The 103,912-nt window shown below is 46.8% G+C and overlaps 2 protein-coding genes across 3 annotated transcripts; one reads left to right on the forward strand and one right to left on the reverse strand.

Moving 5' to 3' along the window:
* Positions 1-31,693: 31,693 nt before the first annotated feature.
* On the reverse strand, positions 31,694-59,662 carry l(3)73Ah (polycomb group ring finger 3-like lethal (3) 73Ah). 2 transcript variants are annotated; one of them, XM_089578765.1, is made up of 8 exons: positions 59,304-59,662; positions 57,934-58,039; positions 57,758-57,854; positions 57,631-57,686; positions 43,402-43,470; positions 43,099-43,325; positions 40,701-40,781; positions 31,694-37,825 (listed from the first exon to the last, which is right to left on the reverse strand). In XM_089578765.1, the coding sequence occupies exons 1-8, from the start codon at positions 59,337-59,339 to the stop codon at positions 37,781-37,783; spliced, it is 717 nt and encodes a 238-aa protein (XP_089434891.1). In that variant the 5' UTR covers positions 59,340-59,662; the 3' UTR covers positions 31,694-37,780. The 2 variants fall into 2 exon arrangements, with proteins under 2 accessions (XP_089434891.1, XP_089434890.1); XM_089578764.1 differs by lacking the exon at positions 59,304-59,662 and adding an exon at positions 58,144-59,263.
* Positions 59,663-59,863: 201 nt separating this feature from the next.
* On the forward strand, positions 59,864-92,312 carry Nop56 (Nop56 ribonucleoprotein). The gene is made up of 10 exons (XM_089578766.1): positions 59,864-60,029; positions 60,528-60,732; positions 66,634-66,801; positions 69,258-69,456; positions 75,567-75,754; positions 82,503-82,654; positions 84,125-84,225; positions 87,294-87,442; positions 89,339-89,460; positions 91,897-92,312. The coding sequence occupies exons 1-10, from the start codon at positions 60,027-60,029 to the stop codon at positions 92,245-92,247; spliced, it is 1,638 nt and encodes a 545-aa protein (XP_089434892.1). The 5' UTR covers positions 59,864-60,026; the 3' UTR covers positions 92,248-92,312.
* Positions 92,313-103,912: the final 11,600 nt, after the last annotated feature.

Consider the following 103,912-nt stretch of genomic DNA (forward strand, 5'->3'; position numbering starts at 1 on the left):
GCTGCTTATTTCAGGTGTTCCAAAGTTTATGGTGCCAGACCAGTCAATCAATCAATCAATGAATCAATCAATCAATCCATCAATCAAATCACTTCATTTAAAGAGACACTGAGGAGAAATTGAAGTTGGCTTGTACCGATAGAATACCAGCACTCAAATACAAAAGCCGCACTTTTACTGAAAACAAAGCTCTTGTAAGGTAGAAAAGAGCAAGAAGTAAAATACCGGTATAGCCGCCCCAGGCCCTTCTAGGGAGGCCTGTGAGGCGGCGCTGCTCAGCTGCCATGACTAAGGTGCCTCGATGCCAGCGCTGCGGCGCTGGCATCGAGGCCCCCTAGCCATGACCTGCAGTTCCAACGGACCTTGGTCGCCAGGGAGCAAGCGGCGTCAGACGCCATTGGGGCTCCGGAATAGGAGCTCCACCTAGATTTGTGAGGAACAGGGCCAATAGGGCCTGGGCTCAAACACCTCCTTTTGTACATATTCAATAAATGTTTACCACCACCACAGGCCCATCTCGCAAGTGCAAGCGTGATGACTAAACAGGAGGAAAGAATCCACGAATCTTCGAGGCTGATAAACGCGCATGGAGTTTACGCGTTTGATCGATATTGAAGTATATAAGTTTTATTTTGAAACCTCTAGTGCACTTTTATCACAAGATGAAGACGGGAAAAAAAAAAAACCTGAATGTTGGAAGTTAAAGAAAACGTGCAATTGGCGGCGCCACAGGCGGCCGGCTGAGTTTTGGTATGTTTTGGGGTGCTTGGCGGCCCTGCGTTTTGCGTACCTGCGTGGCTTCGTTTTTGACGCACTTCGATTTGCAGAGGCGGAGCAGCAGAGGACCTCCAAGTGCCTCTCAAAGTGCTCCTCGGACGAAGTTCGTGCAGTGGCACGCACCTGCGACAAGAAAAAAGAGCTGCGGATAGCTAATGTTCTACGCACTTCAACATTAGCAGATGAACTGCTTGGCGCGTTCGTTTCGTCAACGTACCAAGACGCTCGGCTGCATAACCAGCCCTACGAGGACGATTAGAGAATTTGAATATGCCCACACGCACCAGTCGGTGCAAATTAGTCATTACGGTGGCTCGGCGGTGACAGCGACTCTGAAGACTTCTCGGCGCTGGACTTTTTTTCCAGGCGCGCCGCCTCAGCCCTCAAAAGCATCGCATGCTGTGTGGTATTGAGGTCTCTGAACGCAGGCCGCAGTTCTTTGCGAGAACTTCTTTGTCGGAATCGGGAAGATGATCTATCGTAACTCATTGTAAAAGTGAAGGCGCCAAAAAACCACACACACACAAGACAAGAGAACGGGACAGAGCGTGTGTGTGTGTGTATGTGTGGTTTTTTGGCGCCTTTACTTTTACAATGAATTACCAACTAGCCGAGCAAGATGTTCTCTTAATCTATCGTAACGTTGGTGCAAACGTAAACGAAGCGACGATGGCTGATAGAGGCCTTCAACATCCGGCCGGCAGCATATAGTTTTCATTTCGGCTGCTCCTAGGCGGGAGCGCAGCGCTCGCCGTCAGGAATCACGGAGTCTTAGTTTCTGTTTGCGCCGCTTTACGTCACTGTTCTCCTGTTTCGTCATCTGAAAGTCCCGAGTTTTAATCGTAGCTGCGGGAAAAACGTTTTTCGACTTAGAATCCAAATCTCTTGGCAATAAATGCACCTTTCGCTGCCGGACAAGCGGAAACCAAACCACAAAATGCCGAAGTATCGGATTTTACTAAAAAAAAAATTTTATAGCGTTGTCCTCATTGTCCATTTAAGAGCATCTCCTGCGGAAACAGAGACTAAAGGCCAATTCAGCCTTACCAGGCTCCTGTTCCCGTTCACTTCATACGGCACTCACGCAATACTGCAATACATCATCATCATCATCATCATCATCAGCCTGACTACGCCCATTGGAGGGCAAAGGCCTCCCCATGTCTCTCTAATTAAAGATGTCCTTTGCCAGCTGGGGTTACCGTATCCCCGCAAACTTTTTAATCTCATCTGCCCACCTATAACTTTCTACCGCTGCCCTCTCTTGGAATCCACTCCGTTACCCTTAAGGACCAGCGGTTATCTTGCCTTAGCATTACGTGCCCTGCCCAAGCTCATTTCTTCCTCTTGATTTCGACTAGGATCTCATTAACCCACGTTTGTTCCCTCACCCACTCTACCCTCACCCACCTAGCATTTCTCTGTCCATAGGTCGCTGTGTTGGCCTAAGTTAAGCTGAACCCTCTTTGTTAGCCTCCACGTTTCTGCCTCATAGGTGAGTACCGGTAAGATGCAGCTTTTATATACTTTTTTCTTCAGGGCGGCGCGCGCTTGGACGCAGTCACGAGACACGGCCCGCGCGACAGCTCCTCGCTTGCTTCGCACATGCTTTGCGCTCGCTTCACGTGCGCTTTGCGCCACCGTTAAGCAGATGCGTAGATGTAGCTGGCGTCATAATTAGAAACACGAGTAAAACGCAGCTTCACAACATGAAATTATATTACTGAGAAGAGTGCGCGGCGAAAACAGGGCAGCGAATGACTACGATGCTGCCAGGACAGGACACAAAAAATAACGGCTGGAAAACGAGTGTGGCTTCTCCTTAAAGGGACTATGAAACAAATTAATTGAGATTATGTAAAGATAGGCAATCCATCACTCGTCACTCCAGCGCAAGAATTTTTGAGCTAGCATCAATAACAACGAAGTTATAGGCGATTAAAAATCACCCTCCTCCTCTCCCCCCTCAACTCGTACGCGCGGGGCACCATAAAAAAATAAAGAAAACAGCTCCGGGACTGGGCTCCGCCCATGAAAACGTCATTCGATGACGTTCGGTTTACAACTTCCGGTTGTCGCACTCCCGAGGGGCAGCGTGCGTCGGCAGCTTCTCTCCGGTCTCGGCGCTTTCTTGGATTGCGGCGCGCGTCGGGTTTCTTTGCTAGTTGGCAGAATGGACCCGGACCTGTTCCCGGCTCACACAATGTTTTATTTTTTTGTGCGCTGGTTCGGCCGTCACACCGATGCTGCCAAGTCTTGGCGTGAAACACCGTGCATATACTGAGCCTAGCTGTCGAATGATGTTGGACACCCGGCTGCAGGATTGCAAAATCGCGCCGCCCGACTTAGAACACAAGGAACATACGGTATTACGGTCGTAAAACGGACGGGAGAGTGAAAGAAGGTCGGGACCGAGTCTGCATGTCGAAGCAGCAGCCGAATGTGAACCGCAGCAGTACGTAGCCGTCGGGCCAAGGCCCTCCGCGACAGCTAACGCTTCGAATTCGTCCTGTGCCCTAAGTAAATGCGGCACCTTTTTTTTAAGTTCTCGTATTTAAAATTGTCTTCCATCGCAGATCATATCGTGTAAACGTTCATACCGATCGCTGTTAGCTGGAAACTAACTTTCCCGGCGGGAAGAAACAGTGTCGGCAGCGACTTCGGTCGAAGCTTCAGGTGCTTGACATTCATGCCTGACTGTCGAACGAGCGCTGGGTTATAGTAGTAAGCGTCAGGTGCGAAGTGTCCACCGCAAACGCGGAGTCTTCGGCGGGCGTGCGACGCTGGCAGTCCGATGCGCTCCATCCAGGCTGCTCGCTCACGCACGTCTCTAGGAATAACATGCCTGAGTTCAACACCTCGCCAGTCACTGGGTTTGCAGCCGACGACACAGCAAGGCGTATTCATCTTGGGCGGTCGAAAAAGGCACTGCGAGTGGCTCCCGAACTCGCGACAGAAAGAGGCGGCAGAGGTAAATTAAAACCATATGCGCGAAGGCAATGCCCTCGCTCGCGCTTGCCCGAGGGGGTCGCGCGGCAGCTCGAGCAGACGATTTTCACCGCTACCGGAAGTGTGCCCGTGACGTCGAAGCTGCCGCGGCTCTAGCGAATGACAGCGTGTAGTGGCCTGCCGACGTCATGGGACTAGTGACGTCTGTTTTCCCGATTATGGTTTCAGAATTGCTCCCTACGAAGACACCAAGCGGCCCGCGAATTTTAAAAAACACGATTTTTAAAAATTCATAATAAATTGCCGGCTCAGTTCCGAAGACTCATACTTGGTGTCAATGCTTCTGAGCATCACTTCTAACATTTACAAGCGGCTTTTAATTCTTTTCATGGTCCCTTTAACAGCCCCGCCAAACATGGTTACTACGACTGATCGGAAAAAGTGCATAAATCTAGTCTTTCAGAGCAGGTCTATAGTCCAAGGTGTTTCCTGTTTTCCAAATTGCTTTATCGGGCGTGCGCTCTCGTCCAGTCCGATCGTAGTCACACTCGCTTCAGCCCTTGCCATCGTCCATCAGCGCGACTCTCATCCTCGCAACCTTTACTCACTGCACTCCTCTATGCGGACGCCATTACGACGTCGAAGAGGATGACTGCACATATTGAAGAACGGGCCAGTAACAGCAGCAGCTCTAGAGAGCAAACAAAAGCCCTATAAAATACAGCCGCTGATGGTGTCCTTGGTTGCCCGTACTTCAAAAATTAAAAAAAAATTAGAGATCACTGCGGCGACTCGCATCGGGGGAATGCGAAAGCACTGACGCCGCCTCGACACTCGTCACCTCTCTTTGCTTCTCTTTTTCATTTTTCTTTTTGTTTGTTAATTAAATTAGCTACTGAATTAGCGTAATTATTCTATACTCTAATTAAACCTCGATTTATTTACTCCGATTATACCTTCTGTTATCTCATGCAGCCGTTTTGGTTCCTCAAATTTGGCGCCGTGGTTGCTTTCTCGTCCACTTATTCCTAGCCACTAGTCCAGCCTATTCAACCGTCCAATGGTTTTTGCTGATGATTAATTAACTAATTAATCTATGTCAATGAAAATGTTTGTTCGAATAATTATCACCCATCAAATGCATTTAAATTCATTTCAATTTATTTCAAACTTTATTTTCATTTCTTTGCCTATTTTTGCAGTATTTTGCCATCCACGGCTGTTTTCCCGTCCACTCACTATATCGACGTCCCCCGTATTTCGATGCTTTTTCGAAAATTTTGGCCCTAATTAATTAACTAATCATCCTATCGACATAATTTTTCTTGCGCAGCATCCTCACGCCTTCCTCTTTCGATTACAACCACTCGTTCGATGCTGCCTCTTCTGAGAACGTCACAACTGCTGCGGACACGTTTTTGCGGACACGTTTTGGTGAGACGACCCCGGCGACATAGCCTAGAAATGCTTTCGCATTAATAACTGAAAGTGAAATGAGCACGTAACTACTGAAGAGGCGATCAGTGCTGGCGATCAATGCTAGATGTATGTGTCACGCGAGAGAGCAGCTGGACTAGAAAATAGCGAGTGGCTCACCTTTCAGCCGGTAACCGTATGATAAACTTCAGGGAATTGTAATAGTGAGAAAATTTTTCGACGCGCTCAGAGATGAGGAAAGTTTAGTGCCGCTTTCACAGAAGCATTCGAGAAACGAAGATAGTTCGATACCACAAAGAGCAAAACGAGTGCTGCGAGTTTTGACCGATTCGAGAGTGCGAATGAGAGATTCAAGAACTGGTTTCGAAATTGTACAAGCATACACTTTAAACACGAATACACCTATATGGGAGTAAAAAGGGTGTAAAGCTGTCCTCTAGCGCACACCCTTTATTAAGAGGTGTGCACATAACTAATGTATGTGACACAGCCTTTCGGAAACTTTGCCTTCTCCGTCATAAATTGAAGCACGCCCCCGCCGAAACTAAACTTTTAGCTTATACATCATTAATAAGACCAAAACTTGAATATGCATGCGTAGTATGGGACCCTTATACCAAAACTAACATTGACGCTCTCGAAAGAATCCAGCGTAAGGCAGTCAGGTTTATTTTTTCTAAGTACCGTACAACTGATTCCCCGACAGCACTAATGAAACAACATGGGATACCGACACTGGAACTGAGAATAAAAATTCAGTGATTAAAATTTTTGTTCCTTCTTAAAAATAACCTTCTTGCTCTAACTCCTGATCCGTACATAACACTACTTACGGCACGCCGAACACGACGTCGACACGATGACTCTCTAACGCCATACAGAACCAGAACTAATGTTTTTAAATATTCTTTTTTTCCTCGCGCGATAACAGATTGGAACAACTTACCTCTGCCTCTTCTAACCAGCATTGATTTTATTGAAACCTTGAATTGCTCTTAAATGTTTTTCTTGTCTGCTTTTTGGTTGCCCAAACTGATCGTGTTTTTGCCTTGCTGCATGTTTGACGTTTCATTTTTGGATATTTCATTAATTTGCTTACTTCTGTTTGTTTATGTTTGACTTTCCCAAATGAAGAGCTCGGTTTGCATTTCGTTTAGTCCGTGTTTTGCTCATGTTCTATTGCCCAAAGAACAAGTGTTTTCAAATTATTATTTGCTATCTTCGTTCTGTACACTGATGCCATTTGTATGCCCCTCCTGCTTGGGCCGTAAAGGCCTGCAGGAATATATGAATAAATAAATAAATAAATAACTTTGCCCCCCTTTTACTCCTTTCTGTTTGGGGTGTACGACTTCGAACAAACAGCTGTTTAAGGGATTAAAGTGCTTAAGGGATCAAGAGGCTAAAAAAGAAATTTTAAAACTGAGCTCGTCTTCCATGTTAACGGCCTTCAACTTCGCACTATAATCATGCGCCTTAAAGCTACTAATGAAAACGTGGATTAGGTAATTGCAAATAATTAATGGTATTTCAGTTGCACTTTCATTATCACGTAAATGTCCGCTTTGCTGCATAGTACACCTGCACAGAGCGCACCGGGGTATGTTTCACTGGTTTCAAAGAGGTCGGAGTGCGTTCACTCAACACACTTTGAGGGCCGAGTACGTAGCCTCGACGGCAGTGATGTTTCGGGCACAAAATGTAATATATAACAAAATGGTCATATATAAGTTGTTTCCTGTTAGATAGTTTTTTAGTTGTGCAGTGGTTTTATGATAGTGACCAGCAAAACAATACATCACAAAAACGCTCTATAGTCCGCCATGCTGTTTGTTATCCGGATTCTTGATAAGTAGGAACTTGTCTTTACTTGCTACACTATTACCATGAAACAAATTTCACCATTTTTGAAACAAAATTGGTTTTAGCCAGCCGCCATTTTCGTATCTACGAGCGCACTCTGCTTTCCCGTTTAGCACTGCGTAAATTGCTCTCCAGGAGCTGGAACGCACTCAACAAAATATGCTTTATTTCACGCTTTTGGCAAGCGTATTACTTAGCTTACTCTATCTTGAGATAGTCTATTATTCAACTGTTCATTGTTTTCGAAAATTAAAATCAATGGGCTGCTAACGAACATTCTTAAAAATATTGTCGTTAAGCATAACATTCCGGCGACTGGCACTACGTTATCTGGGAATCTGAAATTTCTGGACTTTGACGCTCTTTTTCTGTCCTATATTTCGCTCAAATATTTCTCGAATACTGACTTTCATCAGCGACGCAGCATAGAAACAGCATTACAAACTAAAGCGAGTTTTTTAATACCTTCAGTAACGACGCGTTGTGCAGAAAGTTTGAGACAATACTACATCTCCCATACGTTTATTAACCTTCCTAAAACAGTATTATAAAAAGGACATCATTAGGAGTAAATGGAGCTTTAACGGAACTCAATGAATAATTGGTGCCTGGTGCTTTGACAAAGCGCTTTATGTTTTTCAGGCCATCTGATACAGTTGTTTTTTTTTTCATGAAATATGAATGGCAGTAGAAGACCTAATTAACAAAGGTCGAGGGGGAGCCTCAGTCCGCTAGTGTGTGCGCAAGAATCGTTCAGTTGTGGTCATTGTTCTTCCTGTTTGTTATTTCCACCGAAAGAGCGTACACCATACATGCATTGCTTTATTTGTTTATTGTACTTCCTGAAATAGTATTCATGAGTTTTTGTATTTTTTCCGCGTGCGTATAACTTTATATCGTAAAGAGAAAGTGCAAACCATTATTTGTGAATTCAGAATCAGCCCCATACAAGCCATGTAGAGGCTTCGGTAACCCCGGCGAAATGTCATGCACTGAATGCCTTATAAAAATCAATTATACGTTATTGTTGTTGGTGCCTTTTTTGTAATTTTTATTATTTGTTACTGTTTTAAGGAGGCAGTTGTCCGCCGTAGAGATGCTGAAAATGTGTTTGCTTGTATATTGCCTTCGGCGTGTTTAAGTTATTTAGTCACACGTTCATTCGTCGAAGGATCATTTCTATGAATTAAGACCAATGCTCCAGTTTTTGTTAGCTCGTGTTTTCTACCTGTGCTGTTTGGAACTGATCTCCTGAATTCAATAGATTATATCTAATTCATGTTGTGTAGTTCGCAGTTCATTTTCTTCCGCATTAAGTGCTTTGCGAATAAAATGCTGGAATGTAAATTAGGCGCAAAAGTGACGCCTCTGTTTGTTTGCATGCGATTATTGCCTCGACGCCTGCACCTCTGTGAAACTGCAACGAAACATCGCGATGGAAGAAGATAGGGAGGATGACAGCGGGAGATCTGCTGTTGTTGTTAAAAAACATCTTTATTATCCGCAAGAGCAACGGATGTGTTCCTAGCACGGGACGCCACTGGACGAGGCTGTTTCAAGGGCCCGGGCGACCAGCCATTGTTTGCGGTTCAGGTCCGAGTTGAGCAGGGCGGCCGTGGGGTCGCGGTTGGGGAGCAGGTCCCCATGCTCGCTTTTTGCTTCATTTTTATTTAACTGCGTTAAAAAGTGGTCTTAAAATTCGCAATTTTCTTTACGTTTTCAGTCCTACACTTCTAACCTTATGTGACCTTTCTGCTTTTGAGCCACCAACCTTCCAATCGCTTTTCGCTAACTTCCACCGCAGATTAATTCACATGACCATTGTTATCTCAAAACCTATACCATCACATTTGAGTATGAGGTGTTCAATTGTTTTTACACATTTACCACACATAGCACATATGTGTCCTATTCTTCGTTAAATTTCTTTTTGTAGCTGCGCGTTCTAAGACACCCGGACCTAGCTTCAAAAAAGTAGAGCGCTGCCTCTTGAGTTATCATAGAACGATTCCTTCCTGATCTGCCACTTCCAGCATCGATATAGTTCTACTCTACGCTTCTTTTCCATTGAATTAATGCCGCCGCGGTGGCTCAGTGGTTATGGTGCTCGGCTGCTGACCCGGAAGACGCGGGTTCGATCCCGGCCGCGGCGGTTGAATTTCTTTGGAGGAGAAATTCTAGAGGCCCGTGTACTGTGCGATGTCAGTGCACATTAAAGAACCCCAGGTGGTCGAAATTTCCGGAGCCCTCCACTACGGCGTCTCTCATAGCCTTAGTCGCTTTGGGACGTTAAACCCCATAAACCAAACCAAACCAAACCATTGAATTAATCCAGTCTTTTTTTTTCTCCGTCCCTCTGGCCCGGATACTTACTGGTTAATTTCCTAGTTATTTTCCGCCATTGTGAGTAAACGCTTTTTCTGTATAAGTTTTTAAATATTTTAGCTGCCAACCTGCTATCGTCCAATTTTCTCAGGCGCAGTTAACCAGGGCGCCACCGGCGGAGGTCACCGCTATGTTCATTATTCGACTGACGGGGCCCGCTGCGTCAGCACAAAGTGTATTTGATGTCCAATTCGAGAGAGGCGTTCTACTCTTCTTCCCTCTCGTCGTTGGAGTTTGTAATCTGGGTGCATGTGTTTTGGTACGGCCTTTGATCGCTATAAGCCGGCGAAGGTCTCTGGGTAAATCAATTATGTTGTCCGTAGTGACGGGAAGTGAAGGGTTGAGGTGCCGGAGGACTTGCATGCGTTGACAACATCGTGGCAGAAACCTGGTACGGGGGCAATAAGCCATCGGCGTTCATTGGGTTCATTGGCGTTGGCGTCGACAATGTTGATTGATTGATTGATTGATTGATTGATTGATTGATTGATTGATTGATTGATTGATTGATTGATTGATTGATTGATTGATTGATTGATTGATTGATTGATTGATTGATTGATTGATTGATTGATTGATTGATTGATTGGGGTTTAACGTCCCAAAGCGACTCAGGCTATGAGGGACGCAGTAGTTTAGGGCTCGGAAATTTCGACCACTTGGGGCTCTTTAACGTGCGCTGACATCGCAGAGTACACGGGGCTCTAGAATTTCGCCTCCACCGAAATCCGGCCGCCGCAGCCGGGATCGAACCCGCGTCTTTCAGGTCAGCAGTCGAGCGCCATAACCACTGAGCCACCGCGGCAGGTTAACAACGTTGTAGACTCCATTGATTTTGAAGAAAGTAAAGGCACCTAACCAGCTCCCTGGGTCAGTGGACGCCTCAATCACGCTTTTGACCGTCTACAGAGAGATCTGCGCTGCATGCGTTGGTGTTGGCAATGTTGTGGCAGAAACGCGGCACTGAAGCAATAGTCCACCGGGGTTCACTGGGGTAAATTGTCGTTGGCGTTGACAAAGTTGTAGACTCCGTTGATTTTCAGGAAAGCACATAACTGGCTCCCTGGGTAGTGGGCACTTCAGTCGCGCTCTCAGATACGCGACGGTGGTGACCACCTGCAAAAAACTGTGCTTTCGCACAATATTTCGCGCTTAGCATTGCTAAACTGCCAGCCATTTTTTCATCAAAGATTTCATGTGTTCACTGCTTTTTCTACGCGCTGTTGAAAACTATGCAACCCCAACTAGCCCGACAGCTTGCCCTATTCGGCTCCATAGGGTCACCATAAGTAACGCGCATGCGCACAGCAGGGGCATATGTGCACACTTATGAAGACGATGATGCGGAAGAAGGCGTGCTCAATACCGCGAAAAGTGCTAAAAAAATGAAAATGTGCTCACTCAACAAGCATGCCACACGTCAGTAATGCAATTACTATGGTAATGCCTAGCCATCTCTTCAAGCTTAAAACGTGCTTGTCCACTGCACTTCAAGGAGCGTTCCGGGAATCTGTCTCGGTATCCCCAATAGAGACAACAGCAAAAGAGCCTTCGTAATATAGCGTTTTTCAAATGAAATCTTGCGACATTCAGTGCGATATAACCTCGGCGAGGACAAATTTAAAGGCTTCATCGAACAAACGAAGCTGTTTACGCTTTCTGTATCGTTTCCCTTGCCATTCAACATAGCGCGGTGTAGTGGGAGCTTCGAACGCTTCACAATAGCTCACCCACGTTTTCCACCACTGCGAGCGCAACGAGAGTGGAGAAATCATTCAGTGTCCTCGCCCTCCGCCACCGTAAGCCGCGGCGCACAGGCGTGAGACTCGCGCGCGCCGACAAGGAGCGGAGCTCTGGAGCCGTTTTTGAGCGTGTTTTTATTGGAAATGTGCCAGAGCGAGCTATTCTCGAAGAGGACCCGGGCCCCGGAATCCCTGTTTCCGCGATCCATCCAAGCACAAAAGACGGAAGCGCTGTACGACGAGGCTGCACAGACCCGCGACGCTCCGACTAGGAGCAAACAGTGCCTGAAGGCAAAAAAAAAAAAAAAAAAATCAAATAGCCTGTCACGGAACGCACGGCGCCGCGGAAAACTTATCCGCCGCGTCTTCTCAGAAGCGCCTTAGTTTTAGCGATGAGCGCCATGGTGTGTAGAAGGGATTGAACACGATCGCGCGAGCTGCAGGCTGACCGCGGCGGCATCTCGGCAGAGCGCGCAACAAGAGAGAACAAAGTCCGGGGCGTATCGCTTCCGGGTGCTCGCCAAACAGAGGAGGGAGCGCGAGAGCCTCTTTCGCGTAATTTCCGCCACCGGCTGCTCGGCCAAACGAAGCTGACTAGCGCAAGAAAGGTGGAAGAGGGAGCTCGCATACAAGGCGGCGGCAACGCCTCAGGGCGGAAGCGAGGCGTTCGCGGACTCTGTGCGCGTCCGCGCTTTATCGCGTAGGCCAATATCTGCGTTCGTACGAGCTGTCGTCAAGCGACTCACGCCCTCACAGCGAAGAGGCAGATGCCCCTCAGAGGTGGCTATCTAACAAGTTGCGCCGACTTACTGACGTGGCATCGCGATAATTTGCCTTACGGACATAATATTAAGGGCATTTACTTGAATCAAGGCTCATTACGTTTGCGTAATGTTCGCGACAAAGATAGCAGGCTGAACTCATGTTTTTTTTTTTTTTTCAATAGAAGATATCTACAACGTGGTCCGCTCATTTTAATTCCTTGTTTGCGTCATCACAGATTCATAATTTGGTTTATTGGTTTATTGGGGTTTAACGTCCCAAAGCGACTCAGGCTATGAGGGACGCTGTAGTGGAGGGCTCCGGAAATTTCGACCACCTGGGGTTCTTTAACGTGCACTGACATCGCACAGTACACGGGCCTCTAGAATTTCGCCCCCATCGAAATTCAACCGCCGCGGCCGGGATCGAACCCACGTCTTTCGGGCCAGCAATCGAGCACCATAACCACTGAGCCACCGCGGCGGCTGCTTATGTTCTTGTTAAGGCCTATGAAAATCCTCAGGGATGTCCTACTGACCTCCCTTGGATACACAGAGTGCTGCCAAAAGGACATGTGAGGAACGTCCGCGGGAGTTTCTCCGCACTTGTGGATATTCGCGTGTCAATTCAAGATTTCGCAGGGACATCCCTTGTATGTCAGAGCTGTCACTGGGGCTTAATTGACCGCGAAGTCATGACAATAGGACGGCGCCACTGGTTGGATAGCCTCCTTGGGGAGCATTTGCCGCTTCGTTCTTGAGTCGTGTCCGACTATGTAGCTTCGCCTACACGCGATGCAATAGTGGTGCGGGCGAGGTCTTTCACTCCAATCTCAATCTGTGTATAGCGCTGCACCTCTGCACGGCGAATGTCGTTATACGTGCTGCAGTGCGAGTGTCAAGCGGGCTTTTCATTTACGCAACTTTCTCTTACCCATCACCGCTCAGTGGAATGACAGCAGCTCCGTGTTCATTCTGCTGTGTCGGGTCCACTTAAAGGGGTTCAAACACAAAGTTTTAGAGCGCAGCTCTTTGGCGTCCGTTCCTGGGTTTCGCGTCGTCGTCGGCGTTGTCGTCTGCCTCGTAACCAGCTCCGCCCCCCTTTCATCCCCCCAGCGCTAGCAGCGACCGACTGATACCGCTGGATGCCGCTGACGCCGCTAGAGAGTCAAGATAACGTGACTGCATAGAACACCGTCGCCGCCATGCAGAAAGAGGAGGAAAGGGTCCCCCCCCCCCCCCCCCCCCCCCTGTTCTTGTGTGGCGGATAGGGTGCTCTTCAGTTGCCGACGCGCCGGTTATTTCACGTAGGCCCCGGCACGTCGACGAATACGTGACCACCTTCCCACGGCTAGACCTGGTTCTTAGCGCTGAGGAAGCGAGGGTATCATATTGTTTGTGTCGGCATCGGCGGCGTTGTCCCTGAAACCAACTCCGCAGCTGGGGTTGACTCACTATCGAAAAGGTGAAACAGCTTATTTGCTGCGCTCAAATTTCGCATTAGGAAGTAACGTAATCGTCGGTAATTTTTTGGATGCCGTTTCTTTTACGCTTTTTTTTTTTAGAATCGTGTGGGCCTATACTAACCATGTAAATGAACTCAAAGCACCAGCGCGCACAGTCATAATTGATTAAAAACTATTCTGTACTGGAATTTTCGGTCTCGGCCCCGGCCAGCGCTGTAAAGCACCTTGTCTTCACGGTCGACCGGCCAACCTGGGCTACTACGTTCCTAATGTAGTCGGCTTCACTGGCAAGTACTGGTTGTTCCTGTGAACAACCACTGTGTTCGGTGACGTCACAATATTGGGGCAATTGCACCTTATCTTCACTCGATGGTGTGGAAACGCCGAGCGGCTTTTCGGACATCATTCAAAATCATACTTAATTATATCCCTCTCAACGCCGGCGACTGAAACTCGCTATAGAAGGCATCTCCTTATATCCACGAAACAAATCGTGTCATTAGTTTGCGTTCGGACTTTTTTATCTGTACCCCTTACCAGCGCCATCGAAATTCACCGCACTGCCAAAAGGCTCCTCGGAATTCCGCGACCAGGCCTGTTCCCGCTCCAAGCAGCTGTGCATTCAACCGGCTCCTTTGATTGCGAAAGTGCATCATGAATGGTCGGGAGCGATTATCGACCGGTGCCGCGTGATCGCGTTTTGGTACGATCTCTCACTCGCCCTCAGCGTCTTTTGTTTGCCATAGGGTTTTGCGTCGCTCCGCCTGTAACCGGTATGAGACGCGAGAGTTGGGGTACATTAAGGTTAGTTCCAACGGGTTAGCAAGCAAGGTTAGCAAGCGTGACGTAGATGATATGCGTGGAAAAGGGTTGTCAGCCCACTGCCGTGGGTGTCACTGCATACCGTTTCTTGACCAATGCATGGTTTTAAAAGTGCACAATAACCGGCTGACACGAGAAATCATAGAAGCGGAATGGATATCACTTTTGAAAGATGATTGTGTTAGTACAACCTCTGTTTCATTGCTGGCAAAAGAGCTCGCATATCTGGCTGATACGCTTTGCTAGCGCATGGTTTGACGGCGTGATGGTCTTAATGTCGATATAAAACCATCTTTCCTTTCTGAAATAAACCATTCTTGGAAGTTAGCGCCGTGTGTTGTCTCTCTTTCTGTGTCCTTGTTTCTTTGCGCTACGTTTTTACCTAGGCAGCTTAACTATAATACCTCCGTTAAGGTCAATCTTATCGCTATTGCTAATTTGTGAGATCTAATTTATAAGTAACTAAATAAATCTGGATGACATTGACCGGCTAAATGAGACGAGATGGCAAAAAATTACGGTGGGCACTTAAACTACCTACGTGCTTTGAATGTGAAAGCACAGTTTTTCTTTTCTTTTTATTTATTTGTTCTTATTTTTATTTTCCTCTTCCTTTTTAGTGGCACACCCACTCATTAGCGCACAGTCGTAAGACAACGCATATACTGTAGTTCGCCTTTATTCGCCAATAGGCAACGCGGTTTTGTGGTCTAACGTGTACTTAAGTTAGACCACAAAACCGCGTTTCTTCTTGCCGAATACAGGTCAACGTGCGAACGTCCAGCAGTTGATTGTCGCAGCACTCAGCATCTGTGGGCTCCAGTCTAGGCAGAAACAGGTACAGTTGCGCCGATTGTTTTGGGAAAGTCGGCTAGACGTTGTTGCTTTTCAAGGATATATAGCGAATCGGACACAGAGGCGGTCCTGCGGCCCTTCTTAACAGATTACAATGTCTGAGTGTCGCACTCGTTAGGCCTTTCGGCGGGTTGCTTTCTGTTCTTTAGAAAAAGTCTCTCTGTTTCTGACTTTATGTACCAGGTTGACACAGAAGGGCGCCTGATATACACTCTAAGAACTGATACTCTCTATGATAGGGTATACCGGCTACTGTACCCTCTTTAGCAGCAGTTCACTCCGCCCAAATTTCCTAAGGAGTGAAACGCCTCCTTCGGTAAAGAGTAAAACTGCGAGTGCACTCCCTCTAGGGCCTGAGGGAGTTGAAGGTTGTTTATTTTCTTAGCTTTTGTACTGCAGCGGAGCCATATATATATATTGACCTGTGACTCGCATCTCATGTAAACTAGTGATAAGCAAAAAACAAACAAACAAGAAAGTGCGCTGTGCTCCGCCCACAGAGCCAGACCTTGTACATAACCGATACGGGCAGTGTACACTTTGGAGATTATTGTGTTGCATTCCCACAGCATATTTGATTTGATTTCAATAGATTTTATGTCCCGAAGCGACTGCGCTGACATCGCGACATCCCAAAGCGAAGCGCACTGACATCGCGCACTGCACGAGGCTTTGGCATTTCGCTTTCATCGAAATGCGACCGCCGCGGGGCTCTGAATAGTGTATACCACTCAGCGAAGTCATGCACTTCCGTAGAATGCGTATAAGAAGAGACTATCAGGGTAACAGTGGCAGTTTATCCTAAACATAGGTTTATTGCTGCGTGAATACATTTTATGCCCTTCGGAACCGCCATTCACATTTTGCAACATCTGTTTCAACACAGCGACTTCCAAGGAAAAGCGGTTCGCAGAAACGAGCGATGCTTCTGTTAAAGGAAAACACTTCTGTCAGATCCCGTAAACCTTCGCGGACGACCGCGAAACATTAGTCTAAACACTTTATATTGCATTGCTACTACGGTATGAATGATCGACGAGTGCTCCAGGGAAGCTACATATCATTCTAATACGAATAATTGTGCATCAGGACACCAGATAATTTGTTCGCGAAGGGTGAGTCAACGTACCGTGCACCATCAAATTGCTGTCGAGTAAAGATTTTCCATGGCGTTCAGATGTTGCCTTTACTGTTTCATCGTTTACTGAGCTGTGCCAACTCGAACCAGCCAGTGATCTACGAATTTGAAAAACAGAATTCGCGACATATGCGCACGAAACTGCCGCTGAACTCAAAACGTAAGCATATATAACTATTCAAAAGCTTTAGCACTCGTCGTTCCGCTGCACCAAGTTCGCAACAGTACAGCCTACTGGGATTCACAAATTGTAACTCTACGGGGGCAAACACAGGCTTGGATGGGTAGGGAACTCTCAGTGTTTGCGAGGGCACAGGTCTGTAACATATTTTTGTTTGCAAAGCTCGCGTATGTCCTTCAAGTCCTGCATTGTGCGAGGAGGAAGGTGCAAGCAATACACAGAATATTTGCAACATTCGTGTGGCGCTCTCAATGGGAGTCCATGAGGCGTGACAACTTGTTCCTTCCCTTAGAGGGTATAGTGGAGTGGGCCTTGTTCACCTGTTCGTGCATCAACTTGTTTCCCGTTTTAAGCATGAAATGCTTTTAGCCCCCGTTGTCGGCAGTGTGGTGACGTCACGCCGAGACCGAGAGCCATCATCCGGGTACTGAAATCCAGTCATCCGGGCACTGAAATCCAGTCATCCGGGCACTGAAATCCAGTCATCCGGGCACTGAAATCCAGTCATCCGGGCACTGAATTCCAGTCATCCGGGCACTGAATTCCAGTCATCCGGGTTCTGAAACGAGAACATCCGGGCACCGTACGAGCATTAACGAGATTTAACGAGACTCTTTAAGCCCTCCTACGCGACCGGCATGCAAGCGCCGGTTGGTCTCCAAACGAGACAAAAAATAACTGCTGCCAGTGCCTTCTCAATGTTTATCAAGATATCAGTGGAGCTGTGGGTTTGATAATGCACGGAATTATAATTTCCGATTGCTAATAATGCGTGCACAAAGCACATAAATGCCACGTTACACTTCGTTGTCATACGTGATCCGGGGGAGAAGCGCTGCGTTCAAAGGGCAAGGCATCGCGCCGAACGGGTGGTGGCGTTCCTCCCTTCCTTTACGGTGCGGTTCGGGTGTCCACCGAGATGGCAGAGAATTACTGCGCCATTTCCTTTCCTCAAAAAATCTTGCGTTCAAATGGCAAGGCATCGCGCTGAACGGGTGGTGGCGTTCCTCCCTTCCTGTACGGTGCGGTTCGGGTGTCCACCGAGATGACATTAGGCCCGTAAACATTTCATGCTTACTCTACTCTCGTTTACGGGAGAGGCAGAGATTTTTTCTTTTTCAAATCGGCAAACCACCCGTTTCTGGTAGCTGGGCTCATTGGCGGGTTAGTTTTCATTTGCCTTACTTATTCGCACCGACTGTGCAGGCTCGTGAGGGGACTTTGTGGGGATTCCTTAAGGAGGTTGCTGACACTTTCAATTTCCTCACTGTGCGCTTCTCTTTAGATTACCTGTATAGCCTCTCGAGAAAACAGATGACCCAGGCTCTCACTGAGTCTTCCCTACACCATTGTATCGGCAGCCTTATCTGGGGTCTTTGGACATCAGTGTTCTAAAGCGTGTTAGGCGGATGTGCATTCAGGCAGCCGCTAAAACGTTCTTTTTCAAACTACACACAAAGACGCTGCCTGTCAAGACATTTCTTAATGACAAGGGGATGTTTGTACCCTGGAATCTGAATTGCCGTCTGTGTAACGTGCCTGAGACAAATGATCATTGCTTCATCCTGCGCCGTGATGCCATGTTCTTTTGGAACATACTACAACGAACTCTTAAGAATGACATTTAAATTACACCATACACTATTAGATTTCTGCCTGTTGGCAAAAACTCTGTTGTGCCTTATGATCTGTTTGTGTTGATGGGACTATTCAGTCTGGGAAAGCCGTATGATGGACAGACATGCCGAGCCACCAAGATCGTCCAAATCTGTGTTTCGTGAACAGTGTGCTTTGGTGAGGAGTGTATATACTGCACGCGAAGAACATCCAAGCTGGCTGCCGTGCCTATATAGATGCATGTGTGTGCCTCCCTGAATTTTGATGTTTTGATGGGGATGCAGTGTTCATGCAGTTAGGGCTATGGCGGGCTCGTATTAAGCAGCCCGGTAACTTGAGACGCGAACCAGTTTGATTGAAGTTTTCCCCCTTTTTACGGAAGTTCTTCCGTGCAATAAAGAAAAAAAACAACTCAAGTACAGGCGCGAGGGAGCGCACTCGGCTCGCAATGCAGTATTCCCCGGTTCGAATTCTCGCTCCGGCGCAGTTTTTTTTTTCCCCAGCCATTCGTAATAAAGGAGTGTATCTGCTCCTGCAGAAGGAGTGCGCCTTGAAGTAGTGCGGCGATTCTGGAAAAAGGAGTGAAATATTGGACAAGCGTTTACTCCATCGAGAGGAGTTCCCCCCACTCCTTTAGTTCTTAGAATGTATGTCGTGACTTTCGGCTGCATGGCGAAGCTAGGAGGTTCATCAACGCGTATGCTTCAAATAATCAGATGCAGTGCGCAGTTTTCTTTCAGAATATTGCAACTCTTCTAGACTTTGATCGGTATGATCTGCGTGTGCGACCCACGCGACCGTACAGGGCCTAGCGAAAATGCTGATAAGAACACTGGTGTTTTATCAGCTATCACTGGATTGTCATCCTCTTTCACATATATTACAGGAGCCTCACATTCACGCATGGATCGGATTTACGTTTCCGCAGATCTCCTTAAAATGCGCATTTCGTGCGATATCATGCCTGCCTCTTTTTCTGATCATGAGCGGATTGGAGAGTGTGCCCGTCCCAAATTTCAGCCACAGTGGGCTCTGTGGAAGCTTAATTATTCGTTGCTAATTGCGGAGGACTTAAAGCAGCGAGTGAGGACAACTTTGGAATCCTTATTGGCCATAACGGTCTGATTATTTGCAGCTTGGGAGTTGTTTAAGCAAGAAGTTTCCACGAAATTTTGCTTTAAGCACGGAGAGAAGAAACGGTTGCTTCAGAGCCTTTATAATTTGCATGAACTTGTGCGAGGCTCCAGGACTGTATACAGTGGAAATTTCAACTGTAAAATGTCACTTTCAAAAGTTCGATGCATGCAGAACGCTTTCGGGCGGCCCATGTACGATCCCGCAGAAATCAGGCTTTACACTCTGAGGATTCAACTAGACAGGCCTTGCCTGATGAACGTCGCCACGTGAGTGCCAGGCGGGTCTCTGAGCTCAGCTATAGTGCCACCCTGGTCACAAGAACAGATGAAATATTCACCGAGTCTGCAAATCGCTACACCCCTCTTTTTGCTACCACTTCAAGCACTACTGATGTTAGCGCGCTGGGTGTCTACGGTGACGCCGCTTTCTGGGAATGAATGCACGGTGATCAGTGGTCCTTTAAAGGCCGATTCACACGACGGACCGTTCGTCCGCGGCCCGCGCAGTACGTATGCATACGTCAGCACTTTGAGAGGCGCGCTAGATGCATGGATGGATAGCGGCCGACAGCGCGCCTCTCAAAGTGCTGACGTATGCACACGTACTGCGCGGGCCGCGGACGAACGGTCCGTCGTGTGAATCGGCCTTAACCAACGGCAAACAGGAAGATACAATTGATCGATTGCCACTTTCGAAAACCCCGGGACCTGACGGCCTCTCAGGGCAATTTCACAAGACATTTTAGTTTGTTTTATCCCCTGTCCTACTCCTAATTTTTGAGACCAGTACTGATGTTGGATTTTTGCCACAGTCATTCACCAAAAGTCATATTGGCTTAATACCAAAAACTGACGATAAGGAAAAACTACGATTTGTACATGGCTACAGACCTATCACGCTTTCTAATGTTGGTTGTACGATCTTCGCTAAAGTCCTCTCAAATGTGCTACAGCTTGCAATGTCGACCTTGATTTGACTTCATCAAACATGTGGCTTGAGCGGACGGTCAATGCAGTCTAATCTACATGTAGCGCGCACGGTATTGCAATATTGCAGTGGCGCTCATGAACAATTGGCACTGATGCAAATTGACCTGGTAAATACGTTATATCGAATGTCCCATTTATTCCTTTTTTTTTTCTTTTTTTTAAATCACATCAATCTTGGTTCAATTCTTTCTACTGGGATACGCTTTTGTTGCAGTACTCTTCCACGGGCTTGATTGTAAATGGCTGTCGTTCGCAACCAGTCCGCATTCAGTCCTCTGTGAAACAGGGTTGCCCATTGTCCCCGCTCCTGTTCGCACTATACTTGGAGTCACTTTGCATAATGTTATAATCCGTATTGTGGGTTACGAACTGAAGGTATTAGCTTATGCAGATGACCTCGCGTTTTTCTGCGCTGATAAGCCAAGTATCAATGAGATTATTCGTTTAACGGGAGACTTCGGTTCAGTGTCAGGAGCACGGATTAATCGTTCTAAGAGCTGCGGTCTCTGGTATGGTATGTGGCGAACGACACCTGCTGATTATGCTGGTATGCAATGAACAAGTAGGCCGCCCAAGTACCTTGGCGTTCCTTTGAATGCCTATAAGCACAGTGCACATTACTGCGAAGACCGCGCGCCAACTCTTCAGCGCTATGCTCAGACTTTTGTGTCCCATGGTCTCTCGATTTTTGGCAGGGCGACCGCATGTAACTTGTTTCTCGCCACTAAAATTTTTTATTTAAATTATTCATTGCACGGGACCTTATATCCACTGTTTCCACAGAGTGTTCGCTACTTTTGTGTGGGATTCGTCTTTTGAATCAATGAGGTCGCGGCGTGGTAACTTTTTCCGGCCTGTAAGCACTGGCGGCCTTGGTTTAGTCCACCTGTATTTCCGAAGTATAGTTTCACATTTCATGTTTTTCTGGGACTACTGTAAGAAATGCCACGTTGAAAAAAAGAGCTTTTGTGGTCTATGGGTTGCAAGCTCGCTTCGCAATCTAAAAGTCCGGGATTCAATTCCCCGCACCTTGAGCAGAAATTTTATTTGTCTTTGATACCACAGTGACCTCATGTAGGATTTTGGGGATTGCTGCTGCTGGTCAACGCCGATGCCGGGTTTCGTTGCCGATGGGCCATAATGATTTCGCATAAAGAGATCGCGACCACTGGTTGCGCTTTAAATCCTCATAATAATTTAATAAATGTGAAAATGGATGGGGGATCGTGACTGGTATTTCCGCAAAATTAAACTCCATCGCTATATCTAGGCTGCAATTCGTGAGTCGCTAAATACACACGGATGGTTTTATCGAGTTGATTGAGACGAGGTGATATAATAATAAGAAAGTGCTCATTTCGAGCACCTTTGTACAATGCCTCAACCCTCATTGTCATCTCATAGATAAGCGTCATCATCCTCCTCGTAACCATATCATAATCGGTGGCGGCTCGCCAAGAACACTGTTCCCAACAACGCCTAATGTGAGCCGTAAATTCTTAAGGGACTCGGGGTTGTATTCCCGTCTATAATCTTTAAGTTTTCAGTTCGCGCCCTCTGTCCCCGTGACATAGTGGTCGCTGGACACTTAGAAAACTCATTTCATTGCGGCTCTTTTTTCCTTTTTTCCCCTTTGTTCCCCTCCCCAAGTGTAGGGTAGCCAACTGGGCATCGTCTGGTTAACCTCCCTTCCTTTCCGTCCATTTCGCTATCTCTCTCTCTCTCTCTAGTGGGTTTTGAGGAAATTAAGAGGCGCCGTAATTCTCTGTGGACACATCAACTGCACCGTGAGGAAAGGAAAGTTGGAGTAAAGACAGAGAAAAAGAGGTGCCGTAGTTGGAGGTCTCCGGAATAATTTCGACCACCTGGGGATCATTAAAGTGCGCTTACATCGCACAGCACATGGGCGCCTTTGTAGAGCGTTTCGCCACCACCAAAACGAAGCCGCCGGGTCCAGGTTCGAACCCGACGTGAGCCGCAGCTGCTGCGTATGGCGCGCGCTTCCTTTCTCCTCCTCCTCTCCTGTTCTCTCCGTCTATCCACGCTCGCTTGTGCGCGACAGCGCATTAGGTGCATTAGCTGTGTTTTCCCTCCATTTAGCCTCCCGAAAGATGCGGGTTCTGTAAGATCGCGCCTCGTACACAACCTCGCCGGCTCTCCCCTTTGTTGAATGGTACGGCAAAACAGCGCTGACGGACGGGACGGAAGAAGATGAGACAAACATAGCGCATGTGTTTGTCTCATCTTCTTCCGTCCCGTCCGTCAGCGCTGTTTTGCCGTACCATTCAACATGAACCAACCAGCCCGACTCAGCCCTCTCCCCTTTGTACTTCCCGCGTGGCTCGCGCAGTGCAGCGAGCAACACATGCTGAAGCAACTACCGGCATGGGGAGGACGCCCTCCTGGAACGTAGACGTGACGCCTCGGGCAGAGGGCGCGCGTACGGCATGGCCTTCCCGTCCCGAAAGGGGTGATCTCCCTCCCATCGCGACTGACCAAAGGACTGATCCGCTGACTGATACCGTTGTAGCCATGCGGGGAGGTAAACAACGGTCATCCGGTCGGACGCAGCACGCGAGTGTGGCGGCCCTGAGGCGATTATGCACGTGCATGCACTTAGAGAGGAAAGGCAACGCGCGTTCTTGGGGGAAGGCGAGGGTGTTGCGTGGAGAGCGTTTTATGAATGTTTTGTTGATTTGTATGTTTATTTATTCGAGCCCTGATTTCGGGGCTATGCCCAACCCACAGGGCTGTGGCTACTGCGCAATTAAGTAGCGATTGGTTGTTCAAAGACAAGGGCGGGTCAAGAGAAATGACCGCCCCAGCGCCTTTGTTTATGTAAGTAATAAAAACGAAAGGAAAAGCCAGGAATGGCAGTCCCAACCAGGTTCCGTGCTTAGCACGTACGGAAAGAACATCTAGGCTCTAACCGAGACCGCCGGTCAATGAGTAAGATTTTCCGAAGCTGTATCTCTGTGTGAGATAAGTGCTTTCTAAGTTGCAGTACTTGAAACGTCTGTGTGACTTCGCGCTTCTGCAACTGAGTTTGCCTTGTATATACTCTGTAAATATAATTTCCCTTCCGTACCTTCTGCTTCTGGACTCCTGTGCTTCAAACACCACCGAACTACTCACGTTTGGAGGAGGCTGAACTCCCCCGAAGAAACGCAAACGAACCTGAAGAAAGCAAAGAACTTACTGGTTCTATCCCGGCCGCGGCGGTCGAATTTCGATGGAAGCGAAATTCTAGAGGCCGAGTACTGTGCAATGTCAGTGCACGTTAAAGAACCCCAGGTGATCGGAATTTCCGGAGCCCTTCACTACGGCGTCCCTCAAAGCTTCAGTCGCTTTGGGACGTTAAACCCCTATAAACCATAAACCGAACCGGAACGAACGAGTTTCATTCCCCTCCTCCTCGCTTGTCGTTCTGGCGCACGTGTTAAGCTGCTGCTTAAAAAAGTAGGGCTCTTCCTTCAATGAAGCAGCCGAAGCAGTACACTGCAGGCGTTGCAGCCGAGTGCCAGCATTTGAAGTCGTGTGTGTGGTCCCGAGGGGATGCGCGCATTTACGTCGCGAAATCTGCGAGGTCTTCCATATTACCTGGGAAGGTGTTAGGCGCATTAGCCTATCTTCGGTTCCCTTATCGAAGAAAGAACTTGATTTAATCCAGTAGAAGCTTTCTACATGTTTAAGGCCGAGATAGTTCTATTTTCCTTGAGAATCAATTGCGAAGTCGATGTGCGCATGTCCGCCTGAACTAATTAATATGTGTGAGTGTGTGTGTGTTTCTTGTCGAAAATTGTAGTCGACGTTTAGCGTGCGTCTTTTTCTCTTTCTTTGCTCCTACGTGAAGCGCTAAGTACTTCTCAAAAAGATTCAATGAATAATGAAGCTTTTTTTTTTCAATGAGAAAGGGAAAAAAATACATACCTACATAGTTGCGTGTTCCCAACAGGATAGTGGCCCCCAGATTTGGCCCACCCACCCTCAAAATTTTTCCCTCCCCACTTCCTAAATTTGACCTCTGCTAATTTGGATCAAAACTGATGTCCAACCTAATTTGAGTGTGCCCAACACGATGGTGGCCGCCAAATTGGGCCCACTCGCCCCCAAAATCGCCAAAAAATCATGTAAATCTCGTGTAAACAACGTAATTAAAACATAGCTAACGATCAAGACCAAAATCCAGTGCTTTCGCACTGAATATATTTAGGTTTACGGGGTTTAAAGTCCCAAAGCGAGTTAGGCTATGAGGGACGCCGTAGTGGAGGGCTCCGGAAATTTCGGACACCTGGGGTTCTTTAACGTGCACTGACATCGCACAGTACACGGGCCTCTAGAATTTCTCCTCCAAATAAATTCAACCGCCGCGGCCGGTATCGAACCCGCGTCTTTCGGGTGCCACCGCGGCGGCGCACTGACTAGAATGCTGTAAACATTCTCTCTCATTTTTCAACTTGATTCAGTGGTTAACTATTTTTTTCAAGCACTGAAGCCGCAAAACATGAGCATATTGAAACGTGTGAGCCCTCGTTCGAACATGCCACGCTCGGCGACGCTATCTGTCACGGGTGGTTGCCACGGTCACCCCTTCTTTCTCCTGCGTCCTTGATCCAAGGCACGTATCTCTCTCCTCTCAGTGTAGCGCTCTGCCTGCGTTGTCCCTGGTCCGGAACAAAAACAGAAAACCTCTCATGTTTTCCATGCTTGAGCAATTTCTTGGTTCATTTTACGGTCTATCCCTCAAAACGGAAAATATTTCACTTCTCGCCGGTTATAAGAAATGAGCAAATGACGCTATTAAAGAAATCGGCTGATAGTAAAATTTAATGCTCGTAACACGGGACCTCCAAACATGCAGCAAATTCGGTAGGGTGTCATGTCTCTCCTTTGCTATCTCAAATCACACCCAGACAGAATACTGTGCGTATGAAATTTTCAATATCACTCTGAAATTAGTACAGCAGCAACAATTCGTCTGACAGTTTTTGTCGTCTGAGAGGCTTAAAAATCGAGGGGCGTTGCAAGAGCGACTTAGAGAGTGCTTCACGCTATTTTATGCCTCCCCCTCTCCGAACCCATATTAACCGGTTGGAACCGGAGCAGAATGTTGCGCTGTAACTGAACCAGAACCAGACCGCCGTCTGTGCATTTTTCGGTTTTTGAGGAGAGGAAATGGCACAATAATTGTCTCACGCCTCGGCAGACACCCGAACAGCACCGCAAGGGAAGGAGGGAAGGTGGGAGTGAAAGAAGAGAGAAAGGGGTGCCGTAGTGGAGGGCTCCGGAATAATCTCGACGACCTGGGGATCTTTCCCGGCGTCGAATCGGAAAATTTTGGTTCGGCATCCTGTTATCAATATAGTTGAGCACACTTATAACCTGATTGCCTCGCGGATTGTGTTCGTTGCATGCGAAGCTCGTACGACTGGACTATTGCAGCCAGGAAGTAGATAAATATGGCTTTTATTTCCTTAAAAAAAAAAAGGGGGGGCCGCTGTGCACGCCTGTTTCTTCAAAGCAGAGTCCATGAAGCCGCTTTCTCCAGCGTGATGATGTGCTCTGGCCGAAACCCTTGCTATCCATTCTTGCTGTCGACGAGCCGCTTGAGGGACGCGCTAATGCCGATAGTAATTGATGCTGATGATGATGATGTCCTCAGGCATACTGGCATGCGTTCAGGCAACCGGTGGTACACGTCGCCATCCTCGTCATCAATCCTCGACGAAGTTTAAAAGATGCAACGACGAAGCTACCGCAGCGGGTGAGGTACAGTCGCGACGGAAATATATTAGCACTAGCGACGTGCCATCGGAGCGGCATGCAACGTTCAGCGCTGCGGTTACGAACACACCGATGAAAGTTCCAGACGTACGTGTTCGCAAAGCACGGCGCTGCGCCAGCCGCGCGATTTTCGTCGCTCCGGTGACGTCACTGTGCCAATCTTTTATCATTGTGATTGTACGTACAGTATGCATCACTCTTGTTTAAAGCACTCAAGCAGAGCATTCTGCCCCAAATAAAGCGACACCTCGCCGCAACTACTACACCCTTAAAGCAATCTTTGAGCGGAAGTAAAACCGCACAGACCTACAAACCAGGTGGGAACTAGCACATTATACGAAAAACCAATAGGATACTGCCTGATTTCAGTTTTGGATTGATTAGTGAGCACTACTCGACCACTCCCCACGAGGGTGGCGCAGATTGCTGCGCTGTACGTGGCATTAGCGCAAAAGGCGGGGATTCCATTGGGCAGCGACGCACGCCACGTGATCGGGGTGACCAGCAAGGTATACCTCGTGACTGTATTCAGATTTCTCAGATCACTGTCATTGGTTCATCTCCATCCGTGCGCAGTTTTTTCGCTTTCAACTCTGCCCTTGGATGCTGCTTCCGCTTTAGAAGCAAATTTGCCCACACGGCACACACGTACGCCCCAACTGACCTTGTAGCCCGCTGAAGCACGCCTGGCCGGCGCTTTTTTTTTTTTTTTTTAATGCGAAAGCATTTCTAGGCTATGTCGGCGGGGTCGTGTCCGCAGAACGTGTCCGCAAAACGTGTCCGCAGCAGTTGTGACGTTCTCAGAAGAGGTAGCATCGAACGAGTGGTTGTAATCGAAACAGGGTGATGTACTAGAACCAAAAAGGTAAAAAAAAAACATCAAAATAGCGCGGACGGCAAAACAACTGTGAACGGCAAAATAGTGCAAAAATAGTTAAAGGAGTGAAAAGTTTGAAATGAATTGAAATGTATCTGACGAGTGATAATTAATCGAACAAAAAGTTTTATTGACATAGATTAATTAGTTATCAGCAAAAACTATTGGACGGTTGAATAGGTTGTACGGGAATATAGTAAGTGGACTGGAAAGCAACCACGGCGCCAAATTTGAAAAACCAAAATGGTTGATTGACGTGAAGGAAGGTGTAATGAGGGTAAATAAATCAATATTTACCAGAAGTGTTTTAATTAATGATCAATTTATTTACTCTGATTAGCGCAATTATCTTATGCTCATAAGATACTTATGCTAATTCAGTAGTTAAATTAACAAACAAAAAGAAAACGATAAAGAGAGGCGACTGCCGAGGAGGCGTCAATGCTTTCGCATTCTCCTAATGCGAGACGCCGCAGTGATCTCTATTTTTTTTTTTTTGCTTTTTTTGGAACCTTGGAATTTTCTCCCGAGACCATGGAAGCTGAGAGACGTTTTCGGTCTGCGCACTAGTGGGAAGCGTGAGTTTTTCGACTGCAGGGGCGAGATTACGGCGCTTTCTCGTTTGTTCTAAACGTATGATGCGGCCACCGACGTTCGTTTTCTCTGAGATGCAACGACAGAGCCCCAATATATATATATATACATTTTGACGATATATTTACCCTTGTTCGTAATAAGCGATCGTTCGTTCTAAATGCAGCCGTTATAAGTGGACTAGACTCTTTGGAATAACCGACGCATGTGTCACAAGAGCTGGTTAACGTTTGAATGTATCAAAACTGGGGATTAATAAGCTAAAGGCACCTTCTGAAAAAATTCTAAATTCTGCCACAGTGGTAACTAAAATGCAACCACATGCGATCAGTGCCAAGTCAAACTTGGGGCCATTACTATCTTTAACAGACAATATTCAATAACAGTAAGGGAACAAACTTAAATTTATGCAAGACTTTATCGTTGCGCTAGAATTACCAGCTACTGAAGGTCTTTCAGGACAACTAGAGAAAATCTATGATGATCTTTTTTTTTTTTTTAATGAGAATCAAAGTCATCCAGCTGCGTGCTATTCGGGCGGAAAGTTTTGGAAAGTTCTGCTTCAGGTTCTGCACATCCTGCGTACGATGTTCGCCTAAATGCCTAGAAAACTGTAGCAAAAGCATTTCTGTAAACTGTGGGGTTGAAGGTCCCTTACAGACATATGGACTATGAGGGACGCTTTAGTGGACTGTCCCGAATTAATTTATACCATTTGGGGTTCTTTAACGTGCGCCGACATCGCACAGTACACGGGCGCCTCTTATGTTTCGCCTCTATCGAAAAGCAACCACCGTGGCCAGGATTGAACACTGTTCCTCCAGCTCAGTAGCAGTGTCTAACCCTCAGCATTTCATGCTTGATAAACTGCCTGCAACCCTGCACTAGTCAAATCTTCATAGGGCATGTTTTTTGACTAAATGCTTGGGCTTACTCAGCTGAAACATCCATGTGTGTGCCATAAGCTGTTTCATTTATCTACAAGGAGAGAAATTGATCTGCATGAATAAAAACGAACCCTTGAGACTTCATTACAAGGAGTTATAAACACCTATTTTGTAGCACAGAAATACCGCTGCAGGAGTATGCGCAGCTCAACACACTGGAAGATTTAATTACCCAGAGACAAACAAATAGAGCACGGAAAGTTTCTCTTCGTCCGATGTTCGCGCCTCAACCACCTCCATGGGACTACTGTCACATCACATCAAACAAGCCTGCTCTTCATAAGAAGTCAGAGTTCTTCTCACCGCCGTTACCACAAGGTTTTTCTACGCAACATGACAGCTGCACTCTTTACACAGAGGTCGCCATAACCCCAACAGGAGGATCAACTGCTTTTATAAGCCCGACACACCCTCAACTCTACGGCCGACAAACCTACTCTACTGACACTTCATCATTTCTTTCTTTGGAGCTGCAAGTGATATTAAATGCCATAGCAGCTTTACCTGACGACCCTCCTTATAACCAGGTGCACCTATGTACCCATTCACAAGAAGCCGTGAAGCATCTAAAGAAAGTCCGCGGTACCCTTCGGGTTTCCCAGGCCATACATGCTGCTTGTAAATCTTACCCGGTGCCTATACGCATTCAGTGGGTTCAAGCTCGCACAGATGTCCACAGCATCGCACCTGACATGATATCTCATGAGACTGACACTCCACAAACTCCACCTGCCTCTTTGCCACCAGATCCACTTCTGACACATCTAACATCTTCAGCCTCCCTCAGGCAGCGTACACGTGCTCTTATTCCCCCGTGTACCTACCCCCTTCCCCCCAATCTATCACGGGTGGAGGAGGTCTCTCTGAGGCGGCTGCGTGTCGGAGTGGCCCTTACGCCTGCAGTTCGCAACCAGTGGAAAAGTGACAAGATTCCTGCGCCGCAAAAATGCCCTCACTGCGAGGCACCCGCTTCCGACACCAATGTCCACCACCTACTGTGGACATGTCCCGGAACTTCACTGGTGCGCGCTAGAGTTCTTCAAGAGGCAGGACTGTCTGCAAACAATGACTCTAGTTTGAACGTGTGGGTAACGAAAAACATTTACGCCCGAAGCTTATGTGACTTTTTACACGTAACCGGGCTTCATGCATTTCTGCAACTTATTCTACCGTTCGTGACAAACACCACGTTTTATGCCGCGCGGCACACACAGCGTCACAGATAAATAAATACCGACCTTAAGTGAAATATGTAGCCACAGGCAAAGTGCTGCGGTAAAGCAGTCTCGAGGTAAAGCAACATGTTTGTCTCATGAAATTTTTCAATTTTATTGTACATTTGTGAAAATTTACAGTACTGTACACTGCTTGATGTCGAGATAAAATTACCAGGACACACACATGCAGAAAAAAAGTAGTGGCTCAATAGAGCTCAATAATATGCAAAGCAACAAATAAAAAGAACATACAAAGTAATGGCAATAAGAAAATGCACTAAAAATCCGAGTGAAAATCCACGTACTGCACTAAATCTTGCACCCAAAAGCCAAAAAGGCAATGGTAACAGTGAAAAATAGAAATATCAACAAGATTCTCAAACAAACTTTCAAAGAAAAACCTTCAAGGCCTTTATACATACCTTCTCACTCTGAAACCATTTGCAGTTTGAAGTTACTGACAATGGATTTATAACTGCAAGCCACTCAGTACAGCCTTGTTGGTACATTCTTCAGAGCTAAGATAAAAAAATTACTGCAATCTATGGCTCAATTCTGCAAGCACCAAAATTGAGAAATCAGGCTATATTATAATTTGAGCCATTCCAAACTCCAAGAACAAATTCTCAACTTTCCTCTTTTGTCGTTCAGTTACAATTAGGCACGTCATGATTTTTGGCCCTGAACAATAATTATGGACTACTTCAAGTGGAAGCAGTCTGCATCACTTCACCCAAAACCTAAACTGAAAGCAAGCTATTAAACAAGTACACAAAATTGAGCTTGATAATACACAGCATTACAAAAATTTGCCAAGGCAACAAGTAATGCCTGTACACAGGTTGCACAATAATGCAATTCAATTTTTAACTAAATAGTCATCTGCAAATGTTTCCAAAATGTTGCCAAAACTGCAACCAAGCTATTCAATCTGGCATTCTTGTAGTCAAGGCACATCCACATTCCTGGTAAGTCAGCTACACCAACAGAGAAGAGGCAACTGCTTCCATATTCCCAACTGCTCAAAGAAAACACACAGAATGGGCATATTTTAAACGTAACTAACTACAAGCATACAGAGATGTTAAGTGAAGCCAAATGAAAGCATTACACATAACACATTAAAGGTGCCCTGAAACACCATTCATTCAAGCTGCCGTATGCCACGATATCAAAGTTCTTGTTCAGTGCTCAGGAAAAAAACTTTACAACACTACTACTTGCAAGGCTCTCATTGATTTCAAGGGCTGTTTTAGTAGATGCTCAACTTTGGCAGCAGTGTAAACGTGATCTTATTATTTTTTTTTTTAAATGTGAAAGCATTACTAGTCCCATAACGAAAAAAGCCAGTGGAGTGTCTTTGTCTGCGTTCTCACAGATGGTACAGAAAATCTTAGCGATTGCAAGGAGAAACAGAGTGATGTCATCATGCGGTCACATGATGCACACCGCAAGCTCAGCACCACCAGTTCAGAAAATACTATACATCATTTGTCTACATATACTCACCACTGGTTGGCCTCCATGTCGTACCAGTTTTCCCGACAACATTCGTACAAACACTGCGACACATCCATTTGTCGTACAGTGTTCCGGGTGATGTCATAAGATTTTTTGCTGCATATTGCTTACATGTGCTAGTCAAATTGTCGGCTAGTTTGTGACAGGAATTCAAACCAATGACATATGCACCTTCAATTGTATGCCTTCCCAGACTCTTTGCCCCCTTTCCTCAAGGCCCGGTTGAGGTGTCCACTGAGGTGTGACAGTTACTGTGCCATTTCCTTTCCCCAAATACGAATTCTCGTATGAAAACTGTGATGCAACCGTTTGACATACAGCGTTCTGGGTGGTGTCATACGCACATGTGTGGTTGGGTGGTGTGTGTGTGCATGTGTGGGAAGGTGTCAATGTACCCAGGGACAGTAATGCTCTCGCATTCCCACATGTAAGCAGTCTTAAGTGTGTCTGCCGAATTTCTTATTTTCAAGAACTTTTGTGACTACGTTTCAAGAGTACCATATGATGCTCCCTCCTTATTCCTCTTTCTCCATGCCTTTAACAGACAGTAGACAGTGTGAGTTCAAAAGAACAAAAAACATATCAGCAAACACGAGCCAGCAATGCAACACTGAAACATTCAAGCAAGGCCATCTTTCTGGAAAACAATGACTGGCACCCGCCACACACCACAATTTTATTTTTTGCATGAAACAAAAACAAGTGATTTGTAGGCCCTATTGTACACAAGCTGTCCCCCTAAAGGACACTTTCTTTCAGGCATCAACTTTTGATATGGCCCGCATGATGAAAACACAGCACCACTGTTGAGCACACACTATTCCTTGAATGAAAAGAGAGAAGTGCACACAACACTCACAAGAAAAGATTTCAATTCACTTAATTCACACATCCATTTCAGAGTGCAAAGTGGGATCCTGAAAGTACTGCCTAAAGATAGCAGTTCCCAAAGTAAGTTTTAAAGACAACATTTTTGTATTCTGTAAACATCCAGATCAAGGCATGCATTCCCTTTCTCTTTCTCAGTCAGTGAGCAACAAATTGACTGATTGGAAAAAAAAACTCCATTTCAGCCACTAAGTGTGCACTTTTCATTTGCATCTCTCTGCATTAAACCTCGTGTACGAATTCCTGTGCCTGTCAAAAAACGGTGCTTATCCAGGGGGTTAAAACACACTGTTTCATTGGCACTTCCTGGAAGCCCTTAAAGGGACACTGAGGACACACCCACCCAATTTTTGTTCTTGAAATAGAATTTGATTGCTTAAAGGGGCACTGAGAGCATTCTGTAAAACTTTGTTTACAGTTTCTATAACAGTTTCAGTCACAGACAACATAGCCGCAAATTAAGCCCACAAAAATAAATATGCCCAAGGACTCTTTGCTTTTGCGAGACAACTGCCACAGGGTGATGATACACGCCCACCGCCTGCTTCGGCAGAACCGCACGCTTCGCTCCTTTCCTTGTGGTGTGTTGGTGATCATGGTTCCCCTTTCTCGAAGGTCCCATGTCTGCCTCACTCCCCAGTTTTGCAGTCCCGCAACATCCATGGATCTACACTTTTTGTATGATCTGTGGGACGCCATCGCATTCTGTTGCAAGTGTTGTTCGGTTCGCGAGCAAACCACACATTTTTGAAGATCGCTCTGCATATTACTACGTTTGACTTATGGGGGCTATTCTTCTAATAAAGCTCAAGGGCTAGAGGCAGTAAGGGCTAGAAGCAGTAGTCATTTTCTAGCACCAGCGTGCCAGCCCTATCAGTCAGAACTGTGACCCCAACCCACAGTAAGGTAAGTCACCACCACGGCGGGTTTGGGCCACAGGGGACAAACACAACTATTCTACTCGGATGAGCATTTATTGCTCCCGAGCAACATAAACGGCAACCAAACAAACAACTGCCGTAACGAGGGAGTGTTCCACTTGTGTACGGGGGTCAAAAACACAAAAGGGGAGAAAGCACACAAAATGGTGGGGGGAGGAGGGAAGAGGGGCAGCACGAGTGCCCTCCCTCGCAAACCTCCCGAAAGGCACGCGCATAACACTGCGTGATAATTACATGTGACCGTTATTACGGGGCAGGGGATTCTTGTGTATCCCCACAGACTCCGGCAATTGCTCGCGAACCGAACAACACTCGCAGCAAAACGCCACGGTGTCCCACAGATCACATGAAAAGGTGTAGATCCACGGATGTCACAGGACTGCAAAACTGGGGAATGGGGCAGACATGGGACCTTCAAGAAAGGGGAACCGTGATCACCGATGCATCACAAGGAAAGAAGCGAAGCATGCACTTCAGCCTGAGCAGGCGGTGGGGTGCATCGCCCCGCCGCAGCAGCCTCGGGCATTTTATTTCTATGGGCTTAATTTGCTGCTATGTTGCCTCCGACTGAAACTATTTATTCACGGAGACCAAAAAACAAAATAAAAGTAAAAACAACACTCTTTAGTGCAACTTTAACTTTTTGCGTCTCTGCTGGTGTTACCTCAGCACTAAAAAACATAATGCCAAGAAATTTTGAGTTTGAAATCGGATATTTTTTCCCTCTGCTCAATTTAAATTGGTGAAGACATTGAGGCTACTGGAACTGCATAAATGCTGAGTGAAAGTGGACGGTGGCATTGTCTGGCCTCACAGATCTGAAAACAAAAAAGTACCTGATGTGATGTTGCAACAGCTTGCATGTGTAAACAGCCTGTGGTGACAATACCTTTATGTCATTTTCTGGCCCTTTGTAGCGTATAAAAGCAAAGTTTTCAAGAATGAAGCCTCTTTGTCATTAGCATCCGGAAATGAATAGGTATACAGGCCTAAGTGCCCCTTTAAAGGTTCCCCAAGACAGAAAGTACTACATGGCCTCTGCTCTTCATGTAAAGTAGAGGTCAGCAAAGGCAAGCATTACGCACTTTCAATACGTATAAGGACTGGAAATGCAATCACATTAGTGACGAAAATTCATTTCTTGATCTATAAAAGTATGACTGATGATCGCCACTAGCTTCCCAGTTCATCTGTGCACATTTCCTCTGCAACTTCAGCAAAGACTGACATGGAAAACAATGCATAGTTGCACTGCACATTTGGAACAGTGAGTGATACAAGGCTACACAGGCCCATCATCACATAAACACAGCTGCGAGTTTTTGGTCAAGGGCCAGATACAGTCGCCGACCGATTTTTCGGACTCGGAGGGACACGAAAAATGGTCCAAAAAATCCGTGAACTTAAAAAAAAAAGTAACTTTTTGCTAAAAACCGGCTTTCAAAATCGTGAAAACCACTGCTCCCCATGTTCCGCCTACAAGCGATATTAGCCTCTATCTGAGTCATAGCCATGCTTTCGTCATGTCCGCACCCTCTCACGTCATGATACCAGGCAGTGCAACGCGGCCGCAGTTATGCCGTGAATGAATGCACTCGCTGCGCGAAGCAAAACAGTCAGTTTACATGGGGCAATGACGCTCGCGAAGACCGAGAGGTAACCCATGGGTAACCCACGGGAAGACGTGAGCGGAAGCGAGTGCCTCCGAATGCAGTTCCCCCTCCTAACCTCTACCGCGTTTGCTGCCCCGCACCACGAGGGGCGTCGTCCAAGCCACGGCGGACGCTGCAGCTGTCCTACTGTCCCATTTTCAATGCGATTACACACTCTTTTTAGGCCATCTCGATGGCAACAGAGATATCTAGAATGGCAACGAAGGAGAACAAATAGCCAAGCCTATCCAAGCCAGTCCAACTGCACCCGCCAATTCCGTATAAATCCAAGATGGCGCCTTTCACGGTGGCGGGGAATGGGTTGGTTGCGACAGCGATGCCCGCTGGCATCTCTATTAGGCCGAAATAACAAACTTTCGGTAGAAAAACGACCTCCACAACACTGTTGGTGCCTATTTTAGTCCAAAAATTCGAACTTTTAGTCTCCACAAAGTCCGAAATATCAGTTGTGAAAATGTACACGTTCCTAGCGGTGCGCAACGGTTCCTCAGCGAAGTCCGAATTATTGGAGCCCGAAAAATCGGTCGTCTACTACATAGCCTTTTCAGTCAGTGCCAGTAGCCTCGTGAAACTTGTAAAAGTTTGACAATACAGTATCATCATGATTTGCATTTTAAAGTTTGGCGATCCAATTTCATCAAAATCTGAAGAAAGCTGTAGAAGAAGCCCAGTAGAAGCCCATTTTTTGTTCAGAATCAAATTTCACCTTTTCAGACAAAATTTCACCTAAGACCAGACGATCAATGCCTCTGCAGGCTTCTAGAAGGCTTCAGACACACTCTGCCAGACACCACTTTTTCATAGAAACCAATCATTTCAACTGCTTTTGCTGAAAAAAGTTTGTGAATCACCAACACTAGAGAAAACACCTAATGTATCACACAGGGTGGCAGGTATAAATGCTTTTCCTGGCTAAACCACTGGATTGTCCATGCCTAAGTTTTACAGCTTAACGATTACCAATGAAGAGTCTATATAGTTTGTTTTCAAGAATTTTCATTCAAAATTGTGATTAAAACTGAATAACCCATTAATCAAATGCAACAGCATACTTGGCAAGTTCTCTTCAGGTCCTAATTTTTATAACTGATGCTCATAAACCACATTCATAACTATAAATTCCATCAATTTAAGTAATTCGGTCACGTATTTTTCACTCTATGCACTTGCCTTCTTTTGGCAATTTCTTCATCAAAGAAATGTTTACACTTTGGCAGCATTGCAACACTGAACTTGCAGCCCCACAATCTGAACGCCAAATGCACAACACGCATATACTGGTGAACTAGTGTGTCCACAGGACTGATAAATCATTAGCTCTTTACATGATCAGTGTTTGGCACCACGCTGTCGTGTAAAGGCACCAATTTCACCAGAAGTTCCTCGATGAAAATGCTACTACTGAGATTTATAGTAGTTTTAGTTTCTAGTATGCACGTGGAAACAATGACTAGAAAAGGGCACGAAAAGCTGAGATTATATTAATTATTCATAACAATCCATTTGAAGGTGAACTGAAACGAAATTTTACTTTGTCCAGAATAGCACCTAATGTGCTGCATATATCACAGAAGTGATCGTGACAAAGATCACAATTGTAAGAAAACCAGTACTGAAGTCGCAAGCACTTGAAATGCCCTGCAGCAGATAACGTGTGAACGCCAGTAGCAAAAAAAAAAACGTTAAGAGGTCACTGCGAAAACCGCATTGGAGCAATGCGAAAGCACTGACGCTTCCTCGCCGCCTCTAGTTGCTCCTCTTTGCTGATATGTCGATCATGACGTCGCGTCTGACAATCGAATCACATAATTCACCTTAAACCATAGATAATGCACCTTACTCTATAATTAATTTGCATTTAAATCACAATTCATTTCATTCAAACTTAATTTGCTTAAAACGCAATTTGACAGTTAATCCATTTCATTCACACTTAATTCATTTAAACCTAAATTGATTCATTTAATTAACACTTATTTCACATCTGAATTGATCTCATTCACCTTTAATTCGCCTCAATTTACAATTAATTGACCTTAATTCACTATAATACACCTTAATTCATCTTCATTTACTACTGGCATTTGTATAATTTGTTATTATTGATTAGATTTCAATTAACTCCAAAGCCTCCCTCGTTTCACCTCTGTATGCATTTCGGACATTCAAATTTCGTGCGAAGCATAGGCGGCGCCCATCTTTCCGGTCACGTGGGCCAATCACCTGGCAGGTCATGTAAGGGCGTCATGTGGTGAGACACTTTCGGCGATTCAAATTTTGCACCAGTCCGGCCCGACCACGGCCACTTTTTGTACGTTTTTTAGCTCTCATGATCCGATGGGCACTAATGATCTGATGGGCACCAAATTTTTTGCACCACATCCTCACGTGATCCCCGTTCGATTACAACCACTCTTTAAACGATATCGCTTTATAGTTCCCCGCAACTGCTACCGACATGTTTTGCAGACACAAACGCGCCGGCATAGCCTAGTAATGCTTTTGCATTAATAACCATCACACTAATTTGCAATTTCTTTTGCTCGGCATTTCCATTGACAGCCACATGTTCAGATTTAATGCTGCATCCAAACACAATAGTTAACTCAACCCACCACCAAATCCCACCTCTGGGGTATGCAAGTGTGAATGGACCAGCAGTTCAACCAGGAGAAGCACTTATATCAGGCTTCCTGAGCAAAGCAATGTTTACCCTTAAGTATACTGAAAAATCAAAAGCCCAAAATTAGTACACCATCCATATTATGATACACAATGCATTCAAGATTCTCTCTTCATTAACACAGTACATCCCTCCATGCAGCTTATGCTCACAATCATTACAAAATGGTGCTCAGCAAAATGTATTGTCCAGAGCAGTATGTCCAAAAAAAGAGCTCTCCCCTGTACACTGTTTTAAAGAAAAAGTTCTCCCCTGTACACTGTTTTAATAATAACAACCCCGTAACCCAGTAATTTTATCTCTAGCACAAGCAACCTAAAAACAGGCATAATTTCACGGCCAACTTCGGTGGGATAATTGATATTTACAGGCATGATCATGACCTATGTACAATGGTAGAATTTAGAAAACTAACTCAATGCTGGTGTGATGCTGGTGCAAGGTTCCAGACACTGGCCCCCCTCTTTTTTCCTGCCCTTCTCCTGCCAGCACAGCTCTGCACCTAACAACAGCTTAGGCCTGTGCTGTTCCTGGCGTCACAATTCCACCTTGGGCCTGTAGTATAACTTCAGTGGGGGGTCCTGCGCAAAATGTACCAAGGCAAAAGCATCCATTAGCAACACGGATGGTAAGCAAATATAAGTACAGCAATTAAGACCCGAATAACTTCACAACAGTGAGTCTTCCACTATCAGTCTGAACACTTATAAAGGAGTCTCTCGATAAGATGTCAACTGTTCTGCTCACTTCTGATAGTATACAGGCTTGGTTTCAACACTGATTAGACAAATGTGCATTCAAAGATGCTGCCCTCCTCACACAAGCTCAAGCTGATGTCTACCATGGAGCTTTGTACTTCTGCTTGTTCATGCTTTTAAAAGCTGCCAGTGCGGTTTGTTTGTGACGTAAGATGTGACCAGTTTTATCTCAAATGATCGCAGTCACACGCAACTGCTCATACATTGTTCGAGGTTGTTGTAGCTGCTTTTGGCGCTTTATTTTGAAGGTTCCTAGCTTGAAAATGAGTGTGGCCGAGAGTAGCGATGATTCTGTTCAACGTCCACCGAGCACGTTGTTTGCTGCTATTACCACCGCCGAGTTGTTTATTCTTTGTGGGCACAACTCAGCCCCAATAAAGTGTTGCTTTCAAAATACCTTACACTTTTTACCTAACTGCCAGGCTGCTGTCATCACCAGGTGACAGTATGAAAATACAGGTATAGCAACGAAGACCTGGATAACTTCAGTAACAATGAGTCTTCCACAATCATTCCGAATGTATTGAAAGAATCAGTCGGTAAAACAAACTGTTCAGCTCAAGTCCCATATACAGGCTCCGTTTCAACAATGTTTAGACAAATGTATGTTCAATGATGCTGCCCTCCTCACACGAGATCAAGCTGATGTCCACCACTGAAGGCAAGCAGTGCATTACAATAAAAACTCGATGCATCAAGATGAAAGCATCACCTCTTAGACAGTGCTGGGCAGAATCTGACATTTAAGAAGCAGTGCCACTGTAATGCGAGAACAAAGCAGAAGCTTTTCCTTACCGCTCTTTTCTCCGGTGGGCTACTGCTTTTAGTGAGCCTATCCAGCAATTCTTTATGGTCTGAAAGCTTTAACAGCATATGTTAAAGCTGTACAGTTGGTTTGTTAACTACATTCAATCAGGCAGGCCATTTTGGCTAATTAAACATAACTTTCAATTCAAGTTGGCATTGGTAGGCTCAGTTTTATGTCACATAGGCCGGTCAACCTTTCATGTAACAAACACAGGGTTGGATTTAATTCAAGTGGGTACAAAAGATTAATGGAAGGTATGCTAACAGGCTTTGCTTTAAAAAAAGTTCTGGATAGACCTGCGTTAGAGTGAGCTAATGTGATGGCTAGACACCCTAGGTTACATAAAGAAGTGTAGACAGATAAAAAAAATAAAAATAATATTTTCCAGCCTAAGCCTAGTTACACAAATAAGGGTGGGCAGAAAAAAAGAAACAAGAATAAAATTGCCCAGCCCGCACCGCATACAGAACCCTAGGTTACATGTTAGAAAGGGCTTTAAAATGAAAGAAAAATAAAAGTGCCCTACCTGCACTTTTATTTTTCTTTCGTTTTAAAGCCCTTTAGTTACAGCGGGAGTTGCACTTTCTTCAGGACATACGCCTCTCTCGAAGAGCCATGACAATGTTCTCATCTGCTGCCATCAATGCCACTCATTTGCTGACCAGCAGTGGCAGTCAATGGACGCTGTCACATTTCTCTTTGTTAAGGCCTGAAACAGTGATCGTGGATGGTACTGCTGCAGTGACGCCATCTGCCCCAGCGTTTTCATTGAGTCACGCAAGCACGAATTACAGGCCACTGCACTGTATGCATGAATACTATACATTTTTCAACGTATCAAAAGCTGTTGGTTTTCGAGAGCAGCATGTGTCAGCCCTGTGCTCCCTCCTGCAAGTTGTGCGATGGGAAAAAAGAAGGTCGTATTGCTTCCTCAAAAGCCTAGTGACTCCAATATCAAGATTGTTGGCAGAAGCTACCAAAAGAGAAGGCTGGTCAAGACGTGCCATCTCCATTGGTGTCGATGGCAACAAGGCTTAACTGGACAGTGGGAACAAGCGGCGCAAAGTTATATAAGGCTGCAAGTCAGTGCCTATCACTTCAGGTGAGAAAAATATTTACAAGCATAATCAATGCATGGCCCCACATAGGTGTCTTACTGCAAGCCAAAAACCCGCCTCTCAGAAGCATGTGGTAGCAAAAATAAAATTCCCGATTCACATTTCGTAGCTGGACAACACAATGGAGTAAAAGTGAAGGCTGAGAAAGTAGTGCCAACTGTGTCAAGCCGTTCCCATTGGTATCAGTGCTACTCAGTGGGTGCAGGGTCACACATATGGGGCTATCTAGGCTCAGAGTCATTCTGCATGGAACCAGTGTTCATTACTTGGACACCAATGCAAAACTGCTTGAAAAAAATTCACACAGCATTCAAGAAGCACCCATACTTCATTTGGCAAAAAACTGACTGCTCGCACACTCCAATACATAGTACTTGGATTTCCAACAAATTCACATTTACAACACAAGGCAGGCTTCTTCACAACCTCTCTAACAGACATTTACACAAAACAAGGCTCAGTGGCAAAGTGCTGAGCAAGCAATTCTTCTGTTACGAACTACTGCACTTAACTAGAGCTAGTTTCAGCCTAAAAACTCTACATGCAAGAATCTTGCCACATTAAAAAAAAAGTCATCTGACAATAAGAGAGAGAGCAGAGAGAGGGAGGAGAGGCAAGAAGGTTAACCAGTTTGCCACCCTGCAGTGGAAGCAGCAAGTAAAAGGACGAAAAGATGGTAAGGAGAGAGAGGAAACGAGTACAGATAAAGCGCATACACACAGGATACCAACAGAAAATTCTCATGCAAATTAATTACGAAAGTTGTTATTACCTTAAACCTCCACCTTGTAACATAGACAAACTTCAGTGTGTGGTCCTTGCCTAGAATCTCCTGGTTGCAAAGTATCTCAACCTGTAACAAAAAAACATTTCTTATAGGAGACAAACACCAACAAACACCAACAGCAACTGGAGAATGAAGGGCTCATTAAATTAAAAAAAAATAGACATAACAAGCAGATGTCATAGGTTCAGTTTCACCTCCTGACATGTTCTTTGCTATTTTTTAACTTCCCTCCTGACAAACAACAAAGAAAAAGCACGCTTAGGAGGGAGCCTGCCCTTAGAACTACCACAGATTTTCCAAAAACCCTGTTAAGCTGTATTCTCTGATAAGCAGGATAGTGAGGGGTGCTTAGTTTCGGCTCCCATAAACTCACTGCAAAAAAAATTAGGTTAACACAAACCATTCAACCTGTGCACAGCAGATAACATGGAGTGTTTCAGTGCCACAACAGCATTATTTGAGAGGTGTGCGCGCAAATGTTTTTGCAGCCTGGCAAAGCGATGATGTATTGAAAGGAGGAACCCTACAAGAAGCCTTCCCTGCAAGATGCAAATAAGAACAGTCTGCTACTTAAGATGGTTCACCAGTGCGAGCGCCCATAGAGAATACATGGGCACTTTCAGAAGATCTAGCGTGTCCAAATTTGGTTGAATTTTCACGCAGTTTGTGGCAGCATTTTCATTTTTAGTAAAAGAAGGAAATGCTGCAACTGATTTTTGATTAAAACTTTCATTTTTTTTTGTAAAACAATGGTAAATATCCAGAAAAATCGTACTTTTAAGCATCATCAAAATTTGGTCCACACCATTTCCTTCCTTTTTCTTTCCACATTGTTAAGGCACAATATTTATTCATACTGAGCCTATAGTTTGTCTTCTGAAGTGCTACCTAGCGAAAATAATATATGTCTGATGCATATGCAAGCAATATTTACTCTTGCCCTTGCACAGGAAGGCAGCAAACATTTCTAGTTCTGGTATGCAATGCCACAGAAGAATTTGAATGCGGAAGTGTGGTCCATAACATTCTGTCCATGACTGTACCTCATTTTTGCTACCAGCATCACTACCTATCGTTAACTGCTGTTGCAATGCCACAGAAGAATGCGAATGCGGAAGCATGGTCCATAACATTCCGTCCTTACTGTACCTCCTTTTTAACACCAGTATCACTACCTATCGTTAACTGCAATTAAATACCCAAAACTATGATAACACTTCATATTAACTTTTAAGCCCAGTGTACATTGCCTGCTTAAATCCTCAACCACACATTGCAGATAATCCAAACTTACTTGGCAAATACAAAGTAACCTGCAAATCAAAGTTTACTGGGGTGCTCTTCATTAGCTCTCATACCTCGTTATTCCTGATCCAACCTTGTAAATAACTCTTGTAAGCATGCAATTGTAAGCATGCAATAACAGCAGAGAGATGTCACCTTGCTTGACACCCTTTTAGAAGTGGTACCCTCTTATGACTCTCGGGCTATGGTGAGTGTGCAGCCATGTAGACAATTTCCAGAGTATTTGCACATTCTGCCTTAAAGGTGCACTGAAGAGGAATCTGAACTTGTCTTTTTGCCGTGGGAACTCGATCTACACGTTTCTAGCATTCTCAGAAACTGCGACTTATTGCCCTGTATGGCCGATTTCCTAAATTAAATCGAATTAACGGCCGGCTCCCGCCCTTTTTTTTTAATTCTGCCTCATACGGTGGGCAGAGTCGACCAACGCGTGGAGTGCCTTTCACCCAGTCCCGTGGCGGCTTGCCGCTCTGCCATCGGCGGAGTAATACGTAGTAGTCCGTAGTAGCAAATAGTCCGCGCGCATTTTTATTTCTGCGGGCTTATTTTGCGGCTATATTATCTGCGAATGAAACAATTTATTCATGGAAACCTAAAAAACAAAATAAAGCGAAAGCAAAGCCTCCACGGAGCTGGCTGAAAGGAACTTCACGCGTTGGTCGACTCCGCCCATCGTACGAGGCAGAATTAAAAAAAAAGGGCGGGAGCCGGACGTTAATTCGATTTAATTAGGGAAATCGGCCGTACAGGGCAATAAGGTGCAGTTTCTAAGAATGCTAGGAACGTGTAGATCGAGTTCCCGCGGCAAAAAGACAAGTTTAGAATCCTCTTCAGTGCACCTTTAATGTTCTAGTTATGCAATGCTGCTTGACTGCTGTTTGACTGAACCAATTCTGAATAAAAATAAATCACAAAACTGCTCAGCTTGTTGTTAATGAGACATGATGGCAACATGTATTCTGCTGTACTTTGTTAACTTTGGTGACAGTGGTATGAGAAAAATGGCTTGTAATTTCATTATAATTTCAATCGCCATAGTAGCAAAAAGGCTAGAAAAACATCCAGCATGCAATAATACCTCTTTGTATCTGTCAAGATTGTTGAACAGCTTCTTCGCAATAAACTTCTTAAGGTGTGTGATGGTGGCTTGAGATGAGCACCGGATGAACTTGCGTCGCATTTGTTTTAGCTGCACACTGTCTGATTCCAGCAAGATGTTGACCTGTTCATCTGATCGGTGACAGTCTGCCTCATCCTCCTTCGATGATGAGGCCTTGGAACCTGCATCCTTTTCGTTGAGCATTCCTGCGTAGAGCAACAACTCTGAGCAATGACCGCACTTGAGTCGTAAATATGAACAAAGTCAGTCCTGGCTGCTTACCAGGAGTGTGGGCCTTGGGACAAGGAAGGCCCTTGCGCCTGTAAAAATCCCTCTCTCGCTTCATTTCATCTGAAAAAAAAATAATGAACAATACTTAGATAACCCCATTCACAGCAATGCTGATAATAGACAACTCCACGTCAAGTGTTCCTAGCAGTGCAAACCCAGTTTCTTAAAGTGATCATCTGGAGATTTTAAAGAACGAAAATATAACTTCCTATGAAGCATAGGCCTGTATCTACACAGAACAACAGATCAGTGGGTGTAAAGTCATTCTTTGAAACACAAGAAATGACAATGTCACACACCTTTTGAACAGCCACTGCAAACAAATTGTCTGTCACATTTTACACTTCATTTGCATGCAGCCAATTTTTTTTGCACCTACTCCAGCACTGCAGTTTTTCAAGCTGTCATCCACAAGCACATAACGCATAACAGCTAGCCTATATTGTTGTATAGCATAAGCTGTCCGGTCAAGAATATATTTTGAGGAGCAAAGTGGGAGGAACTACTATGTGGACCACAGTTTACAGTAGTAAAAACATAGGATATCCTGGCATGACTGAACCAGCTGGATTGCTTTTATCCGAGAGAAGAGACAGCATCAGAGGCATGATGGCCTCTGGATTCAAGCTCTCAAGTGAAACAAATGTGTTTGTACGAAACATATCAAAAGCAAGAGCATTCGACCTTCTCTTTTTCCACGAGAAATTTCTCATGAAAACCCGCTAAAGAATGCATCGTTCATATAGGGCTACCTAATATGCCAACTAATATGCAAACGTTACCCATAAATTCCTACTGCTCGAAGCATGTACAAAAATTTTGCAGTCTGACCAGGTTTCAACCTGATACGACACATGAGAATCTGGCAGCGATCTCAGATACGATGCCACAAGTAATGCACGGTGTCAGTGGAGAGTTGGTACTATGCCTAAGCACCCTGTTCTCCCTGCCCTTGTGCATAAAATGTGTTTGAAACAAATGAAAACTGCGAACCAGTGTGCACAATAACAAGTGTAGGCTAAGCCAGCCGAGCTGCTGCAGTGGCTCAGTTGTTATGGTGCTCAGCTGCTGACCCACAAAACGAGGGTTCGATCCCGGCTGCGGCAGTCGCAATTTGGTGCAGGCGAACTGCTACAGGCTCAGGTACAGGTACGAGGCCAGGTGGTCGCAATCATCGAGAGCTCTCCACTATGGCGTCCCTCATAGCCTGAGCTGAGTCACTTTGGGATGTTACACCCCATGAACTAAACCAAACTATTTTTCCGTCCGCTCTCCAGGTGCCATGGCAACAGATACACGGGTCAGCGCGCTTTCTGGTGTCCGAGCAGGCAAGCGTGTGCACACGCTAAGCTATTCTTTGCATTTCCACCAGGCCCTTACCGTGGGGGACGCGAGCTAAGAGCGTGTGCGCTAATTTACTTTGCCCTGAGGAATACTTGGATAAGAAAGCTGGCCCACGTATGAGTCCCAAAGCGTCGGTCAGTGCCTGCAGATACACCAAGGCACACAAGACAAGTAACGAGTACCCGCTGAGCCCCGGATTACAACAATGCCCCCTGTGTAATCCCACTATCAGCCACCATGTTCTGTCAGATACGCGGTGTTATTCCAAACAACGTGCACTTCACAATACATAAGGCAGAGCAATCACCAACACGATGCGCGAGACCGGTATGCTGTGCTGTTTTTTATCCAACGTTAAAAATTTTCACACCAAGATGTGCTAATGCAAATGCTGCAGCAATAACATTCAGCTGCATGCAAATGCGATCACCTTGCAGAGCCAACCGAAACGCAGTTGAAGCCTCTGCCACCTTGGACCAGATACGCCGCTGCCATGACGACTGTGGCGCTCTTTTTTCTTAGGCATGGCCGCTGGGCGTTTTTGAACTTTCGAGAGCGATTCATATTGACCTGGACAAAACCACTGGGGCTATATTTGTGGGACTCCAGAAAGTGCTGCGGAAAATCCCGACCTTCCCACTGGCTTTTCCAAAACCACTGAAGTCAGAAAAAACCTGAAGTATGAAACAAAACACTGTGGAACAAAAAAAAAATTGGGGGGGCACTTTAGACACGCATTAGAGTAGCCTGCCTCACCTCACAAAACTATGAGTGATGACAAATTTAAATGGGTGTCGTTAACTAAATCTTAAAGGACTATAACATCAAATTTTTGCTCGCATGTTTTCTTATCTGTAACAATGCATGAGACATTGGAATGCATGGATCACCAAGTGGTATCCATTTATAACTGCTAAATAGTTTATAATTCAGTTTTGGTTTCAACAGCCAAACGATGGATGTGACCTGTTAGACGTGCTTAGGTAACATGAGTCATGAAAAAAACTACAATATAATCGCTGGTACATAGTTTTAATTCACTACAACGATTTAGCCAGCCTGCTTTAATGGTGCACTGAAGAGGAATCTGAACTCTTATTTTTATCGCCGGAACTCGATCTACACGTTCCGAGCGTTCTTAGAAACTTCGAATTTGCCCTGTGCGGCCCATTTCCCTAATTTAAATCTGATTAAAGTTCCTGACTCCCACCCTTCTTTTTTTTTAATTTCCCGCAGAAGGTGGGAGAAGTCAGACAACCTTTCAACCAGTCCCGTGGCGGCTTCAAATTTCAAATTTCTTTATTTCAGTATCGTTCACATCGTACTCTGCCATCAGCGGAGTGATACACAGTGATCGGCGAAAGCAAAGAGTCCATGCGTATTTTTATTTCCACGGGCCTAATTTACAGCTATGTAGTCTCTGACTAGATCTATTTATTCACGGAAACCTAAAAAACAAAAAAGAGAAAACAAAGCCGCCATGCGACTGCCTGCAAGGCACTCCTTGCGTTGGTCGGCTGCTCCCACCGTCTGCGGGGAATTCGAAAAAAAAGGCGGGAGCCGGACATTAATCCGATTTAAATTAGGAAAATCGGCCGCACAGGGCAATAATTAGACGTTTCTAAGAACGTGTAGATCGAGTTCCCGCGGCAAAAAGACGAGTTCACATTCCTCTTCAGTGCACCTTTAAGAGCCGGAATGACAATGCACATCATTCCTCGATACAAGTGGGTGCCATTATGACAGGCATCTCGAACTCATTTCTGCACGGCGACCACATATTGTCTCCCACGGGGCAGTAACCAGAGAGGAGCGGAAAAAGGGCACAAGGAAAAAGTAAGCAAGCAAGTAAGTGAGAAGCCTTGGAGAAGGTCACCCATTAACCAAAACTTTTTTTTTTTCCTGTCGTATTCGAAGTTTTCAGGCCCTTGCCACAAAAAGTTATCTATTAATGCATGCAATGACGACCGGATGTCGACGAATCATTTGAGGCTGTATTTGACCGCAGCAGTGTTCGGTTGCCGAGTCCAAGGAGACGGAATCGAATCCCGGCCGCGAAATGCAAAAAGACGCCTGTGCGATGCAAGTGTGAAATTATTCCAGTGACTTTCACTACGTACGGCGTCTCTCATCGGTCGCTTTGGAACGTCAAACGCCATATATTACATACCACATCTGCGGCTATCAATTATCAGACGTCAAAAAAAAAATTGTACAGCTTTATCGTAGCTAAACCGAGTAGGCCATGCGAAAGCACTTGAGGCAACATCGCCTCAAAGGCAACCGCACGAGCAGCGCGCGTCCATCGCCACCGCGCGGTTGCTCGCGTAAATTCGGGCGCCGATGGCTCTGGCGTGTCGGGAGCGGGACGGCGGAGCGCGCCGGCGATGCAAGGCGAAGGGCCCGTTTCCTGCGGCAACAGCAGCGGGCAGACAGAGAGGGAACATTTTGCGAAGAGGCAGCCCTGCGGCCGGTCTACCGGCGGCGAGAGGGCCTCCCCCACTCTCCCCACCCCTCTCGTAAACGCAGCGGCGTTGCGTGAGCCGCGGTGAAGCAGGGGGGAGGGGGCGGCAGGGTTCCCGGATCCCTCGGTTTTTCCCGGATCCCTCAGGTTTTAAAGCGTTGCTAGAGAAGCAGTGCTTTCGCGCAAAAAGAGGAACGAGTAAGGTTCGTATGGAAAAACGACGGAAATCCATAGGGCCAGCGGGCCGCGTGTTTCAAACTACTGACATGGCGTACGGTGTAGTACGCCTTACGTACTACATCACACCAACCAAGTTAGCCTCAGGATCTGACACCGTAGCAGCCTTCGTTGAGAGTCGTGTTTAGACTGCCGCTGACCTACTTCTGCGAGATCCCTACGACCCCAGAAATAATACGCGATCATTGGCCAGCGTCCTCGCCCGTAAGGCTAACGAAAAGGTATAAAATTAATCTGAGGACGATGCTGCAAGCTAGGGAAAGGAGACTGACAGACAGGAAATGGGAAGTATGGCCAATGGGACAAACTCGCGTATGAGATGAAGATAGACGGATAACCAAGTGGATTGCAAAAAAAAAAAGGCAATGCATAGCAGGGTGCCTTTGGTGATGGGGAGGTGAGACATGATTGTTTGGTTGGCCTCAAATTAAATGCTTGAGGGAATCAGGTGGCCGTGGCTGACGCAGAGCAGAGTTAAGTGGGATAGAGGGCGGCTGATGACGATGATGAAGTGATGTGCTGCGACGAAATGGCAATGGCACGCACTCTGCGCGGCACGTGCAGAGTGCGTGCACGGCAATGGCACGTGATCTGCGCGGACTTTAGAACGGCAAGCCGTAAGTAACTCGAAACTCGGCCGTTCTTGCAGATATGTAAAGCATTCCCTGGCGATATGCAGCCGACAAGTCTTCCAGCAACACGGTCAAGGTACGATCACGAAGTTCTTCGAAGGTTCCGACTGGTCACGGTCAAGGTACGATCACGAAGTTCTTCGAAGGTTCCGACTGGTCATTGAGGACGAGCGTATCCAGTTCCCCTACGAGGCTAGCAACGCGATGCCAAGAAACAAGCTGGTAGTTCAAGTGAAAGCGGTGCACAGGTCTACACCATCCTCGCCTCGATTCTCACTAACAGACCTACTAAAGTTGGCCACGATGTGCTATCAAGTTCTCGACGAGCACGCTGACTCCGAGCCGTTGAAGCTTGCCAGACTTCACAAGCGAGAGATCAGCTACCTACAAAGTAAGCCAATGAGTTAAGAATCGCTAAGGGCTGCAACCTTGGAGCAAGCATGGGATGAGCTATGATTACCTCGACCGCTGCAGCGGTTCTGGGTGCATCTAGTTTGCCTACCTCTGCAGTTACGTTAAGTCAGGTCACCGGTTCCTCAACGTTACAACTCGACGTCATGCTTCGAGACTTGTTTGCAGTGTCCGGGACTTTTCAGTGAAACAGCGGCTACTCAGCGAAAAAGAACGGCTTCCAAAGGGGCCGGGACTGGCTCTCGCGACAGAGACAGTTTTCAAGCAACAAGCTGAGCTGAATGCGACATCGACGGGCCCTCGCGACTCAGACGGAAGGCAACGCCGGTAAGCCTGTGAACCGTTCATCTTCCTGTTTCCGGTGCACCGTAAGGGTCGGTCCCTCCAACTGCTGCCTAAAACGCGCAACGTGCAGCTATTGCTAAAAAAGAAAGGGCACACTGAAAAGACCTATATCACAAAGAGACAGGCGCTGAAGCGTAAGCTTAAAGCGACACTTCGGACAACTTCCAATTTTAATGAGACACCATTAGTAGACCCGTGGGGCAAAAACGCGTTGTCGGTCATAAAATTCGCCCACTGCCTGGAGGTCAGTGACGTCACCTCCACTAACGGCATCAACAGCTACCAATGCTATCGCATTTCCAACACATAATGGTATTAGGTGTCCATGTGAACTTTTGTTCTTTGTAAGAAGATTGTCGACTGTGGGGCTTTAACGTCCCGAAACGACTCGGGCTACAAAGGTTGCCGTAGTGAAGGGTTCTGGATGAATTTACATCACCTGGGGTTCTTTAACGTGCGCAGACATCACACAACACATGGGCCTTTTTGTATTTCACCTCCACCGAAATACGGCCACCGCGGTCGGGATCGAACCCGCGACCATGGAATCGGCAGCCAAAGCCATTGAGCCATCGCAGCGGGCTATCTTGGTACAAAGAGATTCTACAACTATTTCTGGCTTGGTGACGTTCGTTCGGCAGCAAAAGGCGCATTTATTGCCCAGAAAATTGGAATTAAGAATGGAAAATTTTTCTCGCGCCACTCGATTCGGACCTGGGGCCGTCATGAGCGAAAAGGACTCCGTGATCGCACAAATGCAACTGCATGGGTTACAATAAGGGTTCCAATGCAGCGGTGAAATTCAAAGCGAACGCCGCAGGGTTCCGCGAAAACCTTCACCGCAGTTTGCTTGCGACACCTGTATTTCGATGTCGTTTTAAAAGCTCCGCTTTTCAGTGAAAGCAGCCTCTTTGACATCAGAACTCGGTAATTTATTGATACAGGCCGACTCAAATCTGTCCTCAGCCCAGGCGTGCGCAGGTCTCTCCATAAAAGGGAAAATGAGGGGAGGGGGCAAAGTTCAAGGCAGCGCCCGTTCACGTCTTTTGGGGTAGCAAGGAACGAAAGTCTTGCTCTGCAGCCCGAGAGCAGCAAGCGCAGTCCACGTGGCACTTGAGCTAGGCGACAGCGTCGCGCGAACTTTCGTCATTGCACTATTCACGCGAATCCTAGAACACATACGGGGGCGCGCAACATGTAGGCTCCCTAAGAACACAGGTCACGTTGCGCCATCTATCAGCACGGCCAGTAACCAGCTCTAAATCGTTCCACGTGGTCGGCGGAGGCGGCGTCCAGCCGCGGCGAATGTCCCAGCGTTCTGTTCACCGCTTCGACGCGTGGCAAGCGCCGGTAGCTCGGGTCGCCAGACATAAAAAGTGGCAAAGAAGCTAAGCGCTCTGTCGCTCGCGAAGAAAAGCTACGCTACGCCTTTCCTGCAGTGCATTCCATGCTTACATCTACTTTCGACTGCGAGAGTCTGAACATTTTCGAGAACAAATATGCGTGATAACTGAATTTAAACAGTCATACAAATAAAATAGAAAAAAGAAAGATTTTGGAATCTTGAGTATGTAAAGCTGCTCGCGCCGTACCGAATGAAACCGCTACTCTCTCAAAGCAGTCTCCAAACACGTGAAAAACCTACTGCTACTGACGTCGCTGGATTATGCGATTAGGCCGCATTTTATCGTGCGAATCGTTGCATGTAGCCTGAGCGGTGGCTCAGTGGTTATGGCACTCGGCTGCTGACCTGAAAGACGCGGGTTCCATTCCAGCCGTGGCGACTACATTTCGATGGAGGCGAAATGCTACAGGCCCGCGGACCGTACAATGACAGTACACGTTAAAGAACCCAGGTGGTCGAAACTATGCGCGGCAGTCCACACGGCGTCCCTCATAGCCCGAGTCACTTTGGGACGTTAAACCCCATAAAACCAAGCCAAACTAAACCAATTGCTGCATGTGAAACAGCTTTAGTCCGGTTATTGACCCCTCCTCCGACCTTCGCCTCAGCGGGTGGCAAGCGCATCAGGCGTGCACACGATATTTCGACAACATCGCGAGCCAAGCGAAAACCTCACGGAGCGGAAGTGAGACGTCAAAGGCGAAGAAATGTACTACGTGCGTACATCACACCGCGACACTCCGTGGCGACGTACCGCACGCTACAACCGCTGCCTACCCCGCGCTGTGGCAGCGAAGTGGCCAAGAGCGGGGCGTCGACTGCCACGTGGTACATCGCCTCGGGGTGCGGCGGTTTGACGGACGTCGCTTTCTGTTCTCCGTAGGTGCGCGGTTTCCGAACGGCAAGAGAAATAGCCCAAATTTCTTGAGCCACAGCGGCGACGGTAATCGCGTTTTCGAAATCCTAAAAACTGATATGGCCATTACTAACGACCGGCTACAAATCTCTTGCAATCAGACGCCTATCCGTAATAGCTAAACAGTTTACTTAAATTTCATCAACCACTTTACTAGCGATTCCCTTGCTTTTGACGTCCGCCAACACTGGTATTAGTATGATGCAAAAAACTACTCTTGAAAACAAAATTCAGTGCGCACGGACGAAGGACATAGGATGAGTGGACACTACAAGCTACTCATTACCTCGTAAACTCTAATTATAGGCGGCTTCCCTGGAACAGACGCTTTCTTGGCAGCTGGTTAAGAAATATAAAATTAGGTTAAGGAAAACTTAACGAATTTATTGAACATTAATTTTCCTTACCTAAGACCTTTATATATATATATATATATATATATATATATATATATATTTCGATATAGGCGAAATTTTCGGAGCCCTTCACTACGGCGTCCCCATAGCCTTAGTCGCTTTGGGACGCTAAACTCCTCTAAACCATAAAACTTACTTACACGCACGCACGCACACACACACACACAGGTTAGCACTGTGAAAAGTGTTAGATATTTCGCTCACCTGAGATTAAGTGCACACATGGACACCACAATCTCACCAACGTGCAGCGGCAATATAAGTTTCTATTTTGACGAATGCAATGTTATTTGGAAAACTATGCATGCTTCAATTTTAGAAAAACGAACTTTGCCCACTTCTCAAATAATCTGAGCAGCTAGACCAGCCAACAATGCTGACCCGTGCGGTTCGCAACACGGCGTTCTATAGCTACTGAACTTGGCTTTAACAGAACTGACCAAATCTGCAATACATTCTGGGTCCACGCAGCAAGCCTAATGCAACTCACAGAGAAACCTACGGATGGTACCTGAGCTTGCCTGCTACGTAGCACTGTTCGTAACAAACACTGTGACCGGACGAATTGCAAAGCATGCCACGTTATTCACTAATGACCATGCAAAAAAAAAAATGGTGGGCATTAACGTAGTTAAACCGAGTAAAACGTGCGAAAGCACTTGAGGCAAAACGCGCGCGCTGATGGAGCGGCCTCCGCCGCTGGCGCTCCGTCAAAGATCAAAGGTTGAGGCTCCACACATACCCCGGGCTTTTCAGCTTTGCCAATGAAGTAGCGCCTTTTGCATTCTGCGCTAAATGTCGAGGAAATAGTGAACATACACTCGCCAAATTCTTGAAGGAAAAGGAAACACGAAGTTTCGGGGCCCGTACGGGTCCCTTGATCATGATAGAGAACACTGCATGGAACGACAGTGGCTTAAGTACGGTTAAAACTGCGCAGTGACTGACTGTAGATTTCTGGGAGATTTCCACGGGCAGTAACGCTGCAAAAAACACATGGTTTCACCTCCACTTCGAAATATGTGCGTGTTTCTGAAAAGCAATTCCTATTCTCACACTTCAAAACAGTCGGCAGCGGCCCTCTTCCGCGACAATTGGAGACCTAGCGAGCGCGCAGGATTTGTGAGCCCGATTCGGCGATTGAGAAGAGCGAATTCACAAGTTTTAGCGAATGCAAATGATGATCCAGTGTAGTTCCGGCAACAGTGACCCGAAATCGACGATTGCTCACGTCGCAGTACGCGCGCACAATCAGCGGGAAGCCCCGATGCGACCCGATCTCCCGAGCAATGGTGAAAGGGTACGACAGCTGTCGTCGACGTCGCTTGTCGACAAAAAAATTGGGCTGCTACCGAATGCACTGCTGGTTAAAGTGATTTGAAATCAATTATTGGTCACATCGGAGAAAGCAGATGCAATTAGCGGAGGCGCCGGTCATATGCGGTCACAGCAACCCGGCAGTCAAACGTTTCCCAGACGTACGTTTTATACACTAAGCTCTATAAACAGTAGCCGTGTGGTGCGGTCGTCGACATCGGCGCGTACCCGAGGGAATATCGCGCACTCCGGGCAAATGCTAAATGTACCATAATCTTGAAGCACCCATTTAGCCAATACACGAGATATTTACTAAGCAAGCAGCAGAAAAAAAGAGCAGGCTGAGGCTGCTGATATCGAAATCAAAGCCACGGGAGCATTATAAGTCGCACAGCGAAGCCGTTGGCACGGCAAAGTGAAAACGGCGACAGCCATTGGTTGGAGAGGGCACGAACCATCGTGCCGTCCGACTGCCACACACCCCCGTTCTCCGACCATCGGCGCACCGCCGGCGTCAGCGTCGTATGACAAGGGCAAAGACAACGAAGAAAATGCATTTGTCGACGTTCTGCCAACCGAGATCGGTCTAGTGTGATCGCGCCTTTAGCGCAGCGATCATGAGCCGTATGCTTTCAAAACCAAGTGTTGAACACAAGACTGCGGTGATGCTTTAGCTTGCATACTGCAATTTTTGCGGCCGGAGAGAACCAAGTGAAGGCACGAGACAAGCAAACGGCCTTGTGTCTTGTCTAATGGGTATTTAGTGTGCCCTGTCACGTTATAAATTTCATCCCCTGCAATTCAAAGTAATTATAACGCTTCGCAGTTTTACGACAAACGTCAGCGCCAGTGAGGCATTCCAATGTCATCCTGGCCAAAGCGCAAATTCTAACTGAAAGCTAAATGCTACAGCGCATTCTATCGTAAGCTAATAAGACGGCCGCGCAAAATTCTAAACACTCAGGTGTATACAAATACTGCCTCAAATATAACGGCGGCCGGAGTCCTGCGACGGCTCGATGCACTTATGCAAACGGCGGCGCCTCTAGCGGCCGGCGCTGACCCTATATGAAACTCTGGCGCATGGCTCGCATGGCGGAAGGAAAGAACTCAGGAGAGGCGTTTGCGTCACATTTTTTGAAGCGGCTCCCCCTGCTCCCCTATCTACCTGGCCGCCGACTCGGCGCATGCGCAGCAGGCATTGCAGCAGACGACGCCGCTGTGCCTAGCGGTACATATCATGGAGGAAGGAAAGCTCGGGAGAGGCCCTTGCTCTCCGAGCTGCACGCCAAGAAGTGTGCAGGAAGTCACGCGCTTCAGCAAGGACTACCAGGAATCTTTGACCGTCGGCGCATCCAATAGTAACGCTGGGCGCAGCGGCGTCGTCGTCGGCTGGAATGCCTGCAGCGCATGTGCGCTGAGACGGTGGCCAAGTAGGGAGGGAGCAGGGAAAGGCAGGCTTCAAAAAATGTGACGTCACCGCCTCTCCAGAGTTCTTTCCTTCCTCCATGGTTACTATTGACTGCGCCGTCGGCCAAAGACTCCCAGTAGCCCTTGCCAAAGCGCGTGACTACTGGCACACTTTTTGGCGTGCAGGCTCAGATAGTGAGGGCCTCTCCTGAGTTTTCCTTCCTCCATGTTCTGGGATCACTATACTCAGGCTAGGGTGGCTAGACTCTGGGGCATGAAGGAAGGAAAGAAACAAGAAGAGGCCACCACGTCGCATTTCTTTTTTGGGTATGTGGAGGTTCACGTCCTGAAGGTGCACACGAGCTTGAGGAACACCAGTGGAGGGCTCCGGATCAATTTCGTGCACCTAAGGAGATTTAAGCACAGCACAGAGGCGTTTTTGCATTTCGCTCTTATCGATATGTGGCTCCCACGGCTTATATTGTCCTCAAACCTCAAGCTCAGCAGTAGGAATGCCCTAGCCACTGTGCTACGGTGGTCAGTTGGAGATAAGTACTTGCTACGGCCCATTTCTTCAAGCAAAAGCCATCTGCAATAACGCTGATATGAGCTTTGTTGTCACTGGTGCTCGTGACAAGCTACAAAAAAATTGCGACAGTGGGAGTACTAATATTCCAACTGATCTGCACGCACAGCTCCCACTCCAGCTACAGAATGAGTTTTAGCATATCAGAGGCGCATTAGCATACACATATACAAGTTTATTGTATGCCTGTGGCGTGTGCACAGCGGCAAGAGCAGGCCCCACCAGTCTCCACACTCTGCAAACGCGTAGCATACACAGCAGGTGTATGTGAATCCATTACACATTTCCGCTATGCTAAAACTAGAGGTTTTTAGCATAACGGAGACGTATTAGCATAGATGTATACCGGTTTACAGGACGCCAGCTGCACATATGCAGTGACTCGGGTAGGGCAGAGCCACTAAGCATGTACAGCTGGCGTCCGGTAAACAGACATCTATGCTTATACGTCTCCAGTACGCTAAAAACATCTATTCACTTTCCAGTTTTAGAGGGGAGACATACAAGCATAGCCATGCACATTACTGGTTTCCTGCAGCACGAGCATAGTGACAAGTGGACGTGCAGCAGGTGCTGGTAACCCTGCATACGTTCTATGCTAAACGCCCTAACGAGCTGACTGGCGCTATGGCGCCATTGTGGAGCGGAAGTTATTGCAATGCGAGCTGCTCCATTAACACACTACAAAGCAATGATCTCGGAAGCATCTGATCTCTCACTTCATCTGTTAGCATTTCGGGTCGAGGTCAAGTTGACAGAATTAATTATCATAACATTGCAATGGCTGTTGACTCATAATTTAATACATGAGCTATATATAATGACAAATCTTATTTACTATGGTTTAGTTGCATGTACGCATGGATTTGCACACCTGTTCGGGCTCCTGGTTCAATCAGTGCCACCCAGTCTGCCCTCTGGGTCTCCTCCTGTATTTCCTTCCCAGCTTGTACAAACGCACACGCACAAAACACAGAGGAAAAAAATGCTTGTGGACACACTGGTCTGCTTGAATGTCGCGAAGGGTCCCGGCTCACTTAGACCGTTCTGTTGTAACTTGAAATCAATCTTGATGCCTAATGTGCGCTCTACCGAGCTTCGCTTCTCAGGCTTAGCACCAAAACTACCGAGCTTCGCTTCTCAGGCTTAGCACCAAAACTGTCTGTTCGCCCCAAGAACCGAGAGCACACAAATAATTAAGATTGGGTTGGTTCGTTTGTGGGGTTTAACGTCCCAAAGCAACTCAAGCTATGAGGGACGCCGTAGTGAAGGGCTCCAGAAATTTCGACCACCTGGGGTTCTTTAACGTGCACTGACATCGCACAGTACACGGGCCTCTAGAATTTCGCCTTCATCGAAATTCAACCGCCGTGGCTGAGATCGAACCCGTGTCTTTCGGGTCAGCAGTCGAGCGCCATAACCACTGAGCCACCGCAGCAGCTTAAGTTTGACTTTCATCACTTGAAAATTCGCATTCTGTTCAAAATATGCCTTTAACAACCTGTATTACAATTATAACTTGCTTGAAAAGAAAACCATTAATTGCAACCACGGACTATATTCTGCTGCGTAGTCAAAGTGTGTTTCAACTATAGCCTTAAGTTTCAGGCGCTTCCATAGTTTTGGCTCCACTGCCAAGTAGGCCTTGGCTTGGTACAAGCCTGGTAGTAACTTCCAACCAACCAAAATGAAGGCAGGATTGTAGCAAGAAAAATTCTCCAAATAAAAGCTTAATATTTCCACACTGGATGGTTTGCAGATTGCTGGGGCCAGCCCTTCACTAAGGCTTCATAAGCCCACGCGCAAGCACTGGGACGATAAAACCTCCCATACCATAACATACACTATACCGTCGCTATTTCACAGGCCCACCGCAACAGTTCAGTGGCTGTACTGTTGGGCCGCTCGTCCAAGGTTGCGACTTCAAACCCAGCTGCAGCAACCACTTTGTTTTTATGGTGTTTAATGTCCCAAAGCAACTCTGGCTGCGAGGGGTGCCACAGTGGTGGGCTCCAGATAATTTCGATCACCTGGGGTTCTTTAACGTGCACTGACATCGCAGAGTACGCGGGCTTGTAGCATTTTGCCTCCATTGAAATGTGATTGCCGCGGCCGGGATGGAACCCGTGTCTTTCAGATCAACAGCTGAGCACCATAACCACTGAGCCACCGCAGTGGCCTCATTTAGATGGAGGCGAAATGTAAAAACGCCCATACACTGTGCGATGTCAGTACACATTAAAGAACCCTGGATAATTCAAATTATATTATGGAGCTCTCCACTACAGTGTCCCTCATTACCCAGGTGTCGCTTCTAGACATTAAACCCCACACACCACACTAAACCATACCATACCATACCATTGTTGGCAGTACTTGCTGCTGTGCTAGTTTGTTCGCAGCTTTCATTCAGAACAAACATAAATGACAAACATAGGTGACGAGTCTGACCCCTGGCCTCGTCTCCCATGTTAGTCTTTTATGTCTGCACTATTTTTTCGTAATGAAATGACACACCACTGTAGTTTCATATCAGCACAGATCAAGCCTGCATTATGCATTAGGTCTGGCAGGCTGGGTCTGAGCCAGCTGCTGATGATTTGTCATGCCCAGGCTACACAGCTAAGCAGTCCAGGCTCATGCCGGGCCATTAGCAAGCAGCAGCAGCAGGTCTGGCCCTAAATATACAGCCAGTAAGGTCTCTGACCTTTTCAGTACGAGAACAAAAGGAACTCACTGTATTGCAGATTTGGAACCAGCTTGTACACAATATCCTGCATTGTCCTGTCGTAGCTGCAAAAACAAACAAAATTAGCTGCATGCTCAAACCTGCACTGTGGTGCATCATACTGCTGGACCCATACCTGATGTACTGCAATGGGTAGCTCTGATGAATTACAATTTCACAGGTTGGGCATGTGTTGTTATCCTCCAAATGTTTGACAAGGCAGCTCTTACAAACTGCAAGAAAAAAGAAACACACAATCCAGATATACTAAGCATTGCAATTTGCTCTGAAGCGTTTGGCAGTGCTACTCACAGGTGTGCAAACATTCCGTGACTGTCGTGGCGTCGATTAAATACCCCTTGCATATCTTGCAAATTATGTGATTATTGAGCGTTTTTAATCGTATCCGCCTTTCCATCTGCAAAATGCAAGTCGATGAGAACTGTTAAAGTACCCAAGCAGCAGCAGCAAAGCCAACGAAATCACACTTCGGCAGCTCACGCGTTGAAGCAATACCATTACCTGGCCGGGGACCACAATGGCCTGCCAGCAGATTGCCGGCAGAGCGCAAGGCTGGACCATGTCTTCCGGCACCTTGCAACTTTCGAGAGGCACAGAACTTCCCTCTCCAGGAAGCTCGCAACTTTCGGAAGGCAATACATCATAAGCCCTGCTCAACTCGGGCGATTCAATCGCCGGTTGTTTAGGGACCTTGCACGACTCTGACAAAGATGACTCCATGGCGTCTGAAAACCTCGTGTTCAATCCTTGGAAAGCCGGTGAGGCACGTGCGGCTTTTGATGGATACGCACGTGCCACACCAGCTTTTGAAGGGTGCAGTTTTCTTTTTCTTGTTTTTTGTTTGGCTAGTGTTTTGTTTGAAGCCATGACATTAGCCAAAAAGGCGGAGTGATGCCGCGGGGTCGTCTGCTCGCCTTGGCCATTAACGTCGCTGCAAGATGATGCGAATAATCATGATCGTGCAGAATCCCGTCGAACCAAACCACAACATCGACCCGAAATTCGCGCCAGGGTAAGCACTCATTAAAAAGAACAGACGCAATGGCACCGCTACTAAGATAACGTATCTGCTTTGCTTTTGGTCGTCTGCTCACCTGGGCCATAAACGTCGCTTCAACATGACGCAAATCATCAGGATCGGGAAGAATCCCGTCGAACCATGCCACAACATCGACCCGGAATTCGTGCCAGGGTAAGCAATCATTAAAAAGAACAGACGCAATGGCACCGCTACTAAGATAACACATCTGCTTTGATTTTGGTCGTCTGCTCACCTTGGCCATAAACGTCGCTTCAATATGATGCAAATCATCAGGATCGGGCAGAATCCCGTCAAACTATGCCACAACATCGACCCGAAATTCGCGCCAGGGTAAGCAATCATTAAAACGAACAGACGAAATGGCACCGCTACTAAGATAACGCATCTGCTTTGCTTTTGGCTGTGCGTGTAGCAGTCGCATCGCGCTGCTGCACACAAAACGAAACAGCGCACTAGGCGAATGAAACAGATACCTGTTAGAACCGAAGGTTAGTAGCGTGCTGCGGGCATAGCAAAGCTTAAACACTCCCATCCAGTGTGCAATGATCGGAAACTTCATTGCACTGGCATGCAAAATCCGACACGCACATCGCTCAACAGAAATAGAAGGCACGATTACCTGTCTTGATAGCGATTCCTGGGGAATGAAAACCATGAAGCACTAGTTTCTTGGCTTCGCTTGCTCACATATCAGTAGACGAGCATCCAACTTAACCGCAGAAATCGCTTTGTACGCCGTCGCTGCTTAAACAGAGAGGGAAAAACATGTCACAAGGCTTACAGTTGAGATTTCATGGCTCTGTACCACTAGAGACGCAGCAAGGCGACGCCAGAGAAGCTTTAAGTGCGTTTAGCACTGGGCGGAAGTGATACGAATTGAAGATAACGCCTTTACAGGCGTAAAAAAAAATTGCGATTTACGGTTGCGTGCAGCCAAGTCGCCGCCGCCACCGTATTGTTGTCCTCCCTTTTTTGCTATTTATTTTTCCGGCATTGCGCGGAGACATGGCTTCAGAAGGGAAGAAACGGAAGTTATTTACAGTTCTGTAAAATTTTTGCTATATAATATTTATAAATTATTTTATTGCTACTAAACTAAATGCATTGTTGTAATATTACGTTTATCATGGTTATTAGTGGTTATTGTAACCTTTGTGAATCTCATTTTTGATTTGGCATCGCCCATGCCGTCCAAGCCATGCCATGCTCCGCTAGCTAGCTTGAGCACGCTGGCGCCATTCCGTTTCTCTGCAGTGTTTTGTTGGTTCGGCTAGGCTTAAAAGTGTGAGAGAAACGTCGTCTTCGTTTGTTATGTTGTGTCGCCGTTAACACAGTAACAACAATGGTAAGGACCTGTTTAGATAAATCTTTCCTTGAAAGTGTTATTCGTGGCTTGCGTTAAACGTGGCAGACACGTGTGTCTGGTGTAGCAGCCTAAACAAATCGTTTGTGTTGTTACATGCCTCGCCTTATTACGCGCTATCTTGCAGAACCGCATTTTTCATAGCAACATTCGATCAAATTTGTGAACGTTCCTCTAAAATGCAACACATGTCAGCGGAAGTGTCAAATCTCCGTAATCTTGAAACTGGCGACAAAAGAAAAACGAGTCCTAAGATGTACCGTATTACGTGCTGCAACTGCGGGAATTTGTAGCGGGAACTCCTGTCTAGCTAATATTTGTGGTCCTCAAGCGGCAGGTAGTGTGAGCAGCATGGTGTTTGTTTCATTCTCTTGAGGCTACGCTTTATCAAGTAATTCTAGGCGCAAAGTGGCCTCTTGCGGAGTGTGGATGGAGGAGCACGTGGGTTTAACGAAGCTGGTGACCTCGGCCTCTTTGCAGTCTCAGCTCTACACGCTCTTCGAGCACGCGGTGGGATATGCACTCTTCCGGGTCAAGGAGTTCGAGGAGGTCAGCATGGCTCTCCCTCAAGTTGAGAAGAGCGTCCTGGACTGCAATAAGTTCAAGTCGCTCGTGCACCTGATCGCCTTCTTTCCTTTCCGCACAGCAGTGAACGCCCTGGAGAATATGAACTGTGTCACCGAAGGCAAGTTTTCTATCACGCGCGGTCTAATACGGAGCAGTGACGCTGCTGGCAAACTCCAGGAATAATTTAGTGCTCTTTATGAAGGGCGACAAGAACTTCGCTGCAGGCTGTGATGCTGGCTTTAAATTCATCAACACAGTATTAGTCCCTGAGTGCAAGGTTAACGATGAAATTCTCAACATGCAGCTAACAGTGAAGACATTACTGACCACCTTTAGCATCTGCTGTGAGGTATATAATGACTTGCAGAATACTGAGTGTGTGATCAATAATGGGGCCTTCATGTGATGTGGACAGTTGAACTTAGCGGGATTCCTTTGCTGCCACTTGTGCGTTTCACAGTCCTGTGCATTGATTGCACTTACGTGTATTACTTTAATTGTTTAAGCCTTTCCAAGCAGCACTCGCTATCAGGGCTGTCATTGGCACCTTATGCTATTGTCATGTGCGGGATTTATACAGAGCTATTAGCACCAAGGAGCTTAGGGGATTGTTTTTTAATTTGTAGTGTTCATCGATGGGAGATTAAGAGGGTAGTTACATGAAGATAATTTATTACAAAGCAGAAAAAAACGACATACTGCCAGTGGGATCCGAACCCACAACCTTAATTTCGCATCCAGTGCTCTTCAAATGTAGCTTAGGGGCAGTGGAGGTCACATTTGCTAAGTAGAGTGCTGGTGTGATGCCTTTATGCAGCTTTCTTTCACTGATCGCGAAACCTTATAAATAGCCATTTTGCATTCTGAATTTAATGTGCAGCAGTAGTAGCTCGTGGCTTGCAAGTGACTAAATATAATGCAGCTGCTTTAGCTTAGGAGCAAGTGGACGGCATTCCTTTCTGGAAGGCGGGAGGCTACAAATGCTAAGCTGAAATTAGTAGAGCGTTCACCAGTGCATTTATGGCTTCAGCAGTTTGATGTCTTACATGAAAGTACCCTTATACTCCTGTCTGTCACATGGGCATTTTGAAGGCCTTCAAAAGTCTGTCGATTCAACAACCAATAGACGATATGCGAAATTGCTTGGCGGTCTGGCAACACCGCGCCCACAACTTCCGGTTTCCATCTTGGCGCGGTCGAGCTCGTCGAGCTGGTGCATCGTTTGCTATGCGTACTTTCTTCTTGCGAGTGGAATTTCAACAGGCAAGCTTCAGCTGCTGCGTTGTTTTCACAGCTGATCTTTGACTAAATGTAGGTGCTTTCAATAAGCGCCAGCTTACTCCTACCGCGTCCTCAGCTTCGCTTCGCTGATGATCGCAATAATCGGCACTCGAAAGTGGGTTGGAAAGTCGAACCGTGACCGTGTGCTGTTGTCGTTTTAATGCTCGCATTAAAGCACCAGTTCAAGCATCACGCATTATCATGGCTATTTTATTCCCAGGTGGACGTGAATTCATCTGGTAGGGTAGCGCGCGGTTATTTTGCGGTGAGTGCGCACGTGTGTTGACAAACTTCTGTGATAGTGCGAACTTTCGTTCGCGCCGACGCCAGGAGCTTCGTGCATTGCAGTATAATCACACAAGACCCACGACCAGCTGCGTAATTCGATTCCTTTACTGTAATGTGCAATGCGCATCTGCGGTTTTCAACGTCACCGTTTCAGAGCCCGGCGTCGGTTGATTTTCGCCGCAATTCGTTGAAACCGCGTCTTGCTTAAGACGCAGTTGAAGCGAGTATTGCGATGTTGTCAATCGATATTACCAAGAGGAAAGTGGGCATATATAATTCAAAATGTAAGCAAAGACGCAGTTTTTTTTTTTTTTTTTTTTTTTTTCAGAGAAGCACTGAGCTACCGCGGCGGCTTGATTAGAGAAAGAGCGTACAGCTGTAGGTGCCTGCACGGACTCGATACGCTGGTCAAGTTGTGTGTGCAGGGGCGAAATTAGCATGTTCGGTTGCTTCCGAAACTTAATTAGCTTACTCCCAAACTTGGACAAATGGCTTTGTTGCGAAGCAAGCTGTTGAAGCTTGCCACAACGATAATAAAATCTGATGGCCTGAAGCGTTTTCAGAACACTGTTGCACGAACTTTCTAGCTTAGAAATGCGTCCCTCCTTCATAATAAAGTAGCTATATTATTCGCTTCTTTTTTTTTAGATTTTCGTCGCCGCAGATATGGAAGGTATAGGAATCCTCAAGAAATAAAGCATTTGCACCTCAGTTTTTATACGTATATAGGGTGTATTGCTTCACAAAGACTGCTTAACGCGCATAACATATGCGTATGGTCCAGAGAGTTTGCTCGCCCTTCTAAAACTAATTGAACGCGGGAAAAACTTAACTGAACACGTAGCAAACTAAGCAGTAATCGGCATATGGTTCTTCGAGTGAACTTATTTCGCCACGGCACGAGCGATTGGCCCGCTCAAAAAAATTACCTTCTCTATTACGTTGTTCAAGTATGCGTCTATATATATTCACGCCCGACCGGGGAGTTGATGAATGCACGAAATCGGCTTCTAATTTTGATCAAAGACAACAAAGGCTGTGGTCCTTATCTTAATTTAAACGCAAATCACCTCGAGAGATTTGTCAAAAATCAGCGCAGAAAGCGAAAGCTGCGCACTGATCCGCGTGCCGACACATGATACCTCGCATGGCGTTTTGTGTTACTAAAACGTTGGGACGGAGTAAAAAAATACAAAAGCGAAAAGCTGGAACGCACCTAGTTCTGGCACGCATCGTAGTGTCTTTTCCCAGTGGAGAGGGTAGCGCAACACTGCATCGGCATTTTACTTTTCAAACGAAGCGCAGCCGTTTTAACCCAACGCTGGGCAGCAGTTTCGTTTTCTGTACCGTGCCAACATGGAGGACTTAGTTCTCGGAGCGTCGAGAGATGGCGCTGCGCATTTCGCATATCGTCTATTGAATTCTGGTACAGACAGCTCCAGTGGCCATCGAATTGGTAGTCGATCCAGTCAGCAGAGATGATGGCCTTTGCCGCTTATGCGCCATAAAACCCAACACAACACAACCCAGTCAGCAGAGCAACACGGAACTTTATTGCGTTTTTGAAGGCCTCCAAGTAATGCAGACATGCACTCTTTTTCATGGAGCGATTGCAGCAACACGCTGGTGAATAAAATCGGAGCAGTATAATTGCTTAAAAATTGTGGGGACTTCAAAATATACATGGCTTGCACTGATGCCACTACATTTGCCATGCTGGTGAACTAGGAGCACTGTGAGAGGGTGCACGTTTCTATAATCAGCTTATCGAAATTTGTTCCGGCTTGCACTGCTGAAGCTATGCGTGGTTCACTATCATGTCACTCATGATGTCAGGTGCCAGCTACCTCTAAAAAAAAGACAGGCCAGGCCACAGAACACTGGTGGTGACATGGCTGTGCCCTTTCTAGTGGGTCGCCATCATGTGGATCATGCCATTGGATGATACTATTGTTGCCTGTGGTACTGGAACAGCTGACACCAACTTTCTCAAAAGTGCATGAATGCTACTACATTTATCAAAAAACAGCAAAAATAATTGTGAGTGGTTAATATTACTGTACCAAATAAGCATTTTGTTTTTAACCTTTTCAAGATAAACTTTGTGGGCTGATAGCTTGCATGCCTGCTAAATGATTGGCAACAGCAGTGGTGCCACACCACCTTGGTGTGAGATGATGGAGTTTGCTGTGTAGCAGTGGCACAACTCCATCAAGTTAGGTCGCAATGGAGAATCTTGAAGGCTATCAGCCCAGTAGCCATTTGAAAGTGCTTGGGCTACAGTGTTGTTAGTTTGACTGGTATACACATGTTAACCACACAGCTGGTTCCTCACAAGGTTGTGTTTACGAGTGTACATCACTTTTGTGCAGTAGCATGGCCTAACTGGTTTACTGCATTCTCTGTAACACAATTTGTTGCATGTCTTGTTCTATGGTTTTTGTACCTTAACTAAACCACTTTGTAACTAATGGAAGTTGCAATATTGTTTATGCATAGAACAGTACAATACTGTCAGTCTTGTTTGGAGTTGTCAAGCAACCACTTTAACACGTTGTACAAATGTGATCAAGTCTGTATATTGCAAGGGACATTACGGTGTACACCATTGTATCCTACTAGAAACAGCTGTAGGATGGGTAGCTGGGTGATTTGGTAGTAGTTCATAGTAAATGGGACGGCGGGAAACAGATGAAAGACAAAAGTAGAAGGCAGCGCAGACGAGCGCTGACTTAGATATTTTTTTATTATTATTGAGAGCTACTGAAGTGGCCCAGTGGTTATGGTGCTCGGCTGCTGGCCTAAAAGACTCGAGCTTAATCCTGACCGCAGTGGTTGAATTTTGAAGTGGGCAAAATGCTAGAGGCCCATGTACTATGCGATGTCAGTGCACATTAAGGAACATCAGGTGGTTGAAATTACCTGCAGGTCTCCACAGTGGCATCCCTCATAGCCTGAGTCGCTTTGGGACGTTTACCTCTTGAAACCAGACCAGTTTTTTTATTGAGAACAACAGTCTGTACATCAAAGTCTCGTGATGCTAACGATACTAGAGCACTTGCACAAAGCACTTTAATGAGTAGGGGTATAACTTTAACAATTCATCTGCCACGCGGTGAGCCCCAGTCAGAAACCGAGCCCACCTCACATTTTTTACCCGAAATTGCAATCTTGAATTAATAAGAAACAAAACCTCTCTAACAATGAGCAATAAAGAAAGCTGGATTACGCATTGTGGCTTTGTGTGTGTGTGTGTGTGTGTGTGTGTGTGTGTGTGTGTGTGTGTGTGTGTGAGAGAGAGAGAGAGAGAGAGATATATGCTTCCATTAGTTCTTGTTTTATCCCGGCGTCGAAACATCATTTTTGTGTTGCTAGCTAAAGGGCAGCATAAGTGCCACCTTTTGGGTACCAACACAGAGTTTGTTTTTTTGCCAGGATAGAACAACAAGAGAACTTATGGAAGCATATCACCTAAAAGAAAGAGCCACAATGCATAAGCCAGCTGTTTTTATTGCTCGTTGCTAGAGAGGTTTTGTTTCTTGATAATTCATGATTGTGACTTAGAGTGGGGGAGGTGAGACTGCTTTTGACAGAGGTGCACCGCGTGGAAGATTTGTTGAGGTTATACTCCTTGAAAGTGCTTTGTCGAAGGGCTCTAGGCTCTTTAGTGGCACACGACTGTGATGTATGAAATGTTTTTCTCAGTAAAAAAAATTGTTCAAAGTTGGCGCTCATCTATGTCATCTTCTAGTTTTCGTCTTTCGTCTGTTTCATGCTATAGCACCCGCTGTGAACTACTAGAAGTATAAGCACCACAGTTGCTCATCTTTGCAGTGACTGTGTTAGGGTAGGTTGATGTTTGGTTTGGCTCAGTTCTATGGCACTCATTGTTTGTTTGTACTTCCTTTTTTCTCTCTCTCTCTGAAGCTAACTAGCATGTTCTTGGCATGGTCTTGGGTGCTAGGCTGTGAAAATAAAATAGGGAAGTCTTAAAGCCCTCGGTGTTTTCTTTTAAATTATACTTGGCCGTGCTAGCTTACTTTCACCAGTTAGATCCAGCTCTAAATCACTGCCACTTCCTCTTAGGACTTGTGCATAGAGACACCTGTGTGGCAGATTTGACTGCAAAGTTCGCTGTGTAAATTTTTTCAGATTCTGTGATTTAAGTCGAAAATTCACAAAATTCTTTTGTCATTTCCGACTAGCACATCATACTAGTGATTTTTGTGTGTGTGTGTGTGTGTGTGTGTGTGTGTGTGAAATGATCAAATCTGCAAATGTTTTCTTTTGACACTGTTAATTAACAAACCTACCATTATATTTGAAATTTACCACCTGTGCTAGGCATTGGTGTCCACGTAGCAAGCACTAGAGGTAATGTCTGGTATTCATGTAACTTTTGTTTTGTTCCTATGCTTTATTTTTATTTGGCTGTGTTTGTTTTTCTCAGGTGTGGTTCATGATGACCTCCAAACCTTCTTGGAAACAAATCTTCCAAAATCCACAAAGAAAAGCAAGGTGATTCTTGGTGTAGGCGACTCCAAATTGGGCATGACCATTCAGGAATCCATGGGAATCTCCTGCCAACACACTGGAGTTGTGCCTGAAGTGATCAGAGGTGAAGTATTAGATACCTTTTTGTACAGTAGGTATGGCGGTGCTTGTACTGATCTCCTCATTTCTTTCTGAGGGAGTACAGGTGGTTTTGTGCAAATGTTCCCTATATAGCAGAACACTATGAATGAGTGGTTTTCAGTGCCTGTTGTGCTATGGTGAAGCACACATGCTGTAGGAGGTGGTGAAAAACGTGTGAGCCACACATGCGCTCTAACAGCTTTGGGCTTTAGAGGGCCACTGCTTCTGACGTGGCGCATTGAAGCGAAATGACTGATGACATGAAGCACTATGTCCAGGTCAATCTTCTTCTGCAGCACTTTGTTGCAATGAGCGGCTATGTCGCACCCAGTGGCCCTCTAAAGAGTGCAGCCACGTGCTCGAGTGTTCGCACTCAGAGTGGATGACCCTGTACCTGAGGCCGCATGTTTGTATCGTTTAATTTATTGCATTGCCTTTAGTACGGTCAGCATCCACGGAAGTCTCGCTCATTTTCTCATTTTGCTGCCTTCAGCAAAATGGGAAAATCCTACTTTCGGGGAGACAGAACACTAGTGCAGCTATAACATAGAATGCATGGGGACAACTGTTATGCTAATGGACCCCACCTGTATTTTCCCTCCAGCAGCTAAAATTGTCCAGACTATATCTGGGATCGACTTTATTTTCTACAAATTGTTCATTTTTAAGTCTAAAAGGAGGGCACACTTAATGATATAGGACAATTTATTTTGGCTGAGATGTTCATGCAGACATTTCCCACTAGATGGTCAGCTTGATGCATAGTAGTTGTGGTTCATGTTGCCTTTATTTATTGCAGATTCAGCTCGACAAAAACAGTAGTGAAGAATAGTCTACATGGACGCTGTAGTCTCTTCTTCACTATCTTTTTTTTGTTGTTGTTGCACTGAACGTACAAGATATATGTTAACCAACTAGCCTAATTGGCAACTGAAATGGTGCACAGCTGGGTTCAGCTGGCTGGCTGATCTGCGGCCAGTAGCATCAGTGTGGAGAAAAAGAAACTGCAGGGCAGCAAGACTATTTTTGAGCCTAGCAGTACAATTGTGGTCATGCGATTTGTTCAGTGCATATTGGAGGTGTGTGAGCAACATGTAATTCAGGCTTGAGGGGGGATGTTTGGAAGATTGCTTGCCCTGCCAGACATACCTTTGCACTTGGGAGCCTGTTTGAATTGCCGTATAATTTCGTGTAAGGGCCGCACCTGCGTATGGATCGCACCCCTTGTTTTGGACTAGATAATTACGAAATAGTACTTCTCAATTTTTGTATGGGCGACACCTTCAAAGTTGACCCCTGAATTTTTTGAAAAAGTGTGGCCTGTACACGAGTTTATACAGTAACTGGTGTTAGCTGTGCAATTGTAGAGCTAACGAGCATGCGATGCCATAGGAGTACGTTGGTGTTCGCTGACACCATCCCAGCTGTCTCAGATTACATTATAATTTCGATTATATAATCACGGTTGATATGAATTTGTAAAATTTTCTTTCCGGAGTGCAATGTGTACAGTGGGCAGGATTTTTGATGATCTGAATCCCCTCCCACGTCGTTATGGCTGAAGCAAGCGCACGAGCTGTGACTGCACCTTTGTGCTGTCCCCGCGTCGTCAGCGTCGTGGTTGCCACTTGTGCGGTACACCGAGAAGTGGACAGCAGCACATGGTCCACATGTGGCATATACCGTGATCACCAGTCGCTCGACACACACTGCGAGTTAACTCTTGCCAATGCTGCTTGAGCGAGCAGCAATGCTGCTTGAGTGAGCAGTGGTGTGCAGCCTGTACAGTACGGTCCATTGTTAAAGGGAACATGCGATCGTGTGCCGTCCGCGCTTCACGAAGCCCTGCCGCCTAGGTGCGGCGAGAATAGGTGGCATCAGGCGCATGCGCGGAATGACCAGCCATCATGCTACTGCGCATGCGTCTTGTGTCGACAATTCCCACAAGCTCTCGGCAGCAGCGCTCCGCGAGGCGCGGAGACCACGCGATCACATGTTCCCTTTAACAGTGGACCGTACTGGTCGCAGCTGCCAGTCGCATGGTACGCATCGCAAGCAGTGAGTGGCGGTGTGGCTGTTAATAAATCATGTCAGCTGTAAACAGATCTGTGTGATTGCATTCCCCATGACTCTGCGTACGGATTGTTAGTTTTGGATGATAAGAATATTTTTTGCTACCATGCGTGATTAAAGATTAATATCACAGAGATTCTACTGTATCCAGCTTGCCTAGTTAAAGGAGGCTGGATTAACTAGGTTTTGCTATGCCAACAGCGATACCACTCATTTTTTGTGCCCACTTGGTTCAAAAGTACTTGTATGAGGGTTGGGATAAAGTACTGTTTGTGTTCGCATTTCTTTCATGTGCAGCTATCTGACCTTTATCAGCATGCTGGACCGGCTGGCATTTCTTACTGTGTGCAATCTTTGAAATTTCAGGTTTGCGACTGCATTTCTCCAAGATTGTCAAAGGACTCACAGATGCGTCCTCTTCCAAGGCTCAGCTTGGATTGGGTCATAGCTACTCCCGTTCCAAGGTCAAGTTCAATGTCAATCGCATTGACAACATGATAATCCAGAGCATAGCACTCTTGGATCAGCTGGACAAGGACATCAACACTTTTGCCATGAGGGTTAGGTGGGTTCTGCATGCCCTTTATCACACATCAGGTGCCTTTTGGTATCTTGACTGAGGCTGAGAAATTTGGGCGCAATTTTGAAGCATTCAAATGCAGTGGGTGGCACCTCAACAGTGGGAGTGCAATGCTTTAGCATTTCATGGTGCGCAACCTAATGCACTGTGCCACACACTCCACTGTTTAGCAACCACTGTATATTGCTATAGATCAACTCCTTTTTTTTTAACAACCATCTGAAATTTTGGGATCAATCTATACGCAAAGCCTAGGGTAGTTTTGGCTGAGCCACGGGTGTGCATGCTACGTGCCGGTGCCCATTCCTGGTATGATGTACGAAGTTCTCTGTGTCAGAGAATTAATTGGCTCCGGTAATGAAAATTCAGATTGTGCACTGTTCGTCCCGCTCGCTGCCACTGCTGGCCGCTTTCCTGGACGAGTGGTAGACTGCGCGAGATCCAAGCTTACGGCAGCCTCTGGAGCACCAGATGGTGAAATCCGAAACTACGAAATCATTGGTGGTTCAGTTTGCTGCTAGTCAGCACAGCTTCCTGCAAGTATTTAAGGGGGGACGCGGGTCTTAGAACGGTCAAAAATGGCCAAAAAATCGATTTTGAGAAAAACTCATTTTCGGAATGTTTGTACCTTCAAGCACTTGCCGTCAAATTATTAACGTTGAATTCAATCGGGAAATGCAATAAAATCTGTTTTCAAAACGCCATGGGAGCCACGAAATGCCCCGAAAAGGAAAAATTTTGTTCGAACTTCCCGCGCGCGCCACGGCTAAAGCAGCCGGCCGATCGCCGCCATCTTGGGCTCGTTTTGAAGCTGGTTTCTTTGTGCGCATTTTGCTGCCTCTCAAAATGGCGTCGCTCAAAAGGAACAGCCACCGTCGCAGGTTTTCCGAAGGCCGCTTCCGGGCCGCTGATTGGCTCGTGGGGCGCGCGCGTTTCAAACGTTCCGTTCCTCGCCTCCCATTGGCTGGCGTGACCGGCGCGTCATATTCTTTCTTTCTTTCTTCTACGTTTGCCGCCGCGGCTGCCGCTTCGCGCGTCTTGCTTTTGCAATAGTTATCTCGTCCGAACGTTTCTCTCGACCGTGCTCTCGACGCCTCGTGTTTCCGCTTCGTTCCGGAATGTCCGGAGACGCTCGCCTGAAGAAGAAGACGCGTCAAGCGTACGGAAAGAAACGAAAGCGTCCATGGAACGCACGACCGAAGAACGACAGCACTTTACCAGGATCGCCTGTTGCATCCGAAGCGGCCTGTTCTCTGCCTAGCCAGCCTAGCTGCAGTACATCTGGCGTCATCGAACCGTCAGCGGGCCCTTCTGGAGGCATCCAAGACCGCATCGACACAGTGTTCTATTCTGCTGATGAGTCTGCTGAGTGCGCGAGAAATGCTGCGGACGTGAAGGAGCGTCTGGCGTCGCAGAGCGCAACAGAACGAAAGTTCAAGCTTTTGGACGTTGAACTGGTGAGTGACAGCGTCAAGGAAAACGGCACAGAATTTATGATCGTGGACTTAGCCGTGGTGAACTCTTTCATTGGGCTTATGCTTTGCCCCGAGTGTGGCACGAAAAGCGTGACTTTATCAAAGTCGAGCAAACAGTATGGGCTATGTGATAAGCTCGTGCTCTCCTGTAACACGTGCGACTTGCGCGAGGAGCGTTTCTCATCACCGAGGTTGGCCGGGGCTAGTGATGCGAAGATAACGGCTTTCGAGGTGAACGTGCGCGCAATGAAAGCCATTCACAGCATCGGGAAAGGAGCGACAGCCCTGTCGGACTTTTTCGCCGCGATGAATATATCGCACCGTGGCTTGCACCACAAGACCTACCAGGGCCATATGAAGATGATGGCAGAAGCCTGCACAGCGACCGCTACCGAGTGCGAGGCCGCTAGCGTTGTCTGCGTCAAGGAGTTGTATGCGGAGTTCGGCAACGCGCCAGGAAACATCGACGTAATCTACGACGGCACCTGGCTAACTCGTGGACACAGCTCCCACATCTGTGTGGGGTGCATAGTTGAGATGCATACTGGTCTTGTAATAGACCACATTGTACTTTCCAACTTTTGCCTCGGCTGCACGAAAGGGCCCAAAGAAAATGAACAACAACATGCAGCCTGGCTGGTGCAGCATGCTCCACTGTGCCAGAAAAATGTTGACTGCAAGGCTGGCCAGATGGAAGTCGAAGCAGCCCTGCGCTTGTTTCAGCGGTCGTTCGAAAAAAACAAGCTGCGGTACACGACAATGCTGTCTGATGGGGATAGTCGGACATACCATGCTCTGACTGAAGATGCAGTATATGGCTTTATAAAAGTCGAAAAAAAGGACTGCATCAACCATGTACACAAACGCATGGGAGCTGCCTTGCGCACCCTTGTCGACAAGAAAAAAGCCCAAGGTGAGCCACTTGGTGGCAAAGGAAGGCTCACGCAAGAAAAGATAAAAAAGATCACCAGTTATTACGGCTATGCCTTACGGAGCCACAAACACGATGTGCCAGGCATGCAAAAAGCAGTCCTGGCCACACTGCAGCACATGTCGTCCACAGATGAGGCACCAAGACATGACCTCTGCCCCGAAGGGTCGGACTCATGGTGTAAATACAACAGGGCCATGGCTATGAATGAGGAGCCGCCGCCACACAAAAACAGCCTGCCTAGCTTTGTTTGCGAGGCATTGGAGCCTGTATTTAGGAGGCTGAGTGATGCTGCCCTGTTGCAGCGATGCAGTGATGGGATCACACAAAACGCCAATGAAAGCCTGCATGCCATGATTTGGGAGCAGGTCCCAAAGAATCAGCATGCCTCACTTCGCAGCACTGAAAGAGCAGTGGCTGAGGCTATCAGCCGCTTCAACCAAGGTCTCATGAGAAGCAGCACACAAATTGCTGAGAAGCTCGGCTACAGTGCTGGAAGCTGCTTGGTGCGCCGCAGCCTTGAGAAGGACAAAAGCAGGCTGCAGAAGGCTCAAAGGGAGCACCTCGACAGTAGTGCTGCCAAGGCAAGGCTTGCTAAGCGACACAAGCTAGCAAAGGACCCTGCATACAGCCCTGGTCTGCTGTAGAGCAGTTTCTCGTTGGGACAGTCACCAGCCATTTGAATAAACATGACGTCACGTTTCAACCTAAACCTTGTGTCAGTTTGTCTATGGCAGGACTGCTTTATTACACAATTTGGGCATTTCTTTAGCTTGAAGGGCACTGAAACAGGCACATCAAGTGCTAAATTCAGTTTTTCTTGCTGATCCTAGGGGTAGGTACATGGCTTTATGACATGCTTTTGCCAGTTTTTTGACAAGCTGCAGTCACATATTTAGTATGAACTTTCTCCTGAAGAGCAGAGCTACACAATGATGCTATTAAATTGCTGTACCTGCATTCTAGCAAAAGTTACAGTTGTCTATAACTTCAAATGCTTTTTTCTCAGTTTGATGTTTTTGGACATCGCACTCAGCCTTACGGGGCTTTTTTCTATGTTGTCGTTAAGCGACAATAACAAATATGGTATCACTGTAATCGTACTGAAAAGATCTAGGGGGTGATGCTATTTATATCACTCTAGCATTATTCTGCTAATTACAAATTAGGGTGGTGATGAGAGAAAATTTGAGCAAAATTATTCACAGAAATGCTGGTCCAGTTTCTTGCCTATAAATTGCTTTTAAATGAATAAAAATAGCATCACCCCCTAGAGCATGTCTTTGGCATTGGGGCCACACACTTTCTTTTTGTATTTCAGAGACAAAATTTCTATGAAGCCCCGTAAGAAATGCCCATTAATTTTTTTTTTAAACATTAACATTTCTTGAACCCCTACAGCTATTAAAAATCTAATTGCAGATTTGAAATCAGCATAAAAAACTTATCAAGAGTGTGAAGTTTCATTCAGATTGGACCAAGAATAAAAAAAAACATTTTAAGACCCACATCCCCCCTTAAGGCAGGATGGGACATTGTTTTATCGCCTATGGCTGCTGGCCTTGTTGCATTGTTATGTGTGTGCCGTGAAGCCATCCTGTGGGAAATTACATGAAGAGTGCGGTGGCGGGGGTCTGCACGTCGACTTATATTTGGTGTAGAAGAATTTTTCTGTGCTAGTTGGTGCGTGATCTAAGAGAACTACAGCCAACAAGTACACTCCATACAGGGAAGAACACATGTACATGAGGCTAAACACACATACACACGTACACACATAGCCTTGTGTGTACGTGTGTTCTTCCCTGTGTAACATCTGTTTGTTTTCTGTAGTCCTCTTGTGTCTTCTTATTGTTGTCAACTTTTTTGGCCAGCAAGGGCTGGGAGTTGAGGGGTCGACCTACTTTCGAAGTTTACTGATACTCTGAAAAGAACAGTACCTTTTTCTTAACAACAACAACTGCAACAGGAGTTGCATACAACTCAGCTTATGTTGAAATTGGGCGACCCTGTTCAGTGTTTTTTTTTTTTTTTTTTTTGAGTGACACACCCCCATTATCGGGCTTTTTCTACAGTATTGGGGGTCTGTGTACTGTGCGATGTCATTGCAGGTTAAAGAACCCCAGGTGGTCGAAATTTCCGGAGCCCTTCACTACGGCGTCCCTTAGAGCCTGAGTCTCTTTGGGACATTAAACCCCCATGCACCAAACAAACAAACAAACCTACAGTATCGGGGATCGAGCACAAGCTCTTGACAACTTGTGAAAGGGATGAAAAGGAGAGAAGAGCGCAATTATCCTGCTTGCCACTGATAGCGGGGAGAGAGGCGGAAATACAGCAATCCATGCTTCCTACACATGATACGACGTAGTGGTCATGGCGAGAATGAAAAAAAAAAAAAAAACCTATGAAAAAGCATGTCAGCTTTGCGTTCTGGCACGCATTTTCGAACACAGGTAGGAGAGTGCACAGGTACAGCAGTGACACTGGTAGAGAGAGGTGAAAACGCACTGTTACGTAAATTGCACTGGAAGGGTTAACAGGATGTCATGGACAAATTATCCTGCTGAAGCTGTAAACAGCTGCAATACTAAGCCACCACTTCGATTTCCATCGTACACTTCAACGTTGCAGACCAGCAAGAGGATTTTGGTAGAGTACAGGAAACATGGAAAAATTGGCAGGGGTTTGACCTGCGAAAGCGGGTATTCGTTCTTCACTTGGAGTGAACACTTGAGCTCCGTCTTAAGGGTATGATGGGATATCATTCGTGGGCTAACACCCATATATGTAGAGGTTGTTCTCTCCTTCACATTCATAGATGGCGGCGGGTCCTCATACCACTACCAGCACAGTGGCACAGTGGTTAAGCGATGTGCCACTGCACTGGCAGGTGGCTGTTTCTATCGCAGCCACCCATATTGCTCTTCCCGAGCAACCTCTCGCGCATCTGGCACGACGCTCTTCTGAGCTTGCCCGAGTGACTCGGGTAAGCTCTGGTAGCATGTCCAGTTGCTAGGCAACGACACAAGATAGTACGTAAATGCAGTGACAAGATTCTTGGTCTGTGTTGGTGAGCATGTGAGTGCTGTCGCACTGAAAGTTTGGATTTCAATGTGCTAATGTATTGTACAGTCCTTGTCAAAAGTTTAGAGCCCAGGGGGTTTGCTTCTGAGCCTCGCAGTGGGACTCCTGTAACATTCGTGGTAATCCTACCCATTGGAGGAGGCGGGACCAGAAATCTTCTTACCTTCAGCAAATTTGGAGTGCTGGCGATGCATTATGAACCAGACTGTGCTTCAGAAGCAAACCCCCTGGGCTCCAAACTTTTGACAAAGCCTAGGGTAGTTTTGGCTGAGCCATGGGTGTGCACGCTACTTGCCTTGCTTTTTTTATTATAAGTAGCTCCAAGGGATATTTTCAGCCAGCTGGCGCATGTGATGTTTTCAGTGCATTGTAACTGGTTGTCGAATAACCAGTACTGTTGTGATGATAGTAATACCTGTAAAATGTGTTGGCATGTTACACTTCTCTGCACTAAGTGAAGAGTGTGGGGAATTCAGCTGGGTTTCCCGTGACAGATCCAAGTGCACAAGCCTCTAGGGCAGTTTGATGGAGCAAAGTTTTGGTGCCTGCTCTGTGTGCGGTGTCCTTGTACAGGATCTCTTACTGTTATTTTTGCTTTTCAGGGAGTGGTACTCGTATCACTTTCCAGAACTTGTCAAGATTGTTCCTGACAACTACACCTATGCCAAGACAGCCATGATGATCAAAAACCGAAAGGAGCTGTCTGAAGATAGTCTTGAAGCACTTGAGGAGGTGGTCATGGATAGTGCCAAGGCTCAGGCCATCATTGATGCAGCAAGGGCATCCATGGGTGCGTGCGTTTGCCTTGCTACACTTCGTGGCTTGAGGTCCTTGTATTGATACTGGATTGTCTCATGCTGTCATGCCTACTTTGTGGTAGTGTGCCTCCACATCACAAGATAGGCAGGGATACCAACTGAGGTGATGAAAGCATGCTGCTATGAAAATGCCATGAGCAGCTTCACCACATGTGGCACATATTAGTACAGTGCACAACGTTATGTGACAGCCACTAGAAATTACAGTGAAATCTCGATACAACGAACTTCGCGGGGTCGGGAATAATCGTTCGTTATTTTGAAATATCGTAACAACGAAAGACTCGCGAAAAAAGGTAGTAGTATTACTGGACAATGAAAATACTGTACCTTCAGGAAGGGCACACGACAAGCTATGTAATTTTCAAACAGGAACGCAAACGAGAGGTTCAGCGCTCGTTTATTTGAAGAAATCCGTGATTCTGGCGGGTGCGACACAGGCGCCCCAGGACGAACTTTTCAACGTCAACTTTTTGGAGCACAGAATCGGGCACATCGCTACAACGTCCGATGAATGTGCGAAGTTTGCCTATGGATGCAAGAACCTCCGCACTAAACACAGGTTCGGCCGCTTGGTCTGCAGGCGGCGAGTCGGCATCGTCGTCCATTTTCTTCGCCGCGCTCTCCATACTCGCGAACGCTGCTCACGATGTCTTCTACAGTCAGGGGCAGCATTTTCCGACTCGGCGTAGTCGGCAAAAGTTACAGAAGAGTCTACAGAGAGTTTCGCAGTGACTTCAGTCCGCACCTCTTTTGCGCTGTCGTCATCCATGCTATCAGCGTCATCGCAGTCTTCTGTGTGAAGCGGCGATTTCACCAGGCCAGCTTTCCTCCAGCAGTTGTTGATGGTCGAGGCCTTTACGTTCCACCACACCCCAGTTACCATTTCGGCAGCCTGGCGGACATTTATGGCTGTCGGGAGTCTGAGCCGAAGGTTTAACAGCGCTGCACTAGGCGCTTCCGAAACGATGTGTTTCCTTAAGCGTGAACTGCCGTCGCTTCATCTTGACGCTGGCGCCTGCAGAATTCATCGTCAGCACAGTCAACACGCAGCGGCGAGAAACGACTAGGCCTCGCGTTCGCGGCGGCCGCACGCAAAAAAAGAAAAGCGCGGAGGTAGTCTAGTCACATGCACACCCACGGCCGGTCTCGACGCGCGCGCTCTCTCGCTCTCTCTTAAGGAGAGAGCGCGCGCGTCGAGACCGGCCGTGGCACACCGTGGGAGAAAAAAAAAAACGGAGGAGGAGAGACGAGCCAACTTCCGGTTGCGAGGCGGCTTCGGATTGGACTGGATTGTATCGGATGCCTGCCCTTGGCGATTAGCAGAGTTAGCGTGTGCCTCTCGGGGAGTCTGCTCACTTCTCCGGGGTAAGTTCGTAATAATGAGGTGCATTTATAATAGGTGGGCAAATAAATTATGCTCGTTATTCTGAAATGTTCGGTATTTTGAAATTCGTAGTAGTGAAATATTTTTATATTGAAAATATAGATATTTTGGCGGGGATTTTGAAAAAGTTCGTAAATATGAAAAATTCGTTAATGTGAGGTTCGTAGTAACGAGATTATACTGTACATGTTGGTAGCCACTACATTCACCACCTGTAAGCTCGTTGTGCTTACACCAGGAAGGGTAGGGCACTTCAATTTTTTCTTTTTAGGGAGCCAAGCCTAACGTACGTCAAACTTGCAACCTGTGCCAACTCCTGCTGGGAACATTGTGTATTTATGCCACTGTGCCCAGTAGAGTGGCACACACATAGCTATTCCAGTAGCCAGAAAGGAAAGGAACGAGCAAAGGTGACAGTATTGGAAAAGAATAGCACAGCAACTTGTATACAGCTTTGCTCTATCTCTAGTTTCCACGAAAATTGCGGATTCGAGCATTTTTCTCAGCATTTTGTGTTAGCAGCCACGTTCACTTTTTAATTCAAGAGCATTACTTGGCCCATTGTGTGAAAACCTTGAGGGGGTGGAGTGCCACTGCCCAGTCAAAAGAGGGAAACGCTCCTCCTCCCACTGCGGAATGAGACTGTCACCCTCCCAAAAGGCCAAGTCAACTTCCACACTGAATGGAAACAGGTTTGGGGGCACTGCTTCTCTTCCCTACAATACCTGCTCACTCTGATAACAAAGCAGCTCACCCTCAAGATGGAGCCACTGGCCCCCTCCACCACATGCAATGGGCAAAATGCCCCTGTCCCACATGACGATGGGGTACATGTGAATTGTGGCGGGTCGACTCCGCAAAGTACACTAGGAAATACGATGCGCAGCTGTCGTATTCATGTAAACACAGCTGTAGGTTGCGCAAAAGGGAAAGTCCCTGCTGCCGCCGTCTGTTGGCCTTCAGTTTTCAGAGTGTGAAGTTGTGGCGCTATGGGGTCTTCATGGTCGAAGCTGAATCGCTCGCGTTTACATCATCAGCAGTGTGGCGGGAGGCTGTAGTTCACTGCTGACGAAGTACACAACTACAGTAAAAGTTTGATAATTCAAAGAATTTCTGCGGTCCTATAATTGCTAATATAAATTTGATTAGATAATTCAAAGCGGTGGCGTGCACCGCTTGAAAATTGAGGTGCCATGCGAGGGTGTCCTATCCCGATTTTGCCGCAGAATGATGTTGCGACGGCCTCTCGGAGCCGCGAGGCGGTGCTGCGGAGCGATGCCAGTTAGTAATTCTGATGCTTGATATGCGAACCCAGCCCTTGTACTCTCAGCACAAAAACCTATTGGTACGTCTTGCGTACGGCTGCAGAGGAGAAGACGTGTTTCACTGCAACGCAGGCTTGGATACCAGTTTCAAAGTACTGTATTTACCCAATTCCAACGCGCATCCAGTTTGCGGCCCAAAAAAAATTTCAAGCCCAGATTCTAACGCGCGCCTGATTTTGCTGACGAAAAAAAAAAAAAACTGCAAGCCGTGCTTCTAACGTGCATGTGATTTCTGCGAACGAAAACAATTTGCAACCGTGTTTATATTTTCAAGTGAGAACAGGCTGTTTATTCGACCGAACTTTGTTCATTGTCACTCTCGGGCAGCTCCTTCTCACTCTCCGACCACAACGTCTCGTCTTCAGTGCCGTCCATGGCATTAGAAATTCCGCATTTCTTGAAGAATAACTTTGCGCTTAAAGCTATTCTTGTGGCGGACACGACGTCTCATCGTGGGTGCTGCATCCATTCTCAGAAACGATATCGCACGGAGAGCCCACCGGAGAACACCACAGTCACGCTACGGACGACGCTATAGCTTGCTAACTCACGTCATAAACTTCACTTCTTCACTTCACTTTAATACCTTAAAGACCCTCGTTAGAGGGTATTACATAAGGGGTGGGGCACACAGAAATGAAAAACAGAATGAATAACAGATAAGTTGAAAGTTATACAAATATAAGATTATCACTGAGCAAGTACACGCGTGATTTCTTCGATGAACAATGATTGGCATGTGATAGCAGCAAGTTCTCGGGGAAGGCCGTTCCAGTCGTTCGCGGTCTGGGGGAAGAATGATGAAGAAAATGTAGTGGTGCGGGCGCGAGGTCGTGACACTTGCTGCTGATGGCCGGTGCGGAGGGAGATGCGTGGCGGTGGTGCGCAGATGTAGGGTTCCTGTCGTAGCTCAGAGTAAAAAAACTTGTGAAACAAACATAAACTAGCAATGTAGCGGCGATGAGCAAGGGTAGGTAGGCTGGACTGTGATTTGAGGGATGATATGCTGATATCAAAAGAATACGATGAATGAATGAATCTAGTTGCTCGGTTTTGAACTGCTTCAATTGAATTACAGAGATATGCTTGCTTTGGAGACCAGATGGGAGATGCGTATTCTAATTTTGATCTGACTAATGATTTGTATGCGAGGAGCTTGACATGCTGAGGTGCAGAGCGTAGGTGTCGCTTTAAGAATCCTAGTGTTCTGTTGGCGGATGATATGATGTTTGAAATATGCGTATTCCACGTAAGATCATGACAAATATGAACACCAAGGTATTTGTATGATTGGACAAGATCGAGAGGAACGTTTGATATGCTGTATTGGAACAGAAGAGGGTAACGGCGACGATGGAACGACATATGTTTGCATTTACTTGTGTTAAGTGTCATTAGCCATTCACTGCACCAGTCTTGCACATGAGTTAAATTATTTTGAAGGGATTGTTGGTCGAAGGTGTTAGTGACTGTTCGCAGCAAAAGCGAAGCGAGGTGGTTCGTCCCGTGAATTCTTTTGTGCCACACTCGCTGACAGAAATGACAAGCACCACACCGGTTGAAAATGGCTCCTGCGATGCAAGAAACGACAAGCAAATGTGCTCCCATGGTTGCCAGCAGTTGTGAGCTCCCACATCGTATAATGGCGATTACGGTGGACAGCTATGGGGCAGTTTCGGTTTGTACCTGAATCCAATGCGCATGCGATTTTAAGACTTAATTTCCCCGAAAAAAGGTGCGCGTTGGAATTGGGTAAATATGGTAACATGCTCTCAGCAAGACACGGCCGGTCTAAAGAAAGCAGTGCTCGCACTCATCGCTGCTGTTCAGCCTGGCCTTGATCAAGGCTGTGTCTTGCGAAGGTGCTGTCATTGAAGCACCTCCCATCTCTAACAGCGTCAGCGTGTGTCCTGCGACTGGTTGACTGCACGCAATGTCTGCCTGCACTATTAGAGTAGTGGGCCGTAGTTAAACAGTTGGGTTAACCTTTCTTCAAAGAAAAAAACATTCTAAATTCAAGGTCGACCTATGCGCAAAGCCGACCTATTTGCAGGGTCTAATGTAGCTTTGGACGAGCACCAGGCAGTACAGTAAAAGCTTCAGTAAGAACTTCAAGTAACCAGAAAAAATGTTTGAATTATCAAATGACCCCGAAAAAACACGAGAGCCGCTTTCATCGCGATAAATTTTTTTGATGAAAGACTGCACATTTGTCGTCTGCTTTTGAGATGGGCCCAGCGTGACTGTGACTAATTCAAATTTACATGATGCTTTATTACGTGCATGCTGCAGGTAGCATTAAAGCAGAACAATTCCAATATCCTTCACAGTACAGTGCAGTAGCGGTGGAGCCCCTTGACAAGTGCGCGTTGCATATGAGTCTGCCTCACTGCACAAACGGCGGACAGATGGCATGCGGCGAATGCGTTTCAGCGCCCGCAATGGAATGGAAGAATCGGTTGGATGGAAGCGAGGGCAACGCGCGACGGCGCTTGGAAAGGCGAAACTGAAACTATGGTGACATTGAAATTGTCATTACATGGTCAGACTATTCTTTTGAAACGGGGCCGTCAGTTTATCACGCCTGCGGCTGTACGCACATCGGGAGTGTGCGGTACTTTGCAGCATGTAATTCTAGATTCAGTAAGGCTATTTTGATGATCGCTTGCCACACGTAGCATACCTGGACGCGGCCTCCTTTCAGGAGCCGGTTCGAATTAATCGGTGCAAGACCCGTAGCATCCGAATTGGCTATAGTGTGTGTGTGTGTGTTTTCCGGGCACTGAAAGAATAGGAGGCACTGCACCAACAAAATCATGACTGCAGCGACTCGGCTGCCAGTCATGGGACATACGGACCTAAGGCCGCTGCTCTTGTTCTGCAGCCAATTAAACAACAAAGGAAGGACTAGAGCAACCACGGTGAAGCAAGCCACAGCTAACATCCAACGAGACCAAACGTGGCGACTAATCTTTGCTTGCCCTTTGGTAATGTTCTAGAGTGCAGTAGCCACAAAAATTACATACCACGAAATTATGAAATTGCTTTACATCATCATCTCGACCAAAAGCGTATTCAGTACTGCTAGTGCACAGGAAACCCGCTTTATGAATGTTACAAACGCACGCCCAGTCTGAGTCATGGTTTCACATGGGATCGTGGGGTTGTTCAACCTCACATCGTGGACCTGTTTGATTTTATAGGCCGACTCTCTACCAGACTTACCAGGACTCGTATCATGATTTGAATGTTAGCCCACTCTCATGACTCAAATCGTGATCTAAATGAGTCCGGATTCACTTGCGACTGAGATCATGATCTGAAATGAGCCTGAGTCCACCGACTTGTACACATGACCCGAGTGTGTGACCTTTATTGTGTTGACAAAAACAGCTGTGTTTTGCAAACTCCTGAACATGACCGCGAAAGTCTTCCATATCTCTTGGCAACCATCGCGTCCTGAAATAGCTGTGAAGGGGTGTTGTGTGTTACGCAGCAGTGAGCCTGTCTTCTCATCTCTTTTGTACAACCACTTGAGCAATCGCCGCTGGCACATGGTTTGTCACAGCAGCCTCAAAGCATGCGGCACGTTTTTTTGCATTGAGCATAGTGTCGTTCAATTGCATGATACACGTATAGAAAGATACTGTCAATGGTGCATGTGTCTTTGATACTGCTCTTGCCTGCAGACACTGAAACAACAGTGCATTCCATTTAAAAGTATTTCTTCCACACTAAAACAGCTGCTATCTCTCTAGCAAGTTTTAGCGTGCACATGGGCCTTCGATGGTGTTTGAATTGGTCATTTACAACATTTCTGTATGCAGCGCATTTTTTACAGCTGTAGTCTGGAAGTAAGCCTAATGAAGCTCCGTATTTTATGTGCTTGAATGCAATGAGTTTTTCTTGAAATATGTGTTGCAGAATGCATCTCTAGAACTTTTAGTTTGCAGGATTATATTCCACAGATGAGTGCTTGAATAGGAACTTATGGCCTTGTTCCCACAGGCATGGATATATCACCTGTGGATCTGATCAACATTGAGCTGTTTGCCTCCCGGGTCATCTCCCTTGTGGAATACCGCAAGGAACTCATGGAATACCTGAGGTCTAAGATGCATGACATCGCTCCTAACCTGGCAACACTCATCGGTGAAACGGTGTGTGCTTCACTTCACTCCCAGCTCTTTGTTTTGTTACTTATGTTAACTACAGTGGGTGCTGGTGATGTATTCATGCATTGCTAACATGCAGTTGCTGGCACCTATCTCTCAACCAACGTGGAGCTTTGTCCTGGATGTCTCTAAGGCCTCTTTACGTCAGATTCCACTTGAGAGCACAGTAATTGGGGCATGCTGAAAGTACTATATCGAGAGCAAAAATAACGGACCCCTGCCAGTGCGTGCCGATCCGCGCCAAGCTGCATGCGAGCGCTGCCTGACGAAGTACCCCTGGTGCCGAGACCAGCGCAGTGGCGCGTGCCCATCTCGAGGAGCGCTGTGCATTGTGCACGCTGCTCTGGTCTTGGCACCAGGGGTACTTCATCAGGCGGCGCTCGCATGCAGCTTGGCGCGGATCGGCACGCACTGGCAGGGGTCTGGTATTTTTGCTCTCGGTGGTACTTTCAACATTATTTTGAAGCCAGTTATAATGGTATATGTCAGGCTGATTTTGTTAGCTTTTTAATTGTTCTTAGTGAAGCTGATTCCACAGCTAATTGTTTCCGGCTGTGAGCAGATTATTGGTGCGACAAGGCATATTTTAGGCACAGTGTACTTTTCATGCACTGTATTCAGAATGTTAATGAAATGCTGTCAAGAATTTAATTTTTCTTAGGTCGTTTTTTTTTATTCATAATTTTGTAAATAAATTGTAGATACTATGAAATTGTGCTGCCTTGCCAGGAGTAGATGGCTGATGGGCAGTTGTGGGTATTGTGTAAATGTGTGAATGTGTGAATAAAGCCCTGCTAATGATCTTTCTTTTGCAAAGCTTTAGAGCGTGGTGGTGGTAGAAACTATGTTGCCATGGCAAGAGAATGTCTAAATGTCTTAATATGCTTGGATATCCAGGTTTCATTTGTGTGACAAGTGTACATTATTCATTTGGGATTATGGGGATCTGCATAAATGGCACTTGTACCATTAAAAGTCGTGTATGGGCCGCAGACTTTTTTCTTTTTATGAGCATTTGGGAGTTAATTTTGAAGGTGCAGTCCATACACAAATTAAAAAAAAACATAGCTATTTTTCTCAATTATCTATGCCAAAACAGGGGGTGTAGCCCTTACACAAGGGTAAATGGTGTATGGCATTTGCCAGTGTTCATCAATTTGCAGCTGAAAAGCTTACTTTTTGTATCACTGCCCCGCCGCGGTGGCTCAGTGGTTACGGCGCTCGGCTGCTGGCCCGAAAGACAGCGGCCGAATTTCGATCACGGTGAAATGCTAGAGGCCCATGTACTGTGCGATGTCGGTGCACGTTAAAGAACCCCAGGTGGTCGAAATTTCCGGAGCCCTTCACTACGGCGTCCCTCATAGCCTCAGTTTCTTTGGGACGTTAAACCCCTATAAACCAAACCACTTTTTGTATCACTGAGTGATTAGTCTTTTCTATTTTATTTTACTGCAGGTGGGAGCACGGCTCATCTCACACGCAGGCAGTCTTACTAATCTGGCCAAGTACCCAGCATCCACTGTTCAAATTCTTGGTGCTGAAAAAGCTTTGTTCAGGTGAGTATTGGATGTGATAGCTAAGAAAAACGATAGGGATTATGTGAGTGCGGGTTTACGGTGCAACTTGATTTAATGTCTTAATTTTCCTGAAATATACTGAGACTATGTTTAGACTTTCCTCGTTTTCTTAAGTTTCTTTTTTTTTTTTCCCCACGGCATGTACTCTTTCCCACAGTATCTCATGATTTAGTAGGACTGATTTGAATAATTTTTTGTGCACATGAAATCTTATATACTTTCCTGTGCAACAAGATAAAAAAGACTTGGTTTAGTTTGAAAAGTTTCATTGAATTAGCACTTTAATTGAGAAATTTTGGTCTATTTTTAAGCATATTAGCGAGGGCTATAACTGACACTGGTGCTGTTAAAGTTAGTCATTGTACAGTTGCATTTTGTGGTTACTGCTAAACACATAATGTAAAATTTTGGCCACTCTTTGATGTGGAAATTGCAAGAACTTGGGCACAGATTAGTCTTAAAATTAAAATCTTGAAATTCGCAAGGAAATTGAGAAAAATCAATTGTGTGTTTGTTGTTCGGATCCCAAACTACACTAGACAAGAAAATTTAATCGGTCTGTTAAAAATTAGCAAAATTTTGTTGAAGAGCACGGTCTTTTCTTAAACAGTCTGTGATACAGTACAATCTCATGAGTTGGAAGAACTGGATAATTCGGAAAACCTTGCACGGTCCTATTAAACGTATGTACTGTTCTATGGTGTAAAAGACGCATTAATTTGGACTGATGTGACCATGCTTCAGTTAGGTAATTTGGACTGGCAACACAGCTCATATGTGCACAGGACAGTGGCGAGGGGGTGATCATGATGATGAGTGAGTGGCTAAGAAATGTGGCCACCGTACAGTATAAACTCGACGATACAAACACTGTTTATATGAATTCGTTCAATTCCCTGGCTGGAGTGCATTGTGTACAATGTGTGGAATTTCGGATGTTCCAAACACTCTTGCATCACTACAGATGATACGAATGCTCGAGCCGCGACTACACCGTCAAGCACTAAGTGCACTAACGCACCATGAGCAGTGAGCGGCAGCGCTCAGCCCGCACATCCATGACATCGCGGTCACGAATCTCACTGTCCGTGTGAGCTATAGAAGCATACGAATTTTGTTTGTTTGGATGATAATGAAATTTCTGGTACAGATTTTTTTCGCTGCCCCGTGAGATTCATATCGCCAAGATTCTACTCTAGCACAAGGTGGCGCTAGAGTCCAACCGAAAGGTAGACTCCGTACTCATCGCAGTGATCATTAGTCGAAAAGGTGCACACACTGGGAATCTGTGTGTGTGTGCTATGCTCCGTCATTTTCTTTGTTTTTGCTGCACGGATATCACACACTGCGCTATCAGTTTATTGCGTTATAGTTCACATTGCATTGTGTACATAGTGTGTGTGAATGTGTCTGGGAGGCAGTTCATTCCCTATAGGAATGAGCTGGTTCATTCAGCAGCATGCGTGGCCTGCACCATTTGGTGAAACTAAGAAACATCTACTTCCATGTCAATTTCTCATGCAAATTACCGTATATACTTGTGTAAGGGCTGCACCCCCAACTTGGCCGCCGGTAATTTGAAGAAAAAACAGTGAGCCAAAAACTGTTTCATGCGCGCATAATTATGGCCGCGTAAAAATCGCTAAGACCACGAACGCGTCGCCGCGCGCGCCGTGCTCGGCCTGGAACCCCGCACACACGGCCCGTCATCGACGCTAGCTCGCTCGTGTTCGCACCAGAAAGGATTGACAAAATGTTATGCTGTGCAAAAGCCAGGATGGAGTGCAGGCGTGTTGGGTGTGCCTCACCGTGCAAGAAAACGCAAGTGGCGCGCCGCTCCAAGCCGTCACAAGCACCGCACTTTAGGTGAATCTTAACTTAGGATCACGTGAAATTTGCCACTATAGTAATACAGTGATCAGGCAACCGCTAGCAACCTGTCTTACTGCAGGTGGTAATTGCGCAGATCGTGCGGGCACGATCCACACTTTTAATGCATTGTGTATTCAAAGGATTTATTGCCTGCACTGTCATAAAAATGGTAATCTGCGTGTAAAAAACGGACGCGTAATCGGGGCTGCACTGTTGCCGAAATTTTTAGCGGAAGAACGCCGGTTCCATGTAAGGGCCGCACCCCATGAGAACCGCGGAAAAAAAGTGCGGCCCTTACACGAGTATATACGGTAATCAGCGTATACAGATGTTTTGCAAGAAATAAAGTACAGTATGAATCTCAATGATATGAACAATGCTGATACAAATTCTGGGGTGATATGAATTCATAAAATTCCTCGTACATGCTCAGCAGTATCAAAGAAGAGTTTCTATGTAAAGATATCTCTGACAAGGGAGTCCCGAAAGACTGTACTCTTGATGACGGCGATCACTAAAGCCCCTGCTGCGAGGACATTTCCTGGTTGCACACGCCGCATGCATGCATCTGTGTGGTGCCCATCACGGTGCCCAGATCAGTGCCGCGTTACAGTCCCACGCACGTACCGAAAGCGGCACACCGATTTACACCAACCAAAGGCCCACGTGGCTCCTGTGAATGCCAAAGCAAGCCTGAACAGTGCGTTTCTTCACGATGTGAAATTCTGTGCTCAAGTGTGTCTGCTCAAAAGGAGGAGTGAGGCAGCACCAGGCACATGAAATGCGTGCCCCTTTGAGACTCTTTGTGCAAGGTGGCAGTGGATGCAGCATAAGCGCTTGGTGCATACACCTCGCAAGTGTCCATTGAGTCGCCATAAAATGAAGTGAAAATAAATGCATTCGGTTAGCTTTCCTCACTTTATTATACCTGGATGAAAACTTTTTTTTTTTTTACTCTATCCCCAAATTACTTCTTTGTGTTATATGTGCAGGGTCATATTATATGCGAGTTTTTACGCTAACTAGACCACAGAGCTGTGAGGAAAAGAATGCCAGTGTCTTCACTTGCAGCTGGCCTTTAGTCCTAGATTCATGAGAAGTATAGGCCTTGTCACCTTTGTTGCATATCTCTCAAGGTATTGAATTTTGGTGTCTATGGCGGTTTATGCTTGCAGGGCTCTCAAAACACGAGGCAACACACCGAAGTACGGCCTTATATTCCACTCAACATACATTGGTCGTGCTGGCGCCAAGAATAAAGGTCGCATCTCTCGCTACCTGGCCAACAAGTGTTCCCTGGCTTCTCGGATTGACTGCTTCAGTGGTATGTGTGCTTCACAATTACCTTTGTTTTAGCTGGTTCTTTTATTCATACTGTCTGCAATACCATATATACTCAGGGGCCGCACCCCCAGCTTGGCAGCCCACAATTTGAGGGTGGGGGGAAAGTCATCTAAAAGAATTGCTTCACGTGCGCATAATTTTGCCCACGTGATATGTTACGCTGGGAGCTGATGGACGATACTTGTCTGCAACACTTAGTACCACCGTGCACCTGTCGTCCCGTACACCGCCGGACTTTGTCTGTAGCCGTGAATGTGCTGTGCCTCAGCACTCCTGACTCATCTTGCGTGCTCAGAATTCGCACCAGAAATAACGTTATGCTGCAGAAAAAAAAACTAGAATGGGGAGTCCCAAGCATGCGGCGCGTTTCCTTGCAGCACAGCTTCGCCCACCAGGCTCAGGCAACACGAGCCTTAGTAATGTACCGTTCAGCCGTGCTTCGCATTAAAGCCATAGAGAAAGTGCTTTGATTCTAGTCGCGGTTTGCTACAGAAAGGTCTAACCTTTTTTACCAGTTTTCCGTTGTGCAATAGCCTCATGTTAATATTGCTACGGGTCGACTCAGAGAAGATGAGTTAACATATGATTAATTTCTGCATGGCCTTTGACAGTAAAGCACACGGTAAAGCAGGCCAGGCGAATGCCACCTCACACTGACTGCCACAGGTCGCATGCATTGTGCGCTGCTCTGAACCATGGGCCAAGGCATTATTACTGCCAGTAGAGAGCAGGATCTTACGAGAATCTTGATCAAAACATAGAATTGCATGACGTTAGTCAGTAAGCTGATGTAGCAACCTGTTTTGCTTTATGAAATTAATTTGCGCTATTCGTTGGGCGCACATCCCATCACCCTTACTTTCAATACATTATGTATGTGAAGGATTCGCCTAGACTGCACAAATTCATTATAAAAATGCATGTCACAGCATAAAAAACGGACACACAATCGGGGCTCCACTACACTCGGAAAAATTTTACGGAAAAATGCTGGACCCATATACGGGCCTGACCTCGTCAAAACTGTGGGAAGAAAGTGCGGCCCTTACGCAAGTATCTATGGTATGCTGCAAATTTGGAGTCAATGTTCAGACCACCTCAACTTTCAGACGCATTGCAATTGATTGCTCGATATGTCAGGCCCTCAATTTTTCTGGCTGGCTTGGCTGTTAGCAGCAGTACTACAGCACCGGTACCAATAGCCAAGTCATCATATAATGTGTGCAGTGACAACCTGTTAATTTAGACTTCAGTTGGGGTCGAAAACGTAACCAAATGAAGGAAGCGGAATTCAAGCTACAAGGGAGTCTCTCAAATAGCGGCGCTGATAGGTTGGCACATTGCTCATGCATGGTTACGAGCTCGCTCCATTTTTGGGCGTTGCCCGCTGCACGAACTTGAATAGTAGTCACAGTTCATGGAACTTGTCTGTGCCAAGCCCTTCATCCCAATTACGCGAAAAGGCAGCAGCGAAGCACATGGGAGCCATATATCCTCGCAGAAATGGTGGGCTGAAGAAACTGGCGCTGCTTGCCCCCACGACTGTTTTATGGCAACACCACCGTCAAATTGATGACAGGCACAATGCCTCTTTATACACAAGCCGTGGAACAGTGCATGACATAACATACCACACTGTTCCGATACTGAATTTTGGCTTGGCAGCGTGCTTTGCAAATAATGGCACGCCATAGAATGCTTCTCCAAGCTAAACTAGTGAATTGTTCGAGCTCAAATTTCACATAGAAATGTCACTGGGTCAGCAGAATTGTTATATGCTATATTTGTTTTTGGTACTTGCCTGAATCAGTCAAAAAAAGTGTGATGTTCGCATAGTTTGTAGCAATTCTCTTACTTCTTTTTTTTTTTTTTTCAGACATGCCGACCAATATCTTTGGCCTGAAGCTCAAAGAGCAAGTAGAAGACAGGCTTAAGTTTTACGAGACTGGTGACATACCCAGGAAGAATGTTGATGTGATGACTGATGCGCTGGCCGAGGTGAGTTGTGAATCTGGGCTCAAATGGCATTCAGCTTGGCTGCATTTTCGCTAGGGACCACAGAAGTCATTTCCTGGTCACCTGTGCCAATGACTGCACTGTTCAAGACCTTTTATTCTTTTATTTACGATCAATAGCAGTGCAGGTCAAGGGTCGTGTTACATTTGTCCAGTCTGGAAAGGGGCTCTCTTTGATGAGAAATACAGCTGTGGTCTCACAGAAGCTTTTTATTTGGCCACAGTAATTCATAAAGCACATTGATGGCTTCAAGCTTTTTTTTTTTTTTTTGACGAATTTTCTCTATTGTTGGCCTTGCATTTTTGGTGATAATGAGCAGGAACCTGTGTGCTGCACCACTAAGAGCAACAGCGGCATCGTTGCTCGCAGAATGTTCTCTATGCGATCCACCTTCATATCAGGGAAATGAAAGGCTCCTGGACAAGTTTGCGCATAGTCTGTTTTAATTCTGCGAATTGTGTTCATGGACAGGAATCAGACAGTCAGCAACTTCTATTCTGTGGCTGATCTTGTATGACAGTTCAAATTTTATAGTATGCTGCACAGTTCTGAAACCGGCATGGCATTGTCGTTTTGAAAACAGATCTTTTCTTCTCTGCCCTGAATGGAAATTCAAATGTTCGGTGGTCTCTCTGGGACCCAGGATAACTAGAAAAACTGCCCCCTTTGTATTTGAAAATAGTGCATGTCAGTTTACCCATTGTGGGCTGTGTCGAAAAGCCTATTGTAAAAAAACTGCAAAACATCTCGGGTGAAGCACTCGTTATATCTATCAAAAGCTTGCACTGCACGTTAGCCTTTCAAGGCATAATGTCACGTGAGCCATACATTTCAGTGCTGTTCGTATATGCTCCAATGACAGAAAATGTATCTTACAAGAGACTAGAAACGCTTTGTAGCTTGATAGCATAGATTGTCTAAGCGTATTTACTCGCTTTCAAATTTCTTAGATGATTCTACATAACAACTGAAGCACATAAGAAGACTGGTTCTAAGTACTCCTTACATTGTTTGCATAATGAGCCAGCCTTTTAGTCATTGCAGAGAAGAAAAACACATTCACTTCACTGAAGAGGGCTTTTAAAATTTTTTTGTACTAATGAAGTCACAATTGTCTAATCTTCGTGGAAAACATAGTTTTTGTGTGCTGATTCGAAATATGTAATTTTATATAAAACAAGTTCTTTTGCACTTGTGTAGTATATGTAAGCTCGAAAAAATTTTTCCTCAGAACTTGTTAATGTGCATGCCATCAGTTTCTCTTGATATCAAGGTATGCAACAAATTTTCATCCTATCTGTCATAAAAACTGGGTGTCTTTTGGAAATGGAATACATATTTTTCTTCCTGTGTGGCAACTTTGAAACACTATAACTCAACTTCTATGATAGACAGGATGATAACCTTTATTGCATACCTCAGTGTCGCGAGAAACCAACGGCATGCATTTTCACAAGTTTCCTGCAGAAAATTTTTTGAAAGCGAGACTTCATTTATTAAAAAAAAAAACCATTTTACTTTCTTGAAAGGGTTATGCGTGGTCTACCAACAAATTGTGCTTTTACATTGGAGCTAATAGCCATGACGTTATTATGTGTACATTAAAAAAAAATGTAGGGCTCTACGCGCATTTAAGCTAGAAATTGTAATTTGAAGTTATCGGCTCTAGGCCCCTCTCCCTGGCAATGATGGCAATGTTGAAGCAGCCTTAGTGACGTCATAAACTGACAGTGCCGTCGTCTGCTGCAAAACTGCCGCACACACGGTCAGCGCGGAGCAGAGCGCGCGCCTACCTGTGTGCAACCATGGCACATTGTGATTGAAGTCGCCAGTGCAAAGCAGAAGCTAGGCAGAAAAAGGGAAGGACACAGGCCTTTGTTGCCTGTGACCCCCTCCAGCTTCCCCCCTTTACTTCCACAACTCACTTCCCTATGCACACTGCATGCAGTCTTCAGTCCTAGATTTGGTTACGTTTTATCAAAAATGGGAAAATCCTGATAAATGAAGCGCTTATTTTTTTTACAATAGTTTCAAAATCGTGCTTGAATAAGGGTGAATGTGAGCAGTGGCCATTGTGAGCGGACGAGATGGAAAAGTGGTGGACACCGGGCGAAAATACTTTAAAACCTTGATGTAATTAGAAGTCAGGGGACAGCAAAAAAGTGGGACCCAGAGAAAAAATTTTGTTGCGGGAACATGCTACCTGTATTGGACAAACTTTGCGATTGCCATATGCTGATATGGACCTGTTTTCAGAAATAATGCGTACTGATCTAATGCACCTTGTTTTCAGAAAAATTTCTCCTCACTGTTTGGTTATTCGAATTGCAGCAAAATTATTCGGTCAGCTTGACTACAATATGATTCTATTACTAAGTGAGCAGCATTCATTAGAGTAATGCTTCTCACTCTCTGCAGGCGCAGGCTGCAGCTGCCGCCTTGAGGAAGCAGAAGAAAAAGGAAAAGAAGAAGAAGAAGAAAGATTTGGAGAACAGCGCTGTGGAGACCACAATGGAGGCAGAAGAGGAGGAAACCATTGAAGAACCACCTAAGAAAAAGAAGAAAAAGGGAGCAGTGGCAGACAGTACTGGGGACACTGCAGTAGAGGAGGAAGGGCAGGGTGCTGAAGAAGCACCGAAGAAGAAGAAGAAAAAGAAGCAGGCTTATGCGGAAGATGAGTATGAAGAGGTTGAACAGAAGTGCAACGGCAATGCTGATGAAGATGCTCTGGAAAAGCCGAAAAAAAAGAAATCCAAAGCACACAAGTGAGGTCAGGTTCTGTACAGATTGAGTTGTGGCACATAAAGGAAAGGACATTTTACCTTTTACAGAAATGTTGCCTACTTCTGTTCTTTTCACTGTTCAGTTTCTTAGGACATACACCAATTTTGTTAGCATCATTCACTGGACTTGCTCTCACTTGTTTAGTGTATGAAAAAAATTGGCCGACGATTGTGCCTCACGGTAATACTATTTTTGAATGCAGCTGCTGCAGTAATTGAACCTTAGGCAACTGCGTACGGAACACGCAGTGACGAACGGAGGTGGACATGGGTTTTGGCTTTGGCAGCACGCACAGCGATTTGCCACCACTGAGCCTCTCCTCGGGGAATCCTCATTACAGCTTTAGTCTGGTGACAGCGATGCATGCAAGGACATCAACTAAGGCTGATATGCATCGGAAATGGCATCAAATTTGCCACCTGATAGGAGGCTATTGCAGTTGCTTGGAATTTCTGTAGCGCAATTCATAGACTTTTTTGTAGTCTCCTCTATTCTCCAGATTCCCTAAATTTCGAGGGATTGATCAATGCACGCATAGCTGCTCACACAGCACACTATATTACACTACTTGCACTTGCACTGCACCATTTAACTCAAAACATCACTAAGTGAAAACGATCTCAACCGAGAGAGAAAAGATTACGCACGTGCTGTCGCGGCAAAATGCCACTGGCAACGGCTGGTACAGCTACCCTTCAACATTAGAATTTCGATAAGGAGGCCATTCAGACATACTGGGGGGAAGCGGGGAAAGACTATCACCGCACTTCGAAGGCAGTAGTCAGCGCGTGTGTACAATCCATATAGCGCAGTAGAAAAACTCAAGCACGAAATTTCTGGAAGCGGGCGGCTGCGCCGAGAAAGGGAGCAGGCGCTGCAGCTCTCGTCAAGCTGCGTCTCTCCTCGCCCTCCGTACTCCTGTTAAGGCTGGAACCGTACATCTAGTACACTGTACCGTAGGTCTACACGCCGCTTCGCCACTGGGAGTTGAGGACCAGGGCCGTGAGCAAGGAACCCTGCTCATGTCTCCAAGGTGGCGCGGTAAGGCGATGGAGCGGCATGTTGCGGTTTGTCTGTTTCTTTCAGGTACCTCTGGAGCCCAAAAAGAGTAATGCTATCTGCTGTGTTGTTGGCTGCAACAGCACTTGTCGAAATTCATCATCCCGACGCGACATTGGGAGCACGAACGGCGAAAACTGCATGGATTTAGATCGATCGTTGTCAGAAGTAAGCTCTTGAAATCTTTCTGCGTGATTATTTCCATCACACATGCGTTTTTGTCAAGATCTGTAAAAAGCTGCGCACTTGTGTCGTATAAGTGAAACAATACAGTAAGTTAATAATTCCCTCATTTTATTTGTTGGCCTGTGGCAGGCGGCGACGCTACTTCACTCCCATTTTCAGTTATGTTCCCTCATTTCGTGGACATTGCCGAATTCGGTAAGATCGACGCCTTTATAAAATTTTCCACCTCGAAAGAAACCTGTGAGGCTGTTTACCGGCCAACACCCCGCCATGTTTCCGAACACACATGTGGGCGCCGGAGGTGGCTAGGGGTATTGATGTGTATGTGTGTGTGTGTGTGTAATTATTAAGGGAGTGGTTGGGTGGGGGTTGATCAAGAGAGGGGTGCACAGCACTGTAACTGTCTCCATTGCAGGGATCACCGCAACGGCGCTGTGCGTAGGAATGGGATTAAAAGGACAGATGAGAGGAGGGGTTCTGGTGTGTAAAAGGGAAAGGCAGGAGCGAGATCGCTGTTCATCGGCGCTGGAGCGATAAGAGGGGTGAAGGCCGCATGGTCAGAGCAACGCGCACACACTCATTGCCTCGACGTAAGCTAGCAGTAGCTTGAAGGCGCGGCGAACTGTCTTAGCCGGGCCAGGTGGGAATAGAACCCCACCTTGGTCATGGAGCCAAACCTGTTCAAGAGGCGACATATGGAGTCGTGGCACATCCGGCTCACATAAGCGGCGATGAATGAACGCTCCCCTCCGCGTACGTTAGTGGACTGCGCCACGTGCTAGCGAAGGCAGCACTCCGCTGCTGCTGGCACACTTTAAAAGAGACCGCGAGTTGGTTCCGAAACGTTGGGCAAAATTAAAATATTGGTTGGCGTTAGTTTTCTTTCAACTGAATTCGGTAGACTGCTTACGTGTGGGAACGCGAAAACACTTTCTGTCCTAGAGTGCACTGACACACACACAAGTACGCGCACGCACACGCGCGCGCATATGACCACCCGGAACTCTGTACGACGGACGGTTGCATCACAATTTTGATGCGAAAATTGGTTTTTGAGGAAAGGAAATCGCTGTTACTGCCTCACATCGCGGTGGACATCTCGACCGCGCTTTAAGGGAAGGGGGTAAAGAGTCTGGGAAGGCATGCAAAATCCTATCGCAAGCTAGCCTCCAACTTGACTAGCACATGCAGTGGCGTAAATTCATGCAAATTTCTGGGGGGTACACGGCTCTCCAGCCCCCCCCCCCCCCCCGACTTAAGTCCAGAAGTACCGACAAAGCCGCCGCCATCAGCAGAAGCCTAACTGATCATTTCGATACAATGGAGCAAACTGGATAGTCGACGAGAGGAGGGGGCTGAGTCGGGATGGTTGGTTCATGTTGAATGGTACGACGAAACAGCGCTGACGGACGGGACGGAAGAAGAGGAGACAGACACATGCGCTGAACTAACAAGCAAATGGTTTATTGCGAAAAAAAAGGGGGGGGGGGGGGGGGGGGGGGGGGGGGCAATATAAAGCAGCAGGGCAAGCCAAGGCACAGAAGGGAAGCACATGCGGGACGAACATGACATGACGGGCTACATACGGGGGCAGACACTCAGCGCATGTGTCTGTCTCTTTTTCTTTCGTCCCGTCCGTCTGCGCTGTTTCGTCGTACCATTCAACGAGAGAAGGCTCCAAAACTTCCCCTAGCGAAAGGTCCTGACCGTCCAGCTCGCATTGTTTACTGGTGGATGCTTACCACTTGAGCGGAATGGTATCTTCCCCTGCGTTCCTGACCTACGAAAAGCCGACTATTTGAAGACACGTATTTTTAGACAACGTTTACGTAAATCACGCGGATGGGGTCCTTGAGGTTGCGAACCACCCTCCAGATCCCTGTCTTGGGATCTGGAGGGTGGTTGGACTTTATAAATAAACTACCAGCCGTGCTAGAATGAAAGCTCTCTCTCTATTTGAAAACGATAGATTTCCATATTTCTCACTGCTGTACGAAGTCTCCTCGCCATGTAAGTAAATTCCGTAACAATGCGCTCATTGTGCGCTATAGGACGCTAAGCATCCTAGTGCGCTTGCGAGGGGAACATGTTACGCTTGCATACGGACGTTTTTAGAAATTTCTCTCCTAAAGTGTTGCCTCACGAGCCACTGAAAAGGATGGCATGCAGTGCTCTTTTTGTAACCCGGTTTTTGTTTTTTTTTTCATTGTGCCAAGCCTGAGTGGCACTTGTAGCTGGTACGAACCCGTAGTTTCTCGCGTGGTGCTACATTTTCAGCTGCTACACAGATGTCTATTTACTGCTTGTTGTATTTCTTTCTTTTTTTTTGCGGGCGAAGTTTTGTCATGAAAAGCAAACGGGCCTGAACGGTCACGACGAATGAGCACCGGGCCGGGCCCGCCCGGTCATTAGAAATTGGGAGCGTAATCTGGAGCGTAGTAGTTGCAAGTATAGCGGGTCCAGTCGATACCGGCCTGTGCAAACCTCTAGCGCCGAGTAGAGATTATTTGTACAGTTTTCCTCGAATCTAAAGCTTGCATTGGGATGTCTATTCACTCCAGTTCAGCGGGTGTTCTCTTTCTACAGCATTTAACCAGCATCGCTTTCTCGCTCTATAATCACAGCTTCCATGTTCCTTTATTTTTGGCTCATAGTAGGCGTGGGCCCGAGATGGCGGAAGAGACATTCACAATTTTCTAATCGGACCGGCAGTTTTAAGAAACTGCTCACTACTCATTGCGCATTGCTCAATTTGTTTTAGTTATTTCCTTTTTTTTCAACTTTTTTTTTATAAGGATGGCCAGCTAGTAGGAAGTAGTTTTATGCATGCCGCTCTCACCATTCGCGCATTTTAGCATGCGTTCCCAGACACCCTTAGGGTGTGTAGGGGTAGCGGTCTCGGAAACAAAGGAGACGCCCTCGACTCAGCGTGGCAAGATCAGCGGATATCAGCTACTAAGTGTCAAGAGGTTTGGTGGTTTGGTGCCCAGCTTTCGCCGGTCACAAGCCAGAGAATGGGGTCGGAGCCAAAGGTTCGCAAACAAAACAAAGTTTTTACAGCAATGAGACGATACAGAGGATTTCACAATCACTAGTACAAGCACATACAAAGTTCCTAACAAAACAATGCAACTCGTGCAAAGTTACCCTCGAGGGAGATTACAATACAAATGAATTATTGCACCTAACGTGCACTAACACAGGAGAGAGGCAAACAAACAAAACACAATTTGTTGACCGGGCACTGCGACAGTCCGACGACCAGAGGTTCACGACGGTGCCGTCCCGCAGACTGGCGCGCGCTGCCTTGTTGGACCGTGGCTGGGCGAGTGGTGTCCCCGGGAGTTGAGCGGGCTGAAGCTTAACGGCGACTCGGGCTGACCGACAGCGGTCAACGCCCTTCTTATATAAGCGTAGTCCACGTCTGTTTGTTCTTTGCGCCAAGGCAGGCGCGCACATACACACAGTATCGGCTGTGCAGTCTCCTTCTCGCGCCTGGCGCTCGTCCCCATTGGTCCGGTGCTGCGACTGGCTTCGAGTTGCTTCCAGATTGTTCTGGTCTGGCGCCGCCGCCGACGCGCGAGTGAAGAGGGAGAAGGCATCGCTTAGCACACTCAAGCCTACGCCCTGTCCGCCGGCATCGAGTAGAAACGTCTTCGACATTCCAGAAGGTTCGACTTCATGGCTGACGCAATCGCCTTGGATGATGATGATGAAAAGCCTTTATTTAATAAAATAGGTGAGGCTCTCTTAAAGAGCCCCGCAATGGGTGGAGTCCCTATTCCGGGACCCCATTGGTCGAAGCCGCCAGCTTGGCCCTCTTGACCAAAGCCTTTTGGGCCTGAAGGTCCAAGCAGCCAAGCAGGGCCGCCTCCCATTCCTCTCTGGTAGGGTTGGGGTGGGGGGAGAGAGCTGAGTTGCGCTGGCAAGCCCAAACCATGTGGTAGGTGTCAGCCACCTCGCCACAGTGTTTGCACCTGCCAGTGAACGCGGGATCGAAGTGTTTTAATACTGCCGGGCACAGCATTGTATTAGTGAATAGTCTAAGAGAACGCGTTCGTTTGCTTTCCCCCTGTTCGTTTCTATCCCCTTGGCGTCGCGCCAGCGAGCGGTGGTGGAGGGGCAGCTACACAGATAAGGCTAGTCGCTCTTCGGGGTTTCCTTCTCCCCTGTTTCACGCCGCGCGCTGGCGAGAGGCGTCCGCGCGGCGCTGTTTTTGTTTCTTTTTTCAAAAATGCGCTGAATTTTGTGACAGTCGCCAAGGCAATAGTCTCATCTTCCAGCGCTTGTCTCGCGCACTGTTAAAACGTTCGCCAGGTCTGAACAAAAGAAAGACCCCGAAGAAAGCTTCGAGGGTTTGTGCGGTGCCAACCCTCGAACACGCAGGACTACCATTTAACATCTGTCTCATTCACAGATTGACTCCATGCCAGGAAAGCAGAGGCTTGAGTTAAATTAAACACAATCGCCCGTAGTCCTGGCATATCTTTTGGTTGTTGGCCGGTTGCAATTATAACAGCACTGTTTAGGAACATCTGATTCTGCTGAGCCATTCTGTGGAAGGGTAGAGGCCTCTTCGCTCCCGCGGCCTCCCCGTGTTGCGTGTGCTGCTCGTATCGTTCGATGTCGACCGAGCAGTCCCGGGACAAATCACAGGGGGGACGCTCGTATGCTGTATCCCCTCCACCGTAAGTACAGGGGGGTCAGAACCCCCCCCCCCCCCCCACGATTTACGCCATTGAGCACATGTAAGCTATATGCAACGAGAAATCGTATCGAGAAGGGGGGGGGGGGGGGGTGCTGTATTTTCTACAGAAAAAAAAAGACTGACCCGGGCCCCACTTTCTTTAGACGAAAAAGAAATGCCTTTCACGGCCTGCTATCCGGCTCTTCGTGCAAGAATTGCCCGTGCTTCCCCTAAATATCAAAGTTAGAATGTTTCTTCGTGGGAATTAATAGCCTATCAGTTGTAGCAGACTTTTATTGCGAAAGCAATACTGCTAGCACTTTTCTGCTTTCGGTGGAGGTCGTTCCTTCGCTCTGGCGCAGCTGCGGCGCACGACCACGTGACAGCGTGACGTCACGACCAGACGAGAGCAGGGGCCCCAACTCGTCTCTTCGGCTGTAGTCGTTCCTTCGCTCGGCGCGGCGGCTACCACGTGACGGCCTCCTCGGCCCGCCGCGTCAGGGCGCTCGCTAAGAGAGGATAAACGGGGCGCCGCAGGCGCGCCCAACTCGTCTCATCGATGGAGGCTCATTAGTTTAATTAGTTAATTAATTTAATTAATTAAGATATCTGGGGCCAAACTCGCCTCATCGATGGAGGTTCATCAATTTAATTAATGAATTAATTAATTTCACTTAATGCCGAAGAAGAATCTATGAGTAGTGCGGAGCGATATAATCACAAGAGAAGAAAACGCCGTGCGGAAGAAACGCCGGAACAGAAAGAAGAGCGGCTTGCTAAAAGATTGCAGTATACAGCCAAGAAGAAAGCAGAGCATTGTGGTGATTCGAGGCGGTGACATCGTGGCTCAGCGACGTGAAGAACAAGAGATAAGAGTTCTGCTACGCGTGAATTCGAGAAACGAAACTACCAGCAGGATCAAGCGCAGCCAGGTGTTATTGCTTTCTCAATCAGCCAGGCTTAACCAAGCTAAGCCTTCAGCCAATTTTTTCTGAATGTATGGTATCTTGTATCGCGCAGCTTAACTCCACAAATAAACTTCGTTTCACATCAGTGAAAATAACTCCGGAACTAAGTCCAGACTGGCAAACCCGATTTGTACCCAATTTTTACTTACCATCCTAAATTATAAACAACTAAATCATTGAAGCAATGCCGAAAGTTGAGCGAGGCGATTCAAGTTCGTGATGATAAATAGCGCGAAGGGAAGACTAAAGACAGACAAAACGACGCAGACAAACGCGTCTGCGTTGTTTTGTCCGTCTTTCGTATTCCCTTCGCATCATTTTTTTCATCGTGAAATTGAAGAAATTAAGTGTCATTTATATCACACACTGCAAATTCGTGTTGTATCTCTAAAATTACTGTGATATCCTCGGCCTGCATGCAATAATAGGACCGAAGTGAAACGCCAACACACACACACACACACACACACACACACACACACACACACACACACACACACACACACACACACACACACACACACACACACACGCACACACACACACACACACACACACAGAGAGAGAGAGAGACAGCCGCCGCGGTGGCTAAGTGGCTATGGTGCTCGGCTGCTGGCCCGAAAGACGCGGGTTCGATCCCGGCCGCGGCGGTTGAATTTCTTTGGAGGAGAAATTCGAGGCCCGTGTACTGTGCGATGTCAGTGCACGTTAAAGAACCCCAGGTGGTCGAAATTTCCGGAGCCCTCCACTACGGCGTCTCTCATAGCCTCAGTCGCTTTGGGACGTTAAACCCCATAAACCAAACCAAACACACACACACACACGCGCGCGCGCGCGCGCCAGATTTTTTATGCTGCGCAGCAATATACAGGGTGTTTCACCTAAGATTTTACACAATTTTTAAGAATAGGTTTTTTGAGTTAGATTAGCGCTTTTTTCGGCATAGCATTTTCAGCATTGTTCTACTAAGAATACTGCCAAGAGGTTCTTACTTGCAGGTTGGTTAACTTATAATAAGGGAGTAATTACTCGTTCACATCCACCCGAGCGCAGCTATATGGCTACAAAGGAAAGCTATGCAGCTTTCTCAAAACTTCGTAGTTAAAGAAAAATTCGTCCGGGTCCGGGGTTCGAACCCGGGACCACCGCTTCACCGGAGCTTATTTTGAATAGTTAACTTATTAACTATTACTGCTGGGTTCCTGTTGTGTCCCCTTATTGCTTTTGTGTGTGTGCGCCCCCGCGTCCTCCTCCTAACGACAGTTCGCATCCTCCTCCTAACGACCACTCAATCCTCCTCCTAACGACCACTCGCATCCTCCTCCTAACGACCGCTTGCCCCTCGTCGCACGCTGTCGCCGGATGCCCCCCCACGGTGCGCCCCCGCACCCTCCTCCTGTTCTGGGAAGCCACTCCCTGCCGTGGACACTTCTCCACTCCCTCCTTTCTTCGGGCGGCCAGTTCGGCTCCTGCCTCGGTCGACGCTGGTCGCACCCTCATCGGCTTTAAATAAACGAAGTCTTAAAGTACCGTGTGCGTCTTTCGCTGCATTCAACACAGCGACCGGACACGACAGTGGCGACGAGAAAGTGGATTCGACCCGCGCTACGCAACGCTATTGACAAGCCATGGCTACGCGAGGGTTTCCCAATCAGATACCAGAGTTCAACGGCTCATCGTGGTCATCGTGGGTTGGACGCCTTCAGTTCTACTTTGAAGCTAACAACATCACAGACCCAGCCTTGAAGAGGGCCAACCTGCTGACGCTGTGCGGGGAGCAGACCTACGATACTGTCTGCGCCCTTATTCAGCCAAGCACACCAGCGGCAGTGTCTTACGACGACATCGTAAAAGCGCTGCAAAAGCACTACGACCCAAGGCCATCCGAGGTCTACAGCCGGGCTCGCTTCCAACGACGAGATCAACTGGAAGGAGAAACTGTGAGCGCCTACGTAGCCGCGCTCAAGAAGCTCGCTGCCGACTGCAATTTTGGAACGCTGTCGACAACAGCTACCGGGCAGGAGGGAGACGCAGCTTCTTCTGCTAACACCACCATGCTTCCCTTGGACGTGATGTTACGCGACAGATTTGTGTGCGGACTGAGTGACGAGTCACTGCAGCAGCGCCTGTTCGCTGAGAAGGACCTCACATTCAGCAAAGCTTACGACATCGCCGTTCGAGCGGAGAGCGCCGGTCACCAGCAGAGAGGGATTCGCCGGAACACCGAGCCGGTACACCAGACAAGCAACCAGGTGCGCAAGCCTTCTGTTGTTGTAAAATCGGTCAAAAAGGCACAACGCTGCTGGCGGTGTGACGACCAACACAACCCCCAGGGATGTCGATTCCAGTCAGCCACGTGTAATTTTTGCCACAAGCGAGGGCATATCGAAAGAGCATGCATTACGAAACGGAGACTTGCCAAGATAAAGTCACCTTCCCAGCCTAATCACAGCGTCAACGCCTCAGAGAATACGCCGCTATCTGATCTCCATGGAACAACATCAGCAACACCATCTGTGTTGTACGACCTGAACACCATGAATCTCGGCACGCGACCGAAGATTTTTACAGAAGTAAGCGTACATCACCAGCTGATTAAGTTCGAGGTGGACTCCGGCGCAGCCTGTACTCTGATCAGTGAGGACACGTTCCGAACTTCATGGCCATCTGACGCACCCGCCCTGCAACAAGACGACACGCACCTGCGAACGTGGTCAGGACAGAATCTGCCACTATTGGGCTCTGCCAACGTGCAGGTTAACTACAACGGCCAGACCCATACGCTACCTCTGCTTGTTGTGAAGGGCACAGGATCAAGCCTTCTAGGGAGAAACTGGTTTTCTCCACTAGGCGTGATGATATGCGGCATACACCAGACGCCGAGCCAGAACATGGTTGAGCAACTGCAAGAGAAATACGAAAGAGTATTCTCGGAAGAGATTCCAGGAAACGAAGGGCCCCCGGTCACACTGGAGTTGTTGGACAACGCGCAACCCAAATTTCTGAAGGCCAGGCCGGTGCCGTTTGCTCTCCGAGATTCAGTTGAACAAGAGTTGGACAAACTGGAGCAGCAAGGTGTCATCGAGCCGACGCAGCATTCCATCAAACTCTCAGCGTACGACTACGCTCTGGTCTACCGCAATGGGAGTAAACATCAAAACGCCGATGCGCTAAGCCGTCTGCCACTAGACGCAACTGTTGACGAACCATTTCCACCAGGAGACGTTCTGATGTTCGAAGCACTGCCAGAACCTCCGCTTACAGCAGGCACAGTTGCAGCATTTACGCAGAAGTGCGCAGCTCTCCGGCTAGTTTACACAGCTGTTCAACAAGGCAACGTGCATAAACTCAAAGGGGACAACTTCGACGCTTACCGCAGGCGAGCTACAGAGTTGAGCACCCATCGCGGCTGCATCATATTTGGGTCCCGAGTTGTGATGCCGAGAGAACTACGCGCACAAGCTATGTCTCTCATCCACGCCGGACATCGGGGCATCGTTGCAATGAAAAAGTGTGCCAGAAGCTACATGTGGTGGCCTGGCATTGACAACGACATCGAAACAGTGGTGCGAGAATGCAAGCCTTGCCAGAGCAGCCGGAGCGCCCCGCCGAAAGCTCCTGTCCCAGAATGGGAAAAGCCAGACACACCATGGCACACACTGCACATTGATTTTGCAGGACCAATTGAGGGCTGCACTTTCCTTGTGGTCGTAGATGCCTACACAAAGTGGCTTGAGATAAGGCAAATGGGACAGACGACTTCGGCAGCAGTCATTGACAACCTCCGATCACTATTTGCAACGTTCGGCCTGCCGCGCAAGGTAGTGTCGGACAACGGAACACCGTTTGTGTCTGCGGAGATCCTCAAGTTTTATCGCGACAACGGGATCTCATCAGTCACATCGGCCCCCTACCACCCAGCGACAAACGGACAAGCCGAGCGCTACGTAGCCGAGCTAAAACGCGCCCTTGAAAGAGATCAGACAGGCTCGCTGCAGCGCCGCCTTGCGCGCTTTCTCTTCAAGCAGCACACGACGGTTCAGAGCACAACAGGCGAGACCCCCTCGAAAATGATGTTCGAGCGTGAAATGCGAACCCAGCTCACAGCCATCCTCCCCGAGCCAAAGGCAGAGACGTTCCGGGAAGAAAAAGCAATTCCGCGCTGCGGCACGCTTAATGAGGGGCAGCGCGTCCTCGCCCGACAGTTTCTGAAAAAGCCACGCTGGGAGGAAGCTACAATTGTCAGACGCATAGGCCTGCGCTCTTGGCTCGTCAACATACATGGCACAGTAGCACGCCGACATCTCAACCAGCTGCGTAGATTTACGACGCCGTCTGAGAGCTGTCCGCCAGCGGAGAGAACACGTGCACCATTTTCCCACATAGCCTGGCACCTCTTCCCGGAAGAAGAGACTTCGCCCAGGACAGACCCAGGAGACACAGCGAACAACAGCCAGCCTACAAGTGTTTCTCCCCCGAGCGCACAAAGCCAGCGCGCCTCCACGCGTGAGCGCCGACCCCCTGCACGATACCAGGCAACTTTCTAAGGGGGAAGGAAGTGTTGTGTCCCCTTATTGCTTTTGTGTGTGTGCGCCCCCGCGTCCTCCTCCTAACGACAGTTCGCATCCTCCTCCTAACGACCACTCAATCCTCCTCCTAACGACCACTCGCATCCTCCTCCTAACGACCGCTTGCCCCTCGTCGCACGCTGTCGCCGGATGCCCCCCCACGGTGCGCCCCCGCACCCTCC

Source organism: Amblyomma mixtum, chromosome 3, assembly GCF_055824585.1.
Source record: "Amblyomma mixtum isolate Tamu chromosome 3, ASM5582458v1, whole genome shotgun sequence".
Taxonomy (NCBI): Eukaryota; Metazoa; Arthropoda; class Arachnida; order Ixodida; family Ixodidae; genus Amblyomma; species Amblyomma mixtum.

Excerpts from the sequence above, each read along its gene's own strand:
- Nop56 (XM_089578766.1), top strand. Across the intron at positions 75,755-82,502 it reads TGCAGCAAGGGCATCCATGG|GCATGGATATATCACCTGTG; the intron begins GTGCGTGCGTTT and ends TTGTTCCCACAG. Across the intron at positions 82,655-84,124 it reads CAACACTCATCGGTGAAACG|GTGGGAGCACGGCTCATCTC; the intron begins GTGTGTGCTTCA and ends ATTTTACTGCAG.